This window comes from Alosa alosa, chromosome 4 (assembly GCF_017589495.1).
Source record: "Alosa alosa isolate M-15738 ecotype Scorff River chromosome 4, AALO_Geno_1.1, whole genome shotgun sequence".
Lineage (NCBI taxonomy): Eukaryota > Metazoa > Chordata > Actinopteri > Clupeiformes > Clupeidae > Alosa > Alosa alosa.
The window spans coordinates 8,543,256-8,668,104 of NC_063192.1; the positions used below are offsets into that span (position 1 = coordinate 8,543,256).

General features: G+C 41.1%; 8 protein-coding genes and 1 long non-coding RNA gene across 13 annotated transcripts; 4 read left to right on the top strand and 5 right to left on the bottom strand.

Moving 5' to 3' along the window:
* Positions 1-2,737: 2,737 nt before the first annotated feature.
* On the top strand, positions 2,738-12,687 carry slc25a33 (solute carrier family 25 member 33). 2 transcript variants are annotated; one of them, XM_048242048.1, is made up of 7 exons: positions 2,738-2,930; positions 6,466-6,639; positions 8,811-8,888; positions 10,060-10,160; positions 10,281-10,347; positions 10,958-11,238; positions 11,672-12,687. In XM_048242048.1, exons 1-7 carry the CDS (start codon positions 2,890-2,892, stop codon positions 11,872-11,874), a joined length of 945 nt encoding a protein of 314 aa, XP_048098005.1. In that variant the 5' UTR covers positions 2,738-2,889; the 3' UTR covers positions 11,875-12,687. The 2 variants fall into 2 exon arrangements, with proteins under 2 accessions (XP_048098005.1, XP_048098006.1); XM_048242049.1 differs by lacking the exon at positions 2,738-2,930 and adding an exon at positions 4,776-5,877.
* A 7,200-nt stretch (positions 12,688-19,887) lies between these two features.
* On the bottom strand, positions 19,888-25,352 carry sike1 (suppressor of IKBKE 1). 2 transcript variants are annotated; one of them, XM_048240779.1, is made up of 6 exons: positions 25,292-25,352; positions 24,869-25,031; positions 21,992-22,097; positions 21,439-21,581; positions 21,062-21,175; positions 19,888-20,876 (listed from the first exon to the last, which is right to left on the bottom strand). In XM_048240779.1, exons 2-6 carry the CDS (start codon positions 25,025-25,027, stop codon positions 20,766-20,768), a joined length of 633 nt encoding a protein of 210 aa, XP_048096736.1. In that variant the 5' UTR covers positions 25,028-25,031; positions 25,292-25,352; the 3' UTR covers positions 19,888-20,765. The 2 variants fall into 2 exon arrangements, with proteins under 2 accessions (XP_048096736.1, XP_048096735.1); XM_048240778.1 differs by having other exon boundaries at positions 24,869-25,316.
* A 951-nt stretch (positions 25,353-26,303) lies between these two features.
* Positions 26,304-43,764, top strand: si:ch73-181d5.4 (death-inducer obliterator 1). 2 transcript variants are annotated; one of them, XM_048240780.1, is made up of 16 exons: positions 26,304-26,386; positions 28,288-28,333; positions 28,472-29,328; positions 30,047-30,356; positions 30,558-30,797; positions 30,970-31,153; positions 36,661-37,093; positions 37,397-37,556; positions 37,737-37,853; positions 37,939-38,085; positions 38,185-38,317; positions 38,411-38,900; positions 39,035-39,188; positions 39,404-39,493; positions 39,580-39,775; positions 39,906-43,764. In XM_048240780.1, the coding sequence occupies exons 3-16, from the start codon at positions 28,487-28,489 to the stop codon at positions 43,151-43,153; spliced, it is 6,744 nt and encodes a 2,247-aa protein (XP_048096737.1). In that variant the 5' UTR covers positions 26,304-26,386; positions 28,288-28,333; positions 28,472-28,486; the 3' UTR covers positions 43,154-43,764. The 2 variants fall into 2 exon arrangements, with proteins under 2 accessions (XP_048096737.1, XP_048096738.1); XM_048240781.1 differs by having other exon boundaries at positions 38,188-38,317.
* Positions 43,765-43,988: 224 nt separating this feature from the next.
* Positions 43,989-59,856, top strand: LOC125293109 (transcription factor-like 5 protein). Of its 2 annotated transcripts, none has more exons than XM_048240785.1 (7): positions 43,989-44,137; positions 45,248-45,940; positions 46,017-46,173; positions 46,252-46,423; positions 46,550-46,742; positions 47,867-48,008; positions 58,901-59,856. In XM_048240785.1, exons 2-7 carry the CDS (start codon positions 45,249-45,251, stop codon positions 59,021-59,023), a joined length of 1,479 nt encoding a protein of 492 aa, XP_048096742.1. In that variant the 5' UTR covers positions 43,989-44,137; position 45,248; the 3' UTR covers positions 59,024-59,856. The 2 variants fall into 2 exon arrangements, with proteins under 2 accessions (XP_048096742.1, XP_048096744.1); XM_048240787.1 differs by lacking the exon at positions 43,989-44,137 and adding an exon at positions 44,552-44,809.
* LOC125293112 lies at positions 48,775-51,493 on the bottom strand. The gene is made up of 4 exons (XR_007193327.1): positions 51,028-51,493; positions 50,392-50,444; positions 49,748-49,840; positions 48,775-49,475 (listed from the first exon to the last, which is right to left on the bottom strand). It is a non-coding gene; the product is annotated as an uncharacterized LOC125293112 (long non-coding RNA).
* A 76-nt stretch (positions 59,857-59,932) lies between the features above and the next one.
* col9a3 (collagen, type IX, alpha 3) lies at positions 59,933-83,691 on the bottom strand. Its single transcript, XM_048240783.1, has 32 exons — positions 83,369-83,691; positions 82,361-82,429; positions 80,942-80,977; positions 80,657-80,728; positions 80,298-80,351; positions 77,320-77,355; positions 76,757-76,780; positions 76,534-76,587; positions 75,267-75,320; positions 74,926-74,967; positions 74,535-74,591; positions 74,370-74,423; positions 73,250-73,303; positions 72,749-72,802; positions 72,177-72,230; positions 71,940-71,993; positions 71,790-71,843; positions 71,597-71,650; positions 71,430-71,483; positions 71,183-71,227; positions 70,453-70,506; positions 70,177-70,230; positions 66,492-66,545; positions 65,976-66,047; positions 63,921-63,956; positions 63,704-63,748; positions 63,534-63,566; positions 62,519-62,665; positions 62,129-62,183; positions 61,839-62,021; positions 61,556-61,633; positions 59,933-61,273 (listed from the first exon to the last, which is right to left on the bottom strand). Exons 1-32 carry the CDS (start codon positions 83,432-83,434, stop codon positions 61,089-61,091), a joined length of 2,037 nt encoding a protein of 678 aa, XP_048096740.1. The 5' UTR covers positions 83,435-83,691; the 3' UTR covers positions 59,933-61,088.
* A 398-nt stretch (positions 83,692-84,089) lies between these two features.
* ogfr (opioid growth factor receptor) lies at positions 84,090-90,401 on the bottom strand. The gene is made up of 7 exons (XM_048240784.1): positions 90,037-90,401; positions 88,613-88,681; positions 88,417-88,498; positions 88,246-88,324; positions 87,604-87,670; positions 87,232-87,380; positions 84,090-86,666 (listed from the first exon to the last, which is right to left on the bottom strand). The coding sequence occupies exons 1-7, from the start codon at positions 90,160-90,162 to the stop codon at positions 85,553-85,555; spliced, it is 1,686 nt and encodes a 561-aa protein (XP_048096741.1). The 5' UTR covers positions 90,163-90,401; the 3' UTR covers positions 84,090-85,552.
* Positions 90,402-100,199: 9,798 nt separating this feature from the next.
* On the top strand, positions 100,200-104,239 carry kcnk15 (potassium channel, subfamily K, member 15). Its single transcript, XM_048240788.1, has 3 exons — positions 100,200-100,269; positions 100,594-100,892; positions 101,252-104,239. Exons 1-3 carry the CDS (start codon positions 100,247-100,249, stop codon positions 102,274-102,276), a joined length of 1,347 nt encoding a protein of 448 aa, XP_048096745.1. The 5' UTR covers positions 100,200-100,246; the 3' UTR covers positions 102,277-104,239.
* Positions 104,240-104,582: 343 nt separating this feature from the next.
* Positions 104,583-110,780, bottom strand: LOC125292976 (TLD domain-containing protein 2-like). The gene is made up of 6 exons (XM_048240574.1): positions 110,733-110,780; positions 109,926-110,168; positions 107,228-107,380; positions 106,809-106,904; positions 106,544-106,617; positions 104,583-106,414 (listed from the first exon to the last, which is right to left on the bottom strand). Exons 1-6 carry the CDS (start codon positions 110,778-110,780, stop codon positions 106,279-106,281), a joined length of 750 nt encoding a protein of 249 aa, XP_048096531.1. The 3' UTR covers positions 104,583-106,278.
* Between the last annotated feature and the right edge of the window lie 14,069 nt (positions 110,781-124,849).

Sequence of the window (124,849 nt, forward strand, 5' to 3'; positions counted from 1 at the left end):
AGGCCTATCAAAATAACCTAAAAAATACAGTAGCCACACCATGTATCAAAATACTGGCTCATTGGAGGTAACATGATTTCTCTAAGAGTTTACCATCTGGTGCGACTGGATTCCTGCTCCTGATAGTCCCTGGACACTTTTAGCTCTTGTCTAAGCTCCATGTACACACTGTCTGTTCTACGGAGGGTTTCATTAGGGCAGTGAGTATCAGATTCTCTGTCATGGCTTTGTATATGTCAACATTGACGCATGTCCACCCCACTCTAAATCAAGTCGTCTATGAATTATAATTACTTAGACTAGATGCTTTCCCAGGTGCTCAGTGCATGAGGTATAATGTGATAGCTTTCTCTGGTAAACCAGAGTCTGGTCTGACTGAGAACTCTTGTAAAGTGAGTAATGTCCTTTAAAGGAAACTTTTATTTTATTGTTAATAACAAGCCTTAATATCACCTTTGTATTATTCACATAAATGCTGATTATAAAGGCCTCAAGTAGGCTATATACACAGCAGTCTTAGAACTTACTACAGACTAGTTCAAACCCCTGGAATGGTGTTGTGTCAGTCTCTAGAGGGTGTGAAGGGTCTATGAACTGTTGCTGTTAAATATATATATATATATATATATATATATATATATATATATATATATATATATATATATATAAATTTACTTCCATGCCAAGACTGTTTTTGTTACTATGCTGACCTCTACTATCTCACAAGTCACATGGAGTTGGCAGCACTATCACAGTATGATCTTTTGATCTTCACAACTTGGCAATCAAGTCATAATTACAAATAGGCTCAGTAAGGGTACTGTAACTTCCTGTCCTTTCACTTTCAATCCATGCTATTACACTGTGTGCTGTTTTTTACACCAGGACACACCAATGTTTTACATCTGAACATAACAAAAATGTGTTGTACCCATCTGCAAGGTTTAGTAGAGCTTACCTAACCATTTTATTATAACATTGCCACCTTATTATCCTTTATCAAACACTAGATCTGAAATCATAAAACAAAATTACTTTCTGTTGCATGCTATTAGGCCTACAGTTTGTCTCAGGTGGACCACGAAAAGTTGGAAAATGGACTCCTGCCATAAATTCTCACTTGATCCTTGACAAAAGCAGCTCTTCAGGTAAACAAGTTATGGATGTGGTATAGCCCAGCTATCGCTGCTCAATGCTCCCAGATAGGCTATCTCTGTCATCTGCGTCTCTAATTCCCTTCCACCCACTTGACAAGCCCCCACTCCCAATAGGCTGCTCTGTACATACCTACTCAAATCATGTGACACCTCTCTAGATGCCTCTTCAGTGCATTGTCATGGTGTCACATTCAGACCTGACCAACTGGCTGTTCTACCTCCTTTTTTTTTTAAATATCCCTGTCATTCAAAACATGCTATGTCTATTTTAGAGACAGTAGCATGCTTTACTGGTGCTAATTTAAACAACAATCAATAAAGGAAATAAATATAAGATACTTTATTTGACTTAACAATTTTAATTCATATTCATAAAACATGTTTTATTTTATTTTGTTTTCCAGGTAATGTCAGTGCAAATGTAATTAGGTTATTGATATTTGATTTAGGCCTATCTTTACTCACTCAAAACAGCAAAATGGCAATTGTATTGATATTACCTGAACTACACAATTAATGACTTATTAATGTTTTTAAAATTGGAGATTATAATTGTGTAACCAAACTCTTCAAATACTATTCATGCACACAAGCTTTCTGTTTGCTTCCCAGTAGTTTCACAGAAAGTGAGTGCGGGTCCACAGTGCTCATTTGGAAATTAATAGGCTGAACTTCAATCTGAATGTCACAGTTAAAGTGCACAACTGGGAGTCAAAATGGGATACACATGTAGTTTCAGCTGAAAATGTCTCAAGCAAAATAACTGCATATGACTGAGGCTATTAGTATCTGTTTTTTTAAAAAGGCCTAATTATATTTAGTCATATTTTTGATGGCTTTAGATGACAATTTTGTCCAAAGCAACTTACAATGACATAAAAACACATTATATTAAAGGGACACCAGGCAACGTTTTCGTGTTAATTAATCATCTTCGTAAGTCTGTATATGGTTAAATGACTCATTACGGGGCAAATGAAGGCTCTCTCGCCCGCCCCTACTGCCTGTAGGAAGAATATCCCACTTGCAAGTTCGGTGTATCCTACCCGCCGACCGAAGCAGGATCAGTTTACAGCACAGAGGCAGGCTAACGAAACGCTAGAGATTGTTGCAAACGTGTGTATAATGGCAGAGCCTGCGAAGAAGTAGCGAAAACCCTTGACAGAAGACGCAAAGAAAAGGAAAAGAGCTTCAGACCGAGCGAGGGGGAGTTTCGTAGAGAAAAAGCATCAGGCTTGCCTGGTGTCCCTTTAACATCGATATAACAGTTTAAAGTAGCCTAGTCATAGCCTAGGCCTACATATATAAATTCCATGTAATCGAGATTGCATGCTATTGTCTGTATGGCCCATTAGGCCAGGCTTATTCCATTGTTTGACCAATGTTTGCATTTGGCAATTATCAAGTTAAATATAAATGTTTTATTTTATTGGTTTGCAGCATGAAGAAAACAGGATATTTTCGTAGCTTGCTGCCTATGCTATTTCAAATGCTGTTGATTGCTCGCTGGTACACATAAACCTACGTCATGGACAACACCCCTGGCCAACCTCCCTGACGTCAATTTATTCATGAGCTTCAGCTCGTTTATCGATTCTGCGCAAGCTTGCAATCTGAGCAGATCAAGCCGGGTTGGAAAAGAGAAGCCTGGCTGTCAACTCGGCCTGAGAGACAAAAAATACCATAATTTTCCTGTGCATATTTTGTCGCAAATTATAATGAAGATCTGAAAATGGCACAGAGGGACACATTTTTACATCTCTTTGCTGGGGGGTAAGTTAACTTCTTGTAGAAATGTATTTTCAACTCTTATTATCTTCGATGTAAGAGTAGGGTAAATTAAGATAACGTAGCCTACATGGTCACTTAGCGGTCTAACTTTCCGAACTAAACTAAAACCTAGTTCTAGATTTTCAACTGACGTTTAGCTGCTAGTTTGTTCACCGAGGCTACAGCTCCTCGATGAGCTACAATGTGTAGACTTGACATCAATTTACAAGTAACGTGAACGTTTTGTTGGCTCTAGCTGCTTTTAATTTTAAGTCTGTGTCTCGTCACCACTTTTCACAGTAGCAGCTAGCAGCTAGATGCCGGTGAAATTAGAATCGCAAAGTTAGCCAGCTCTGCATTGTTTAATTTGGGGGGTAGCTAATATTGCGAACATCTAACACGAGGTTCTTAGTCTTGCGCGTGTTTCACAAAAGTATGGATCAACTAACACCCCTTTGCAATTACCCATGCAATCTTAATTGTAGGCAACTGTCTAAGTCCCTCTTCTATAATTAGGCTATCCTGGCCAGGTTATTCAAGGACGTTAACGTAATTGCTATGCATTAGCAGGTTAGCTAGCTGTAATGTATGCTAACGTAACGTCTGAACTAATGTCAGTGTCAAAACGTTAACTTAATTCTTGCAGTGTAGTACACCACAACATTGCCCAATCCAATTTACTTATTTTACTGTTGTAGTTATGTCCCTTGCGGTAATGTAGTTGTGTCAGACGTAACGTTTACGTTAACGTTGCATACTTTGAACTTGCCAAGCTAGGCAGGTCAATGTCAGTGTTAACGTTAATGTTAAATTAAATGTCAGGATATTTAGGTGGCTAGTTCTAGTTACATTATTACCGTCTGTTGAGCTTATAATGGGAACGTTACCGCTGATGTTTATCTGAATATACGTTGATTCATTGCAGTAACATCTATTATTAGCCTATATGCTTCCCATGTTGCCATTACATAACATTGTAACGTTGTCGGAGCCTTGGTTAGCTAACACTATATGTTAGTAAAACTACAGTAGCAGCTAACTACTTCGTGTAAATTATTTTCAACAATTTGAAAATAATGTTATCATGTTCTGGCAAAATTACATGTGTCAAGATATCAGTGACAATTTGTGGCTTGCCCGGTAACGGTACATCCTCAACCAGCGACCATTTTGTTCTAGACGGCCGCAATGACATGAAGATTCACGTGACTGCTTACGTAAACATCTGCTACACTTAAGCTTGCCACATAGGTTTTTTAAAATTAATATTGTTATTATTTCAGATGTTAACCGGTTATATCTTTCTTATACTTAGACTACCCAATGCAACAATGTATTATGGCTGCATTCTCCTCCTTGCATACTTGCACCCCCCCACACCCCATCCCCCAAAATGAATATTTTGAGAATAAGGGTCGGAATCTTTGTAGGTTCACAACAGGACAAGCACGGGTTTCCCGTTTACCAACAAAACTAGTTGCGCGCGCAGCCGTGAGGCAGAAGACGCTTGGTGGCCGTCCACAACGTTATAAACTTAACCTAAATAGTCGGCTGCTGTAAGCTACAATCGGATTTTTTTGTATACCCCTGTTGTCTCAATGATAATAACATCTCATTTCAGACTATATTTCAAAGTTTGCCGTTCATTTGCATTATTAATATAACCTCGTATTTTGTCATTTTTGACGAAGACATTCATTCCGTTAGGAATATTGAACATATATTTAACATTCTCTCAACCATCGTGATTTCGAATTGGTGCAGTTTTCAGCACAAAAACTCATTTTATTCTTTTGCTCTTTTGCATTGCTCTATGCTGTTCTATGGTGCTTTCTGCCTCTTGGTTGCGCAGGCATGTTTTCGTGACATTGCATAGAAATCCATGTATGTGCAGTGGGAAGGTTAGGTCATCTTTGATAGGGATGTTCAAGGTCACTTGCTGGCTGTAAATGGTATTTTGAATTCGGAATGAAGGGATTCGTTGGTCTAAACTAAATACTTTTGCTGAGGTATACATGATTTCAGATATAACGGTCAGAGTTTTCATAATTTATTATTAAGGACTGGATCTCTTGAGGTTATTTGGTGGTTGCCCTGCCCAAGTCTTGGCATAGGTTTAGTCCAGCTGTCTTTTGTCCTGTTCATTTTTCACATCATATTGCATCTTAAAGATGTCTGAGGATTTTTGCCATCAATTTTGCCATTAATGAATGCAGCTAGGCTAGTGTGACTGGTTTACAGTTTTCCTGTTTTAGCAGGATGGCTTCATCTTGTGCTGGACAATTGCTGAGGTCATGCAAGTCACTTGGCATGAATGCTGCAGCACAACGTCTTCCCATGAGTATTTGGCAGTGGTTCATCCCCATTTCCCTCACCACCTGAATCGGCATTTGCTATCCTTATTCACTCTTTCTGCATAACAGGTGGTTGTTGTGCAACCACTCCCTTGTCTGTTTTCACACTGTCACCTAGTCTATGGACTACATGGGGACAGATCTTGTGAAACTGGGCAGTTAGTCGGTATAAAACATTTTTTTTGAAGCATGTACAAATGAGGAAGTCATTCTAGATGGAGAGTTCTGCTTGACTCTGTATTAGGATTGCCCTTCAGGTTGAATATTCAGCCAATTATGTTAAGCACCTCTCAGACTGATTTGGGCTGCGACTTTATCCTCTGCTGGCATCACTGTTAGTGTCTGCTGAGCTCAAAGATGTCATGTGTTCAGACACTGGGTTTCAAGGTGTTGTTGTTTTGTTTTTTTTTGTCCACAAAATGAATGAACTGCCTGGTACTTTGAATTACAAAATAGACCATGCTGTTTGTTTTCCTTTGGAAATTGGCTAAGCTGTTGTCTGTAAATCTCATTGATTTTTGTCTGTGTACGTCAGCTCTTGGACATCTGTAACACCACAGTTTACTCTCCTTGACATCTGTGATGCAACATTGCAGGTGAAAAGCTACTGAGCTGCCTAGGCCATGCATTACAGTATAATTCATGGAAATGGTTGTATCTGTTCTGATAGCAGCATAAACCGGTAGGCCTATTTGTTGTGTCAACACTGGTAGGCATGTTTTGTTATTGTTATATAACAGGCCTTATTTAGTGTTTTAATGCAGTGAGTGCATTTCAATTCTTGTCACAAACACCTCAGCCAGTGGCTGATCAAAAGAGTTAGCCTATTGATTCTGATAACATCAGGATTACTTACTGCTGTTTACTAATGGATCCTGTGAATGCTAAAATATATTTTGAGTGAGCATAGCCATGGTGAGATCCTTTCCATCCATATCAGTGGGACATTTGATTTTGATTATCATAGATCATGTCCACAAAGCCATTAAGCCCAAATGTTTCATGCTAGGAGTATCACAATAGGCTAGAAGCATATCTAACACAGGGTTAACATTATTTAAGCATCAACTTCTGGTAAGATATAGCATTATATACTTAACAAAATACAACAGTAGCTGTCATTTTGATGACATGGCTTGTGGTTTGAAGTATTGGCAGTAAATTGTATTGATTTTTTTGTGCAGGTGTGGCGGTACTGTTGGTGCCATCGTCACCTGCCCCTTGGAGGTGCTGAAGACGCGGCTGCAGTCCTCGGGCCTATCGCTCAGGCCTGTCTTCCAAGTGCAGCTGGGTACAGTCAATGGAACAGGCGTCCTCCGGCCAGGTGCAGTCACGCCGAGCCTGCTACAGGTCTTACGGTAAGTACATGCAATGAGTGAGGGGAAGATGTAGTGGCATTGCAGACTTGGCACAGTGCTTGAAAGGCTGAAGTCCTTATTATGTCTCAAAGTGCTGTTTACATCGCTAAACTTTGTTTTGCATCGGAGGTGTCTGATTCCAACTGCTTCCAAAGTCCATTTTAGATGCCATAGTGAATTGGAGCCAAAATAACATTACATTGATACCTGTAGTTGAAGCTGTGTTTCAAAATTTTGTTTAAGAAAGTGTATCAACATGGTTGTCCAATATCCAGGGTAGCATTAATCTCTTGCATTAAAAAGCAGAGATTAAGCCCTCCCTTTGGCAGTAAGAACCCCCTACACACACACACACACACACACGTGCATGGTGCAGGGAGATAGCTGACGCTTACAGATATGTTCTCTCTCCCGTGGGAGACTGCGACAATGTTACATAAAGCCCCAGTAACGCTGCCGGAGGAACAAGGTTAGGGCCCCTGTCAGTGGAGGGTGCCTATTTTGGGCAGCACGCGGCTGAAGCACACGATCAAGCAGATCAGTGCAAGGCGGATCATGTGAAGAAGGAAACTGCCGCCAGTGCCGCCCTCGCTACTGTCTGTGCTCTGATGTGACTCCTGCAGCAGCCTGGCACAGTGTCAGTTTTCGCCTGGGCCAGGCCAGAACAGGATGTCCCTGTGCTAACGTCTGCGCCCAGGGCAGTAGAATGAGATGAGTCCTGTATGTTGTGAAGATTTTTTTTCCCCTTTGTGTTTTTTGTCAGTGGGAGGCTGAGAATGGCTGGTTCTGTGCACTTAAAGGTGCTCTAAGCGATGTCATACCTTTTTAAGGCTAAAACATTTTTTGTCACTTACAGCAAACATCATCTCACCATCCGCTAGCTGCCTGTGCCCTGAATACACTGTAAACAATGCAATCTCTGTGGACAACCCAGGCTCCAAAAACGGCCACAAAACAACTTGGGCAAACCTTGCTTATAAAAACATAACAAACTGTTCCAGCAAATCGCCGACGAGATGCGTGTTTATGAGAGTTTCGATTGCACGGGAGGGAGGGGGAGGAAATATTGAGCTAGCTTTCTGTTTTGTTTGAACATCAACAGAAGTGATGTTACCCAGCATCGCTTACAGCGCCTTTAATGTGTAAATGTTTTTGTCTCGAGTAGTCTGTCCCAGTGAGCCATTAGCCAATTCACTTCCTGTTTACACATCTCCACCTTAGTTATTTTGGACGGCTTTACTTATTGTAGAAGAGTATAACCTCTTTTTGTTTGTGCATCCAACTGTTTTAATTGCATAATTGGCCACTAGAGCCCACTAGATGTTACCAGTGCATGGTTACTTTATCACTGACAGTAGTTAACATGCTGCCCAATGCATGTTAGAGATGATTGACCTAAAGCTAAAATCTGCGTCACCGCTTTTGCTGTTTTGCAGACACCTTAGCATAACCACAAATGGGGTGCTTCGGTTACTTTCTTGGTTTGTCTGCTTAAGAGGTTGTGAATTTGGAAAAATTGTATTCATGACACAGCTAGGGCCTCTACCTTGCAGAGGTATGCTTGACACATGTCATTCCTCATCTCTGAAGTGTCAACTACAGTTTTCTTTGTCACTTGTTATTGTCTATTATTAATTGGTTAGGATATAGTGTTCTATTATATGTAGGCTACCTCACAGTTAGATATTAAAAATAACATGTCCTGTGTCTAACAGGAAAATACTACACTAAATCAAATCCTTGTGGAGAGGTGTTTTTTCATAGTGTTGAATGGAGCCTCTCTCTCTCTCTGCAGTAAGTGGAATGAAGGGCACTCCTGACGGGTAATAATTACAGGCTTGGCTGCGAGTAGCAGTCCAGAGAGCAGAGAGTTCATGGACTCAGTCCTCGGGCAGAGCAACTGGTTTTGTCCTGTCCGAAATAGCAGGCTGAGCGCTGGATGTTTGGGCCTGGGGGAGAATCACCAGCAAGGAAGCGAAAAAGGACCTCAGCAGTTGGGAGTTGTCGCTGAACACAGGGAAAACTTACAGTAAAAAGGAAATGACGGCCTGTGGTTTCTAGTGGAACGGCAGAAGAGTGATGTTCCACAGGGAGGAAATGCCATTCTGGCACAGCCCTGTCATTAGGGAACCTGTCTGATGGTTAGTGTGTCTGTGTTTTCCTGTGTTTAGGTCAATTCTTGAAAAAGAGGGACCAAGATCACTCTTCAGGGGACTAGGTCCAAACCTCGTTGGAGTTGCACCTTCAAGGTAACTACAAACACTCCATTTATATCATGAATCAGTTTGGAAAAAGAAGGACCTGGAATCTCTTTCCAAACTGATTCATGAACTTTTAACCCATCCAAGAGCACCAGAGGATCCAAGGGATACCTGTAGCGCTCCAGCTCCCACTTTTGTCCACTCCAGTTATATATTGACACTCCTATTTATATGTGCTTTAAAAATGTGAACCACATTTGACATATTCATGAAATGTTTACCGGCTATAAGTATCTTGTTGGCACTTGTCCTTTTGTTCTTTGGGGTCTTTTGAAATGGAATACCCAAGATAGTTGTTGGGAAAACCACGGCCCCATGATGTACTATGAACACCCATAGTGTGACTGTGCTCCACTATGTCAAACACGCCACGTGAGCAATAGGCACATTGCAAAAGCAGCCTGAGGAAACACACTGATGTCATGGGTGACTTCCTACTTGAGAACACGCACCTACAAGTTCACCAACCACCCCCACCAAAACACTGTCAAAGAACAGTCATATTTTGTGAACCATTGAACTTCAGATTAGATAAAAATTGACAAGGCACAGTTGAGACTTTAACCTGGTCTCCTTTCAGAACACTTTAAATAACAAACAACAATATAGGAAGTTCCATGAAAAGAAAATGTTTGCCTTCTCGATCAGTCACTGGTCAGCATGAGCCCTTCCAGTCGTTCAAGCAAACAGCCATTTCAGCAGAGTGGAATGAGGAAACGACCACAGCTGTGTCAGAGCAGAGCAGCAGTGTGGAGCTGCACTGTAACAAGGGCTCTTTTTGTGGCTGGTGCGCTTTTTTTTTTTTCTTTTTTTTTTGGCCGTTTTATTGCTGTGTCCTTCAGCTTCCACGGCTGTTCAGAGAGACTGCATGGGCATATCTAGATCCAGCTGCTTATTCAGCTCATTCTGGTGATGGAACACCAGAAGGCTGTTCTAGAAGCACATCAAAAGGAGGGCAGCAGTGTGGAACAGACAGCTCTGGACACTGTATCCCTTGACCACAAGGACAATTGTGTAAACATGGCCGTGATTCAGAAAACGAACTAAACCCCCTAATTTGAATTAAACGGCCGAAGGCAAGGCAATGACCAACTGGTGTCTGGTTTTGGACGTTGTCTCTTATTTGTCGTTATATCTTCTCTTTGTGGTTTCTTTTCAGAGCTGTGTATTTTGCCGCCTATTCCAAGTCAAAAGAGACTTTCAATGGCATTTTTGTGCCTAACAGTGGAGTTGTACATATGTCCTCAGCAGGATTCGCAGGTGAGCGGCAACGTTGTGAATTCTCTTGACCTTTTCTGTTTCCATCTCTAAACCTACATTTATAGCCAAAAATCACAAAAGCATTAAATTGTCCTCTTATTCTCCTCCCTCCCAAAACAGCTTTCATCACAAACACCCTGATGAACCCTCTTTGGATGGTCAAGACACGAATGCAGCTGGAGAAAAAGTAAGTAGACACCCATTGTGACATTCTCATTCAGACGTATACCTGAGCCTTTTCCTAGGAAGGAATCTTGTCTTCCCTCACTGCCGAAGCACTTGTCATGTTAGTCAGGGAAGGGAAAGCAAATATTTATCAACTGTTCCCTCTGGCTTCACACCTAAGTCTGTGCCTACGTGCAGATTAACCTCAACCCCTTCTAACCTCAACCAGTGTAACCCTACCCTTTGACGACGCCTGGCTTGTGCTAAACCTATTAGGACTGTCCCTCTCTTATACAACTTGCAACATCATTAGCATGTGATGAGTGCCGTTGCTATATAAATACCCACCTTGAAGCTGTCAAGAGCCTTGCCGGGCAATCTATATTTATTCAGCAAAGTGTAGAGGTCGTTAGGCCTGCATATCTGTGTTCAAATATATGGCTTCCTGTATAGTACCCTCCCTCTGTGTTCTAGAATAACCCCTCCAATAGCCATAAGCAGTAAAGGTATGACTAGAGGTTGGTTTAAACTTAATTTCCGAAAGAGGGCATGTCCGAACAAGTTTGACGCTGTTAAATAAAAAAATGTAGTGAAATTGTTCTTATTAAAACATTGCTGCCCTTTCCCCACAGAGCAAAAGGAGAGAGGAAGATGAACGCGCTGCAGTGCGCGCGCTACGTTTATCACACTGAGGGGGTGCGTGGCTTCTACCGTGGCCTGACTGCATCATACGCCGGCATCTCCGAGACCATGATCTGCTTCCTCATCTACGAGTCCCTGAAGAAGCACATGGCTGAGCAACGCATGACCGTTGCCAAGACCGAGGCCAACAAGGGAGTGTCGGACTTCCTGGGCCTCATGGCGGCAGCAGCCTTCGCCAAGGGCTGTGCCTCCTGCATAGCATATCCACACGGTACGCTTATGGTCTCAGGCCAAATGTCAACTCTGCTCCACTAGGATTCTTGCTCAACATGTTTAGTCAGCAGTGCTCCTGTCATTTCCTGTGGTCTTTTGGTTTTTGAGTCTAGACTGTCCCATGGAGAAATTACCTAATGAAAGCACCACTCATTTGCACTCCATGGGTTTGGATGGAAATGTGGGTTAAATGAATAAATGTAAATTGACTTAAAAGACTGTAGCAGGAAATAGACTGCAGCAGGATAGTCTCCAACATATTCAAATTCCGGTGTACTGCTTATAAAAGAAGATAATATATCAGTGAAATAAAACCAGGTTTAGTCACTGCCCATTTTAGAAAACAAAACTATTTTATGGTTTAGTTTTTATGTTTTCCATCAAAAGATTAAAAGATTATCCCTTTTTTTCTCCCCTTGCCCTGCTCACAGAGGTCATCCGAACAAGACTACGTGAAGAGGGCAGCAAGTACAGATACTTTTTCCAGACGGCGCGTCTGGTGGCGGTGGAGGAGGGTTACGCTGCCTTTTACAGAGGACTCATTCCACAGCTCATCCGACAGATCCCCAACACGGCCATTACGCTGTCCACTTACGAGCTCATTGTCTACCTGCTAAAGGAGTCGTCCAACTGAGGGCCAATCTCCCGTCATCCTACCCCTGCCCTTAACACCCCATGCCCCCAACCCCCTTTTCCCCACGGCCCCGGACCAGACAAGGGGAACAAGCCAGACACTGTAGACGTTGCAGATGAGGTGGCCTGAATGTACATCCTGTTGTAACAGGCTTTCTTTTTTTGCTTGTGTGGGATGTAGGCTTGAGTGGCTTCCCAAAGACTTTTACAGCCTTCTTTGTTTTTTTTGTATCATTATATTTTATTTCAATGGATGCATACGATCAGATGTTACTGGTGAGAGACTTTTGCATCTAGAAGGACTTTGCGAGAAATTAAGTTTGTAAAGACTGAATATGGTACATCAGAGTGTGAATGCTCCATGTGGATAATAAACTACTGCATAGTTGTACAGAAAAAGAGGTAATAGGTTATCTGAAAATACTTTTAAGTTAAATACTTTTAAGTTAACTAAATTATTGTTATATCATTATTGTTACCAGTTGCTGTCTCTTATTTCTGTCTCTGTTTGTCGTTCTATCAGTGGTAATGTCTGAGAATGTTTTGACCACTTTACCTGTGGACCTTTAGAATAGGATGCTTACATAAGGGTCTCACTCTGCTTGCTATCAGACATGTACACACTCACCACATCATGTTGGAGTTGGTAGCTCCTACATAGATCAAGAGTTCAGTTAAACGATTAACTGGTTTCATTTCCTATAAGTTAATCAAGGTCATTTGTATATTTTGTTTGTGAGCAGCATCAATAGTTATTTTACAGAAAAATGCATATTTAACCAGTGGTTGAATAAAAACACATTGGTCAAACTTTCATTTTTTTTATTGCATTCGTGACCTGAGCTCTTGGCACCTGTGTTAACTTTTAATGTCCTCAGCCATCCAGCTCCATAATGAAGCCATTAGGGATTAACCGTGCAGTGTGGGGAGATTGGTGTGGTGGTGTACAGAGGAGGGTTTTATAGTTTACATATTGGCAGCAAACAGCCATCGTAAATAAGAACACAATGTTCCAACAACTAGTTACTCTTCCCTTGAATGCAACACAGATTCAACAACATCCGATGTATGAAATGCGGTTCATTCGTTAATAATACTACAACTTTTTGTTGCTGTTTAATAATATGCCTTCAGATGTTCCAGAGGTTGTTTCGTCCGCCGCTCACGGCCCTCGAACCCGCCACCTCAACACACCGGCATGGGAGTCGAGCGCTCTAACCACTGAGCTAAAAGCCCAAGCGCCAGATTTTGGAGTGCAGGGGACAAGCCGAGATGGGCTATGAGACATACGTTCACACTCGGTATCATGTTTCAATACACTTTAGGTCAATATCACACCGGAATTCTCCTTTAAGGTTAGGGGTGTGAGGATTTACACGCGCAACTAGCATCACCAGTTAGCATACACCAGCCCCAGGTCGGTCAACAGTTGATCCAATATTAGTTGTGCAGAAATATAGCCCATCTTATACACACCAATTGAATTGAAATAGAAATTGTAAAGATTTGTATTTTTTGTAATTATTCCATATTTAGTGTAGTTATATCAGAACCTGAAGTAGCCAACAATCCAAATGCAAGCGGGAAACTTCAGAGTATTACCTTTCATTTGAGGCCAAGATTATGCTTATAAGGGGTTCATATGCAGTAGGCATTTAATTGCCAGTAGCCTACTGTATGTATTTTGGATAACCCAAAGTCCTATGGGGAGTTTTCATAGGGCATTTTACAAAATGCATGAGCATATCTTGGCAAATAATGGTCTAAAGTACTCATGTTGTCATTCTATATTGATCTACTTTTGCACACAGCATGACAAGACCTAATGCTAGGACTCAAGTCATATCAAGTCAAGACCTAGAGGGCTGAAATGTGGTCAGTTCAAAGATGCTTGTTAGTAGAAAAAAGAAAATAATAATCTAGCCTTTGTAACTTTGTGTCAGTAGGCTACATCACACAGTTATTCTAATTGTTTTCCAACAGTGTCTCAGCTTTCCAAAAGAGAGCAGGCATTTGATTATTGGCTACAGTATGTAGGAGCAATGCCCTCCTAAGTCAAAATGGGGCAAAAGTATAATTTATAATTGCTCAGATTTGCAAAAGAAAAGATTTGACACATGGCACTGACAATTCAATAATGGGCTTTTTCACCACCTCTGAGCATCCACTAACCTGGACCTTTTAGGGGGCTTTCCTCTCAGGGTGAATGAGAGGATGCTTAATTGCTTTTTACCTGACATTTTTGAATGCAGATGCAATGATTAATGCATCCATGGCCAGGATATAATTATATGATGATTTTAAAAGTGACCTATAACAATAGGCTATGCAATACACTTTAATTTGTTTAGTGCTAATAAAATGATTAAGCCTATTTGGAGTGAGAGATGTTTAGAATGTGACAATATGTCAGTCATCGTGTGAACGAAAGTAGGCTATGACTAGGCATAGGCTACTTGTTCTGAGCAAGTGTTGTCAATGAACAGGCTGTGAAACTGTTGGCTAAGTTAGAGACAGTCATGAACAACTGATGCTAATTGTCTGGGAAACATTCTCTAGCAGTCACGTTGTCATTGTTTGTGTCAAACAAGTTGTGGATTTGTTGTAACATTAAAAGATGACTTACTCTGTGCTGAAACCATGAACTGATGCTCGAAGCTTCAAGGTGAACGAAACAGGTTCGCGTTCAATAATTCACGTTCAACAATTCCAGGATACGCGTTTTTTCATTGGTTGTTGCGTTAAATCTTACCCAGATACAATAGTGCTATTTTCTGATTGGCTATTGTGTAGCCCCTCTCGTTATTTTTGATTGGCTGATAAGTGACAGGCTCAACTCCAGGGGAGATTTGATTCCGCTCGATTCCTGCTGGGTGAGAGCGGGTGAGACCGTTTTCAATATCAAAAACAAAGGTCATTTTTGGATGGATGGATTTTTTGTGAATGTTTCTTCTTCTACATAAGATTTTAGTCATCTTTAGTTCATGTGATACTTTATTGTCAATGCACAAATTAAGTAACAGTAGTCTGAAACGAAATGCTGTTTTACATCTAACCAGTGGTGCAAATAGGCTAACTGACATGTCCAAATAGGCCTTGATGAAATGCGTCGCTAGACTGTTCATACACATTTTAACGGGCCAAAGTTGAAGAGCTGTTGTCCGTTATTGTTCGTGCAAATAGGCTGATTCATGTTGTGCATTTTGTAACTGGGGTCCATGGCTAGTCTGCTTTTCACCAGACCAAGCTCAATCTTTTAAGAAATCAAAAAATAAATAGCGGGCAGATCAGGCTGGGTTCACCCAGCCTAGTCCATAGGCACCCGATATTGTTTAATTTTCCGATTGAGATATCCACGCTCTGGCTATTCTAAATGCAAAAATGCATCAGGGAGTTATGACAAAACTGTAACTATCAAACTAGATCCTAATAGAAAGCTGTTCCCTAAGCTGGTAGGCTTATACGGTAGGCCTATTTACAACATAAATTGTCAATAGGCTATGCTGGCGACACAAATAAAATCTCCTTTGGAAACCATCAAGCGGACTTAAACTGCCATATCGTGGCGAAAAGTTGTAATAAAATTCACGCAGCTCCATGAGTCAAGGAAAGCGCGAATGAAGTAGCCACTTCTAAATGGGACCCACTACACAGTAGCTTAAGGTGTGTTGCTAAAGCAGCCATAATGAAATGAAGGTGTCATTTGTTTGAACACACACGTGCTTTTTAATTTCACAGACTACAACTACCAAGCTGGAATCAAAGCACATCGATTCCCCTCTCACACCCTGCACGCACTTAAAACAAAATAAACAGGCGTCTCAGTCTCACGCATGTATAGGCAAGACCGGTGTAACGTTGGTAAATCTTCCATTGCACAGAATGATTTTGTAGCACGTGCAACAAATGACAGTCGAAAGATACAGTTACAGTGCTGCTATTAATTTGCTTGGTATAACCGCATTTAGTTTTCTACAAATGCAATCAATCAAATTGGCCTCCATCACTCAACCAACGCTAACGGTAACATTACCTAGGTCCTTATTGATATTATAAGATTAACGTAGCCTACCTGCAGGAGCCTAAAAACCAAGCATGTCCGATAAACATCCTCAGATTTATTTCGGCTTCAAGAAGAAATGGGAATTAGCCTACATTTCATGTGAACATTGTCCTATCCTTATTAGACGTTCTCTGCGGTAAAAATACAGTCCTTGTAGGAAGCGTCCATTGTTTTTCCAACCCACTTTTAACAAAATTACGTCTCACTGCAACGATGCGCCATCTAGTGGACAAACGACTAGGCCTACTTATCGCCAATACTGGAAATGCAGCCATGATGATGATGATGAATATTTATTTTGGCTTTCTTTTAATCCTACTAAATTTGTAATTATGTATCGGCCGTTCTAATACCGATAGTATGTGGGTGCCTGTGTGTGTGTGTGCATGTGTATATGTGTGCACCGCCATCTACAGGCCAATGAGTGTACAGTCACTAAATGTACACATAACCTAATTTTTAGACCCCCATGGATGAAATTCTACGAAACTTGGCATACCCCCAGAGAATGCCAGGTCAATCATACACATAAAATTTGGTGCAGTTCTGAACATCTTAACTGAAGATAGGGGCGATTAAAGCAGAATAATATTGCATTTTCAATGCGTGAGTGCAAATCACAAATGAGTGATTATGGGCCAGGTTGATGTGGTCCCTTGAGACCAACATACCATAAAAGATTCTTCATCCTCAGTGCCACGGTTCAGGTAGTTATTTTGGAAAAACTGCTTTTTTTGCGGTTCGGGGGGCCCAGCACGGGGGAGTCATAAAGGACTGCGGCGGTCATAATAATTGTGCATTCCTCATCCGTAAAATAAGATGAACGCGTCATCACTGAAAGTGGTGATTTGCGCTGCAACCCGCCCCTTTTATGTGAACGCGCACAAACTGAGGTTAACCCCGGCTCAACAAATCAACTTCATAATCAGCGTCGTAGTGACGATTACACCACTTAAGATAACAAGGTTTTGTCAACCCCGGTGTAACAAAGTAACCCTTACATCTGGGTAGGTTAAGCTCCCTTCGTAGTACAGGCCCCTGATATAACCTCAGGTTTGTCTTGAGTGTTTCAGTGCTAATCTTCCAAGCTGATTAAAACTCTCTTGTGCTCCACTCTAACAGCTAGCACTATGCTGTGCTACTAGTGTCCTGATTCCGCAAGAGGTGATGAGCAGGGGCGGACCTGCCATTAGGCATGGTCAGGCAATTGCCTGGGGCCTCGTCATCCCCATATCGTTTTTTTTTTTTTTTTTTTTTTTTTTAAATAAATGATCACTGCATCCAAACAATATATTCTAATCCATAATAAAGATTAGAAAAAAATATTTTGCCTCATGATTGCTCATAAACTCATCATAAAGTCAAATGACTGCAGTGCAGGTCGGCTTCCTGTCACCATAGCAGCAACTAGCTAGTCTGAACGCGGTTTTGGTGAGGTGTGGAGTTGAGCGATTGACAGCAGACATGAAACGTTTCCAGAGTGGAAGAGATAAACGAAAAAGAAAAAGGGAGGAGGAATTTAGAAAGAAATTGGCTAAATTAACCAACTTCTTCCAGTCGAAGAATTCTTCCACGGAAGAAAGTAATTTGGACAGTGATGCAACAACATCTGCAACATCTGTTGAGCTGGGTGGTGTAGCTAATGCTAGCTACAGCAGCTGTGGCACTGATGCACCACCACCAGCAACTTGCACTACATATTCTTCTACTGATGATGATTATGATGTTGATCTAAGTGAAACAGTCGTGAGGGACAAGATCACTGTCACTGCCGAAGTCCGCACTGGTGCTGTTGGTGCTGCTACGGACACAATAGCAGAAGCTTTGGGTGCAACGAAACCAGTAACGTGAGAAGCCCTAACACGATACCTAGCACTAGTTATCAGTGACGACCCTGCATTATGGCAAGACACCGTAAGAGATGCAGAGCGAGTTGAAATCGTTAAAAAAGGCCCCGTGCAAATTAATAACTTTGAAAAATGCAGATAAACCACCCAGACGATTCACGGTTGAACATTATTACATGACCATGAAAAATGGAGAAAAAATAAACAGAAAATGGCTAGTTTATTCGGTCAGTGCATACGCTTATTGTTTTGGATGTCGGCTTTTTGGAAGATCGAACACCTCATTTAGTTTGCACGCACACACTCACTCTCTCCCTCTCTTCTACACATAGCCTACACGGACAGACTCTCATACAGTACATAGCTACATAGAGTATATTCACACACAGAGACTCTTTCACACACACACAGACAGACACACACACCATTCATAGTAATACTTTCAAAGGTTTTTACTACTGTTTCTTGATTGTCATCTATGGCAAAAAATGTTTGTTGTATTTGAGTATGCCTCAGCGTCCCATTATTACAGAATAAAGTGTGTTTTAGTTTTAGGGTTGTGGTGTGTGTGTGTGTGTGTGTGTGTGTGTGGGGGGGGGCTTGGAGGGGTCTCTGAATCCTTTGCCTTGGGCCTCAAAGTGTCCAGGTCCGCTCCTGGTGATGAGCCTAATGCCTCTGTGTCTGTAAAGTGTCACCGTGACACAATGGAACACTGTCCACCGTCACGGTGTCCCTGTGTAGCAGAAACAGTTCAGGGAAAGGAAAATCGCAAAGAATCATGTGCAGCTGTGTGTGTCCACAATTACCCAGAGAAAAACTGGCAATGAATAGATTTACATTAACATTTACTGATTTAGCTGACGCTTTTGTCCTAAGCGTCAAACAAAAAAAGTGGAGATAAGGTACAGTGTGAATAGGCGACGATAGTATAATAATAACTACCTTGCAAGAAATAGAATGACGGTTCAGAGTTGAGTTTAGTTACAAGGGATGTAAATAAGGGATAGACAGGATAGAGGTGATGGTAAGTGTAAGTTCAGTGTTTTAGGTTGTTAGTGGTGATAGGAAAGGTAGAGCTGTGTTTTCAAGCAGTTTTTGAAAATAAAGACATCCCTCAATCACACGTAGATGTGCAATGTAAAACATCCAGAAACTGTTTCTATTTTTTTTGTTTTTAAGTTGAAAGCTGTGAACAATATAACTGTAGCAGTACATCTTAACACATGTAATGCCATTAGTACAAAGAGCAAAGTGGGTTGGCAGGATCTGTTGTAGTTATATGCCAACCCATGCTTTAGATCTTGTTCTAATTAGGAGTACTTTCCAATTGATGTGCCTGATTCATTCTCATTAGCAGGTCAAGCTACAGAAGTCTTGACCAGGTATGATGTCACACAGCCCTACACCTGTTTCTCAACACTAGATGGTACTGCAGTGCCTGATGGTAAAAATTAGTTGTTTTTTTACAGTAGATCATTACAGATTTTTTTTACCTCACTCTCATTTCACCTCAACAAATGTGGGTTGGCATCAACAGCCTGGAGGTTATACATGTGTAAGTATGCAGATTCCATTGCCTGCACAAAAATTAACGAAGTGAAATACAATGCTTGTCAATAAGCTCAATAACTTTACTCCACAGAAAAGCAGAGATTAATCTTCTTCCCCCATTATGAACAAAACAGTTGGCCAACGATTTGGAATTGGTTACTCGCAGAATGTCCATTTTAAAACATAAGGGAGGGAGAGGGGAGGAGACTTGGCAGAGAATTGTTTTTTCTTTTCTATCAAATTATCTGTTTTATCATTGGCTACTAACATGCAAACCAACCTACCTTACACATTATAACAAGAACAGCCTTATTGCAGTGGTGTGAGCACCTCACAGGTCAATCCATTTCCATTTAAAATGAGGCCAAAAACCAGACTCTCAAATCCCTTTTGTTATTGTGTCATCTGTCGGGGAGATTACCTTTGGTTCAGGAACATCCAGTGATCTATCTGTGTTGTATCTTACTCTCAGCTTCAAAGAGATGGAGATCACTTTGCTTGTCAGATTGTGACTACAGGAACCGGTCACATTTAAGAAACATAATCTGTTATGTCAATCAATAAGTTTATTTGCATCATAATGTACAACACACGTGTAAAGGTTTGTGTTTTTTTTTTGCTTTCACCTTCAATATTCTGTCCTGCTTACTATGAATAATGCACTTTAATTGCACATTAACTACAATTATTCATAACACCACACTAGCGGTTAATGTTGTGAATGATATCAGCATTCCTGAGATGAGACATACATCACTTTCATCCATTTGTCTATTAAAAAACAGTACACACACACACACAACTATCCTGGATATTACACCGATGTAAAAAACTGTAGGCTTTACACGACACATTAATATGCTTGATTCAAAGTACTGAGAAACATTTTTTTGTCTACATGTCTACAATCATCAATCTTTTGGCCAGGTGGCTCTGTACTTACAAGTATATTACATCTATAAATGCACACTGATTCAGTGGCGTTTTTTGTTTTAAATTTGATGTTGAGTGGCAGTCTCGTAAATCATCTGTCAAAGCAACTTCAGGCTACAAGTGAATGTTTGTGTAAAGTAATCTTAGGTTCAAGAAGAAGTACTGTAGGTACTAACAGTACACCAGTATGGGGATAACTAAAGTCAAAACAGAGTACAAAACACCCAGACAAATAACAATGCATTTGTATCAACATTGGCCAAAGGTCAGTGGTTTGACCATCAAGAATGAGATTTAATTACCTGAGAAACAAAAAAGTCAGACATGTACCAGTACCTCAAATCCAAATGAAACAGCACTAAGGCGTTAGAAACAAACATCCAAACACAATACATTTCAGATCTGTGGTGGATGAATTTCAACCCGGAATTCTATTCTAAGCAGGTGTCTTAGGCAGTTTGGAATTCTGCCTCCATAGAAATGACCTGTGTGTGACCTCTACTGGGCAGAGGGACTGGCCCCAGGCTCTGGCTGATCCTCTACTTCTCTCTGTGGTTTGACAGAACTCTTACTGATTGACAGGAGGTCTCTTAGTTCCTTATTCTCAATCTGGTAGACAAAAGAAATCATAAAAGGGAAACTGTTACATTATGGCTCCTGCAATGAGTTAGCACTTGGCTTAGCCATTTTGGCACATAGGTGCCTCCATGACTTTGCATTTACCACAAGCAACTTAATACATGTATATTTGATTTTTGATTTACTTTGAGAATACTACTAGACAAATGTTTTACCTCGAGCTGTGCGAGTCTTTCTTGCACAGAGCAGTAGTGCTGGTCATCCACATGGACAGCTTTTCTCATTACTTGGCCCATCTCGCATATCCGCTCCAGCTGGCCTTGCACCTCCTGAAGTTAAAATTATAATTACATGATTGAACTGATCGAAGTACCGTAATTTCCCACTCTGATTTTGCAAAATTTTGTCAGCTATGAGGTTAATACACAGGGGTGGGCTATCCATGGGAATGTGTTTCTTTTCTTTATTCTTCTTTATGATTTAATCTGATTCTAATTCATTGGGCTATTAGGCACTGTGGTTAATACACAGGTGCGGTTATGACATGGTTGAACTGAATTGGTTAAACAAGATGGAAGGAGCACAGACGGACCTTAGCATGGTCCTCATGAAGACTTAACACAGGTTTTGTATCAAGTTTTTTCTTCCCCATCATCAGTTGAAGCATTTGTTTGCGATATCGACCCATGATAAGTTCCAGTGCATACTGGTGTTCCTCCAAAGAAAGCCAAAGCTCTGTTGGAAATAGAGAGAAAAGCAAAAAAAAAGTTGCTGTAAAGAATAACCAGGAAACCAGGTACAGGAAAGAAAACACCCATGAAGATTTCCCAGCTTTCACACAAGGCTATGGCTGTACAATCAATCAAATTAATCGATTAACCAAATGAATTTTAATCAATTTTGAAAATGAATGATAGTTTCAAAATCACTGATAATCGTGATCTCAATATTGAACAAAATAATCATGACAATGATTTTTGCCATAATTAGGCAGCCCTACACAAGGCTACTGGTTAGTACAGGAACATGCTGGTTAATGAGAGAATTCGTAGAAAAACAGCAGCACACAACAAGCACAGTTCAGAAATAACCAGAACATTCTACCACAAAAAAGACGTAAGCAGGATGCAAGAATCACATCGTACCTCTATTCTCCTGCTGCAGCTCTTTGATTTGAGTGTTTTCCTGAGCAAGAAGTACGTGTGGCTTGTATCTTGACAACTCCTGCAACTCGGAAGTCTCCTCTATGTACTGAAACAAGACCAAGACCACCAGTTCTGTACTCGTGCATTATCATCTGATAGCCAGTTGCAACCAAAATACCCATGACTGACACCAGTGTCATTTGCAACCTACTATCAATAGAAGTAGATTACACACTGTCTTTGTAAGCAAGAGTGGTGTGAAAATGGCAAGCTAGCGCTGCTTTGTTTACCTTCACCAGATACGAAAACTGGTTTTCAAGCGTCAAAAAAGAATACATCTATGCCATTAAAATAATACAACTATACCAAATAAATAATACAACTATGCCATTACATCATTAATACCATTCCTGATTGAAAGACAGAAGAGGTGTAAAAACAAATTCCTGATTGCTGAAAAAAATCAGGATTTACAAGGCACCCTAGCATTTTTTCTAACAGCTTAAACACATATTAATGCAACTGACATTGATATAGAATGTTTGACATGAGTGTAACGTAACCTTTGTGTCATAAATTAGGAATAATTTCATAAATAGCATGCTATGAGGATGAGTATTTAGTTGAGAATTGGTCTCTCTTGAAAATGTGAGTTGAAAGAGTTGAGACTCTTCTTGCAGAAATATACAGTTGAAACCAGAAGTTTACATCTTTAGCATACACATGCTAAAGTTGACTAAAAAGAGGATTTTTGTCCATATTATTTATTTATGCTGGTCTCTAGACCTTATTCTTGCACTGTTGCACTGTTGGACTAATGTTGGACTACTTTTTGCACCTTCACCATGACACTTACTCTCTTGAGCACCTTGCCATGCACACATAACTAAAGGACTATGGTTGGACTACTTTTTGCACCTTCACCATGACACTCACTCCCTTGACCACCTTACCAGTCCCGACCCTGTCACTACAAGCGTCTTATGCTTGATCACCCTCAAGCACATTGGACTTTTTAAATTTAATTTATATAGTGTTAGTTTTCTGATCTTCTACTGTCTTTATTGTACAGTGGAGTTTAGTTATACGTTTATACTTATACTTATGTTTACCATTTCTGCTGTAAGTGCATGTTGTGTGTGATGTCTGTATGCTACTGAGACCCTTGGATTTCCCCTTGGGGATCAATAAAATATCTATCTATCTATCTATCTATCTATCCATCTAATAAAAAATCATCCTTGGGAAATTGATCTTAATGCCTTTATTAAAACAATGAGGAAAATCCAACCTTTAAGGACACAAATTCTTTGTGAATGAATAATGTATCCCAAATAAATGAACGTTCTTCCTTAACACAGGTGCTCATAAGTATACCCCTATGTTAAATTCCCATAGAGGCAGGCAGATTTTTTATTTTTAAAGGCCAGTTATTTCATGGATCCAGGATACTACGCATCCTGATAAAGTTACCTTGGCCTTTGAAATTAAAATAGCCCCACATCATCACATACCCTTCACCTTATCTCACGATTGGCATGGGGTACTTTCCATAACAGCATCTCACAATGCAAATCAAACCAGCTAATAGGCTAACTGAAATAAAACCATGCCAATCTCTAGGTATGATGAAGGGTCACCATACAATCAAAGTGGCACAACTGAATGACAATTTTGGGAATTTTGACATATATTATTGTTTTACATATATTTTGATATATATTTGTATTTATATATATTTTTACCAAAACATATTTGAAGTATTAATGTAGCCTATTGTTATTTAATATTATTTGCACCTGTATAAATTATATTCTGCACATTTAATTTGATGCAGACTAAATAAATACTAGGGCTGTCAAAATAACTGATTAATTTTGATTAATTAATTTAAGAAAAAATAACTGATTAAAAAAATGAGTGCAGATTAATCGATTCTGTATGACCTTTGACCCCGAGCCGTTCTAGTCTGTAAAAATTAGACTGTAAAATGAAGGAGAGAGAAGAAAACATGCTGCCTGGATCATTGATTGGAACATTTACTTTTTAAAAACGGCCTGATGGTGTTCATAAAAAATAAAGTGTTGAAAATAAAGTCCTCTGTAATGTCTGCAGCAAGGAATTTGCATATCACCGGAGTTCATCAACTCTATAGTCGCACATCAATGCAAAGAAATAAGTTTTGACATTGAGGGGAGTGTTAATTTATTTTCATCGTGTCCCCTAGGTTATATCTGTGGCCTGAAATGCCTTGTATGTGAAAAAAAACTTCTTCCCGAAGCACTTTTGAATTTATTTCCTCAGCATATTAGGTCATATCATAGATTATTATGGCAATTATTTGAACAGTGAAAATAATAATAAAAGAGTTTTTGAACTTTAATGTCACTATTGCTGATTATTCAAATGATTCATTTGAATTTAAATATTTAAAATACTTTCACAGCAAAAAATATATGCGATTAATTTAGATTAATTAATCACAGAGTATGCAATTAATTAGATTATTTTTTTAATCGATTGACAGCTCTAATAAATACATAAATAAATACATACATACATACATATATTTACCCGATAAAGCACTCAAGAAATGCTAACGCTATGAAAACTGTTGTAGCCTACTCTATGGGACTTATGGGATTTCAAGGAATAGGCTACCCCCATCTTTTACTGTCAACCCCCACCGGTTGGTGTACAAGAACATGTCTGTGAGAAAATACAAACTTTGCGCAGTGAAACTGTTTTAACCTCACAGAAGCAATTGCGGCTCATTCAGAATCGTAGCTCATGCTTTGAATACTGTTTTAGTTACAGAATTAGTTACAGAAAACCCCAGACCCGTTGTAAAAATGACTGTGAGAAGGAAGCGTTTACCTTATCTGGGAGTGTGTTACTGACTTCCTTCATGCTATGGACCCTTTGGCTAAGTGCTCCCGACTGCTCGATTAAACTCTCCGCCGCTGTGTCATGATCTTTCAGCCGCTCCAGTAGGGTACGAGCATCACCAAGTACCTTTTCTAATGTGCAGGCCATTTCTCTAATAACAAAGAAACCCTCTGGTGTAATTATTTAACTATAAACTAAACGGATGTTAGCTAAACAACATTAGCATAGTTAACAATGACAACATAACAACTTTGTCAGTAAGTTAGCCTGCCTAAATAACAAATATTCGATATGTAGCGATAACTGTTATCTGAAACAACTCGAAGAGCTGCTTTCTCAAGATTACATATTTTACATGCAAACTTGTTTTAAGGATTGTTTATTTGAAGAGAGCTGTCCAAGCTGACTTGCCTCCGCTACTTTATTTTGACGTCAAGGCGCATTCTGTTAACGCAACTTCCGACTTGCTCTTGACATGGTCCATTCAACAGAGACGGCTTTATAAACTCGATGCCTAGGAATGCAAAAATATACATCCATTAAAATGCAAAGAGGCACTTTATCTTAGCAGCTATGATGGTTCATACTGAATATCCATATTTATTCTGTTTTTTCCTCATAATATATTCTACTAATACACTGCATATCTATTATTATATTGTTACTGCTACTACATTGCACAAATCTGTACATGTTGTTCATACACTGTTCATATCACATAGCCATATTTATTATTCTTTTATAAAGTAACTGCTAATACACTGCACATATTTATATCTAATTTATATTACTCTAAACCACCTTCTGTAAACCAACTACATATTACTGTCTACACTGCACTATATTTCTTGTCCTGCCTATGCACCACCTGTCTATACTTTGTAATTTGTATATCACATTGTACTTTTCTGCTTTCTTGCACTTCTGGTTAGATGCAAACTGCATTTCGTTGGCTAATGGCACCTTACACCAAAAAAACTTTGACAAGATTTGGGAAAGATTCTTGAAAGATTGTAACCTAGTCTTTTAACTAATGCCCCATATTCAAGCTTTACTCAAAAGACTCCAATCTTTCAAGAATCTTTCCCCAAGCTTGTCAAAGTTGTTTGGTGTAAGGAGGCCATTACTTGAACTCTGCATAATGGCAATAAAGTTGAATCTAATCTAATTTAATCTAATTATATTGTAGACCTAACAATATCACCAGCAGTTTGTCAATGGGTCACCATGACAGACCATTTTATTTATGGGCTTTGTTTTAGCTTTGGCAATTGTATGTCAGTCAATGGCCAGATTCAGTGCAATCAAAATTCAACCCACTGGAAAAAGATTGAGATTTTGCCAGGGCAGCCTGCCTTCAGGAGTTCCTCCACGCCTTCCGTGTCGCTCCCGCGCAGTTTTCTGTAACCACGCCCACCTATTGGACAAAACAACATGGAAGGCTGATGATAAAGTAACTTAACGTAACTATCCGCATGCAGTAGAGAAACGTTTCAAAGAATAAAAGTAAGTCGACTTCAAATATATAACAACAAACAAGCAAACACACACTTTTCCCCACGTGGAGCACGTGAGTGCAATGCTTTGTATCTGACCACGAAACTGAAGTGTTTGGTGTGGACTGCCCCATTTGTTCTTAGCTAATTCAGGCTAAGTTAGCTAGCCGGGTAATGGCACTAATGTTATAATCCGAGATCATACTAATTTTTCATACTTTAATATTTTGTCGATTTCGTTGTTTAATTGTTATATTTTACACTCCCACAGCACAGTCATACATTTAAGTATCTAAACAGCTTAACGTGCACATAATGTCTGATTAGCTGTTAGCTGTTTGGGGAAGCTAACTCACTGGTCTCTGCTAGATGCTATGTGTTGTTCAGGCTATGTTAGCCAGCTAAATCGGATACCATCCTGAACATGCAAGTGCAGATCAGTAGTTTCTGTTGTCGATATGCTTTGGCTACTGTCTGCCTCGTGGTCTTAGTTTAATTAACACTTTAAGAATAATTCATGACGTTGGTTCCAAAAGCGGGTCGAAATGCCATAGTCTATAGATGCAGATACAGAAATAGGCCTCGCATAAGAGGCGAAAACCAGATTAATGTTCTGTTAATAAAACAACAGGTGATAAATAAAATATAAAGGATGTAAACTTTGAATCGATTTGCCCTGTAAGTTCTTTTACATTTTTGCCCACCTCTTGCATGCATGCACATGACATTCAAGTTCATAATACGAAGTTTGATTGCATTAAAACATGAGCTTGAGTATTTACGTATATCTTTGACCGTGTTATAGAAATGAAGCAAACCATGATCTTGATCAAATCAGGCTAGGTATGAATAAATCAACAAATGTCATAGTCTTGAATAATAGCTAAATTCCTCTGAGTTTATGGATTAGTAGATGGCTGTGGGTAATTTCAATTGTGTAGGCTTTCCTGTTGACGGTCTGAAATGGGAGAGTGAGAGAGAGATCTAGCATTCAAGCTTTATTTTTGCTTTCATTATTGTTTTAGTGTGTAGGTGACAAGTACCAGAATCAAGTAGTAAGGCAGTTTAATGACACTTTATATTGCTAGGGTTGTTCTGCATGCATGTTGCATTAATTATTGCTTGGTGGTGTTTGTGAAGAGCATAGCCTGTGTGTGCCATGGGAGAAATTGTGTAAGACTGATTGGGTCTGATCATTTGGTCAAGAATGCATTTCTGCTGTTTCATCTAATGCCTCTTATTAATATGAAATTATAGAATTCAAATAATCTCTAAAAATAACACAAACTTTGCTTAAAGGTGCTCTAAGCGATGCCACACGCTTTTTAGGCTAACATATTTTATGTCACTTACTGCAAACATCACCTAACCAAACGCTAGCAGTATGTGCCCTGAATATACTGTAAAAAACGGCGATCTCTGTGGACAGCCCAGGCTCCAAAAACGGAAACAAAAACAACCTGGGCAAACCTAGTCCATAAAAACATACCAAACTGTTCCAGCAAATCACGAGATGCGTGTTTAGGACAGTTTCAATTGCAAGGGAGCAGCGAGGGAGGAAGGGGGAAGAAAGTAGCGAGCTAGCTCTCTGTTTTGTTTGAAAGTCAACAGAAGTGACGTTACCCAGTATCACTTAGAACACTATTAACAAATCCACACCACCGGGATAAATCTTTGAAGTGCATTATCTCCTGTATTGCATTATGTTTGCAGATAGAGCCTTTTGCTGCAAATATTTATTTTTGCTGCAATTTTACTTTGGTCTAGGCTAAAGGGAATCACATTTTGTAAACATTGTTGTGTTGTTACCATGTTTTAACTTTGTGTGCAAAGAAGTTGTAAATGTCACTTATTTAATCACAGTTGCACGGCATTATCAGAATTTATTATCTCCTTGTTCTCTTCCCTCAGACAGAACTTGCTAGTTCTTACAATTCTAATGACAGCTGTGTAAAAGGTATGCATATAATTGCTCAAAACCTTTTTCATACATACAGTACGCACAAACATGCATTCACCTGATGTGTTGTTGTAAAGGAATTTACTGTAACTTTGTGGCAGCCTAGAATATGTGGATTTCTTTCTTTGTCTATAGCTTTCAGACTTGAACATGGAGGACGGTCAGGACGGGCCGAGTACAGAACGCACTAAGACCTGGGGTTTTCGGCGCACCACTATCGCCCGTCGGGAGTTCCTGGAAGAGGTTGGAGACCTTATGGAAGACTCCAAACCAGTGCCCTGTCGCCGTGGTGCTCGCCAGCCAAGGGGCAGGGGCAGGGGCCGGGCCAAGCAAGCCACTGAGACCACCCCAACACCGACGAGTAAGCGGGGCAGGGGGAGCAGGAAGAGTTCCCCTAATGCCTTTCTCGCGTCTGTCAGCGCTGAGACCACTACTGAGGCAAACAGTGAGGTTGCAGGCTTACATGCATCAGAAATGTGTGAAGCTGGGGCTGTAAAGACAGTGCCTACAGAGAACCACCCTTTGAGTGAGGGTACAACAGACAGTGAGGAGATAAGTCTGCATGAGTACGCAGAGAGGCTTAAAAGACGCAAGCTGCTGGAGGACAAAAAGACTGCTGCTAAGGCAGAAGCAGAAGCAAAATCCAAAGCAAATGGTGCAAAAATGATAGAGGTTATACAGATTGAGACGTCAACAGAGGAGGAGGAAGTAGCCATTAGACAAACAGGTAAGCCGTCAGCAAGGTCTTTGGTCAGTGCTGGATCGTTACACCCTGTCTGTGCAAACAACGAAGATGGTATGCTGGTCAAAAGGAGCCAGAAACCAGCCAGAGGTGTGCACAAATCTGCTTCCAAGTTTCCAGACACTGAGGATGAGGAGGGAGAGAGGAAGGAGAATGAAACGGAGGGACAAGGATCACCAGAAGAATGTGAGAGTGAGGACACTGACCCAGATGCTGTGTATTGCATCTGTCGACAGAAACATAACAAAAGGTATGTATGTACCTAACTTTTGAACCAATGATCTTCTGTGTTGGTTATGTATCAAGAATGTCACTCACTTCCAATAAAATTGTCTGCCTACCATTATGATCATGGGATGGAAAAAAAGAACAAACTCTAGCTCAACTAATATATGGTACTAACAATAGCAAAGGCTGCAGTGTTTTGTAGTGCCTTTATCATTACACTATGAAGAAAAGATGGACTGGGAAGAGAGGCTATGAAGCCACAACCTGTTGTTGTCACTCAGTAAGGGTGACAGTTAGAAAACCAAAATAGTTGAAGGGTAAGCACAAATCAGGGCCTGTTTTAGAAGGCCTTTAACCTTGGGTCAGAGTTCAGGAAAATAGAAAGGAGGCCTAAGTATTACCTGTTTTGGTTATAGGCTCTAGATTGGAGTAAGACATGGGTGGACAATCCAAATTCTAAAATAATTTCACAAGAACTCGTAAAGTTTACATATGGGATCTACTGTATATAGGCAGTGACGCAACAAGTCAGGGTTGTTGCTTCATGAACCAATTTTCAGTCCTGGATTGCAATAAAGCTACAAATCTTCAGTATTTCTCGCCTTGTCAAGTTGTTCTGAGTTTGAATCAGTTAATCAGGTTTTTCTATAACAGTTGGCAAAGTAACACTCTTAAATGTTTAGTCTCTGTATCCACTGTGATCCTTTTGCCTCATTCATGAACTCATGGTGTGCGTTTAGGTTTATGATCTGCTGTGATCGCTGTGAAGAGTGGTTTCATGGTGACTGTGTCGGCATCTCGGAGAAGCGTGGGCGGCTCATGGAGATGAACAGGGAGGACTACATCTGCCCAAACTGTAGCCCCTGCGCAAGTCCTGTACCTGTCCAGACAGTGCAGACTGCCCTCTCTGCTACTGGGATGAGTTCTTCCTCTGAGAGTCTCATGTCATCTGCTTGTGAAGATAGACCCAGTGAAGATAAAGGCATCAAAGGAAAAATTAGAAAAGCTAGCAGCGAAGGAACAAAGAAGAAAATTAAATTATTCCATCCGGTAAAACTGTTACTATTCTCTTGGTGTTTCTTTTACAAATGTCACCTGCTAGAGGTAAATGTGGGTAGTGAAAAGGGGAAACAAAATTGTTATGTCTTTCCTCAGTATCATGTTATGTTCTTAAAAACAGTGGTTGGAAATCATTTTTGAATGAATGTTTTTTCCATGGGTTAGATAATAACTAGGTAAGTTTCCTAACAGGGAGTGACGAGTGCTGTTGTGGAGGAGGAACAGGTTCTCCCAAAATGCATTGGGCCAGGCTGTATTAAGAGTGCTCTACCTGACTCTGTGTACTGCGGCCATGAATGCATCCTCCGACATGCTGCGGTAACCATGAAGTCTCTTTCTGAGCAAAAAACACCCAAGCTGGAGCCTCTACCACCACAGGCTCACCCCACACCAAAAGCACTCAGTAAACCAACCATTCTCTCAGCACTGAAGGTAATCTATAGTCCTGTTGTTTAGGGTGACTGGGGTTACATCTTGTTTGTTAATTTTAGGAATATGATTAGCTTGTAGGTAGTTGCTTTTCTGAACCACTCTTTCAGTTATGACATGAAATGGACCACACGTTGTGGCTTTTGTGTTGATGACTGTCCATGCTTGCCTCCAGGCGCAGATGAAGCCTCTTCTCGGGAAGGTGGCCAGGAAGAGGTCATCTGGAGGACAGCAAAGAGAGGTGGAGGATCATGGTGCAGTTAAGGAGAAAGAGGCTGCTGTGCTGCCCAGCACCCAAACTGAGGCAGTGAGGGCACAGCAGGCTTCTACCATAGACTCGTCAGTTTTTTACAAGTCCAGTACGTATCGCCAAATGGTTCCCAAACCACACACTTACAGATGCTTTCTGTCCGAATCACTTACATTTTATTTGACAGCTCTTAACTACATTTGTTTGATTTCATATAACAAATTCATTAAGTAGACACACAGCACTTAGAATTTACAACAAAGGTAAATGGCCTTCACATCTCTGGCAAGTAAGGTCATATATGAAAATACGCATCCACCTAACAAAACACTGCATATAACCGAAGACAAAAACAGGTAAGTACTCCTCTGGCAGGCTACCTATTATACATTTTAACTCCTCAGGTAAGTATTTATTAAAGCTTGATAACGGACTGTCTTGTCAAGTACTCAGATACACAAACCACCAGCGTTGGCTTTGTGGCAATAAAATTATGTACATTTTGAATATGAAAAGGTCATCTATCCTCTGTTTGAAGCAGTGGATTGAGGGCATCTTTTATTTCTGTCATGCAGATTTTTACTAATATGAATGTGCATGATCAAATATGGCACATCATCATGGCTTTGAACTTTTGGTAAAAGGACACATTTGCCTCATATTTATAAGGTTTGTTTGCTTGCAAATGTGATACACGTTTATCTTTCAAAATTCATAACAATAGGAGTTAAGAGTTACAAGTTCAGAATTCATGCCAATAAGTGATTATGAGTTAGTTCAACAACTGGCAAAATAGGAGCTGGCAAAACCCCTACAATATCAGTTCTGCATAGGCTAGCTATCTTCACACTCACACTTCCAAAGTGACAGCCATCTCTGTCAACCAGTTATTTTGTGCATTACACGTTAATGGGATGATATCCTAATGGGACAAATTTAGACTTAAGTGTCTTCTGACAGAATTTTACTGGATTCTGTAAAAACTGCAACATCAAAAGTTGCAATGAATGCCATCAATAATTATATGATTGGTTTGTTGACTTGCTCTCACAGATATACTGTATTGTGCCATGTAATCGACATGACTGTATCCCATAAGTGCATAGTCAATTCATATGACAATATGAAATTAATAATAAAATATTAGTAGATAAAATTACAAAAATGCAACTACTTAATGCAGTTCCAAAATAACATTGAACTCTGACAATGTAACTAGCACATGCACAAATTCTGGGTTCAATGTCAAAGTCTCACTAACTAACATGGAAAATGCAAAGTGGTAAGTCATTCCAAAACAAATGTCTGTAAAAACAGTACTTTAAGTCTGGCTATTCCACACTGAAGAAAGCTTAACCTGTGGTGCCTTAGGTGATAAAGTTCTTTGCCGTCAGCTCGTCTTTTATTTCGACACATGTACACCCTCTTGTGCATCAGCCCTTGCATGATTTCTTCAACTGACAGTACTGTTCAGACAGAAGTCAGGAAAATTTCAGAATCTGGAATCCTTTTGAAATGCTGACATTTAGAAGCTCATGGTAGAATAATTTCTATGTGATGTAACACTTTTGAAATTAGTCCACCACTATCATCTGTCTAGTATTTTATACATCAGCTGTGTGTCATATAGTGATATACCACTGCCTCATTAGATACCATAGAGTAGGAATGTAAAAGAAATGTGGTCTTGAAACTTTAGGAACCTTTTACTAATGATGTTTTGGCACTTCGGACAATGTAGCAGCTCAGTGCTATAATGCTCAATATTGAGCACAGTCAATACATCGGCATACCCATCACCAGAATCTAAGACTCGACTTTAGATATCAAAATAGGTCACATCTGATGAGGTGTGTGTGTTTTGTTTGTTTGTTTGTTTGTTTTGGGGGTCCTGGGTGCAGAAAACTAAGAAGTAGACTCCCAACACTACCTCTGATTGGGTCTGACCCCAATCCTGGCTTACACCAAACCGATTCTCAATTGATAAGGTCTGGACACTCTGAAACTGAAATTGCACATTATGCTCATACTGTATACCTAAGTGGTGCCAACTGTCCTGTCCTATAAAGCCAGCCCCATTTTTAGCCTTTATCTGAAAAGATAGTGTAGAAATGTCAGGAAATGAGAGGGTTGGGGAATGAGTTTGGTAAATGACCTCGGGCTCAAACCTGGGTCCCTGTGCGTACTGATCGTGGTAGAGATGCCGACTCTACCCCTGTGCTACGACTCCCCTATTCTCACCTTTTTTTACCTTTTACCTGTTTGCATCCCTGGTTAGGTTTTTAAGGTAACTGGCATCAAGTCTGCAGCTATCAGTATTTCTTTCCCTAGTTTTCCTTGCACACAATTTTGTCTGTACACTATAGAATGGTGTGTAATTCAATACCACACTGTCCCATGTGTGTCTCGGCTGTAACACAACTTTGGTCCGCATCTGATCATCTTTCAAGTTTGTTTTGCACTGAAACCTCAGTTTTCCCACACTGGACTACTGGACTTCATGCAGTTTGCCTCAAAGTTGATTCTCTTCCCCCAGTTGCATTGTGGATCTACACAAAATATCCTCATGATTTGATATAAATAGAATTTTGAGGGGAAATAACTGCAAAAAAGTTGTAAAATGTAGGTAGTTTCACAAGAGCACATAGCAGTTGTGATCACACATTTCACAACAAACAGAGTGGGAAAAAAGTTTTTGTGGGGGGTAAATCAATCTGTTTTTGTATGGATGAACAGCAAAGCAGAAAAAGACAAACCCTTATCTGTGTCAGACATGGCAAGCAGTAATTGTGACTGACATGTGGAGGTACACTTACCTGACAACAGCTGACCGTGAAGAGAGGAATTTGCTGTCAATGAGGATGAAAATCCATTTCACCTTGCCCCTTATTTACATTATCCACACACCACTATTGTCAATAGGCTATTTCAAAAACAAATCACTGACTAGCACTGACACGGAGTTGGATCGACTTCCGCTACATGGACATCATGTTTGGAAACCCAGTCGAGGCCTGGAACATTGCCTGATACAAAAGAGCTAACCTGTTGGACCCTTATGAAAAGAAAAGAAAAGGAATGCTCTCAAGAATTACATACATATGCCCATAAAGAAAATGGAGAAGCAAAATTGACTTAAAAGGGTTAGGGTTAGTTGTAGGTGTCAAGTATCAGGTTGACTGATACCATAAAGTGGAAGTGCTCACAAAACCCCCACAGGATCAAACAAGTGAGTGACTATGCACACAACAGAATTTCCCTGGAATGCACACAGTCATTGTCAGTGGATCCTGGCCTGCACATGTGGAATGTCACCAGATGTCAGTGTGTCTCATGAAGACACCTTGGAAAGTGATTTCTTCAGAAAGATGAGATGGTTTCCAAACAACTCATGCCAGAGAGAGAGCTTGTGCTTAGAATTCCATACACATGCCCCCCCCCCTCCACACACACACACACACAAACAAGATGTATGTGTACACACACTCACTTTGAGGAACTTTTTTGTGTTTTGTTAAACCAACATGCACCAGCACTGGTGTTACATTCATTGTTTTAATTACTTCTCCACAACTGCGGGAATGCCACTTCACAGATACAATTAAAGGGCCGCACAGAATTATTATTCGTGATTGCCACCTAGTGTCCAATGCTGGAACAACCAATTTTAGGAATGTGGAAATTTATAACATTTGCCAGCCAGGCTTATGTTCACTAATGGGTAAAGCACATATCAAATAGGTCATTTTTAGGTTACCTTTTTGCTGCCTTTTTTGCCTCTGACCCAAAAAGCTCATATTTGAAACAAAATATCAAACTTTTTGCTCTGCATGTTATAGTCAGCAAATTCAGATGTGATCCCCATGTAAAACTTAACACATTTGTTGAATTATGTTAGTTTTTTTTTTTTTTTTTTTTTCATTTTGAAGATAGTCAGCAATATCATAGTTTACTTGTCATCACATTTTTGTATTGATTTTTACAGAAGTACTACCAAGCAAACATGCTTAATCCACATAGACGTCTACACGGCGGTTATTTTCTTATTTTGAAATCTCATGACACTTGGAGAAGTCCAAGGGTTGGTGAAAAGTAGACAGACAAGAATCACTGTATCTTTGTAAATACTGTGGCATGCCAGAATACCTGAATACCTTTGGGATTTAAATAGCTTTGCTCCCTGTTTCTATAGTCTGGTAACAGGCACTGGATCAACAAAATGTCACTATATAGCCATAACTAACATATTCAGAGACCTACCCACAAATCCCTTTCTGAGATGCATATCAAATGGTGACAGCAAACTATACACTTCTGTGCATTCATAATTTGTACTGTCTAATCTTCAGTATTTCTTTTCACTCTTGAACGCATCTATCCGTCTCTTGAATCAGCAAAATCTGGTGACAACACTTTACTGCGTATTTGGCCATATGATTTCATATAGGGGCTGCATAGTTAGATCAGTGAGAGCAGGGATGGATTACTGCACAGGCCCAAGGGGTCAGGGGGCCCTGAAGCCCAAGCCTTTGCATGGAGTCATTGCCTCAATATCAACAAATCAGGATGTAGGCTATGAATCTAATTGAATTAAAGTATTGGCCATCCCCAAAATCCACCAGAATACAGGAAATCACATCATACAAATTAAAAAAAATTCTGCACATTTCGTTTGTTAATATGAGTGCTGCTCCTTAAAATTAAGAAATTAACTGTGAAGGCAGAGGTCGTCTAGTAGCGAGCTAGCGCTCGGTTTTGTTTGAACGTCAACAGAAGTGACGTTACCCCGCCATCGCTGATACAACCTTTAAGCTTTTAGTGAATACTTTTGGAAGTATCGGTCTTGTAACAGGGTTTAAATGCAGTTGTTTACTCAATTTGAGAAAATATACAAGTCCATGTTCAATACTAAGCCCGTCGGGGTAGTCACTGCTTGAGTACAAAGCCGCATCAACCTGCCCCATTTTTAGCCTTATTTTCTCCCATTTTTTCATGAGCTGAAGCAAAATGTCAGCTTTCATATGCATACAAAAGGCTTATTTCTCAGTATTTTACATAAATGTCTTCAAATCTGTATTTGTCAGTGCTTCACCTTGACATAATCCATCCACCCAACGTGTGTGACATCAAAAGATGCTGATGAAAAATCATGTGATTATTACACAGAAGTGCCTTGGCCCGGTCATGTGCAGTTTTATGACACAATGCAATGCCACAGATGTCACACGTTTGGGGGGTGGGGGGCATGTAATTAGCATGCTGACTGCAGGAATGTCCACCTGGGCTGCTAGCTGTGAACAGAATGTAAAGGTGAAGTGCTTACTAATACGGATCTTCGGAAATGTAAGTGAAATAAGCCTTTTGGGTGTATGGAAGAAGTCCTTAATTGTTTATTTCAACTCATGAAAAATGGGAGCAGAAAATAATGTGTTGCCTTAATATTTCTGTTGAGCAACATGTTTGGACAGGTACTTCTGATACAAAATTTAACTTTTTCCAATTGATTTTTTATTCATTAATGAATGCATTAATTACTTTTAAATATCACAAAGCAGTAAATCTGAATTTGGTGTTTTGTGGTGCCATGAGGTTTCCTTTTATTTTGTTTTCCAACAGATAAAAAAACAGCTCAGAATGTAGACAGTAAAACAGAAAGAGATGACCTTGGGAGATCCAAATCACCCTCAGAGGTGACGGTCAAACCAGGACACACCGCATCTCCACCTGCAAACCGGACCATACAGGCAGATTTCAATCTGCTGCCTCTGAATTCCAAACCAACAGTACAGTTGGCTTCAGACTCTGACTTGACCACGTCCAGACAACAACCTACGGCTGCACATAGCATCAGCAAGTCTCTACTGCCCAAAAAATCACCTGAACAGTCACCTCCCTCCACATCCTCCTCCCCTACATCTGTCCCAGTCACAGCCTCCGGGTCTCAGCAGGGACCTCAGGTCCCCCAAATGCCGTCAGAGCAAAAGTTGAAGCCTAACATCCAGATCAGGCTAAATATCCGCCGCTCCCTCACTGAGATTCTCTGGAAAAGGTAAGAGAACTCTGAAAACATATAAGATGCCCTATACTTCACCTACCTATCTTTCAATGTTCCCATGACTCCTTAACATGGAAATAAAAAAAACAATAACATCAGAGAAGAAATGTTGCCAACACATTCATACCGTTACAAATGCATATACACTAGACAAGGTAATTTAAAGTTTGGAAAGTGCTTCATAGTTACTGAATGCATTTGATTCCATGACCCGGTTTGTTAATCAAACCCAATGAACATTGCAGCAGTCATTAGAATCGTGTTACAATTTAACCTCCTTTATATTACTTTTATCAGGGTAAATGACAGTGATGATTTAGCATTGTCAGAAAGTGAAGTTGGGAATTTGGCCGTGAACATTGAGAAGGCGATATACAACATGTACCTTTCAACTGATGGTAAATACAAGAACAAGTACAGGTTGATCATGTTCAACCTGAAAGATCCCAAAAATAAGGTCAGTTTAGTACTGCTTTTGTTTATATTTTGTTTATGCTAGTGAACTGTGTTGTGTTATGTATGTAACTGGACCATAACAGGGAATGTAATATTTCAAAACGTATATTGTAGAATTCTAATGGTTGTTTAGGTGTAGACAAAGCGTTTCATTATCACTGATATTTATTTTCATTTTCAGGTGCTGTTCTATCAGGTGATCAAAGGAGAAATCTCACCATCAAAGCTAACCAGACTAAGTCAAGATGAGTTACAGGCCAGGGAACCATCATCTCCAAACGTCAGTGTACCGCCTGAGGTAAATTGCCATCCTTAGAGGAAAAAGTTTGTTTGGCTAGTGATGGCCTTGCCTTTGATTGCAATCTCTCACCATTTATTGCTAGGCTCACCAGAGCAGTCCTGAGATGAGGCAGATAAAGCAAGATGTGAAAGAGGAGTCGCCCCCTAGTGGTGTAACAGAGAAAACCACACAATTGTCTTCTGTAGCAGCATGCAAGTCAGAGGACTCACCACCGCCCTCCACACCCTCTGTGAGTGTATCTCTCTCTCTCTTTCTCTCTTATTCCTACTCTTTTGATCCAGTTACACTGTAAACACTGTGTTGTATGTTTTCTGTTTGTTTTTAACAGCAGTATCATGGAATCAAGCTAAATCAACCAACCAAAATGCCGTCAGTTCCAGACTTCATCAGCAGTATGCTGAAGGATACAACATCAGAGCACAAAACCCATCTCTTTGATCTGAAGTGCAGGATATGCACAGGTAAGAAAATTACCCAAAAATCAAGAATACTCTAAATGTTGCTGATTTTACAAACAACACACCTCTTCCATGTTTTTTATTGGCCATGTATAGGTCAGATATCAGCTGATGATATTGATGAGCCTGGAGCTAAGAGGCTGAAGAAATCTGAACCAGAGGAGAAGCAGGAGACATCACACAAGGAGAGGCCTCCTAAGATGAGCCGTGGCACAGAGAGAAGGACAGCACCCATCGTGCCACGTGTCAAATCGCCAGTTATGGAATCTCCAGCGTCCCCTGTGCCAGAGGACATTCCAGACGCTGGGGAGGAGTCGTCAGACTTCACCCCCATTGTTATACCTGAGGTGTCCATTGTGTCCATCACCAGACAGGATCCGCGCACTGCTGGATTCCGTCCTGCTGTTAAACCCAGCGTACACCAACCACCAATCGCTCCATCCCCACCCACCACACCTGTAATCAGTGCGCCCAAACCAGTCAAACCACCACTTCCTCCACCGCCACCTGTTGTCCCGAAATCTATCCTGATGAAACCCACTGGATCATCTGTCAGATTGTACTCTACATCCCGGACACCCACAAGGTGTTTGCTCTCACACTGTCTTCATAACAAAAAAAATCTAAAAGTGTATAATTGCCAATTTACTTTATGGTCCCTTTTACTCTGTATACTTGCAAACAATGTTTGTGATCTTCCTTGTTTACGTTTTTAATCAGCGCGGTGTCTTCTCAACCTCCTCCGGACAAGGACACACGTCATTTTCTACTAAAGCAGGAGACTATATGGAAAGGATTTCTGAACATGCAAACAGTTGCTAAATTTGTCACAAAGGGTTACCTGGTTTCAGGATCCTCAAAATACCTGAATGAGGTTAGGCCACAATTCATTATTTAATTTGTTGATTTCGTTCATTTGAAGGTTTCTCTTTTTCTCACATAGAAAATTCAACATACTGATATGGATAAATTGAAATTGATTAATACAATTTAGATTAATGAGATTACACAATATAGTTGTTACATTTTAATGTCAGTATGTGTCTCTGTAGAAAGTATACATTATCAACAAAATGTCATGTCATTTAGGACATACCTGACACTATTCACATCGGGGGTCGGATATTGCCTCAAACAGTGTGGGAGTATGTGGAGAGAGTAAAGGCATCTCCCTCTAAAGTAAGTGCACCAATTTTTGCTCTCTAGCTGTTTTCATCAACACTTTCTGAACACTGTTGTAATACATTCTCTTCCCTTAATTTCAGGATTTGTGTTTGATCCGTTTCCAACCAGCGACGGATGAGGAGGAAGTGGCATATGTGTCTCTTTTTTCGTATTTCAACAGTCGCAGGCGTTTTGGTGTGGTTTCCAACCACTGCACGTACATCAAGGACTTCTACCTCATTCCTCTTGGAGCTCATGAATCTGTCCCCTCACTACTTCTGCCACTTGAGGGACCAGGTAGATACTGAATTTGATCATCTCCCAATTTAGGCTTTTAACCTTGTTATTGGATTTCACTGTAATTGACAGAAGCTGTATTTAGTAACGAGCACATTTTTAAATTGCTGTTTCATTTTGTCTTTCACAGGTTTTGAGCAGAAGCGTCCAAATCTGCTGCTTGGCCTGGCTGTATGTCAGAAACCAAAGCCACCTGAGGCTTTGAAAGAAGAGGCTAATGAAACGAGAGTTAAAACACTGATTGCTTCAGAATCGTCTGATGGTGGTTTTCCTACTGCAAAATCAGCCATCCCTAGTGCGAAACCGAATGACTGGCAACCCTATGATCCGGAGATCCCAATTAGCACAACGCCCCCTGGATCTCCAGACTCCTCCTCCTCAGGTTCTGTGTCATCTCCGTCTGATTTAGCCCATACTGTCCTGTCCATCATTAAAGCACCTACTGCTGCCAGCTCTAAACCAATAAGTAACTCAGATCCCTCTGTATCAGCTGACAAAAATCCCCTGCAAACCATTCTTAAAACTTTGTTTGGAAGGAAGGAGGAACCTTCTGCCAATGTAATGGCCTCACCTAAACAAAGCTCCTCAGTTGACATCAAATCCCCAGCCCCAAATACTGCAGAGGTTGATCTGATTGTTCAAAAGTATGGACATATTTCCACAGATAGACCAATAGAGAATATTGAGATAAGCAAAGATGATGATAGACCATATGATCCAGAAGAAGAGTATGAGCCAGAAGTTGAGTATGATCCAGAAGTTGAGTATGGGATGTTAAATCAGACCAGCACAATCCCAATGATGAAGAAGATAGATAATGATGATGATCGACCTTATGACCCAGAGGAGTATGATCCAGCAATGGGTTATGATAACCCCATAAGTCCAGTCAAAACATTTGAAAATAAAACTGTTGCACAGCAGCCCACAATCGAGGATGATGTTGCCTATGACCCAGAGGACAGCACTTTCTTTGAAGAGATGCAAGCTGACCTTGCTGGAAATTCAGTTGGAGCCAGTGGCACAGTAGTATCTGAACAGCAGAGAATGCTGCTGGAATTGAACAAGCAGATTGAGGAGCAAAAACGTCAGCTTGAGGAACAAGAAGAAGAATTGTCTCGGCAAAGAGCAGCAGCAGGGATGTCAATGGCTCACTTTTCTGTCTCAGATGCTTTACTTTCTCCTCCTAGAACTTCCTATCTGGCAAACTGTGATTTGTTACAACTTGCAGAAAAGCAGACCATAGATACTGTTGATAGGCCAGTTATTAATCAGAGGAGGGACCCACGGCAGAAAAGAGAATCTAGGTGTGTAGATAATAAGCCAGTGGAGAGTGAGCATGGTAGCAAAAATACCCCTTTAGGATCATCAAAGTCAGAAGCCATTCAACCAGAGAAGCACCCATTAACGACTGATATACAGACAGCTAAACAAGGGACTCCAGTATCTACTGAGAACAAAACAAGCACAGAGAAAACAAAAACAAAAATGTCATCTACTGAGAAAGTAGATGAAATAGTTGGCAAACGTGGCAAACGTGGTGTTAAAGAGTTTACAAAGACAGATACACATACAAAAGCAAATAGTCTCAAAACAGAGACACGAGCGCAATCTGGTGATGCTCCTCGTCATTCACATAGGTCTGGCTGTAAATCACGCCGAAAATCCCCAAGAGATAGTAAAGATGTGTCACCAAGGAAAAGGCAACGTTCAAGTGATAGTCATGAAGTCAAGCCCTCCCAACCATCACCAGTCAGTATCAAACAAAGTGAAAATGACAAGCATCATGACCGAGAACAGTTTGAGCACAGAGGTTCGAACATTTCATTGAGTAAACAAACAAGTAGAGGGCAACCGAGATGGGAAGGACGAAGAGAATTTGGGACAATTTCAGACGTGGCACAAAGAGGTGCCAGCTTTTCTGCCCCAGAGGATAAGTTCAAGGAACGAGGTTCCGGTCAAAACACAAGACCAAGAGGACCCCCTTCAAGACAGTTCAGTGACCCCGATTGTCAATCACAGCACACTTTCGATAGACCATTTCACTCAAACCAGTATGATGGTCCTCATCCACCAATGTATCACCCAGGACCAAGAGGACCATTTGGACAACCCCCTCAAGGACTGTTTGAAAACAGAGGCCCCAGACCTCCAGGATCTGGACCACCAGGGCCTCCTATCAGGCAGTTTAATGTCAGCCATGGTCCCAGGATGCTGAATGTTGATGCTCCATGGAGATCAAACAATAACAGTGACTTTAATGATTGTCACTCTTTTCATGATGATGACAAACCTGCTCCCCCACACATGTTCAGAGAAAATCATGGAGACTTTTCTTTCGGTGGTGCCCCCACTGAGCAACCTGAAATGCATAGGGGCGGAGATTTAGAATGGGACAAGCAGAGAACACATTTTACTCCAAACAGATTTGACCAGCAGCCTCGACGTAATACTCCAGAAAGGGTTGGGCCAGGGTTTTGCGGATCAGGCCCTAGTGACAACTACAGAAACAGAGAAATTATCAAGAATAGGAGTGCTTCTTTCCCTGGTCCCCCAGATATGTCTTTAGATCCAAGAGCACCTTTGCATCGTTTTCCAAAATCAGGTTCACCTCAACACGAACAAACCTTCGAAGAGCAAAGTCCTCATCATTTTGATCACCACAGCCCAAGAGACTGCCCCCCGTTTCCCAGACCAAGAGATCCCGCTTCAGGGCCATTTTTAGGGAATAAAGGCCAACCAAGCTTGTGCTCGGACAAGCCAGATCATCAGTCTAATGCACTGCCTCGACGACACTCTGGCCCTTTGCTACCGACCCCTCCAGGGGGTCCCACCGGACCATTTAATCCCACAATGCAACATCCTCCTCAAAGCCTAGAAAACCCTTGGCCACCACAAAACCCACCTGGAAGAACAGGTTTTGACAGAGAGACTTCTGGATCAGATAATGCAAAAAATCCCAGAGAGAATAAGGACCCCTCACCCTACCACTCACATGAAAACGCCAGAGATCGGTCAGAAGAGAGGAGGATGTCTGATGGCAGCTTGCCTAGACAGAGAGACAGGAGGCTGTGGCCTAGGGAGCAAGCCTGGAAAAGGTCTCTCTCTAGAGGGAGAGGGGTTGATAAGGGTAAAGGAGGAGAGTCAGGAGAGAGTGATGGTGAAACAAGGAGGCTAAAGGGTGGACAAGATCGAGATTACGCCAAGAGAGCGAGAATAAGAAACAGGCACCAGGACCGCGAAAGAGATTCTCACAGTAGTAGTCAAGAGGACAGGAACCAATCTTGTCATGAGAGAACAGGAAGGAGAGGACAAAACGATGGGGGGTTTAAAGGCTTTGGTAGAAAAGGGAGCAGAGGTAGAGAAAGAAATAGATAAAGATCTTGAGTTACAAAGACAGATCATGGGAGAAGCCAAGATATAACAAGAGCATTGTAGAAGTTAATGCTGTTTTGTCATACATTTAAATATCAGTTGATACCTCTTGAGTTCTTCACCTCTTGTGTACTCATTTTATAACATTGATTCTTTAAAGATGCCTGTTTTGTGTCAGACAAGTTGCAATAATAATGCATTTGTGAAAAGAATTTAGCAGCACCAAACTATTGTGCAGTGAACAATATGCAAGATTAAAAATTAAACTGTTGCATACAGAATCAATGTACCTTTTATGTTGACCATTTATGTGTAATTTGCAGACTACTTTTGTTCTGTTATTCATCTTTATAGTCAATTTTCAAACTAAGAAAAAGTACATGTTTTATTTGTACTTTCTATGAGGAAGTGTTATAAACCATACTGGTTTAATTTGGTTTGTTTAAAAGTGTTTTGTCTATTGGATATACTGTAGTTCATGTGGTTCATGAAAATAGTTTTATAGGGAGCCAAAACATTACTAGCTTTGAACATTATGCTTTACTTTGTGTCCTCTGTAGAAATCAGAGAACTCATTGCTGAAAAATAAAACATTTAATAAATGATTAATGGTCTTTCTTCACTGTCTTCTTATCTAGGCCCTTATTATTCAGCATGCACTTACCTGAAGATGAAAACAAAACAATTATTTCTGACTGAAATTACACAATTAATATTAATTTGCCTGATTACATGGTGTACATCTGTTTTCTTGTATTATTTTCCAAATATGGCATCAAACTTGTAACTTTTTACTGCAAGATCCCGAACTCTGAAAGCAACATTCACGTCATCACCTCAATAAAGTTACTCCTTTCGCCTCAGCAAGAAGTGACAGTTGGGTTATTTTCATCAGATGGTATAATACTGACAAACACCTTGATTTTTTTTGCTGTTCGTGAATTTAATCACCCTGATTTATTTATTCCGACCAAAAGTGTCTGCCAGGTAAGGCTTTCATGTAGGCATCAACGATTGGTTATCAAGTGTCATTTTAATTTCTGTTTACAAACAGACCCATCTTTGCTAAATTTAACTGAGGGGATTTGCAAAATGTGTTGCTGCTGGTCGTCATAGCGTTACCATTTGCTAATAATAGCTAGCTTGCTAACCGTTAGTACAGTTGTATGTAAATTCTGGTTGTCCTGGTGTTTATACGGCTGTTTTTGTGTAAGTTAGTTAAATTAACGTTACAATGCATGTACGTATAGATTGGTTGATGTATTTAATGTTATTCAATAAGGAAGAATTCTCATAAATCTGGTGACAAAATTCCAACTTGATGCTCGTGTTGACTCGACCTCAGCTGCTGGTTTTCCACTGAGGTTAGCTTTTGCGCGAGGCTCTTTGTGGAGCGGGAAAATGAATTTGAAGAGATAACATTAATGTTTAACTTGCTCAGGTAGCAAGGGTCATAGAACAAAGATCAATTAGGGCTATCGAAAAATGAAAAGTCTGTCAAAAACAGACTTGAGAGGATTGGCGACTTAGATTGGGTAGTGCTAACATTCACTTAATATCTAAGTTGACGTTAACTGAAGTAGCTGCTATCTGCTAACAGTAATGTTAACCAGCTAAGATAACGTCAAGCTTTGGTTAACCTTAGATACTACTGTCCAAGTAAGTTATTTAACTTTGACGTTAATTTTATATCAGGGATAGCATTAATGTACTGTTAGCTGGCTAATGTTGACATTTCATCTCTAATGATTAGCTAATGTTAATTTCACGTAAGTCAATGTCAAGATTCACAGATCCCTCAAGATCAAATCCCCCAGACCAGTTGCTACTAAAGTCGTTGATAGCAGCCTAACGTTAACGTTAGATTACAGTTAGCTAAATTAATGTCAGAAATGGGAACTGTCAGGTCAGGATCTCAATAATACTAAATTAGTGTACTTAACTTTAGACCTGCAACGTTAACTAGTTGACCAATCGAAGTATTGTAACGTTAAAGCATTGTTCATTTTTTTACAGGCTAGCTTTGATCAATGGTTATGACGGACATATCTTGTCTTTCTCAAATTGATTTACGTGTTTCTATTGCCCCCCTTGCAGAATGACCACATCTGTGGCTTGCAAAGCACTTCATGTATCACCTAGTGGCCAGTACTCTGACCCTGTCAGTGTCATTGTCAGCCAAAATGGATGTGTTTCCAATGAGCAAGGCCAGGTTTTGAGCTCTGAATTCAGCCTCTTGGAAATGACAGAAGTGGAGTATACACACCTTCAGCACATCATTCAGTCTCACATAGAAGCACAAGCAGCTGAGCAGGAGGCATCTGGTGAGATCAGGACGAATTCAGCCATTTATAGTGAGGGCAGGGCTTCCAGTCATCATCACAGTGAGACTGATTACACAGCCAACTCTCCATCATCCAGCCCAGCAGTAATATCTCAGGCAAACACACAGCCATCATCTTCTGATGTACGATATACCATCTCAGGAATATCTCAAGAAGGAGGAATGGACATCCAAGAGATCAAAATGGTTTTGGTCAGTGATCCTGCTGATGATGTCAACACTGGAGAGAGGACACCAACCAGCTGTGGTGAAGTCCCAGGCTCTGTGCTAGCTAAAGTAAGATGTGCTATGGAGGCATCCAGAGACCATGTTGAGAAGTGTGATCACAGAAGTGCCCCAGTGTTGGAGTCCAGACCTAATCCACCTGCGCGAGTCCGCCTGGAGAAGAGGTTCAATTGCAGTCCATCTGATGTTTCCAGACAGCAGGACTCAGCAGCTCTGAACACGTAAGTTGATTGATTGAATATCAGAATTAATCTTTAGTTACAAGTTTTCTTATTATTTGACATTGTGTCTTTCAAGGCTTTTGACAATGCTGCAGCATTCTACTGAAGCCACTGGAATAGCCATGCACTCACAGGCAGACAAGTGGATTAAATCAGACCGGAATCCCACCATTGAGTCTCCCTACCCATATGGAGGGAATTTTTTCAATGCGGTGGGAAACATCCGTGGTCAGGTAAAAAATAAGGGGTTGGGGTTGTTAAACGTATAAAAAAAATAAAACTATAATTGATAAAGTTTGCTCACTCAACAGGGTCTTGGAGGCCTCCCACACATGCATGAGGGTAATAAGCACTCAGAGCTAATCATCCCCAAGAACTTCACCTTCAGCTATCGACATGAAAGAGGAACTGATGCCACAGCAAAGGCCCCATGCTTTGTCCGTACGGACGCCTCAGAGGCCCAACTTCCTGTCAAGCCTGAAAGTACGTCTCTACATAGCTGTGGTCTTTTCTTTGATAGCAACATTTGATTGTTAGCTGTCTTCTTAAAATGTCCTATTGTCATGTTTGCCATCATTTTGCATTCTTATGCATTAAATGTCAATTCAGATGGCACAGTGGGTAAGCCCTACACTCTGAAGCGGGCGAGGACTCGTGGTTCCCGTGCCCATGGCCCAGGTATCATCCAGCATGGTACAGACCCCAGGGTTGTGGCTCCAGGCAAGCCTGGAAGGAGGACAGGTCCCCCCATGGAGAGCACTCAGCGCAGGGAGCGTCATAACAGCAAGGAGAGGGACCGCAGGTAACGGGGCACAAGTCATGGATGGGAATACCGTTTTAAACATACACTTAGTGCTGAAAAGATACATTGTCTTATACATACATGTGGAACACTTCACAGAAACATTAGTAAAACATTTATTTCCAAGCTTCATACCTGCCCAGGGATGGAAATTAACCAGCCACTGTGGCGGGTAGAGCTAGCATACTACATAGTCAGATCCGGTCTAATTTTCATACTTATTGACGGTAAAAAATAAGAAAGTGTCTGTAGGGATCATGTAGCCTCTGTTCCTGAGAAATCCCAAGCTAAACAGCGGCTAGTTTTCATCAAAATCGCTGTATTTTTTCTAGAAATGGAGATATAACGTCTTTCGTGAAATATGAAGTGTTGCCTGTAAAGTTTCCGGGAAGTGACCTGGCGAGACTGCCACCTAGTGATAGACCCACGAAAATGGCCTGGTTTTGAGCTGACGTGCATGCGTCACTGATTCGACCCAAAGCGGCAACCGAGTAATGATAAAATGTCCAGATAAAATGTCAAGATTGTGCGTTTTCATGAGTTTTCGATCGTCATATATTTCATTTCCATTCATCACAGAGTTCCCAAAATCACATATAAGGTGTGTTAGAGTGTCTAGTTTCGTTTTTTTTTAAAAAAGCTAAAAATGTAATATTACGTTTTTGGCACTCAATGAGTTAATTATAGCGTTGATACCTGTAAATATTTAAATCAGATGATGTACACTATAGTTAGATCAAGTTGGAGAGTTGGATTATAGGATGCTCCAGAACTCACACAAACAGAGTCTTAAAGGAGCCACACCACTTTTATGACAAGACACTATAGCATATGAATGTGGTTCTGTTGACCTTTAGTTTTGTTGCTACTGTGCTTGGAGGACAGCTGGTAGGTTTAGGGCAAAACTCAGTACATTTTAGTCGTATTGCAATAATGCCGATTACCGTGATCATTTTGGGTAGCCATTTTCATGCCGTTTCTCTAGTGGTTGGTAAAAAAGTTGAGTGGCTGGTAGATTTTGGAATCCACCAGCCACAGTGGCAGGTAGAAAAAATATTTAATTTCCATCCCTGTACCTGCCTTGTGTTTTTTTCAGTAAAACATATCTTTTCTCTGATCCATAGGAGACGGATCCGTGTCTGCTGTGATGAGCTCAATCTGCTGGTGCCATTTTGCTCCTCCGAGACGGACAAGGCCACCACCCTACAGTGGACCACTGCATTCCTCAAATACATCAGAGAGATCTATGGTGATTCACTTAAACAGGTATAGCATACCCGCACAGTTAACATCACAAACTGCTCAGTTAAGAATTACTCTGTAGGATTTGGAAAAAGATTTGCTCCTTCGAGTAACTCATATTTTTTAAAAACTTGTGTTGTCCAAGGAAGTCTGAAAAAGACTTGAAAATCCTATCTTAACTGTTTGGTAACTGTGGTGACTTGGTGCATTTAGGATCTGATTTAAGAAAAAAAAAAACATTACAAAAGGACCATTCCTAAGTCCATTTCCTATCCTAACTTTAGATAAGAAACATGTATTACAGAAGCACCCTAACCTCCCAAAATGTTAAAGAAACGCTCGGATAGCCATTAAGCTGTCTTATCTCTCATCTCCACCACATAATAATGTTATAGCCTCCAAGGCTATATGTTTGCGAACTTGGTGGTACACTCTTAAAACGAATACGTTTTAAGATGTTGTTTTTTAACACATCTCTGTGTCCAGATAGGGACAACACATTTTGCGTTATTTCTAACACATCACTAGTGTCACATTGTGTTACACAGCTTTTGTGTAATTTTTTATAACACACTTTTGCGTTATTCTTACAAAAAATCAACACATGTGTGTGTCAACTTGAATTACTAAATGTACTACTACAATACTGTAATTATTACTATAATTACTACCATTGAAAACAAATCACAAACAAACCAGATACAGTACCATCATTTTTTATTAGTAATGGTACTAATCATACAATGAAAATGTTTTATCTCATTTATGTGGATTTCAGAATCACTATTAAATAAATAAGTTAATAAATAAATTAGTAAAATGTCTGCAAAATCTCTCAAATTTTGTCTTTCTTCTCTATTACCTGTGGAGGTGCTCTTCAAAATATTTAACGGTTAGTAGTCTGAGAAACATGAGCACCTCTTTACTTTCACAAATTGGAGTACATATTAAGCACAGAAATATATTTTTTTTCTTCTTTTAAGCAGTCCAGTGTTTTGACAAGCAACTCTTTGGTGCAAGTTATACTTTTTTGAACGTCAGTCAGTGTAGTGTTTGATGAGGAGTACATTTTCACACACAGACATGTCCACATTGTCCACAGTGGTACAGTCAAAATTGTCCAGATCTGTCTCACATTTGGACAAATGTACATGGCAACTTCACTCACAGTACTTGGAGCTTTGCAGCAAGCTTCATGATTCTGGACCTCTTCCCACCAGAGGTTATCGGCAGGCCATAAACATGCTGCATGAACCCAAAGACTGAGGCAAGTTGCACAGGATAGGCCAGGTTGCATACCCAATACAGTTCAAACAGTTTGTCCAGACTGCACGTTAGGCCCTCATCCAGAAGTGGAATTGCAACGCGATCACTTCTAGGTAAGATGACATATTGGGGTGATGTGCTGGGATGTCCTAAGCTGACAAGGCAGGGTTGGTTTTCTCCAGTCTGGGCTTCAGGATTTTGCAGATTACTGATGCTTGTTCCAGTCTGAAAAATACAAAGGGCAGACAAAACACACATTTACTTACTTACTTTACGCAGGCCATTGTTCCCAGAGCAACTCGGGGTTATGTGCCTTGCTCAAGGGCACAGCGGTGAAAGTCAGATATTAAACCTACAACTTTTCAGGCTACGGCATGCTAGTCCAGCTCCTTAGCAACTACGCCACCACCGCCCCATGCCTATCCCATGTAACAGAAGGACAAATCTTTAGAAGTTGACTGATTAAAGTTAAAGTTGACTCATTAAAGTTAACTTACTGGCTGTATTTCCAAGATGTAAGACAGAGTGGACTTCACGCTGCATTTCACAGGGGCAGGTGAGCATCTTGAGACCTCTAAAGCACTTTGATTCTACAGAGAAAAAATCACATAAACCAGACAGCCTAATAAGATTATTTAAGCTTCTCTAATGTTCCCGTCACCCCTTTCAGAGCTTTACATTCAATTTTCCTCCAAATTTTAGCAACAATTAAGACACATTAAACATTGAAACATAATTAATACACTCTATGCACAAGTTAATTTTGGGTTTGTGCTTACTACCCTATCAACTTCCTGTTTGCATTAATACATTGACATATATGGCTCTTTTCGTACCTCATCTCACGGTAGCTGCCCATAGTGCCTACCCCCTTGGTTTGAACATCAACAGAAGTGACGTTACCCTAACTGGTCCTAACTGGGCCAAACTTCAAAACAGTTAATTTATGGATTATTGAACTAACAAGCCAAGTTACTTTGGCTTTTTTGGCAAAGTAATGCAAGTCATCAGCATGACTAGTATAACATTGCTGACTGAGGCAACTTAAGCATCCAAGGCAACGTGAAAAAATACATTTAACCTACATACTAACAAAATCGAATTTAAGCATAAGGCAATGCACTTTGCAAATACATCATACCTTGGTTGTGTAAGTCCCGATATGGCGCCGCCAACAAGTTGTAAAAAATACACCTACAAAAGACAAATGTATTCATAAGACAATGTATTGTGAAAAATCGCCTACACATCCTAACTTGGCCAAACTTCATTACATTAACTTACCTATCTTACCGAACTAATGCGAACTAAAGTCAGTAAAGCCGACTAATGTCAAGGCAACAAAATGTCGCTAGCAGTGTGACACAAGTACATCGTCATTACTGACTGAGGTAAAATTAGTTAGCATCCAAGGCATGCGAAAGCAAACTAACAAACGTGTTCATTAAATTGAATAGGTTTATCAATTAGTGTCATTGGCTTACTTTCGTAAATGAGCAACCTTAATGTTGTATTATAACAGCCCTATTATCGCCTGGTGAAACTCAACGTTTTTGTAGGATAGAAGCTAGCTATATCTACGTTAACATCCTTTAGTTTGCTAACGTTAGCGTGCAGTCATTGAACGATTAACACTATGTTCTCAGTATGTTACACCAGTACGCCAAAAACATAGTAGGTCTAAACCTAATATATTCGTGTTCATTTACGACACAGCAGTGTAAATGGTCAGGTAGTAAATTATAAACGTTGTTACCTTAATGTCAGCTTCACTTACCGTAAAGAAATCAAACTGAGGAGGAGGCAGCAGGTTCTTCTCACGCATCTGGATACAGCAATCTGGCTCATCTGATGATTTGATTGGCCGTTGCATTTAATACATTTTTGTGTAGGCTAGAACTTCTGTGCAGTTTTCCTCAGAAAATTGCTGAGATTTAACACATTTGTTGAAATCACCATTACGCAAGAAATGTGTTGATTTTTAACACATTCGTTTTAAGAGTGTAGAAGCTAACCTTTATCTGCTACTTAGCACACTTCTTTTTGGAGAAATGCGTATGGCTCTGGTGAAAAGTTGTGTTAATGGTTGCCAGGTAATAGGCATAAAAGTTAGGAGTAGATTTTTTGAGTATTGAGTATTTAGGACATCCTAACCTAAGATAAGATCGGATTCCTAAAGTTAGTTAGGATTTGCTTCTGTAATACGAAATCAAGAAGAAAAATACCTTACTCTTCCTGTCTTAACCTAAGACTTTAGATAGTAAGTTTCTGTGATACGGCCCCAGAGTATCTTAAATATAAAACTTTCTACAACTACTTTCTGACAGTAGTTCTAATTTCACTTAAGGCAAGTGTTTCAATTCTTAATAATAATAATAATAATAATAATAATAATAATAATAATAAAAAATATAGCCGCAAGCGGCAATGGCGGGCCCGAGCACCTGCGGACCGCAACCCGTGACATGTCGGAATCCAACAAAGCACCGACGTGGTGCATTTGTGAAATGTACATATTTGATGTGTGTGGTATTTGTTTTTGAATTTTATTTTCTGCCACATGTACTTGCTTGGCCAGGTGGGGGCGCAATGCAAGGCAGGCCCATTGGGTGTCATCATAATCATAATATATATTAACCTGAGAAATTTTAGACCATTAATTTTAAGCAAAGAACATTTCTGATACACTTTTTGGTTGGCCAGATGGTGGCGCTATGTTAGACATGGAAATAAGACATGTAAATATCATCACAATAATGATATCCAAAATTTGTGTAAACTTTCAGATCAATCACTTAAGGCATTGTCCATTTCTGGCACATTTCCTGCTTGACCAGGTGGTGGCGCTATGCCAGGCAGGCCCATTGGGTGTCTGGATATCATCATAATCATAATATCTATTAACCTGAGAAGATTCAGACCATTCATTCAATGCATAGAGCATTTCTGGCACATTTCCTGCTTGACCAGGTGGTGGCGCTATGCCAGGCAGGCCCATTGGGTGTCTGGATATCATCATAATCATAATATCTATTAACCTGAGAAGATTCAGACCATTCATTCAATGCATAGAGCATTTCTGGCACATTTCCGGCTTGGCCAGATGGTGGCGCTATGCTAGGCCTGTGAATTATGCATGTGAATATCATCACAATAATGATATCCAATATTTTATAAAGTTTCAGATCAATCACTTAAGGCATTGTCCATTTCTGGCACATTTTCTGCTTGGCCAGGTGGTGGCGCTATGCCAGACAGGCCCATTGGGTGTCTGGAATGGATGTCATCATAATCATAATATCTATTAACCTGAGAAAATTCAGACCATTCATTCAATGCACTGTGACTTTATGACACATTTCCTGTGTATGTGGTGAGATATTGAAACCATAACATATTTCAATATATCAAAAATCCCTTCTCAATTTAACATCAGCAACATCTTGGCATAATGTTCGGCAAATTTCACATGAATCTGACAAACCGTCTAGGAGCAGTATGTTAAAATTGATCATCGGACATCAGTGTAATTGTCATTCTTTCTGTTGCCAGTTGGTGGCGCTATGCCAAACATGCATTATGGGCATGTGAATATTATCATTAACATGGTATTCAATGACCTGTGAAATGTAAAACATTTCAAGCCATGCATGGTGAATTATGACTCATTTATTGTTTATGTGGAAGGGTATTAAAATGAATAATTTAAGCCATTTAGATCAAATTACAACATATAAAAAAAAACTTCACAATTTATAATCAGGAACATCTTGGCATCATGTATACCAACTTTGACATGAATCGGATCAACCGTCTAGGAGGAGTACGTTAAAATTGATCATGTCCACAACGCACAAAATCTCAATTACCTCACTTCCTGTGGGCGTGGCTAATGGCATGTTAATACAAAAGTTGTTTGTTTTTGGGAGTTACATACACCCACCAAATTTGGTGTGGCTTTTTATCCCTGTCTATTCACTGTACCACTTGATGTGTGTGCTAAATTTCATCGTTTTCGATTATGTTAACCACCTCAAAATATTTGCCAACCACGGGATCAGTCACCTAAAAGGCTAAGCGAGAAGTCCCTGGGCCCGCCGGGGTCAAGCTCTTGTACCTAACTGCGATCGTGACACCTGGCGTGTGTGCCAAATTTCAAGAGTTCGCGACCATGTTAACCACCTCAAAAACAGGAAAGCAAAAAGTGGAATAACAATAATAATAATAAATATAGCCATAGCGGCAATGCGGTCCCGAGCACCTGCGGTTGCAACCCGTGTTTATGTCGAATCAACAAAGCACCGGCGTGGTGCATTTTAATGAAAATGTACATATTTGATGTGTGTACTATTTGTTTTGAATTTTATTTTCTGCCACATGTACTTGCTTGGCCAGGTGAGCGCAATGCAAAGGCAGGCCCATTAGGTGTCATCATAATCATAATATATGTTAACCTGAGAAATTGCAGACCATTCATTTTAAGCAAAGAACATTTCTGATACACTTTTTGGTTGGCCAGATGGTGGCTATGTTACAGTAGGCATGGAAATTACACATGTGAATATCATCACAATAATGATATCCCCAAATGTTTGTAAAATTTCAGATCAATAGCTTAAGGCATTGTCCATTTCTGGCACATTTCCTGCTTGGCCAGGTGGTGGCTATGATAGGCAGGCCCATAGGGTCTCTGAATATCATCATAATTATAATATCTATTAACCTGAAGTTTCAGACCTTTCATTCAAAGCATAGAGCATTTCTGGCATATTTCCTGTTTGGCCAGATGGTGGCGTATGCTAGGCATATAATTATATGTGTGAATATCATCACAATAATGATATCAATATTTTATAAAGTTTCAGATCAGTCACTTAAGGCATTGTCCATTTCTGGCACATTTCCTACTTGGCCAGGGGTGGCTATGCCGAACAGGCCCATTGGGTGTCTGAATATCATCATAATCATAATATCTATTAACCTGAGAAGTTTCAGACCATTCATTCAATGCACTGTGACTTTATGACACATTTCCTGTTTATGTTTTGTGAGATATTAAAATCATGACATATTACAACATATCAAAATCCCTTCGCCAATTTAACATCAGCAACATCTTGGCATCATATTTGCCAAATTTCACATGAATCTGACAAACCCGTCTAGGAGGGTATGTTCAAATTGATCATGTGACATCAATTATAATTGTCATTCTTTCTGTTTTGTCAGTTGGTGGCTATGCCAAACATGCATTATTATGGGCATGTGAATATTATCATTAACATGGTCTTCCATGACCTGTGAAATTTAAAACATTTCAAGCCATGCATGGTGAATTATGACACATTTATTGTTTATGTGGAAGGGTATTAAAATTAATAATTTAGCCATTTAGTCCAAATTACAACATATCAAAAACTTACTGTTATCATCAGGAAAATAATAATAATAATAAAAATATAGCATAGCGGCAATGGCGGCCCGAGCACCTCCGCGGACCGCAACCCGTGACATGTCGGAATCCAACAAAAGCACCGGCGTGGTGCATTTGTGAAATAATACATATTTGATGTGTGTGGTATTTGTTTTTTGAATTTTATTTTCTGCCACATGTACTTGCTTGGCCAGGTGGAAACAATGCAAGGCAGGCCCATTGGGTGTCATCATAATCATAATATATATTAACCTGAGAAATTTTAGACCATTAATTTTAAGCAAAGAACATTTCTGATACACTTTTTGGTTGGCCAGATGGTGGCGCTATGTTAGACATGGAAATAAGACATGTAAATATCATCACAATAATGATATCCAAAATTTGTGTAAACTTTCAGATCAATCACTTAAGGCATTGTCCATTTCTGGCACATTTCCTGCTTGACCAGGTGGTGGCGCTATGCCAGGCAGGCCCATTGGGTGTCTGGATATCATCATAATCATAATATCTATTAACCTGAGAAGATTCAGACCATTCATTCAATGCATAGAGCATTTCTGGCACATTTCCTGCTTGACCAGGTGGTGGCGCTATGCCAGGCAGGCCCATTGGGTGTCTGGATATCATCATAATCATAATATCTATTAACCTGAGAAGATTCAGACCATTCATTCAATGCATAGAGCATTTCTGGCACATTTCCGGCTTGGCCAGATGGTGGCGCTATGCTAGGCCTGTGAATTATGCATGTGAATATCATCACAATAATGATATCCAATATTTTATAAAGTTTCAGATCAATCACTTAAGGCATTGTCCATTTCTGGCACATTTTCTGCTTGGCCAGGTGGTGGCGCTATGCCAGACAGGCCCATTGGGTGTCTGGAATGGATGTCATCATAATCATAATATCTATTAACCTGAAAATTCAGACCATTCATTCAATGCACTGTGACTTTATGACACATTTCCTGTGTATGTGGTGAGATATTGAAACCATAACATATTTCAATATATCAAAAATCCCTTCTCAATTTAACATCAGCAACATCTTGGCATAATGTTCGGCAAATTTCACATGAATCTGACAAACCGTCTAGGAGCAGTATGTTAAAATTGATCATCGGACATCAGTGTAATTGTCATTCTTTCTGTTGCCAGTTGGTGGCGCTATGCCAAACATGCATTATGGGCATGTGAATATTATCATTAACATGGTATTCAATGACCTGTGAAATGTAAAACATTTCAAGCCATGCATGGTGAATTATGACTCATTTATTGTTTATGTGGAAGGGTATTAAAATGAATAATTTCGCCATTTCGTCAAATTACAACATATAAAAAAAAACTTCACAATTTATAATCAGGAACATCTTGGCATCATGTATACCAACTTTGACATGAATCGGATCAACCGTCTAGGAGATGCGTTAAAATTGATCATGTCCTAGCACAAAATCTCAATTACCTCACTTCCTGTGGGCGTGGCTAATGGCATGTTAATACAAAAGTTGTTTGTTTTTGGGAGTTACATACACCCACCAAATTTGGTGTGGCTTTTATCCCTGTCTATTCACTGTACCACTTGATGTGTGTGCTAAATTTCATGCGTTTTCGATTATGTTAACCACCTCAAAATATTTGCCAACCACGGGATCAGTCACCTAAGGGGGGGCGCTAGCGAGTCCCTGGGCCACGCCCGGGGTCAAGCTCTTATTACCTAACTGCGATCGTGACACCTGGCGTGTGTGTGCCAAATTTCAAGAGTTTGCGACCATGTTAACCACCTCAAAAACAGGAAAGCAAAAAAGTGGAATAACAATAATAATAATAAATATAGCCGCAAGCGGCAATGGCGGGCCCGAGCACCTGCGGACCGCAACCCGTGACATGTCGGAATCCAACAAAGCACCGGCATTGGTGCATTTAATGAAAATGTACATATTTGATGTGTGTACTATTTGTTTTTGAATTTTATTTTCTGCCACATGTACTTGCTTGGCCAGGTGGGGGCGCAATGCAAGGCAGGCCCATTGGGTGTCATCATAATCATAATATATGTTAACCTGAGAAATTGCAGACCATTCATTTTAAGCAAAGAACATTTCTGATACACTTTTTGGTTGGCCAGATGGTGGCGCTATGTTACAGTAGGCATGGAAATTACACATGTGAATATCATCACAATAATGATATCCCAAATGTTTGTAAAATTTCAGATCAATAGCTTAAGGCATTGTCCATTTCTGGCACATTTCCTGCTTGGCCAGGTGGTGGCGCTATGATAGGCAGGCCCATAGGGTCTCTGAATATCATCATAATTATAATATCTATTAACCTGAGAAGTTTCAGACCTTTCATTCAAAGCATAGAGCATTTCTGGCATATTTCCTGTTTGGCCAGATGGTGGCGCTATGCTAGGCATATGAATTATATGTGTGAATATCATCACAATAATGATATCCAATATTTTATAAAGTTTCAGATCAGTCACTTAAGGCATTGTCCATTTCTGGCACATTTCCTACTTGGCCAGGGGTGGCGCTATGCCAGACAGGCCCATTGGGTGTCTGAATATCATCATAATCATAATATCTATTAACCTGAGAAGTTTCAGACCATTCATTCAATGCACTGTGACTTTATGACACATTTCCTGTTTATGTTGTGAGATATTAAAATCATGACATATTACAACATATCAAAATCCCATATAATTTAACATCAGCAACATCTTGGCATCATATTTGCCAAATTTCACATGAATCTGACAAACCGTCTAGGAGGAGTATGTTCAAATTGATCATGTGACATCAGTATAATTGTCATTCTTTCTGTTGTCAGTTGGTGGCGCTATGCCAAACATGCATTATGGGCATGTGAATATTATCATTAACATGGTCTTCCATGACCTGTGAAATTTAAAACATTTCAAGCCATGCATGGTGAATTATGACACATTTATTGTTTATGTGGAAGGGTATTAAAATTAATAATTTAAAAGCCATTTAGTCAAAATTACAACATATCAAAAAAAGCTTCAATTTATCATCAGGAACATCTACGTCATGTATACCAACTTTGACATGAATCGAACAACCGTCTGGGAGAATGCGTTAAAATTGATCATGTCCACAACGCACAAAATCTCAATTACCTCACTTCCTGTGGGCGTGGCTAATGGCACGTTAATACAAAAGTTGTTTGTTTTTGGGAGTTACATACACCCACCAAATTTGGTGTGTGTATCTAAAACTATATGCCAACCACAAGTCACACTGACATAAAACGGCTTATGGAGTTCCTGGCAGCAGCGGTGCCAAGCTTTTATCCCTGTCTATTCACTGTATCACTTGATGTGTGTGCCAAATTTCATGCGTTTTCACCCATGGGAAGAACCTCTTTTGGCATCATGATTCATCACATATTTCATCACATATTAGTCTGCACAAAATCCCAAATACCTCACTTCCTGTTGGGCGTGGCTAATGCATTGTACATACGAAAGTCATTCATCTTGGGGAGATACAGACACCTACCAAATTTGGTGTGTGTAGCTGAAAGTATATGCCCACCACGGGATCAGTCATCTAAGGAGGCGTGGGGCTAGCGAGTCTCTGGGCCATACCGAGGGCAAAGCTTTTTACCTAGCTGCTTTGTGTGACACCTGATGTGTGTGCCAAATTTCAAGACTTTTTTTCGATTATGTTAACCACCTCAAAATATTTGCCAACCACAGGATCAGTCACCCTAAGGGGCTAAGCGAGTCCCTGGGCCCCGCCTCGGGTCAAGCTCTTTGTACCCTAACTAGCGTTAGGTGCCACCTGACATGTGTGGGAAATTTCAAGAGTTTTTCGACCATGTTAACCACCTCAAAAACAGGAAAGCAAAAAAAGTGGAATAACAATAATAATAATAATAATAATAATAATCCTTACAAAAACAATAGGGCTGTACAAGCCCGGCCGATTCTTTCGGGCCTAATAATAATCCTTACAAAAACAATAGGACCTTAAGCCAGCCGGTTATTTCGGGCCTTAAAAAAAAAGAATAATAATCCTTACAAAAACAATAGGGCCTTGCGTAGACCCGATTACTCGGACCTAATAATAACAATAAAAATGCATTCAGCATGTAGAAAATTAGTACAGTTAGTAGCTTCAGCTGACACAACAAAGCTCATGTCCATCTGTCACCCTTGGTCTCCCAGGACTTCCAGAGCACCTTCTGTGGGAAGACAGGACTGCGGATCAAGCCCAGTGCTACCACCACGGTCCTGCACCAGCTTATTGACACCGTGGCAGAGCACCAAAGTGCACCCACACATGAATGACTGCCTCAAAATGCCTACCAGTGTCTACCAACATGAAGTTACCTAACAATACTGGCCAATGATCTGTATAGACTACTTATCTGTCCCTAACTTGTCCCTTATTTGTATATAATCTATTTGTAATTTATTTGTTGCCCAACAATCTATTCGTATGTGCTCTGTCACCATTACTCTATCTTGTAACTAGTATCAAGTCTTAATTTCTTCTGGGCAGACTTAGAGGTATTGTGGCAATATTGTTTGTGGTTAAATGTGGTTTGTTATTTAAAATGCCTCCTTTCTAGTTTTATGCACTCCAAAAACCCTTGTACCGATGAAGTTCTGTATGGAAGGAGGAGACAGCTGTCATTTTTATGTCTGTACATGATTGTGAATAGTCTACAGGCTTCCATATTTTTTACTCAACTTTGTAAGGTTTTTTTTTTTGTAGAAGAGAAGAAAATTCCTAAAAAGATTTATAGATGGCAGTATTTCTCCATAGAAATACATTTTTTTCCTTCCCTCTGTGATGGAGTAACACCTTCTGTGGCTAAAAAGAAACTGGCATCATTATTCACTGAAATCATATCTTTTATCCTAATTTATGAACCTGTATTTACTGAATTCATTGATCTAATTTGTTAAAATGCATCTTTTTGAATAAGAATGCACATATTTGTTTAGAAAGCATTGATGCCTCCACTGTCTGTAAATAGTTTGAATGATGTGTTTGTATTTATATCAACAGGGATAAGCTCTCTTCTATTCAAGCAGTTGTTCCTTCTGTTTATTACTCAATGTTTCACACATACATGTTATTTGCATTGTTGTGTTCACAACTGAAAATAAATCTCTTTTAGTCATCTGTGCCAAAAACTATTTCTGTTGATGGATACAGTTCAGCCGATAGACTTGATTACTTGAGGAGAGTACTGTTTTACTGAAAAGTGGCTTTATTCAATATTTCTTACAACATGGTGCTATAGCGTCTTACTGTACATACAAGTCACCCACAAATAATAAATAGTATTTAAAATCATGTATATTTAATAGTTACAGCACCAGTACATAGTGGAGATGGTGAAAATTGCCAGAAAAAGTGAAAAAGCCCACGATTCGCCAATGACTTACAGTACTTACAGATTCTGAAGCGTCTGCAAAGACACTTCCTTGTTTTATTTTGGAACCATTTTGAAAGGGGGGTTGTTTGTTCCAACATGTTTCAAAGAAAACAAAAACACAACAATGACAACAAAAAAAAAACACTTTAGTTTTGTTTCATTAAAAAACTAAACTAACTCAATGAAAAATATGGTGGGTGCAGTAATATACAAAATATCTTATTTCTTCATGTTTTTACACAAAGTAGGGCTCATTAATGTACGTGTTGTACATTGTCACTCTTATGTTTGACCAGTTTCTGTGTATTTGCCCATGCTTTGAGGTAAACTCTTCTGGTTGAAGTGAAAAAACCTTTGAAGCACGTGTTTACTTTCATAGCACCTTGTTGAAGAGTTAGTCTGCCAACAATCACAGCTATGAAGTTCCAAAGGAGCTTCAGATGGACGGGGCATAATAAGATGAAGGGAATAAAGTAATATTTTTTCAGGTTTTGCTTTTTTTACACATACATATACACGGTGATGGGATTGGAATGGTTAGTAACCACTTCTCCATTTTGCAGTTGTCTTTTCTGTGTGGAGTAAACTTGTGCTGTCACTCAGAGCATAGCTGATGGACTCTCGCCCCGCTGATGTGATGGACTATCTTTTTTGTCCTATTCTTCGATGGTGTCTCCATTTCAAGTCTCACTTTTCCAGGCCTGTTCTTTCCAACTGCCATGATGTTTGCTCTTCCATGATCTTCTCCCACTCTTTTTTAAAAAATACATTCTAAAAATAATTTCTCTCATCTCCTCTTTTATTGTTCCTGTTTGGCTAAAAAAAAAAAAAATCATAAAAAAATTCGCAGTGACCTCTTGTCTTTCTTCTCGATCTTGCTCACTCAGCTTTCTCCACTCCCAACGGGGGGATAGGCCGTCTCCAGGCTGGGGTGGGGTGAGGGAGGGATGAGGTCGAGTATTTGTCTAATGGTTCTTGGGATTGTGGCTCTTCCCGGCCACGGATGCCCCATGGCAGGCGGACGTGTCACAGATGCCAGATGGGCCCTGGTGTCCGGTGCGGCCCGTTCGGCCTGGTTCTCCTGGCTCTCCCGGGTCTCCAGGGGCACCATCGCGGCCATCTTTAACAATTCCATTCACTCCTGGCAAACCTAAACACAAGGCACAAAGGATAAGTTCATAAATGCCCATCCAAAACAAATATTCGCTACATTGTATCTGGTGATTGCCATAGCAGGAGGGATAAGCTCATAAATACCCATCCAAAACAAAATACTCGCTACATTGCCTCAGTTAAACTGAACAGCTGCTGTGATAATGTATTAATTGCTGTCCCTATCTGGTCCCTATAAACAATATTTTTCTATGATTTCTAGGTTAGGTAGCCTTTTACATTGGTGCTCGTCATGCAAAGACACAGGGCATTGACAAACCTTCCTCTCCTTGGTCACCAGGTGGCCCATCAACTGCCTTGCCAATTGTTCCCTTGTCTCCTTGCTCTCCAACATCACCTGTTGAATGTCACATAGGTCAAAGTTACCAAGCAATACTGACTAAGCCTGAAAATCACCACAACATGAATATTATGGATCCCAGGAATGTGTTTTGCTTTGATTGTTTAATTAGTATCAGTAGCATGTAGCTACACTGAATACATGTGAGTTTTTTTGGTTAGTCTTTAGGCCTGTTTTGCTTTGGATCCATATTTTAGGTCACCTCTGGGGCCAGGGTCGCCCAGCTCTCCGGGAAGGCCTCTGTATCCTGGGGGTCCACGGGCTCCTGGGTGTCCTACAGATCCAACCTCTCCTGTCTTCCCTGGGAGGCCAGCTGGGCCGGGGCGGCCCACTGCTCCTGGAGCAAGTGGCCTCCTCAGGTTGGCAGCCAACTGCGCAATCTGATCTGAGAGAGAAAGAGAGCAGAACCAAACAATCAGTCGGTGTGAGGAGGTGAGCTGTTGTTTAAACAGACAGTTTTACAGCTGCTGGACAACAATGCAGGGTTCTCACCATCAATCATCGATCCACAGAGCTCTCTGATGTGCTGCTCACTAGCCAGCTTTCCCTGGAAGAGGAGGACATGAGGTAAAAGGAATGAGTTTGCTCTATAGTCTTAAAGAAGGAGTTTATGGCTATCTATCTTTCCTCCAAGTCTTGTCTATCTTCTTAAGACATAGTTAGAACTATGTGTGTGTGTGATTGGCAAGGGTATGGTTAATAATAAGAACAAGGTATCCATTTCTATAACCAATATTTTGACATACCTGGTAATTTTATAAAATTAACATGAATTGCGATAATTTCAGTTCTTCAGCTGCACAATGCAAACATCTACACAGTGAGCAGATAAAAAAAGATGGATTGACACAGAATGATGCTGGTTGAGATTGGATAACTCACGGGCACGCCTGACTTTCCAGCAATGCCGGTCAGACCCTGCTCTCCCTGCAGTCCCATCAGGCCAGTCTTTCCTGGGGGTCCTCTGGCTCCCATCTCCCCCTGGGGTCCAGTCACGCCCTTCGGCCCCAGCTCACCGCGCTTCCCAGACTGCCAATCAGACGGCACCACAACATCACAAACTACAAAAACCTCAGATCCCTCCTTCAGACCCACTCAAAGCAGACCAGAATACAAGTGAATATGTGTAACATGAAATGTGTGAATATATGTGAAATATGAAATGTGACTCTTTTGGGGGTTCATTGTTCTTTTCCTGGACGTAATGTTATCTCGGACACATTGCCAAGCGTCAGAGCAGCAGCTGCTTTATTGGGCCCTCTCATACTGAAGCTCCACAGGAGAGTAACTTGTTTGGCAGTGTAGAAGAAGCGGGAAGCTTCTTCTACACAGGAAGCCCATGAGCGAGTCGCTCTGCGGCCCCTCGGCACAGGAGTGGGTGGCCGCGTGCAGCACTTCTCACAGAATAATTAGGTGAACAATAACAATGCGAGACAGAGCAAAGAAGCGAGCAAGACACATCAGAGAGCTCGCTGTAATTACACTAATTGAGCAGAAGGCTTCGCTGCCATATTGCATGATTCCCCACATCCCCCCGTCCTCTCTTCTCTCTCGCTTCGTTCCCCTGACGGGCCCTGGTGAAATTGTGTTAAGAAAGCTAAAGAAGCAATCCATTAGGATAATTTAATCCAGTTAAACCTGGAATGTGCCCTGGAATCTCAGTGAATGACTTCCCAAAGTAGGGTCTTGAAGAGAGAAGGCAAGAGACTGGGAGCTTGTTAAATATCCACACGTTTGAGGGTAATTTAATATTCCATTAAATAGGGCTGCTGTGTTTGCTGTAGGTGTACTGTGTACAAGGAGAGACCACATCGGTGTGTTTTTGAGACTGAGGTGCTTGACATGAAAAGTGTGTGTGTGTGACAGAGAGAGATATGTATGTGAGTGAAAAACTCACCTCTCCTTTTTGTCCAACCGGGCCAAATGGACCCTGAAATAGTGAGAAATTAAAGCTTTAGTGCACCATATGCTCTTGGGTTAGACCATTCATTGCCTTTAACTAATAACATTAGCCAAGTCTAAAATCCAACATTTCAGTTGATGAGAGCAAACAAATGTCTAACTTACAGGCTCGCCATTTTCTCCCGGCAAACCATCACTTCCGGCCACACCCTGAAACAGGAAAACAGATTTCACAGAGTTCATACAAAGTGTGTGAATCCTTTAGACCAGAGGGTTGATGAACCATCCCTGGTTCATACAAACTAACTTCACAGAAAGTTCACTTTAAGGTCAGACAGAGGTCAATCACAAAACAAAAAAAATATATATATAAACTCCTCACCATGTCTCCTTTAGGGCCAGATGCTCCAACAGGACCCTTTAGGTGTTAGAGAGAGGGAGAGAGAATACATAGTGAACACATTTGAGCCAGACATGCGGCTGCTCCTGGTGGTGGTGGCCGGGCCGGTTGTGTGCCGTGTGTATGTAGAGAGGGGAGCACGGCGGCCCTGGAGCCCTGAAGCAGGCCGTATAAAGGTGGGCTTTGTTCGTGCCCCAGCTCCCTGAACAGGAGGAGGCTTTGTTGAGAGAAGGCTACCTCTCCTCCGAGCGCTTTATGAAAACAACTCAGGGTACACGACTCGAGGGAGGGAAGGGAGGGAGGGGAGGGAGAGGGGAAGGAAGATGAGGCGCTTGTCTTTTTATTTTGTGTCTATTCTACACTCTACGTGTGATATGTTATCACTGCCATTGTGTCTTGGATCTCTGGTTGAGCTGCCATGTTTGTCTGAGTGTGGCTATATCTGGAGTAGTTATTTATGTGGTTGAATGTTATCTTTTTTCCCCATTCTGTCCTGTTCTCTATATCAAGTATCAAACACTCAGTGCACGATTGCGAGGGTTTCGCTATAAGAAGACAGGCACATTTCCACAGCAATGTGTTTGATTTAAATAAATAAATAAATAAATAAATAAATAATTGGCACACAACCCGAATACCACAGAGCTCAGTGAAGACAAACATTTGTTGTGCAGCTCATATTCTACAAAATCTGAAGTACTACAGCATTTATAATATTCAGGATGCAGACATTACACACTGTATGGCTGTAGTGTTTCATTTTCCTGATTAAGATCCAGACTTCTTATCTGTTTGAGATTGTATTGTTGTCTTTGATTATTTTGACCTTTTTGTATGTGGGCAGGGAAAACTGCTTTTTATAGAATATTTGGTTTCCAAGACTATACTTCTAAACACACAGCTGTATGAAATCAAATGTATGTTGCTTCTAAAATGTGGCCAATTAAATATCTGATGATGATTTCACAAATGTCCTTTCACAGTCCTGTAAAGTGCTTTGGGAGGGAAGCTACAGTAATTGACTAGTAAGATGAGTGGAGACACATTAAAGGTTGGTTCTCAGCACAGTGGTTGATTGGCACAACAGTAATTAGTGCCTGTGTGGATAATGAATCTATTAGCATACCCACTGAATTGAACATCGTGAAATGTGTATACAAGTATACTTCTCTCTGACATGTCAGTGATACTAACACATATGTGTCAGAACAATATGTCATCATTTTCATCGTTTTAATGTAACGCTTCTCTTCATTACAATTTATCATTTTCAAAACAAGTGCTATGGTCTTTAGACAGAAGCTTGGATATTAGCAGGATATAAACAAAATGTGTCTATCTTATAATAAAAATCTATCAATTATTTACTGTGCCAGTTCACTGTTGATTCTTCACGTGTGAAGCATTTTTGGCTGTCTGGCTGGCCATGACATGGCTAGTTGTTGAGTATGAAGCATTCAAACCTACATTCTTACGCTCATGATAACAAAACTGCTGTACTGCTGATGTACTGCTATAGTGCAATACATATACATGTGTTTATGTGTGTGTATACATACATACATACATGCACATAAATATATATATATATGTGTCATATATATTGTGTGACATATATATTTATACACTGCCATTCAAAAGTTTGGGGTCACTTAGAAATCCTTAGAAGTCCTTGTTTTCATCATTAATGTTGGAAATGACTGTTGCAGAAAGAATTGGCTGATCTTTATTGCAATATCTACATTGCCCATGAGCAGCAACCATTCATCCAATGTTCTAAAGACACATTCTGTTTACTAATAATTTTAAAAGGCTAACTGAGAAAACATTGGAGAACCCTTTTGCAATTATGTAAGCACATAATGTAATTTGAAAACTGCTGCCCTGATTTAAAAAACAAACAAACAATGCAACTGATCTCAGCTGGTATTCTGTCTATAATGGAGTGAAATGGAAATTTTTAAGTGACCCCAAACTTTTGAACGGTAGTGTAAGTTATGATGACTCATCACAGATCCAACACAGTTGGCAACTCACCCGCTCACCAAATCCTCCTCTGATTCCTGTTGGCCCTGGAAGGCCAGGGTCTCCAAGAGCTCCTTTAACACCCTGTGAATTAAATGTCATTTTAGAGAGTAATACAAAGAGAAAAAAAACTCAACTATATGAGGTTAGTGCAAGTTGGAGGCAGCTAGTTGGAGCTTTATGTTCCATCCAAGATTAAGAGGAATAAGTAAAGTCACAAGTAAGGTAACGTGTTAGGTCATGAGAAAGTGACGAGAAGTGACCATAGATGTAATAAGCTGCAGCCTTCAAATTAATTCTGCTAGTGTGGTTTTATTGCATTGCAGTTTTATCATTTGAACACTACCACAAGAGGACACCTGACTTACCCACCAACACACGTCATAGTATTAGACAGTGTGGTGGGACGTGTCACAGCTGATTAACTACCTGGTAGTATTAAACAGGACGGTGGGGTGTGGCATGCTAGCTGATTGACTTTACCTGGTAGCCGGATGGTGGTTATGTGTCACAGCTAATTGACTTTACCTGGTAGCCTTTTGATCCTTCAGGTCCTGCATTTCCCACTGGTCCAAGGCCACCCTGCAAGACAGATGAGGCGTATCTATGAGGTCTAATCATGGACGGACAGGAGAAGACATCAACCACTTTCCCTCATTAACTCACGCCACCCTTCCAGGCATCTGACTTTTCTCTCTCTGCTGCCAGCTAATTCTCTTTTCATCATTCCGGCTTTCACAAATGGGCTGGCAGGATGAAAGACAAATTATCAAAAGTGGCTCTTTGACTGTCTCCATGTGGATGTATCCTCACACCCAACAGCTCGCTCATAACAGCTTTGCTTAACCACTATAATTTACTGGTCCATGTGACGCGGCGAGTCTAATAAAAGAACAGCCTTTCGTATGCCAGGTGATTTTATTACCCAGCAAGGTCCTATCATCAGAATGTTGCATGTGGCATGGCTTAGTTACTTATGATAATGAAAGCCTAGTGCTGAAATGAGATAAGGGTGCATAGACTGATGGAAGACTTGCTCTGTCTGAAAATGTCAACACGAGGCAGCAGCGGCCTCGCTGCTGGTTCTCACTGTGCGAACAGCAGCCTCGGAAGTGTTTTATCTTCATCTGACTGCCTCCTCAGTTCTCTCCCTGTGTGTATACACAAGTGTGCGTGTGTGTGTTGTGTGTGTGCGTGCGCACACGCATGCATGCATGAATGTGCTAGGGGACAGCACTAAGCACTCCTAAGAATGTCATCATGTTCATGTGTTGCTAGGCAACAATTTAAGTTCTTACCCATCTTATGACTGATCACAAAGAGTAGTTTTTTATGAAGCTAATCAAGACTAATTGTCTCTCTGGATGGGCTGAGTTCCAATAGTCCTTTATTTATGGTGACACCAAACTAATCATAGATTAATCCTGTCTCATCTCGCAACAGCACACACTATTCTTTTGTCGGTTATGATGGTAGAGACAAAGAAGAATGATTAAGACTTGTAGATGAGTGCAAGTCACAGTCATTTTGTATTGAATTGAACATCTTTGATAAAAAAGGCCTGAAACTTAATTCAGTGACATGGAAAAATGTCAATGAGCAGAAAAATAACTTTCACACACTCAAGCTCATCTTTAAACATAGAAACACAGATCACCACTGAAACTCACGTCATCATTGTAGTGGTGGTGGGGAAAATCCTGTTCATTATCGCAATATTTTATGAATGCATTTATATTGATACAGTAGCGCAAAGAATTCCAATATTTAATTATATAATTTAATTTTCTATTTTACTTTCATTTGAGTCGGGTTTACTTCGGGTTTAAGTTTTTTGCACTACCCTCCTACTACGTTTTTGCACTTAAAGCGATACTCCAACATTTGGGGAAATACACTCATTTTCCACCTCCCCTCGAGTTAAACAATTGAGTTTTACCATCCAGCCGTTCTCTGAGTCTGACAGTAGCACTTTTAGCTCCAGCTCATTGAATCAGATTAGACCGTTAGCATCTCTCCTATAAGCTAATGGTCTAATCTGTATCAATGAGCTGAAGCTAAAAGTGTTACTGTCAGACTCAGAGAACAGCTGGATGAACTGGAGAAAGGTAAAAATCAATTGTTTAACTCAAGGGGAGGTGGAAAATGAGTGTAATTCCCCAAATGGTGGAATATTCCTTTAAGTGTAAAAGATGATAGATTGCTGGAAATGTAATTTAAACATGAGAACATGAAACTTTTGCTATCATAAAGGAATGGAGAAAATCCATAGCTGAAAATGTTCATATTTTTTTTTATATTTTTATTGTAGTGTTATTGTATATTGTATATTTTTAACAGTATTTGTGTATATTAAATATTTCTGACTCTTACTGTCCTTTCTGTTTTTATTCTTATATGTAAAGTGATTATTGTGTACTTTGAGAGCAAAGAGCAACCAGAGTCAAATTCCTTGTTTGTATACACAAACCTGGCCAATAAAGCTGATTCTGATTTAAGGATATTGTTACATTTGTGCAGCATTTTGAAAACAGGGTTATGGTCTCACCATAGATATAAGTGTTCAGTTCAATTATGCACTTCCTGGCCTGCTAAATATTGAATCCTTGTTGACTTGTAACTGCTGTGTGCAGTAAGCTGCACAGTGCAAGCAAGGCACACTCTTACTCACACTGTGCAGCAGTATTTGCATCCTATTGGATCTTTATTGTTGAATTATTTTTCTATGCTATTGTGAAAATCTAAGATAGAGTCACTTAAGTGATGCATGAGAAATGTTGAAAATTCATGATTCTCTGTGAAGAATGTATCATGTTCTTATGGTCGATCTTACTCTTTTTGCACTGTTTACACATTGACTAAATGGTCAGACTTTCAGTTGAGTAGCCCAATTTCATCCAAGAGCATAATCCAATAGGTTGAAAATACTCAAGGGAGGCTTGAAGATCTCAGCCATATGATGACACATCATAAACGTGTCCGTAAATAACAATGGTAGAGTAGATAGGTGCCTTTATAGCACTGAATAATAATGGTAGATTAGATGGGTGCCTTTATAGCACTGAATTAAAAAGCAGAAAGCAGATACCCAAAGAACAAATTAACATTTTCAATAGACTCACTCTGTATATATACAACTGCACTCAAAGATAACTGTGCTACTGCCATTTAGTAAGTATAAGTATAACCTATATTTCTAAAAAAGACGCCTAGGTTTTGACTCCCTCTCTGGGCAGCCGTGGCCTACTGGTTAGCAATTCGGACTTGTAACTGGAGGGTTGCCGGTTCGAACCCTGACCAGCAGAAACAGCTGAAGTGCCTTTGAGCAAGGCACCTAACCCCTCACTGCTCCCTGAGGGCCACTGTAGCAGGCAGCTCACTGCGTCGGGATTAGTGTGTGCTTCACCTTACTGTGTGTTCACTGTGTGCTGAGTGTGTCCCGACAGGGCGAACCGGCAACCGTCTTGTTTCGCCCTGAAGGGACTTATTTTCTCATAATGACCGGCGTTCTATACATTATCCCGCTTATTATAAGGCTACTTGCCAAAACGAAAAAATAAACTCCATGATATGTCTCTTTACACTTATTTGTTACCGTTTCGTCGTGGCTTTTGCTGAGAAACAAATAGTTCGCAACACACGCTGAACTTGAATCAAACATTCTTTAGAACACAGCTGATCAACCGTCTGCTTTCACTTTTGAATGAAATTCCAAGCGCAAACTCCGTTGCCATTGACAGCGGTCATTCTTGTTTTCAGAGGTCCTTTCCCAAGAAATAATGACCGCTAGAACTTTCAGAAATCCCATTCAAGTCAATGGAGCATTCTACTTGCATTGTGAAGAGCCGTATAATAAATACTTATACTATAAACTCTACTGTATTTCTTTAGTCAGTGTGCCCACACCATACAACTCAAACTTGTATATGCCTATATGTGACCCCTAGCCCTGCCAGCCCAGACAAAAACAACCTGATGACCTCTCAGAATACTGTTTGAATTATACAATTTCATGACACTGATTACACTCTTGTGGAAACAGGGCACAAACTATTGTGCACACTTCAAAGGTTTAAAGAGAGCGGTTTATATTAGTGAAAGCTTCCTGGACTTCAAATTTCCATAATGACGCTATGGTGGCATGTTTTTGGAGCTGAAGCCTCAGGTTACTGTGGATGTTGTGGCTGAGTGTTTGGCTTCTGTGCATACTTACTGCCACACCTCTGGGTCCAGCCTCTCCCCTCTCTCCTGGAATTCCAATATCACCCTGTGGGAAAAATTAGCGTATCAATATACTAACAGATAGGAAACATATTATGCTTGTGGCTTGGTGAATCACATTGTTTCTGGGTAGTTTTATATAGAGTTTAATGAATTACAGGCTTTTAGAAAGAGGGTACATTGCAAATCCAATTATGACAAGAGATCATTACAAATGAGCCATTCACATATATTAAAACCCACACCGCCTACAGCATCAGATACATACAGGAATACCTGGCTCTCCAGAGGGTCCCGCTTCTCCCATCTCTCCAGAGTCCCCCTGCCACGAGGGAAGAGGATGGGGTTAGACACAGCAGCCACATCCGCATCTACACGACTCTAGTGATATTTTAGTCCCACAACCACTTATTTATTCTTCTCGCTATTAGGACATTTCCGTCAGATCCGTCTCCATGTTGCAGCAGCGTCAGTAGGCTAGTGTCAATGCTTTGCACATCATTTTTGTGGCCATATTGTGGTGTATAAAATGTGTTACATTTCACGTTAAGTTTTGGTCATATCTGATTGTGATGTTTCACTGGCACTGTGACAATATCTCTTACTCTATAATGCTCCTGACTGAATTCTTACTTATCATTTACCTCAAACATGAATTTTCACTCACACTACTGTATATCATCTGAAGCAGCCGTGGGACAAAAGCATCTCTGAGCATGATGCCAATTGTCATTACATTGCCATGCTAATTGAATATAGAATAGGCAATAGCATAAATTTGACTTTTATACAATTATTTCCAGCTTGTTATTTGCTAAGAAACATTCAAAGGTTTCTCTCAGTAAGAGCAAAATCACACATATTTTTAGTATTTTTCTATTAAGAATGGTTCTGTGGTGACTATCACAAATGTCATGGCTTCTCTGGTTTCTGTGCACTCATTGACAGTGATTATCCATACATGACCAAATAACATTGATCAAATGATTATAACTCACAACTCCTCCTTTGGCTCCCTTTGCTCCAGCCCTTCCTTGTAAACCCTGTAATATACAATGACAATACGTCACATACATACAAAGACATACAGAGACATCCTTAAAGATGTCAACAGAAGAGATACATAGGATTTTTGTCCATGTCACATCAGTGTTTTCCACTGGAAAGAATACCTCTAACCATCAACCTTAAATGATTTGTTTTTTGGAGGGGAGTTGTGGTAAAAATACAGTTAGGTATACTTACAGGCAGGCCGTTGGGGCCTTTCTCACCAGGCACCCCAGGTCTTCCAGCATCTCCCTGGCAACGCACAGAAGAAGCACTGTGATTGTTATATCAACCAGACTCCACTGGGAAAGACAACAGAGGATTTGAACTGCATCTCCATCAAGGCGGAAAAATGCACAGCTTACCTTCTCTCCATCTAATCCCTGTGTGCCGTCCTTGCCGTCTCTGCCGGGAATGCCCTGTAGAAAGAGAAGGTGGGGGGAGTGGGGTTGAGCAAAGGAAAAGTCCTTATTCTCTGTGGACAGGAAATGGCGTACTGTTTGTTTGTTTGTATGTTTGCTTATGCTTTAAGTAACTGAAAGGTTTGGAGGTTCTTACGGGCTCCCCCTTGGGACCTGCTGGCCCTGGGACTCCCTTAGGCCCGATTTTACCCTGAAAAGGGGAACAAGAAAAGGATGTTTGCAGGTTATGCTTAAACAAAATGACATAAATGCAATTGGACTCAAATAACCCATTTCATATGCTTACAATCTCTCCTTTTGGTCCTTTGAAACCCTCTGGCCCTCTCTCACCGGCATCTCCCTGGAATCATCAAATGACAGACCCACTGCTTTTTATTGCTGAGAGTAAGCAAAACCTTCACAAAACTTGATGCAATGTCAATATTACCCACTGTGAGCCATTAATACCCATTGTGAGCCATTATGTTACTCTACGAAAAATAAAGAAAACAACCACAAATAGCAAACACAAGCAAACACTTACTGTTTTCCCGATGACTCCAGGAGGGCCAGGCTTGCCTCTGAAGCCAGGATATCCCTATGAAAAAAGCAAGGCACATACACAGTTCAACCCTAGCGTCAACATGACACATCCCGTTCAAAAAATATACTACAAGTTTGACCTTAACACTGACATTTACATTTTTAGCATAGCTATCATAGCATATATGGAAATATGGCGGTCAAACACCATATTGGGGGGCAGCCGTGGCCTACTGGTTAGCGCTTCGGACTTGTAACCGGAGGGTTGCCGGTTCAAACCCCGACCAGTAGGCACGGCTGAAGTGCCCTTGAGCAAGGCCCCTCATCCCTCACTGCGCCGCTGTTGTTGCAGGCAGCTCACTACACCGGGATTACTGTGTGCTTCACCTCACTGTGTGCTCACTGTGTGTTGAGTGTGTTTCACTAATTCACGGATTGGGATAAATGCAGAGACCAAAATTTCCCTCACGGGATCAAAAGAGTATATATACTTATACTTAAACGTTTAAAGAGATCACTGGATTGTTATATTGTGGCAAATTATGAGGAGCCATATTGTGCATCTGAACTCACCCTGTCTCCAACAGCCCCCACCGGGCCTTGCAGTCCCCTCAGACCTCTTGGACCCTGAAAAGACAAGACGTTAGATTTTGAGCTTCATCACAAAAAGCAAAACCATCATCACCATCCAATACCAACTCATGGCAAAAAGCCCACAGATCGATCCGTCTGGATTTTTCTGAGCAGAACACAGAGCCATTAAAAAGCCATGTCTGAAGATAATGATACAGGCCACCGAAAGTGTTCTCAACAGGCCTGCCCACGACGGTCCTGTCATTCCACTCACTGTGCGTAGGTGAGTGCATGGCGCATTGCATCCGAGCTAAGAACACCTGTGGATTGTGCCGTCTAGACAGGCTCTACAGAGAATAACAGCACTCTGGCTGAAGGGCAGCTCTGGCATTTATTGTCATTGAAGAGCAAGAGGACAATGAAGGGAAGGAGAAAGTGTGAGAGAGAAGTAAAGAGAAGGAGAGAGAGGAGAGAGAAAGAGAGAGAGAGAAAAAAGCATACCTGGAGACCCACTGTGCCTGGAATACCTGGAGGACCAGGAGGGCCGGGATCACCCTGTGAGGAGAGAGGTGATGACGAGCATTGTTCAAAAAAAGAAAGGGAATGGCGAGAAAGATCATGGTACTTCATGTGAAATCCTCTGGTGCCACAAAATCTTGACAAAGATGGAGGCACTGAATGAAATTAATGTGAGCATACATTTACTCTAAAATGTGAAGTCTGTATTACTTTGTGTAGATGAGATATTTACATGGTAAAATAATAAATCAATAAGGGTCCATTGTTTTGATATAGCACTATGAATGTATTCCGGTATACACATCGATATACACACAACCTATGATGTGCTAATGAACATTAGGCTATCTAAGATTATGTGCCTTCCTCACCAAAAGCAATTTGTCTTAAAAGTGACCTGACTAGGACAAAAATATTTAGACATTTTGAATAAAAATCATTCATCTCTTGGCAAATGGGGGTGTCCTCTATTTTGGAACAGAAGACAACTATTGTGTTTGAAAACAGCAAGGTTGTTGGTGAGGAGTCCAGTGAGATTATGGAGTGAGTGTATCCAGAAAATATAGAGTCCAGCTCTAGGACACCTCCAGAGTCCAGCTCTAGGACACCTCCAGAGTCCAGCTCTAGGACACCTCTTTTTGGCTTGCCAGACCCTCGACACACTTTCCCTTCCCCTTTCATTTGTCAAAGAGGGGGCATGGCACAGAGGTGTGCCTCTCTAAATGCTATATTCTCCTGAAATGACCAGCACACAACAGTGTGTGAGGAAGAGTGGTTATATCCTTTGTGTTCCACTGGAAGATGTCTAGGGAGACACAGAGCTGTAGATATAACTGCTGTTCGGCGGTCACACCACGGGTCACATATAATTCCCACAAATTGAGAGGCAATATCCCGTGTGCCAAGTGAAAGATATTGCTGTGCTGAAATGTCTTTTGACTGGGTTCATGTGCTGTTTGCACAAACAGTCTGGACACTGCAGGCTGGGGGGGACTGTCCATAGATCCAGGGCTAGAGGAGTTTCTCATAAAGCTGAATGGTCCCTTAGGTCTCTCACATCCCCCTGGTGATTTCACTCATCTCCCAACCTCGGCAATCTCACCTTCTCCCCGTCTTTTCCAAGCTCTCCCTTGTCTCCCTTGTGACCAGTGTGGCCCTGTAGGAAGCAAACAGAAAGGTCACTTCATCCGACTGATAACAGTGGACTCATCACTGGTGTCTGTTTTGACAGTAATGAGGATGAGAGCGTATGAGAGTGGAGAGGTACCTTGAACCCTGGCATTCCAGGAGGACCAGATGGGCCAGGGGGACAAATAGCTGGGCACTAAGGAGAGGACAGAGAGGAGACGGTGGACAGAGGAGAGGAGGAAGGGAGGAGAGTATGAACAGAAGAGAGGAGGAAGGGAAATTAATCAAACAATGCAAAATGAGGGTTCAGGTAATCTACATTTACATTTATTCATTTAGCAGACACTTTTTATCCAAAATTACTTAAAATAGTAGACTAATTAGGTTAATATATGGACTAGTATAGACTAATCTACTGTATTTTATCAATTTCTGTGTGTCCACGGTATGCGTCATTCCCAGTGTGATGTGGAGCAACCAACTTGTATAGCTTGAAGTTGAATCAGATATAATCATACAAAACAACTCACCAAAAGATCACCGCTACCATCGGGAAGAGCCCCTGGAAGACCCTGAAAACAAGATGTTATTAATTGAGGAATATTGAACATTGCCTGTTTACCCCAAATTTTGAGGTCTTTTAGGTCACACCAAACTGAGCATGGTTTACTTCATCTGGATTGAAATGATCTTTATCCACAAGATGGCAGTACCATAGTGGAGTCAGACATGTTTTTAAAAACTGGGATTAAGTCATCATAAAACCGTTGTTAAAATAACAACACTCTATGTGTCTTCTGGAATTAGTGTACACTCATACATGTTGCTCAGTGCTGTGGTACCAGAAAAATGGCGTCTGCCTGAAACTTACTGGGGGTCCATCAAGCCCAGGTGGGCCGGCAAGTCCTGGCAGACCTTCAGGTCCCTAAAAGAAGACAAACAATAATGTCTTAAAATCTTATTTAACACACCACATGAGTGTGTGTGTATGTATGTATGTATGTATGTGTATGTGTGTGTGTGTGTGTGTGTGTGTGTGTGTGTGTGTGTGTGTGTGTGTGATGCGCAACTGTGTATTAGCTATAGTCTAATTATATTGGCATGCCTAATATTGATAAATAATACCTTCTTGATGTTGCACGTTTTTTCTACACTTGCCATTTCAAAAATCATTGACAATGAAAATACTTTTATACTGCTTCACCACTCCAATAACAAACAACAGGTATGCCCTTATATGTGAAACATTAAACATTTACACATAATTATATTAAAATTAATTCCAATATGAATAATGAATGCACGCCTACGCTTCACAAGAGTAGAAGGGGGAATCACGCCAAATCCAACCTTTGAACTCCTCTCCTCTGCTTTTTGATGAAAGGGCTTCAAGTGAAATCATGCTAAGCGGTCACTCAGGACCCCATTTAATCAGCCCTGACTCTCGGAGGGGGACTTTCCCTCCCTCACTTTACAACCATGACTGTATGCCAGTGCACTCATGGAATATTTAAGCTCCTGTGATTGTTCAGTGTCCATCTCTTATGGAGGAGGGATGACTGCTCTTCAATCAGGTAGCCGAAACCCCCCCTTCTGCAACAGACACTTGCTTTGGGGTGTCACTACTAGTTTGGAGCACAGTATGAATGATGTACATACAGCTCACCAACGCCACAATGAAACCAACAGCATCGTTTTGTAGTCAATTACATTATGGAATTATAATTACACTTGTTATTCTTAACTAAGGTCACTGGTGGAAAATACAGTAAATAGGGTTTTGATGAGTTTGATTATAATGACAGTAGCTAACCTGGCTAGCAATTCACTTTCGACTTTTCAAGTGGTGTAACCAGTGGTAAAATTAACCTTGAGTCGGTATATTACACCCTTACTTAACAATTTCTGAGCTGCAGACACTATCTTTCTTGTAGTTGTTTAGTCATTTTAAAGAAAAAAAACATGTATGTGTTGTTTAAAACTGACATGATCAGCCCAGCTATTGGTTGTGTGCAACTCTGTCTGTCACTGTATAAAGCCCATCACATATCTAAAGAATGAATGGAATGGAAACCAGTTTAAATGGGAGAGAACACCAGACAGCACAGAGCTGTTTAAGTCAAAACTCAGATACTTACTGCTGGCCCCTGAGGTCCTACTCCGCCTGGCAATCCATTAGCTCCTGGTGGCCCCTAAACATTTCAATTGAGACATGGAAACACACACACACACACAGACACACACACACAGACACAGACACACACGCACACGATTAAAGCCATCCCTGTTCACTCCATAATCTCACATTGTCTAACACAGCAATGCCATTCTGCTGCATTGAAGTGAGGAGTGCATACTCACTGGGGCTCCTGGTCTCCCCCTGCCCTACGGAAGACATGGAAAGGGTCATGAGAAAAGCATTAAAGGGAACATACGCTAGACTGGCAAGAGTTTTATACAATAAACTTCATACGAAAGCATCAGTAACAGTGAATATTGATAGTGTTATGGTTGGATAGCAACCCCATGATCTTCTTTCTACCCTCAAGTGATATCATTATATACAGTGCTGAAAATGCATCTGAAAATGCATTAGGCATCTACAATAAGCATTCAAAGCAAAGCTGGTTACAGAACTGCTGTCGTAACATTGATGTGGTGTTAGTCTGTGATAACAATGAATAACAATGAATGCATCCATGATATTGAGTGTGTGCCCTGGAAAATGGACCAAAATGAAAAATTCATTGTGGAGAGAGACATTAGAGGAGCTCAACAGATACAGGTGGGAGTCAGGTCAGGTGGCTTTGATAGAGATGACCTAAACATCAACAACCTACATCCGCAATGTTTGGGGAAGTATTGCGCAGGGGATAACACTGCATTCAACAATTGACTGAAGGTCCAAACGAGCGGTTACTTACAGGTGGTCCAGCTGGTCCTGGAGGTCCGGCTTCCCCCTAAGAAAACAAAAAATACAAATAATCCGTTTAGAAAAATGTGCAGTACACAAGAGTGAGTAGAATTTGTCAAAGAATTTGCATCAAGTCAATTTCTTTGCATGAACCTCAATTTGGATTGAATTAGGATTTCAATGGTACGGAACCCTAGAGGGGTCATTGCAAAATATTTTTTGGTGAATATCCAGCAAACGTGCACTCATTTTACTAAATTGTGCGCACGTTTTACTAAATAGTGTGCTCATTTTACTAAACTGTACTATCAATATATTAAATTGTGCACATGTTTTACTAAATAGTGTGCTCATTTTTTTTGTCTATGTCTTGATGTCTGTGCCTACAGGAACGCTGTGCTAGTACGCCTCTCTGTCCGGCATCTGGCTATTTTGTGTTGTGTGGTGTAAATTGTCTGTATTTTTAAATTCCTTTTGTGAAGCAACCTTGGGTGTTTTTGAAAGGCGCTTTATAAATAAAATGTATTATTATTTTTATTATTTTACTAAATTGTGCTCTCATTTTAATTTTTGTAAAATAAGCGCACAATTTAGTAAATCATGCACACAATATACTAAATTGTGCGCACAATCTAGTAAAATGAGACCACAATTTAGTAAAATGAGTGCACATTCTCTCAATATGGAAAAATATCTTGCAATGACACCTCCTGGGCTCCATACAATGGCCATCCAAACCACACACAAATAACACAACAGTGTTTCCTTTAGTACACTGATCTTTTTGAGGCATCCCGAGTCATACACAGATTTGTGCATTTTTTCATTGGCTGGTGATGCACTGGTTTTGTGATTGCCCGTCCTTTCACTGGCTGCGCATTTGATGAAAATGACCCATGATGGTGCGTAATGCTGCAGTGACCTGACATGAACCATTAGAAGAAGCATACTGGGTCACCGCACACTGAACAGTGCTAAAATGCATGCAAATCCACTATAAAAAGCACATGTGTTAGACAGGGATATTACATGATCCACACAGTTAGAGTCCATATAGTCCACATTGAAGCATAGCAGAATATAAAGCCAAACGTGCAAATGTGTTCACGCTCAACACTGATGAACTTCAAGGTTAATTAAAGGCACCAACAGACTGAATGACTGAAACAGTGACTATTGTCTGAGTATTTTGCGGTGTAACAGTGCAGTGTTGTAGTGCACTTTATGCAGTACAGTATTTCAAGGATAATTAATTAATTAATTAATTTTCAAGGACCATTAATATTACTATTGACTACAGTTGCTCTGTTGTATTTCAGAGGAATATACACCACCGATAGTAAAATGGCAAAAGTATACTATTGTGACTATTATATCAAATAATATGATAAATAATCATACATGATACATGAATAGGTTTGCAATTCTCTTACAAATGCATTAAAGTGCTTTTAGACCATTTGTCAGTCTGTATAATAAAAGCTGCCTTGCCTGAGTAACACTAGTTTTCAGCATTGATGAATACTGAAATAGCAATTTTACACTTTATTTGCTATGTAGCCTCTTTCAATTGAATGAGCTACAGTAGAATGGTTGTGATAAGAGGTGTATTTCCAAGGTGGCCCTAGTCCTGGCCTCCTCCCCACCCCCCAGACCCCCTACCCTGCTGTCAGCTGTGTTTGGGGTGGCTGTGTGGTGAGAGGAAGAAAGACCCTCTCAGGCACATAACACAGAAGTGCCACGGCAACCTCTGCCCCTGGAGTGTTAACTGAGGAATGAGCAAGCAGCAGGCACACACACAAACACAAACAACCCTGACACACACACACACACACACACACACCTACAGCAGTAGCCATATAGCTTTACAAAATGTCAACTTCATGTTTTCTGTGTTTTCCCAGAACTCTTTTTTTTGTTGTGTCTGCCTCTACCAAACTACTTTTCACTTTAACATCTGTGTCACAGGGTAGGCCTGGCCCTTAATACCCACCTTATAAGAGCCTGAATGTCAGCCAAGAGGTATCAAACTGATTCAGTTTAATTGTGCTAGGAGAATTTAATCCATCTAATTAAGAGAGCGTGTAAACACCCATTCCCTAATCAGGCCCTCTCTAGGAGATTTTTAGCCCCTGTACGGTGTCTGTACCCTGCTGACCTGAAATTGGAACAGCAAAAATATCCACAATGTTCTGTTAATCTGTTGTTTGTTCTTCTGAGATATTACTGTATTTAACAAGTGAGGCGTTGAACTGGAATGGTTGTGAAAATCTAAAGCAAAAGGATTAGAATAATATCTGTCAACAAGGTAAAGGAATCCACCTGTTCCCTTATCCTCCCTTGCAGACAGATACATTATCATCTAAATCGCTTCCCTCATCTCATCCTCATGGGATAATATTTCCACACTCCTCATAAGCGATGCCTTGCCTTGGCTTCCACAGCTCAAGCTTAGCTTCATGCAGGGAAGCTTCAGCATTCCATACAAGATTATGGAGCGCTGTTTCCAGTGCAAGATCAATCCGACTAAAAAAAGTCACACGCTTCCTCATTAAAAGCATTCCCATACAAAGAGCCCAGAGAAGCTCGACAAATCCAGCCTGACAGACTGGATGAAATACACAACTGCCAGACAAAAAGTGTTCAACAATCCAGCCTTACTGTGCGACTCGAGGAGCAAACCTTCAGAGGACCTCCAGAAAATCCTACACTTAAGGGACACGAGGGAGAATTTGTGCTTCTGATGTTAATACAGACACATTTGCTCTTCTTATAAGTAGGCCAGTCATGGCCTACACTGGACTGGTTTATAAAGTTGTGATATGAGAAAGGGTAGGACCATGCAAATGGTGTGTGCGTGATTAATGCCAAGAGGTGTGTGTGTGTGTGCACGTGTGCGTGTGCAGAAAGACTGCATTTCAAGGCATCATAAACCACAGTGCTTCAAAAGTGGATCAATGATAGACGTAATGAGAATGAGAAACTTACTACTTCTCCAGGAGGTCCATCTATGCCAGCAGGGCCATCAGAACCGGTCAATCCCTGCAAACATTCAACAGAATGAGTAGTACACTCACAGTATGCTCTACATATACGCCTATGGCAGAGCTAATCACATAAGGTACAACGAGATCACAACAGCTACTTGATACAGTAGTTACAGTGGGCATGTGACTGGTCTTGTGATTTCACTGTAAAATGACAGTTGTTGTGTGCATATATATGTCTGTGTGTGTGTGCGTGCGTGCGTGCGTGCGTGCGTTCCTTTCTTTCTAATTTCTTGGCTGATCCCCCTTTCTGTCATGCAGAGTTTGTCACATCATAATCTGTTTCTCACGATCACTTACATCCACTCCAGGCAGACCAGGCAGTCCGGGGCTTCCAGCTGTCCCTGGCTTTCCAGGTTGACCTTTAGGCCCCTTGGAGACAGTCCAGATTGAAAGGGCTCAATTAATATTATAATGGATATGCAATAAGAAATTACACTTGCATTGTGTGTATATAATTACTGCATCACCTGGTCTGAATAGGAAAATAGATAGATGCTGTAGTTCTCTCTTCCACTAAAATGCAATACATGTTCTTCTTTGAAAAATGTATTAAGAACAAAAAACTAAGCTGAGGATACTCACAGGCTTTCCAGCAAGCCCAGCTGGACCAGGTTTTCCCTGTTATCAGAATACAGAAGAAAAGACAGGTAGCTTTAAAACATGCCATCTGAGAATCTCAAGAGTACAGATCTCTTTCATGCTTTGATGTCTTGAAGTTTGTTATTTTTCTATGTTCTATCTTGAGAGCGTAAGTGCCTACTTTTCCTACTCTATATGCATCCCTCCCCGACAACTAGAGTGGCCTCAGACAAAAGGCCACCTGGTATCCTAAAAATCACCTCATGTATAAATGAAAACCAAATTAAATCCGGCCAGGATGATACAATAGGTACAATGGAAAGGAATTATATACATTCACTAACACACCTGTGTGGTATATTGCTAATAATGCACAGCCCTGAAGAGGGCTTGGACACACAAGGTGGAGGGGTTTGTGTTCTAAAGTTCTCTGAAAAAGGCAGGCTGTAGAAGAAAGCAAACAGTGCCACAGCCAACCTGCAGTGTTGAGCAGGGGCTGGGACAGGAGATGAGGGACGGGAGCGAGGAGAGGAGGAGAGGTAGGGAAGGTGGGGGTAGAAATTTAAGAAGGCCCCCTTTTGGCTTTCAGGACTGCATGAATGAGCCCTCTGTCAGTCCAGGCATTCACATTTGGGTGAAATGGTTTTAATTTGCTGGAGCAACACCAACTGTGTTTTCTTTATGGATTCCCCAGTAGGTCTCCAATTTTGGACACACTAGTCTTATTGAAAGAAGTAGAATATTTGGCGTTCTCGAACTCTGTAGTATGATACCCCTTTGACAAAAGCAAACAAGGATATGTGATAATCAGTTTAGCACTAGTTAACATAACCAAATTAACTGTAATTCTCACACCTCTTTGGATGTTTTGACTTTTTTTTTTCCATCCTAAAACCAGTAATACAACTATAGTGATTCGATTCACCTCTTGCACCAATCAACAGTTAGTCTTTGATGAGGTTGCCATGGGGCCTCAGGTGGGGGTAGGGGTGGAGCATTCTAAGTTCTGAGAAAGGAGGAGCACTGGACTTGATAAAATTGGACCTACTGCAGTCCATTTGACCAGATCACCGACACCAGAGAAATAATTGTGTCTAACTGCCTGTAACTCTCCGCTTAGTAACTGGACATTTCAGATTAGAATTAATTTTCATCTGATGTTGGTGCTCAGCTTTTAATGTAATAAGCTAAACATAAATAAATTATATTTAATTAGTAACCAAGGATGTTGGCAACCATCTGATCAAGATAATAATGTTCTCTCCCTCTCTCTCAGGGGGTGTGGGTGCATTTAATAAAGTAAATTTCCTATCTAGTGCTGATTGACTTCTGAGATGTTTCCACAGGGGGCATCACAGACAACGGCAGACTGTTCTAAAACTCTCTCCCCAACCCTGTAAAAGGCTCCCACTGGCCACTCACGTCTATGCCATCTTTCCCTGGGGCTCCTGGAGGCCCTGGGGGTCCTCCTGGCCCTCGAGGTCCAGGTCTCTGAAAAACAAAATATCAAAAAATACAATTGAATGGCAAATTCTCATTTAAAAAAAAATTCATAATAATTGAAATGATTAATTATTAATAGCAGCTAAGACAGTTGATAGATTTCTTATTTCCAAAACGGTAAACTCCATGAGCACATTCTAAAATGTGTACAAAAATGTGCTGTTTGCCGAATTTAATGCTGTAGAATTGCCAAAATACATAAAATAATCAAAGCAGAGTCCACTGTGTATTGAAATCAATGATACACTAAATTGTTTATGTACAAATAACATGTTTGGTGACAGCACAGGTGTAAATATAAAGATACTTTCGACAGTTTTAAAAGGAAACCCCAAGCTGTGATGCCAAAGGTTGCCAAATTACGCACGCACCAAACGTACACAATTGTTGCTTAAAAAGTTTTACTTGTTATGTATATGAACTTTGGAAAGGCTTAATGGAATTTCGTTAAAATTGGTATCGCTTTGGTGTTTCCCTGCACATTCCTGGCGGAAGGTTGAGGGAACAATAGTGTCATTGTAGGGAGGCCAAAAATCTCCTGCGCATAACATTCCTTAAATCCGTTTGCACTTTCACAAATCAAGAAAACACCAGAATAAAAACGAAATTAGCCTATGGCAAAGAAACATTACATTGAGATAAACCAAACGCACATAATTCTCAATCATACTTTAGGAGTGTCATTACTATCAAACGTAATACTCGTTAAATAGGTAAATATTATCAGATAATCCTCTTGAGGTCTCCGAAACTTTGAAGATGACACAGAGCAATGCATTATGAATTATTGCAACGCGCGCCTGTTAACAAGAACTCGAAATACGTGCGCTACTTCTGCGTAATTCGAAAAACCATGTCAGACATATCAATCAGCTATGCTCTATCTGTCGCTGAACAGTACTGTGGGCTCGAAAGGCCGTCACCCACCTGGGCAAGGGATGATGTCAAAAGCTGGCATAATAAAAGCAGTCCCAGAGCTGAGAACATAGCCATGGCTCCCGTCCTCCCCTCAGCTCCGATTTATGGTGAAAAAGTCGGCCCGTTCCCTGTCCTAGTCGCAGTCTGTCCCCCCCGGCTTTTTGTGACGGGACCGCTCCTTCTCTTCACGGCGTGCGGCTCCTGAATGAGATTCACGTTGATTCCAGATAAACCCGAGCCTCCAGCCGAAGGGGCTGAACTCAGTCGGGCACTACCTGGTCGATGGGAGAATGGGGGTGGGTGAGGATGGGGAAAGGAACTGAGGGGGAAGTCAGGCGGAGGGTGTAGGACTGCACAGACCAGTGAAAAGTAGGACGCGCTCGAGGACAGGGGATGTTGGTCACAGCCGACTAACGAATAGGATGGGTGAAACCAGAGACGATTGGGAGTGCTGGAACTCTCAGAACCCCCAAATATATTAACGCATAAATTAATACATTAGCTCCAGAACTACCATAACAAAAGTCTGGCTGTTTACCTTGGATAGCAACTTGCCGCATTATAAACCAAAACACATAGCAGATGCAGGGGCTAAGGCATCACTTCCAAATGGCATATGCAGGGGCAGGACTGGACAATGAAAATATCGTCCTGTATCGATTAATGATCATCAATTAGAAGTTCACAGTATTTGTGAGTACTGTCACTACTCACAACACGAACAAGTATCAACTGTTGGCACACTCTTTATTGTTTGTCGTAGAACATTTTTCCGATTTTGAAACAGGAGCTGTGCACAGGAATCCCCCATCCCCCAAACTCTTACTGGAGACACCGGACTTCACGTTATGCAGAAGCATCATTGTGACTTCATTCCTTTCAAGGTAAATCTATGAACTGCGTGGAAAACAAAAATACAACAATGGCAAAAGTTAAGAGAAGTTATTCATTCGTTCCTGAGAACGAGCTAAAGTCAGTAGGGATTTCACTTTGGCTAATGGCTATCAACATATTAACGTGACATTGAAAGTAAAAAAAAAAAGTAATGCTGAGAACAATTATACAAAATTATTTAATTAAATACCAACCCCACCTCCCCTTATTTTATAAGCAAAATGTTGAATCACAATGCAACAAGTTGTTCAATAATATATTTCTGATCTATAAAGCTTGAGGTGGTCTCTTTCAAAAGGATCAAGTATATGTCAGGCTGCTAAAGAGCCCTGACTCCATCAATAACTCAAAAGATCCACTCTTGACTATAATTGATCCTTGATTGAGAGATCACCCCTCACTCAATACTGTGTACTCTCAATACAATCAATGAGTCTCTAATTTTGGCATGGCTGTCTCCATTTGTACAACCTCAGTACCAAAATCAATTTCAAGTTGTGCAACTCTATTCAAACAAAACCATCAAAATACAATTCATTGTATTATCTTACAGAATTATCTACAGAGATGGGTTTAGTAAGATTAAGTTATCTTTACAGTAATTTCATTATACCTTTACAGACCAAAAGAACTCAATGCTAATTGGTTCCATGGTGAGACAAAGAAATGTTAAAACACATTGTGCTGAACTTGGCCTTCAGTATCTACACTTCCCTAAAATGGCATATTTCTTCACAGTTGACTGCCCAGGCATGGACAGACTCCTGTCCCTTTCTTTAGACTTGAACTGTTTGGAGGAAATGCATCATTAAGCACTACTGACTTGAAAGAAGTGCTTAGTGAGGGGTCACTGACTCTCCCATGGGGAGTCTACCACTAGTCCAAAACAGAAAACATGTCGTCTTGTACCACAGCCATCTTCATGGTATTAAGGTATGCACTGCCTTCCGATTTAAAGAGAACTTTTCCATAAAGTCCAAAGGTAGAATCAACAGAGGTCACCAAATACAGCAAGAAAAAAAAAAACATAACATCCTGTAAATTTGGTGCATTATCCACAGCTTATTTTTTTTAAACAGAAAAAAAAAATGACAATGAAGTTCATCCATTGCTTATGGAACATTAAGAAACAAGATACATTAACATGTAGCAGTTCAACTACAATGCAGTCTATTAATAAATAAGACCGGGAAAAAAACACTGCAGGCCTTCTCTTTAAATTCATGAGAATAGCAGTCCATCCAGGTAAACTCATAAGCATACAGTACATATGGAGTCCTCTGTTAGCCTCAGTAGCGCTCATGAGCTCTGCAGGTCAGCAGTCCCGCTCACCTCAACGTCCATCGGCTCCTCACTGTTCCGTACATCAGCTCCATTTGTTTGATGGTTGGCTTCTGGCTCCTTGTCAGATGTGTGCGTCGCAGGCGCAACACTCGCTATTGAGGTTGTTTCCCCATTGTCTGTTGCATCAGTTGTACTGCTAAAGTCTGTCCTGGGTTGCTTTTCAGCTCGTTCGTCCACAGTCCTCCCGACGCGTTTGGCAGGTGATGCCTCCCCTAAACACTGGGTGCCCTGGTTGGGCTGACCGTCTGCGGGCTCAGAGGAGCCTTTGCTCTGGTGGGGACTGCTTGGCGGTTCTTGTGTGACTCCATTGCCAGATGGCACTGTGTCGCTCTCCCTTTTCTTCTTCAGTGGCTTCTCAAGCTCAGGCTCTGACGCAGCCATCTCCTGAGAGTCGAGCTTGCTCTTGCTAGGCTCTTTGGGCGTCTCCTTCAGCTGACCGCTGTCTTTGAGTTTGTCGTCTTTGCTTTCCTTGTCCTTTGCAGGACTAGCATCAGAGGAGCTGGACTGCTCCATCTCGCCATTCTCGCTGTTGCTCTTCGTGCCATTGGGGAGAGGATTCCCCGACAATGACTTGTCAGGAACAGACTCGCCCAGAGACCCTTCCAAAGGTCTCTCTGCATCCACACTCATCGAATTGTCCTCTTCCATTTGACTCTGTGTGTCCGACGCGTTGTCCATCTGCTTCCCTTCCCTGCCCAGCTCTGTGTCCTTCACTTTGCCTCTCGAACGTCCTTCGTCTGCCACCGCACTCTCCCCATTTCCTGCAGCCAACTCTTGCCGCTTCTCAGACTTCTTCTTGAAGAGCTTCTGGACCTTTCTGGGACACCAAACAAACTTGTCTTTCGGCTCGTAATGCTGGTAGGCATAGCGAATGAGCCTCTTGCGCTCGCGCTTATCCCGGACAGCAAACACAAAGTAGTCGAGGACACTCCGCTTGACGCTGCTCAAGTTCTTCCTCACCAAAGTCTCCTCCAGGAAGAAGCGAACAAGATGGGGTTGGTAGTGCTCGAATCCCAGCTCTCCGAGGCTCTTCAGGATGCGGGTAATGCGCAAGTTGTTGTGCATATTCCTGGAGAATAAGAGAGATGGCTATTTTAATTATTGATACCAAAAGCATTTCAGTATATTCTCATCTAAAATGCACATCAGCAAGAAAATATCAGTGTGATTACTCCAGAGCAATAGAGAATAGATACACTTAATGAAGTTTCCTACTGCAAGCCAACTTCATCCAGAGACTTGTGGTATTATGTCTATTAACAGGTACACAGGTATCTCTTTTGCAAATGGAAAGCCAACATATGTGCACTGATGTGTACAAAGATTTGTGGGTGGATCTTCCAAGCATACATTTGAAAGTCTCAACCTTCGCATCCACCAGTTAATTCATGTCTTTCAGTCAGCATAGTGCATGAAAATGAACCTTTGAGCAGGCAGAACTGATTAAAAACTGCCTGCAAACTTAAAAGTGGTGGATGCACTCAGCCTCTACATCAGCTGGCCTTGGCACGCCGTACATGGTGCGACAGCAGTGCATCTGAAAAGATCTTGATTGCAGTGTCTTTTCACATATTAATAATAGCCTTGTCCTCCTACTCTTTATTGTGACAGTGTCGGAGTAGATGAGGACTAACCGCTCAAGGTTGGCAAATCTCTCTCTCCAGTTGTCAGCGCGTTTGACCTCCCCTGTATTCTTGTTTGTCAGCTGGATGCCGTAGAAGCCAAGCATGAGCTCGTACGACTCCACCAGCCTGGCCCTGGCTTCCTCGCTCTCCCTGAACGCCTGCGGAAATCGCCACCAGGAGCGGGGGTGTGTGGAGTAGAAAAGTTATTTCACTCAAGGCCATATAAATCACACACAAATGCACTCACTTCCTTTCATTAATTTGCAATCCAATCAGATCATATATAATGTATAAAGTATATAAACTGTAATAAGTAATTAATAAGCATATGATATCCAAAAAGTCTTGATGTCTTTCAGGGGGGTAGTTTTATTCACCCACCTGTATTTCCTTCTTTGTGAGTTCTGACGCCATATAATTAACCCCTGGTTCACGCAACGGAAACAGCCTGAGAGGGGGGGAAAGCAATATAATTATATTTATAATAATACAATAATTCAACAGTTTTGCTTTAAAAAGCTGCAGTTCATACAGGATATACTGAGGATAAAACCAATGCACTTTTCTTTTTCTCTGCACCAGTGTTTTCAGGTCAAGTCTTGTATATGTGTTAAAAGTTCCCATCTAAGCAGGAGACCCAGATGAACACTTCAGAAGAGGGCAGAGGTTAAACTGATCCAGCTAAGCCATAACAAACTGACTCATTGTCTGTCTGGGCAAGGACAGAGGATTGATTATAATGTGAGAATATCTAGAGCACCACCAGTTCTAGTGCCTCCACTGTGGCACATCTGAGTATGCACTAGCAACAATCCACACCTACCATGATAGTAAGTTCTCAAAGGTGACAAGAGACTAAACATAATGCTCGTCTTGACAGTGGAAAATTATACTTCTTGCCCTTAGTAAGACAGTATCCAGACACTGCAAAACTCATTTAGGCCTACAATATTTGCACTGGTAATTTTATATGTTCAAATTATGCATCCGAGGGCGTAAGGACTAAGGACACAGAGGACTTACCACTGAATATAGGAATGCACCCTTTCCAGTCTCTTGTAGTCCGTCCTCCATTCTTTATGAAACATTTCTATTGACACATCTGAAAAAAAATATCAGAGTAGCATTCACTCATCACTTTGCCAACAGCTGACTCTATGAGAATGCAATACATCCTAAAACCAAAGCACCCACCGTCAGGAGAAGAGGAGATTTCATTTAGATAGAATTTCAAATTTGTCATCCTTTCTTCTGGGCATTCATCATCATTAATGTTCTAGGGAAGGAGAAACAAGTTGTAGTACATTAGTGGGGCGACAGACATTTACATTCTATTGTTGACAGGTGGACAGAGACAATATACACAGTGATTTAAAGATGTGTGACTCACTGGATACCCATGTCGGTAGTTCTGCATATCTTTAGCTGCCCTCAGGTTTCTAGAGGAAGAATTAGACCACTATAGTGGAGAAAACAATACATTAATACATAAATAATAAAGCTAGTTCAACATTTGTATTTCATAAAAAAACTTTTAAAAAAACTGCATATGGTCATACATTTTGTCCAGGTTAAATCATATGGCAAATCCAATGCTTGGCCAGCCCACAGTGGTTTGCATTTACAGGAAGTAAACTAAACTCCTCACTATTTGCCCATACCAATCATTCTCCTCTTAAAGTGCTACATTTCTCTTTCTGGCATGGCTTCTAGAGTCAAGGGTAACGGACATTCCATCACCATCCCACTTATAAGAAGGGGAAGCCCTGCAGTCTTCCTCTCTAACCCCACACTGATCAAGTAACAAGGCAGCTGACAGTTGTAGTAGACACAACAACTTACTATAAAGTTTGACACTAGTACATGAGCACAGAGTCTAGGTAGTCCTAAATGGTGCAAGACGTTGCGCATATAACATGACGTAGCCGATAAGAGCCCTTCCATCTCTTCGTTCCCATTTTAAGCATCTGCATTGAAGCATTTGATTGACACAAGGTGTCAAAACGCTGTTACTAAAACATAGACTGGCGATGGTAATGCGGGATAAACATAATTAGATTCCAAACACTGGACGTGGAAATTATAAGATGTTAATTCAATTCCTGTTCGGATGTGTATGTAATACTATGTCTACTAGGTCACTAGCTAGCCAGCGCTTCGATTTACAGCCTTCAGATAGACGAACACCGCTATCATGACCTAAGAAGCCAGAGGAATTCCTCTTATTTAAAAAATTAGTCTTGAAACACTCAACGCATGGAACCCTGCATGATTTACAAAGTCTTTTCGTGCAGCTTTGCTTTCGGCTGATTGAACACTTCCGGTAACGAGTGCCACCAACTCCCAGTGGCAATGGTGGCTAATTGCTAGTGTGCTAACAGATCAGATGAAGACATGGCTAATTAACCAGTGCGTGATAACAAGTCATTTTACGATGAATTAAAGATGTCACACTGGTTTAGCAAAAATAAGATCCCGTGTAAATGCTGACTGACCAGACAATAACTAAAACCAGAGCCCTTATTAGACATTCTCTGCTAAAATGTTGCTATAGCGAGTTAGCATTTGGCTAGCTGACTAGCTTGCTAGCAAGCTAGATATCTGCATATAATCAAGCCTCTCGGTTTGATAAACAATAATTCAACTGGCAAGGTGGTCCACACATTTGCGGTAATATTAGTTTGTGAAACATAACCTACATCTCCTAGAGCTAATGTTAAGAATACGCCAATGGCCACAACAATTCATTCAAATCTCCACAAGTTACCACCCACAGATCGTATCAATATGAAGATAAAATATCGAAAGACATACAAAGCCCGTCTTGGGTTTTTTAGTTTTGTCCTGGCTTGACCGCCGCGTTGTATTTTCTCCAAAGTCATCTCCATCGCTCTCAGTGTCCCAGGTCGAATCATACTCGCAAACCAAATCGTCCTCCATCACTGAGCGCAGTGTATGTATAAATTCAGGAAACTTGCTTATATGCGCAAAATCAACTTTTGCACGATCCACTCCTGGCTCTAAAGGCGAAAAATGACCACCCGGTCCTTCTGCAACAAATCCCCGAAAATTCCATAGCCGAATGGACACAGAGTAGGCTAAAAGTGATGCAGGAGAGAACGTGGGCCCGGTGACAGTGGCTAATGCTTGCTAAATTAGCGCTAGCATGGCCAGAGTGGGTGCCCTCTTGTCACATGGTTCTTAAAGAGGATGTACAATTGTTAATGCAACGTTTAGTCTGCCTGGCCTTTATATTAAGTAGGCAAAATCAGAATTAATTCATCAGGGGGTTTTCAATATCACATGCAAACTAGATGACCACAACGGTCGGGTCAATTCGCGCCTTATTATTGTGCACTTAAGGAATTTAAAAGATTAAATTGACCCCTTAGGCCTACATGACTATTTTTTGTCTGGCACTTGCACATCCACTAGAGATGAGCAGTCATCAGAGATTACTGCAAGTATGCCTAGGCCAATGACTACATGTTCTAGACTTTTGACAGGTAATTTCGTTACTATACCTTTTTCAAGGCACTTGTTCAAAAGGGTTGTTCTTAGGGCCTGTCCACACGGAGACGCTTTTTAGATTAAACGCAGAGGTTTTGCCTCGTCTTGGCCGAGCGTCCAAACGAATCCTGTAAACGCACTGCCCGAAACCGCACTTTTCTGAAACCTGGTCCCAGAGTGGAGAAATCTGAAACCGTAGCCCGTAGGCGACAGAATAGCCTAGAACTTGGGTAAGCCTTGCGTTTAGTAGCCTAATTGCAGTGATAGCCAAAACTAATGTGAATCACGGACTATCCTACAACCAAAGAAAGGAAAGGTGATCAGTAGGCCTACCTGCGTTAGCCAAATAAAGGACGGGACTGCACCCTTCACAAACCGTAAAATAAAGTGTATTGGTTTTACAGTTGACAGTTCAGCATCAGTCCACACAAACAATTCTGGTTTCCTTGCACTAGCCATTTCGCCGTAGCCTATTCTATCTGTTTTTAAAGCGCAAGTTTTGTAAGTTTTGGTGAATTTCTGTAAAGACACAGTGCCACCTATAGGCCTGGGGTATGAAGTAACGTGTTGAGTCGTGTTGAGATGGATCCGTTTGGACGAAAATATTCTTGATACGGTTCCAGGGAAGACGGAGGAAAAAAAGATCGGTTTGGTACGTGTGGACTAGGCCTTAATCAGTCATGGGTGTGTTTTGGACGTCCTTAAACCAATAAGAGTGACATCTGACAGCAAGCAACATCAACAAAGTGTCTATTTTGACAGTCAGTTTGACAGTTATTTGGAATCTGCTTGCATTCAAGACCTAGGCCTACACAACACTCCACTAAACCTTGCTTTACTAAACCTGTATGTGACAGAGTAGGCCTATAATCTACATGCATCTGCACTCGCCTATTATTTGAACTCAAAGGCAACGACAGAACTCTTCTACACAATTATTTGATTTCATATTGACTGACTAGGGGTTACAATCGAAAAAAAAAAAAAAAAGTCTGAAAAAAGCAACACTTAGGCCTACCCCAATGATGTCCGAATTACTGAATAAAAATCATAATGATATTTATTCTGCAGACAATTAGGCCTATAGGACTTGTTGCTACTGCTTACATCTGGTGACAGCTTTATGACCCCTTTGTCAGTGGCATAATATTTTTTAGAGGGTGTAATATAGTGATTTTTGGATCATGCACCAGACCACACCAATTTCTTTAACTGACACACCGGTAGGCGCAATGTTCAATTAAAGTTGAGCGCATGGCGATTAAAACTAAGCAGCAAATGGAAAATATGGCCACATGCACTTGGCCTGAACAGCGCCAATGGCTCTTGGCATCAGTGAAGTGAACTTCCACATAGTATAAATGCCAGTACCCTATACTTTGCAAGCTGCATCTTATATGCTGCTTAAAGGCAGTTTCAGTACCATGCAGTGTTCATTATGGTCAGTGAGCTCAAGAAGAAGAACATCAGAATTGAAATAGGCTTACTGTAGGTAATTAAATTAAATTGAATTTAATCTATATTGATCCATAATAAATATGAAAGTTAACATGAACTTGAAGTTGAACATTGATCCTCGTACCTTGACACTTCCTGATGATTCTTCCTTGAACATTGATAACAAGAAACCCTATCCTGCGCTACTACAAAAAAGACAACTTTGTAGAACATTAAGTTTTGTGTATAAGCCTGTGTTGGTCGTACTATAATTTCCTGGAGCTTGGCATGAATGCTGCAATTTTACTGAACCATCTGATATTTATTATATGATTGACTCATTTGTTTCTGTATACTTTCTCTGTAGTTATTTAAAAGCTTTTAATTTATTCTGAAGTTATTAATTATTATTGTTATTAGTGATTACATATCTTTGCAACCATTATCGAGTCAGCTGTAATATTGTAACACAAATATAAATGTCATACTTCAGGGAAAACACTGATATTCAAAGATTTCACAGTTATTGATAGTTTATCTGTGCTCACCTTCAAACTTTCATCTTCTTTCTTAGCAAAGATAGCTACTTCTGCTATGGACACTCCCCATAAACCAGCCCCTCACCACAGGGAACAGAATATCACTCAAGGCATGATGCATGGCGCTTACTCTGTCAAAACCCATCATCAGGAGGCTTTCAGCGCCTGAGTGACTGCATAGCAAGCACTTTCAGCTGACAACACTCTCAGCTGATGATGGTATTCGGGCCTGCTATAAGGCACTGAGAAACAGGTTAACAAATGGATTTAGAAGATAGCACTTCAATGACCAAGGGCAGAAGTGGAGTTATCCAAAAAGAATATGGTGTGAGAATATAATTGGATTCCTCTCAGAACACAGGCATACATTCTGTCAATTTGTGACATTAATTGGAGAAAGTATATCCATGTTTCATGTTACATGTGCTGGCTGAACCATGAAAGGCTATAAATAGCATCATTCACCATCAAGGGGACTGTGATGTTGAATGCCCCCCTGCTTTCAGTTTCTATTTTTAACTCTAGTTTCCGTGGAAACAGTAGGGTAAGGAGGAGGGGGCACCAGCCTTCCCTGTTTAGGAACTTATTTTACCATCACTGCAGCTGAGCTTCTTGGCAGAGTCTGTAACTTCATGAAGCTAGACTGCTTTAAGATGTAATTTTATGTTTATGTTTATGTGATTAAATGACTGTCAACATCACTGTTACTCGTAGATGACTATATTTATAGCTATTGGGGGTGGAGGCATGTAAGGTATGTGATCCTTCCCTGTTTTAACTGTAGGTATGTTTTTCAACTAAAGGTATATTCCAATTTTAAAAAAAAAAAAAAAAAAAAAAATGTTCGATGCTATTATGATGTGTTATCTGGTCTAGTCAAGATATTTATCACAGTACCTTAGGGAGAAATGTTTTTTTTTTTTTTTAATCTGATCTGTATTTAACATTTCACATAACATTAACCACATTTTTACATCTTATTGTCCACTTTTGTCAAGCAGTGTGGTTAAAGTTGTGCCAGTTGCTATAATGATTTAGTAGCCTAGATCCTATTCTCTAAGCTACTGTAGTTTTACTTGGCCTACCAGGAGATTTGTATGCAAAGCCTACCTTGCAAATGGTAAGTATAGCCTAGTAGTACATTTTAAATGCCTTTGCCTTTCTAAGGAGACATCACTTATCACTCTTCCATCTTTGACTCCTCTCACTGTTCTTCTCCAAATTCCTCTGCCCTCTACTCTGAACATGCACACTAAATGGAATAGCCTATAAAATAAAATACCTCGCTGCTTTCTCATGGTTTTGGGATGACCTTTCTTTCAACTTGACCCATTGTCATTGGAGCAAAGAAGCTTCCCAATTTGTTCCATCATTTACATATATTAAAAAAAAACAAATGCTGCCTAAAACAATGGTCTTCCGGCTTTGTATTACAAAATTCTCTCAAGATTCTCTTATGGTGGTTGTTTGTTTATGATGAGTATGTTATGCTGTTGGGATTGGGAGTGGAATTTCTCTCTCACCCTGTTTTCTCAAGGGGGCTTTGCAGGTTTACAGTCTGAGCCACTCTCCATTCCCTAGTTAGTCATAGACAACATGATACAACTCACTCCGGAGCCATGAGGGTGTGAAGGCCCTAGATACCATCCTGGTTTGGCAGCCAATGATGTGTCAGTGTGAGGTTATGGGAGGAAGGCTGAGGGCTCCAAGAAGGCTTTTAACACCACTGCTATACCTGTCAAGAGTAATGGGCTTGAGGAGGACTATACTGCTCTCGAACACCAGGTCAGCGGACACACAAAACAAATGAAGGGTCCTACTCACCATTCTCCAATGAATATCACTTTCTGGATGTTGTCTTCAACAACTGCTACAAACACATTCAAGTACATGTACACAGTGCAGACTGTACACACTGCACCAAAGTATGAGCATGATATTTTTATGCTAGAAATATGAAATGACTTATAAAGTAAGAACAACACACTGCATAATTATTGTGTTCTATGTAGTTTTTACCTCAGGAAATAGAGCAAAGTCTTCTGACCTATGCACTCCCTTATTTTTTAGAAATTTCTTTTGGGAAACTTTCAGAGTATACCATGGAGGTTGGGCACAACTGAATGATGAGATTACACCATAATCTGATTTGAGAACAAACTCAAAGTGCCTCTAAAGAGTTTGATTCCCCCCCTGCCCTTGAGAGTGAAGATTAAACAGCCTCCTTTTCTTCTAAAGAAAAATGCTGCTTATGGAAGAAAATGAGAAAGGATGGGATGAGTGAGTCCAGCCTGAAATCGCAAAGAATAAAAGATGTTGGCGAAATCAGAAAGTGGAAAACTGCTAGATGAATAAATGATAGCTTTAGCAAAATGCTGTGAGATAAATCAAAGGAGCTTCTGAACTGAAAAATGGGAAGAATATAAAGGATGATGTTTATTGGATCTGAATCATGGCAGACTCATATCATCCACCATGAATGTATTCTAATGTGACCTTTCCTGATGTATCAGTGGTGCTATCAGTATTACTGTAATACATACATTTGCTATATTCAATCATATATATTAATGATCACCACTGATATGACACCAATCCCCAAATGTGCATTTGCACAATAAGATAACTGCTATAATAACTGACATATATAAAATATTTTCAGTCTCTGTTTATAGAGGCAAAGCAAGGTCAGCTTGATTATGGTGATATTTCACTATTTGAGGGCTGCACTATAAAACAGACAAGTGTTTCAGGGGTAATATAGGTATTACCCCTGAACATGCTCAAAGTCAGTTATGACTTGGAACAGAATAAATCCCAAAGCAACAAACTCAGAAATCGGTTCTCATGAATCTCATCGGTATCTGGACCATGTGCAAGTGACATTTATGTGATTTAGCATTATAAATCTCTGGTCCTTCATGGCAACCAGAGGGCTATTGGTTTAGTTGAACTGAAAGGAAACAAAGAGCATAACATGACTTATGTAGTATAGAACCCATGACGATGGCTGTGTAAATAGACACACAAACAAAACTAGGTGAAGTGAGTGTTATTTTAATGCCCCATGTAAGTAGCTTTGATGTGCTGGTGCAGTTGTCATGTTAAGGCTTCCAGACTGTGCAAATGTTCCACTTCAAAGACACAGGGGAGTGTAATTTTGTGTGTGTGTACTGTATGTGTGTGTGTGTGTGTGTGTGCGTGCGTGCGTGTGTACTGTATGTGTGTGTGTGTGTGTGTGTGTGTGTGTGTGTGTGCGTGCGTGTGTACTGTATGTGTGTGTGTGTGTGTGTGTGTGTGGAGGGGGTTCTTTCTGGGGGGTTCTTCTTCTGGCAGTATGACAGCTGCTAAATTAAACTCCTTTACAAATCAGAGAAAAATGTGTTCCAAGTCCTCAGGACAAATATATGGCTATTTGAGAAAAATCTAAAATATTTATTACATTTTGGGAATGTTATTCCAGTTATCTCCCATGGCAGTGACAACAGTTAGGACAGTGATGTCCACAGTTTGTGTTACCTCAAAAACAGAGGCCAATGTGATGCAAAAAACTAGATTGGGAAAATGCAACATGTAAGACTACAGTTATGACTCTGCAGTTATATGACTCAGTAAACCAGTTCAGTTTTTTTTGTGTGGTCACAGAGGAAAAAATGCTGCTTGTCTGAGAAGCAATGTTGCTCCGTTCAATAAAGTGGAACTATAGAATTTTTGGGGTACACAGTATGTATTAATATACATCAGATTCTGCCTGACCACATCATCCCTTTGACACCCAGCGCTAAGGTGTAGTGTGACCGTGCTGTATGTGTCACACCAGAAAAATATGAGGTCAAGAGTTTATTCTGCATAAGACTCTGATGGGGCTAAAAATGCCATCTAATGGCAAAGGCAGCCCCATGGCTTATTGGTTTTAACGACACACGTCATAACAAATCAAAGTCAATATGCCCACACGCCGTCTCACCTTCCCCCACAGTCCCTCAGTCTGCCACAGCAGTAGACGTGTGTGTAAGATAGACAGATATGTTAGTAGAAGCTGATAATTACAGGACATGAGTCATATGAGACATGTGCAAAAGCAGATGTTCTCTACTCTGTCTCTCTCTGTGTGTCTGTCTCCATAACCCCTACTCTCTTTCTCTCTCTCTGTCTCTCTCTCTCTTGCTTTCTCTTTCTTTCTTTCTGGCGAGATGCTGCTATTGCCATCCTCCTCCACTCTACATTCTAATTTGGTTAGAATGCTCTGAGGGGGCTTAATTTTCAAAGCACTTTCTTTTGCGTGAAATTTGCATTTCTATCCAAGGTTGATGGATCAGCTTTGCTCGGAGGAAAATAAAGCCGTGCTTCTCACCCTCCTGTGTGTCTGGTGCCAATGGACTCTTAGCTCTGGGGTCAGTGGGCATCCACTGAAAATACTGCAGAGTAATCCAAAATGAAAACATGAGATGTAGTTGTTGAATTGTTTTAGACATAGCATAGCATAATTTTAATACTGATATGAATGTTTGTATTTGGTATGATTTTTAAATGTGGTATATCCTTTGAAGACATTTGCAGAAAGTCCTGCAGGGTGGAAACATCTAGATTGTGTTTACTTATAAATGACCAGCTACTGTATAGAGTGTATTCATCATCACTGTCTTTGCTGTTTTAAACTCAGAGAATGGCACTTGAAAGAGGCACTTGATTGGTTGTGATCCATATTTAATGATATGATGCACGGCAAGACTTTATGTGTCCTTGTCTGTGAGGCAAGCTTTATTAAAGTTTGAATAACTGCATCTGAGCTAAGCCTGATGACCATGAGGCATGATACAGAGCAGTGGAAGGAAGATTTATTAGACCCGCCGGGAGTGCAAAATGTTCTGTTCTACCTGTGGCCGGACACAATAACCTCTTCTTCTCCTGTTGTTCTTCCTCTACCTGGCTTCTCATTAAACAAACAGGCGCAGTTAGTCCATCGATTGCCTTTTGATCATTTACGGGGCACGAGTACAACCAGTCCAGGTTTGCGGCTGCTGGCAAGCCCCTCTGGTTTTGTGTCTGTTTGATGGAGCATCTCTGTTTTAATGACACTTTGATTCTTCCAGCCCCCACACAACCTCCCTCCCTGCACCCTCACTACTCTCTCTTCGGTGCTCCTGTTGGCCTGTGGACGGATGAGATCTTATTCGCACTTGCTTACGGCTCCGTCTCTCCAGTTCACAGGCACACATGTGGATTGAGAGAGAGAGAGAGTGGGGGGGGTTGATGGATGGCCATTACTGTGGCAGGTAGCGCCAGTTATCAGTCGAGATGTAATTGATTTAGTCAGCGCTGGTTTGGATCACGGCACAGGCCCAAGTGCTCATCATTAGGCACTTAAGCACGGAACATAAAAAGCCCAGGAGAGGATTAGGCGGTGCTCGAGAGCCATACTCAAAAGGAGACAGGAGAACAATCCCAGATGCCATCTCCCTGAAAGAACTGCTGAGGGATTAAAGCTGGTGACAATTTTTAAAAAACAATTTAACATGTCTATCGATAATAGTCTTACATTTGCTATTTTCACATCCATCTTAGCCAAAAATGTCTGCTGTGATATAAATTTAGAATTTTGTTTTTGCATGGTTGAGCAACACAGCTGATAGCTTCAGATAGCTTCGGTCTGTGAACATTACACTCTGTCCATCCAGCATCCAACTTATTAGTGACACTACAAAGAGATATTGCGGTTAACACTGGGTTCCTAAATAGTGTGTGTGTGTGTGTGTGTGTGTGTGTGTGTGTGTGTGACAGTGTGTTTGAGACAGTGTGTAACTAAAGCTGTGAGACCCAAATAAGAAGCTAAAACTGAAACTTGACATAGCATGTCTTTCTGAATTTTAGCACAATCTATTTTTATTCTCACATACTTTTTCAGTATTTCTGTACCCTGTCTTTAAGTAGGATGATGAGGGTGTCCTTAAGTTCTAAAATAGCACTGCCAGTGGCTCTCAGTGTAGGTCGTCTGGCCTATATGGAAAACTAGTTCAAAATGATAATGTAACCATGGGAGCAAAGCACCTTAAATATTACCTTGACGTTTCAGTATCTCAAAAAGTAGCAAGTGGAGAAAAAAATATCTCAATCAAAAGTATACCTGACCTCACTACTCATCTTTTCAATAACTTGGCTGTAAACTATTACTCACTTTCTGCACAAGATAGATGGTAGAAGGTATAGAGGATGCAACCACCTGTTTCATCCTCTCTCAATGCTGATTAGCGCAAATCAGCATTGAGAGAGGATGAAACAGGTGGTTGCACCTGTTTAAATTTAAATTGTTTAAAGATTTTTTTATAAATAGCGTTGGCATAGCCTGGCATAAAGGCATGCAAAACGTGTCACCTTGCAGATAAATGAGCCTTCTGTCACATTTTCATAGGTGAGCCAGATTAACGTTTGAAGGCAATCCATGGCACCATGTACATTTAAAGAAAGGATTAATGGTAGGTTGCCACTGATGTGTGTTGAAGTCAGTAGGATGAGGTAGGCATGGAGATTTTTTGTGAGGTTTAAGAGGATTACAATTCCTACCTCTGAAAGACATTTTAAAGGGACATTTCTGGGACTTTGTCACCCACCATGTCAGTTGCACCATGCAAAATTATAGTAACAGTTCTCTTTCAATAATAAAGGAATGTGCTATGATATGGCCAAGTGAGGAACTGTTGCTCTGATAAAATATATTGTTTCATTTAAAACCTGAGAACTAAACTAAAACGTTCACCAGTCGTTAACCCCAGCTGGCCCATATGTGACCCTAAATATCCACGGAGAACAGAGTTACATAACTCCTCAGTCGATCACGATACATAAAAAGGCTGAGTTACAGTAATGAGCTGCCACATGACTGCTTGCACTCAATACTGACGAACCCACCATGTGAGACTTATCAGCACCATGGCCAGCGACACATGAAGGCGAGCAGCCGCCTTGAGCACACGGGTGTGCACTGGCTTTGCAGGCACCACCTGCAATGTCTGACATGTTTCTGTTTTAAAAACGAAGACAAGACGAGCTTGACTAACTAGAAATGCATATTTAACGGCATTTGTGCCATCCGAATAAATTGAGTGGCCAATGGAAAAGGTTGACTGGCGTCATGCCATGCTCGCCAAACATAGTATTTATTACTTGTTTTGTTAAATCAGCCTCGATTATCTAATGTGTTATGTAGTGTAGCATTGCTGGGGAAATGATATGATATGTAAAAGGAAGAGTTAATAGAAGGAAGGGTCCAAAACTGGGGGTCCAAACAAGACCTTTGTTCAACAGGGGGGTGTTTTTCTAGCCCTACTAAGAAGCTGGTTTGTGTAGTAGAGTTAGATGTTTTTGCCTAACACTACATAACCCTTCTCATTTGAACAATGATTCCGCTTATTATATTTCACAGGAGTAACAAACAAGGATAATATCACTACTTTCTCGAATTGAAGTTTAGCTTTTCAAACATCGGATATTGGACCAGTCTGTGATAGGCTACTTCTTACACCACTACAAGGGAAAACTACATGGAGGAGTGGCGTAGTTCAGCGTGAGTACAACAAGTGTCATTGCACCATGATATCTGATTAAACGCAAATCATAACCACCCTTTCTGTTAGTTATCTCTAAACTCTGATTGAAAATGTGTCTTCTGATATTTTAGGCACCGAGAATCGCGTAAGAATGAATTCCGTTTTGCTGCTTATTTTCTGACATCACCTGTGTATTCTCCTCGGTCCACTGAGTGTAGTCCCCGTGGCAGCTTGAACGCGTCAGGGGCAGTGATGCAGTGAATTGCACCACCTGTTTCGAGTAGAACTCCAACCTTTTTGTTTTAATTTGTTTCGTTCCTTCTCCCCGCATGCACTCCAAGCGTTCCTGAGCGCAAGATGAAGAAGCAGAACGTTCGGACCCTGTCTTTGATCCTGTGCATGTTCTCTTACCTGCTCGTGGGGGCTGCGGTGTTCGACGCGCTGGAGTCCGAGTCGGAGAGCTCCAGGAAGCGTATCCTGGAACAAAAACGCAGCGAAATGAAGAGGAAGTATCGCTTTTCCGAAGATGACTACCGGGAGATCGAACGAGTGGTTCTGCAGGCTGAGCCTCACCGCGCCGGCAGACAGTGGAAATTTGCTGGATCCTTTTATTTTGCTATAACCGTGATCACAACCATAGGCAAGTTTGTCTTCTTTAAATGGTTATTTTAACTGAAGTAATGCAATTAACAGCAGTTTACAATCATAACATGTGTGGACAAGTATTGACTTATACTTTCAGTTATTGACAATAAATATAAAGTACTTACTGTAAATTATTAGGATATGTTTTGTGCAATACAAGTATTATGCATGTTATAAAGGGGAAAATGTGTTTCTATGTCCACAACAACTGTGATCATATTTATATGCTTGGTCCCTCCTTCTACGATGTCTCACTGGCTTGTCTGATACATGATCCATTGGCTTTTGACATGTGCCCCCAGCCAAGCGCGAGAGCCGAACACATTGTTTCCTTGGTGATCCATCTCTCTGCAGGTTACGGCCACGCGGCCCCAGGCACTGATGCGGGGAAGGTCTTCTGCATGTTCTACGCCGTGCTGGGTATCCCTCTCACCCTTGTGATGTTCCAGAGCCTGGGCGAGCGCATGAACACCTTTGTGCGCTACCTGCTGAGCCGGCTCAAGCGGTGCCTAGGCATGCGCCGGACCGAGGTCTCCATGGAGAACATGGTGTTCGTGGGCTTCCTGTCGTGCCTGGGAACGCTGTGTTTCGGCGCAGCCGCCTTCTCCTACTTCGAGGGCTGGACCTTTTTCCACGCCTACTACTACTGCTTCATCACGCTGACCACCATTGGCTTCGGCGACTTCGTGGCGCTGCAGAAGAAGGGCGACCTGCAGGAGAAGACACCCTACGTGGCCTTCAGCTTCATGTACATCCTGGTGGGGCTGACTGTCATCGGGGCCTTCCTCAACCTGGTGGTGCTGCGCTTCCTCACCATGAACACCGAGGACGAGCGCCGCGACGCCAGGGAGCGCGCCTCCCTCAAGAGGGGCCACCAGGGGGACATGTGTCCCCCCGCAGGGAGTGGAGGCGGCGGTGGTGACGGTGACGGTCGGGATGGACACGCTGCCCGCAGCCACAGCACCCTGTTCCTGCCCATGGAGGAGGGCACCAGCCGAATCAACCTCATCCCCTCTCCGGCCGAGGAGCAGAACGACACCGAGCATGTCCAGCGCCTTCACCTGTACCACCACCACCACCATCACACGCCATCGCGGCCGCCCCCGCTGGCCCTCCCGAGGGCCCGGAGCCGCTCAGGCCAGGGCTCCCTCTGCTCCTGCCTGTGCTACAAGCTGGGGATATGCGACAGCCCCCTGCCCTCACCACACGAGCACACAGGGGGACACATCAACTCTGTCTATTACAACTCCATCTCCTACAGGATCCAGAGTGGGACCCCCAGCCCCAGGGACAACACGGGGCTCTCTTCCCCAGGTAGTACTCTCTCCCCGGTCCACAGCTTCAGGGAGTACCCCCGCTCACGCAGGAAGTCCGTATAGCTCACTGCATTAGTGTTGTTTATGTTTATGTGTATGTGTACATACTGTATATTTTACATACTGCACTGTACATATCACTATATTTTTAATATGTAGCAACAGAAACGGATGGAAATCTATGTACAGCTGAACACAAACAGCCAAATACTTTGCATCAAGCTGTATTCAGAATATTTGACAGTATTTCTTTTCTTCCAAAAGCCAAATGTATTCTTCCTTGCATACATGAAAATATGCATTTATGCTTTACTCTTTACTCTCAAATAGATGTCATGGACACAAAATACCCTTTATTTTACACAAGTTAAATGCGGTCCTGGGTGAACATGGGTATTGTATATCAATCTACATGCCTTTCAATTTTGAAATAACAATATAAGCAAATGGTAGCAATGGCAGTACCATATGCTAATCGACAGCACCCTGCTGCAATAGAGAGATCAAACTCTAGTATTACAACCAAAAGAATATCTTCTTCCATAGTGTTTCTATCTCCTTGGCACAAGCCCTAACAGGGGCTGACTGGGGAGAGTCTTCCTATTTGGGCTAAAAAGATGAGACATATTGCATCACCATGCTGCACACTCCTGTCAGAAATCTGTCCTTTCATATTTATGAGAGGACTCTGAGAATATTGAAGTTAGGTCACTGGCATTAAATTAACCATCCACTCCAAGCACTAATTAATAACTTATCTTGTCTTCTAATTTTTCATTGGTTGTGAAGTCTGCCCTGTCTCAGCACTGCATGTTACCGTGGTCTCTAGCACTGATCAGCGGGTCATATGCAGACATTCTCCCTCACTATGTATTAATGTGCACTATTCATTAATGTACTTTCAGAGATTGGTTTGTGACTGACCAAATGTTGCATGTGCTTGATGTTAGATTCCACACATGTGAGCACATCTTACGTTACTTAACATATTCTCTGCAAATAGAAAACCTGCCAATCTTCAGAGCAGCCTTGCAGCTTGTAGCAGTTCGGAAACACAGATGCCATAGATGTCATGTGCTGTTTAAATGAAACACCTCTTGTAACGAGAGGCTGATCATATCGCAAAACTGTCCTCGGACGAATTAAAATAACAGCGGTCAGTAAACATCCGGACAAGAATAGAACGCTCTTGCTCAGCAGGGGAGAGATGCTTGTGCCTGTGCTCTCCTCAGATGATGCTGGCACGCTAAACCAGCTGGCACTGGGCATACTGTGTGGCACTGTGTGGCACACCTGCCATGTTATCCGCACTAGCTGAGAAATGTTAATGAGAGAGGGGGCACTAACAACTCCCCGAGCTGCGCCAGTGACATTGAAGAGCCACAGAAGGAGCCTCAACCTGTGTTTCGAGTGTGTGTGTGTGTGTGTGTGTGTGTGTGTGAGGGAGAGGTGTGTAGGACTGAGCAGACAACTTCATAATGAGATGGCGTAGTGGAGGAGCACAATACCCCCAAGTATTGTGCCCCCAAGGGGAGTTAAAGGTTTGATGTGTCGTTTTTTGTGGTTAAAAAATGTAATATCTAGTGAGAGCAACCATAATGATGTCATTTGGAGAAGTTCAAATTTACCAATATTTTCCAGCATTCTTGGAGGATGCTTTATTTCCAGTATTTTCTTTTTAAAAAAATACATGTTTCAGACTTAAGATGTAGGATTCACAATGTACGGGGATATTGCCACATGTTATTGGTCATAGAGAATTATAGTTTTGTTGTGTTTGCAGACACAACACAATGTATTGCTCCTTTAAACTCTTGGGCCACACTCTGACTTAGGGAATCAATAATGTTACCTTTTGTTCTGTCAACATATAGGTTTATGTTTTGGAGATTACAGTAGGCATAGTGAGAGCATGTGTTTATGAGCACCACCACAACAAAATAAACCAAATGAATCACCAGTAATACTAATTTGGATCTTACAGTAACTCTAATAATTACCACTAATTCAAGTTCTTGATTTGCCAAAAAAGAACAAGTCTTTTTGTATGTTCAAGAGTGATATATTTTTTCCTCAACACCTCTAGATTTAGAAAAAGGGAAGACACCCCGTGTGTGTGTGTGTGTTTGTGTGTGTGTGCGTGTGTCTCTGTGTGTGTGTGTGTGTGCGTGTGTGGGTTTACCTCTGTGTAGGTAAAAATAGAATACGTTGTACAATTATCACACCTGAATAAATCTTTCAGAGAAATTGTATTGTGCATGGCTCTAAATGAAACATTCCTGTCGGCAGATTGCATGGCTGGTTTGCTTCAGCAGAGTGACAACAAGTCAATGAGATTGGATGGTGCTCAGCATTCCATCTCTTCCTCTCCTCCATTTCTCTTCATTCTGTTTCTTCTCTCTCTCTCCTTCACATCATTCTCTCTTATCTCATACCATTCCCTTTTATGTACATAAATGCAAAAGATGTGTTAGGGCTTTTCTTGCCACATACTAACCAGGAGATATTGACATAGGCACGGGACCCAGTTTTATTTGAATATACCAGCACATACTCGTTGTATTTTGAATAGTCCTCCGTTTAAATTCTGAAAATTCCAGCTCATTTCAGAGAAGTACCTCTCCACACCATACGAGGCTTTTTATGACAGCAATTTATTCTCTTACAGATGGAGGTTTTATGAACTTCACAGAGGGACAGTCTCCTTATTGACTTCTCATTGAGGATGTAACAAATCATATTGATTACACTATCTACAATAGCAATGAAGAGGCAGAGAAACTGGTGGGCGCAGAACGAGCATGGCCTCCCCTGAAATTCTGCTCCTGAAGTCTCAATGTTCAGAGGGGCAAATTTGAGGCTTGTGACACATTCATGCGCTCTCTAGTCTATGTCTTCTGTGGAGTGCATCCATGGCACTTCACAATATCTATAGCAACAGGTGCTTCAAGTCAGACTGACCTCTCAGCATTTAGCTTTTCACACATGATATAGCCTAGCTAGCCCTAGAATATCAGCTGATCCTGGGGCAGTCGGTCTTAGCCATCTGCTTTCCTTAATCACAATTTATGTACTTTACATGCATAAATGGTAAGAATAACAAGGAACAGAATCTAAAATGGCAGTTTACAGTTGGTCTCCATCTGTTCATATCGCAAGGAAGCAAACACTGAACTGTTCTGTTTAAAGTGTAAACATGCTGTAGTCCTGCCATGTGATGGTTAAAAAATGAAACATGACTGCACATGCAGTAACTGCAGCTTGGTTTCCCTGGCAACAAAACTCCTAGGTTAACGGCACTAGGTTGTATGACATGCATGGTGTGTACGAGTGATCGAGAAGGTGTGTAAGATAAGCGCAACCATGCAGGAATGTGTGTTAAATAAAAAACAGATGGGTGTTGGAGAGATAATGATATATGTTTGCGCTGCTTGTGTGGTAATGCTGGTTATTATGTATGAGTGTATGATAGTGGTGTTGGCTCGTTCGAAGCGTCACGCCTTCAGCTCTTCTCAAAGGATTAATGCACAATGACAAATCCTCAGGTCCTCAGGCCCCCTCATGTGAGTGGGTGTTGATCCAGAGAATATCATAGTGAAGCAGAGCAGAGGAGCCTAAAGAGTAGCCAGATGAGTAGAGTGCACACACACACACACACACACACACACACACACAACTTATGTCTAGCATGAGATAAGAGCTCTCTCTAGTGGTGATTCACTCATCCCATGCCTCCCACTCTGCTGATGGGTCATTTTCAATTTAAACCAGAAGGAGGCAGTATTGTCCCAAACACAAAGCTCTCCATTCTTACTAGTCTTGCCAAGACTGGCTTGCTTACTTAGGTGAAACTACTTTTCCAGCAAATTTAACATGTCTGAGGATTCAGCAGAAAGCCATCTATCAGCGAGCACCATTTCATTTATCAGTGAGAATGGCGAATCTCATAATCACCGTCTAAAAGCGGCGGGCCTTGATGCTGCCTGCTTTGCTTCCTGACTCTCGTCTTCCGTCACCGCCGCCTCGTGGTGGCGTGTAGTTGTGGCGTTTCATCATCCGCCGGGGTCAGACAAGGGCCCAGACTTCGAGCTCATCAATAAAGAAGTCTTCGGTCGACGACAGGAGATCATTATCAAACGTTTCGCACCTCTGGCTCCGTCCACGGATCAAGTCTCCGCAAAGCCAGAGACCAAAGCGACCCCTGGGAAAGACAAATGCGAAAACGTTATTCACAATGAGCCATTAATGGCATGGCGCTGAGCAGAGCCGTGGACAATATTTCACAGATTCTTTGAGACATCAGAACACAGTGTGACAGTGTCTGCCTCACCCTCCTCCACCAAATGCTAGAAACTCCTTGCCGCCCTTTATGAAGTAGGAGTTGGCATATGTCCATCTGTAAACCTGGAAAAAGAAACATACTTTAGTCAAATGCTCCATCAGTTGTTAACTTTTAAGTTAAAAATAAAATTAAAGTTTAAAACACACATTTAAATCTGAAGTCAAAACAAAACGTGACATCCTCTAGAGCTGCCCCTTGGAGGAGACCTGACTTAACATTTCCACGTCATGGAACTATAATTAGAGAGAATCACCTGCAGGTACGGGGCAAAGGAGAACAGGAAACCTTGGCCTGTGCCATAGAAGGAGGAGCTGACTTTGAGAGGGGACGTGCAAAAGGCACCAAACACCTGGGAAAGAAACACAGACACAGACACACACACACACACACACACACACACACACACACACACACACACACACAGACACACACAGACACACACACACACACACACACACACACACACAGAGAGAGAGAGGGAGGGAGGGAGAGAGAGAGGGTTAGAAACACAATTTTCACACTACAGTACACTTGTACACTCAAAAAGTATGAACAACGATGTGTAATAAGGCCATAGCATAACCAATAAAATTACCTTTTACATATCATGAACATTTCATTATCCAAACATTACAGTTGACTATGAAGTGAATCTGTTGTCTGCTGTGTTACCTGTCCACGGTTGTCTCTGATGAAGATCAGCATGCAGCAGTCCCACTTCCCCATGTTCCTGTACAGTGTACCAAGACTTCGGCCGTGTCTGTTAGTACTGTAGACTAGTGACCACTTGCACACCGTCAGAGCCACAGGAAGGTGTCTGGAGATCTGACACAAGTCACACAGAAACAACAACAGTCATGATTATTCGGATAATAGCAATGTTAACTTTCAAAGCATTTAAAGGCATCCTTTGCATGGTGTTCACCTTAATATAACAGCTTCGAGGTCATTTTGATGGTGAACTAATGTGTAATAGGGAGAATCTTGTGCCTTTCACAGCCGTACCCTTCCCGTCTACGAAGAACCAGCCTTGCAACTTTGCTCTTCTGTGACTCGGAGAATCACAACTTTACGGCAGTTGCGTAAGCTTTACGGCAGGTGTGTAATAGCCTATTATTTGAATGAAATCATGTACTTTTACCTTCTCAGTCGACATGGCTCTTCGGAGATTATCTTTGCCGGTTTGTAAACAAATCCACATGTACTGTGTTCCGGGGGAAGGGTGTGAGCCACGAGTAGGGTTGGGTATCGTTTGGGTTTTATCCGATACCAGTGCTAAATCGATACTTTTAAAACGGTGCCGGTGCCTGAACCGGTACTTTGATTTTAAAATGTTTTAAATTAAAATGGTCTAAAGCATGAATTGCTTTTTTTTTTATTGATAAGACAAATTTGAACATGAAATTGAACTGTTATATTCAATTTACTATCAATATCTCATTAATAATACATTTAAATGTTAAAACAGCTTGCCATGCATGCACACACAATGGTAAGCTCTGCTTTCAAGTTTACCCAGTGTAGGCGGTTTGCCATAACGTTAAATGTTAAAACCGCTTGCCATAAAACTGCAAGGTCATGGACAACGGCATTTGCAAGCAAGCTAATCTAACAGGGACTCTACTTTCCAGTTAATTCAGTGTGTTCCAAAATGCTTCAAGAAATAGTCACGTCTTAACCCATAACACGCAGTAATTTTGAACATGTTAGGCTACATGTCGGTGTTGAAGTGTTTAGATTCCCAGCGCTAGGCTAGTAGTCATTTTAACAGCAACTATGGCTATGCGCTAACACCAGTCAGCTGAGTTTAAATAGAGATAACGTACGGAGATGGTTTCGTAGCCTCTTTGACAGCTCAGTGACATCAGGTATGTAACCTACATATTTATGTTTTTGCCAGCTAACTTTTAACATGATCTTCATATTCATTGTGATGCTATGGGCCTCATGCACATGAAAGATTAATATCATGCCATTATGTTGTTAAACACACCGTGAAATAAAGTTTTCACCTTACAACTTTGCTGATAACATTTCAAATAAATGTCAGCAAATGTCAGCGCATTAGCAAGGATATTGTGTAACGTATAGGCTAGCCTACTGTTGATGTTGTTTCATAGCCTTTTGCTTGTGTGTAGTTAGGCCCACTGCTAGATTTTCACAGGAGCTTGCGATATCGCTTTAAAGTAAGCTACTTGGGCTCACGCAAGCTGTCAAACACTGTCCACTCGCCTGTGTGGTGCACCCCTCTGGTTTATACATCCAGTGTTTATCATATGTTAGCTAACTGTATCTGGATGTGTTACTATCAGAGCAAGACGTTAGAGATGGTGCATGACATGCAGTGATGCCTCGTATAAAAAAAATAAATTAAAAACGCTAATAATAAATTAATAATAAATAAATTAATAACGCTATTTAAGCACCGAAATGAGGCACCGAAATCCACGTTGTTATTCGATGCAGTTACTACCGTTTGTGTCGGCACCGGTGCCATAATAGAACCGTGTTTCGGTGCCCAACCCTAGCCACGAGTGATATTTACAACAGTTGTGTAAAATACAAATTCTCTGCAACTGTGGGGGAAGCCCAGTAGCAACTCTCCTTCCCCCCAAAACTGCACTGGATACCTTTAAAGTTCAAAAACATCCAGATTCCAATTCCATTTTTCAATTGTTTTCATTTAAAATGATTTCCCTCTCATTTAGCTATTGCCTTCAGTGGTCTCACCACAACCAGAAAGTCAACATCCCCCCCTACATACACAGCACATTATTTCATCAGGAAGCTTCTCCAACACACATCCCCAACATACTTACAGCACACTGCCCCCCAATACACAGCACATTGTCTCATGAGGAAGCTTCTCCAACACACATATTGCACACTGCCCTCTCCCCACATACACAGCACACTATCCCATCTCCCCTGTCATCCCCCAACACACACACCAAGACCCTGGCAGTTGGGTTAGCCCTTGAGCCGTGGATCTGCCCAAGGTTTCTTCCTTGGTAAGGGAGTTTTCCTTGCCCCTGTTGCTCTTGGGTGCTCCTTGTTGGTGCCCCCCACCCAATCCCAATCCTCCCCCACCTTTTTTATGCAGCCCTTGCCACTTAATCTACTAAACCCCTCTTCTACTGCACTTTTACCCCCATTAATGCACAAATAGGCTGACACCAGACATAATTTCACTGCATTTCTTACTTCCAGTAACTATATGCATGTGACAATAAACTTCCTTGTATCCTTGTATCCTTGTATCCAAAGAGCCACTTGCATTCTGAACTAAGTTCAATGGCTGTTCAGGATCAGCACAACCCTGCCTTGTGGGCCAATGCCTGATGTCTCAAGGTTTTTGTAATGGCAGTACCTGCTGGATGTGATCAATGCGGAATAGCTGGCTCTGGTCGGCCACTGTGATCTCAAAGGAGGTGGCCCTGTTCTGGCCTGGCTGGTGGGCGGAGTCCCAGGGGGAGCTGGCACTCTCCAGAGAGCCCTGCAGCCTCTCCATGTCGTCCAGCTCCAGGATGTGGAAGTCCTCGTCGCCATCGTCATCGTTGTCCCCTCGGACCAACCTGTAGGACGGGGCCTTGACCTCTCGGAAGAGGTTGACCTGAGAAATAAGACAGGGGGTGGGGGTGGGGTGGGTGTGGGGGCTTGATGAGTTGAAGACCCTAGCAGAGTGCAACGATTACTCAAAATCTCTGTCTGTCTCTCTGTTTTGATTTTCTCTCCTCCTCCTGTGCCACTGGAGGTGTGTGTACCAGGAAATGGGATAGGCCTTAAAACCTTTCTGCTAATACCTTTGATTTGCCTGTGAGGTCTCTACTGCAACGGGGACCCAGTAATGGGTTTGTGTGAGAGTCTGTTCCCTTTTATGGTCCAGTAGTAAAGAGAAAACACACATCCATCACCCCTGAGAGACATGTTTGTAACTCTCTGAGGCGGGGGGGGGGCAAAGGGGGGGGTGGATTGTGAGAGGGTAAATTTCAGAGATCCTGAAGCGGATGTAGCCATAAGAGCTAAATCCCTCCTTCAGTGAACACTCACAGCTTTGAATGTGCAGGCTGTGTGCTTTGTGGGCCCCTTGGGGAACTGCTTGCAAATGGCCTCCAGTATGGATCGGCATTGAAGCTTTGTTTTTCACTTATATGAACTGATCTCTCTCTCTCTCCACCTCTCCCTCCTCCCCGGCCCCCTCACACACCGTTCTATTGGGGCACATTAGGGCCTCAGCCCAAGCGTATAATCCATACCATGAATCACGTCTGTAAAAATGGCTGCTTGAGGATAAGTGAGAAGTGTATAAGTGGGAGGGAAGGGTTTAAGGGTTGGCGAGACGCCACCAACCCAACCCCCCAAACACACACACACACACACATACACACACCTCCCACCCAAAACACACACTGCAAACACCACCATACTGAGCAAATTTACACAAACTGCGCTGCCCATTTTCCATGCAGACAGAGTGGAGTGGTGGGGGGCTGTTATGGACGGACAGAGACAGACGCTCCAGCCCATCACACAGTCAGCAATCCAGCTCATTTAGAGCCACAATATGTCTCTCTTGGCAGCAGACGGGAGGCTGACATGGCGAGGTGGATGCTTGCCAATGAACTTGCATTGCCTCTATTCTTTCTCCTAGTGCGAGAGAGAGAGAGAGAGAGAGAGAGAGAGAGAGGTGGTCTACAGAGAGTTATCTCTTTAAATGGCCTAATGAACAACCCATTATAAAACAGAAACAGAACCCCCCCAACACATGCACTCACATGACATGGCCACTATGAGAATGAAAACTTTGTTTTAATAGTTGTTCAAAAATTGTTTCCATAGATAAACCTGGGTTGGAAGCAACATTGTGTGTAACAGCCATTGTAAGGCATGGGAAAAAATATTACTAAGCAAAAGACTTGACAAGACATTAGTCATCCTTTGTTAGACTGGCACCATGAGTAATGGGCAAACATTTTTTGCATGATACTTACACAATCTGAATTCACGACTGCATTGTTATGAGTTTAATTACCCCACTTTCATTATTTCTCCTGGTTTGTACACTTTTAAAAGAACTAACTACTCAAGAGAAGAACATTAACAAAACCTAAGCACTCCCCTTCCCTCCCAGAGTCCCCACAGTGCTCCTATAGCCCAAACCAAATCCCTTAATCCTGTTCACACACTGGTTCATTAGATGATCAAAGCAGCTAATGTGATCAAGCAATCAAGTAGCATTCATATCTATCAATCTAATCATGCTTCTTGGTGTCACCTTAATCTGAACGAGAGAGACAACCATCTTGGAAGGAGTTCTAACAATCTGATCTAATGCATTGCTTTGAAGTAGGTCTTTTGAAGTAACTTCTGTTTCACAAGTTGAGTACTCGCAGGTTCAAGAAGACCAAACATTACTCCGGCTATTATCTGTTTTAGTAGATAAAACGGCCACTTACTTCACTAGAATCACCACTATCACTAACTCACCACTATCACACACTCCTCCACACAAAAACCTAAGCAAGCATAAGATAAAGACAGTCAACTGTGAAACAAATGAAAATCAGCAATTAGGCCGTCTCCGTATCAAGGCCCAACAATCTACAAGTTTGGCTGCAGCTTTGAATCTCCTCTCTATGCCAAGCAGGGGATCAGTGTCACTAGCATTTTATCCTCTATTAATCTGATCATTCGTGGTGTTAAAGCGGGGCTTAATTTAAGTCTGTTTCCGCCATCTGTTCTTATCTGGTAAATAAGGGACAAATAGAAAAGAAAATGGAACAGGGTTTCAACAGGAGCCCCAGAGGCCAACTCCACATGCTGGGGATTTACCAGGCTCTGCACTGTTGTTTTTGTAAATTACAGGAACGGGTCGGTGTGTACATGTATGCAATAAAGACCGGGAGCAAACATAGACACCTCTATTTTCTCTCCACAGTGCTGTGGGCAAAGTTCAATGCAAATATGCACACATACAAGCAAACACATACACACACACACATACACAAACACACACACACACACACAGGCAAACACACAGACAGAAAAAGGGGAAAGAGTGAGAACTAATCTCATCACTGAACTAAGACACAATATCTACATCTTATATTTCAGTATCTACTACTGATATCTTCTATTATCCTATGTATTGTAACATCCTAAATAACCACAATGACTTTGACTAGAACCATAGCTGTAGTAAAGTATCATCATGATTTAGGAATTATTTTTCTTAAGAAGGATTTACAGCTTGGAATGGTGTGGGTTTAGTCTTAAACCATTTAAAGCATTTCAAACTAAAACCTTGTACTAGAAAAACCTTGAGGCAGGCCTGTAAAGTTGATACACTTACCAGGGATTGTGAGCAGAAAGATTTCAGCATCTCTGAATGGTTGAGCAGGTCTGATCTCGAACTGTGGCTATGTGTATGGGAACTTGACCTCTGTTAGCGTATGAGTCCAAATGACTGTCTGCTGCCCCTTTATGAGACGCAGCCCTCTACCTGCAGAAGACCTGGAAGGTGGACACACCCTCTCGGCCTCACATTTTTTCTTCTCAGTCATCGTCCTCAGCATTCTGTGTGGAATCTTCCAGATTGAGGGTCAACACTCATCAAAGGACTTTTTGAAGAGTTTGCTGTCCCCTAGGGGGCAGCAGTCAGAGCTGATTTAACACCCAGCTCCAAACTGAGACAAACTATATGATGGAGCCCTGCTACTGTGCCGCCTAACTAATCTGATTGGTGCAAGCCCGGGACTCGGGGTCAAAGCCATGGCGACAGGAATTGATGCACTGAGCCGAACCTCTCCCGCAATCCACACAGCTAACCGCAGACAAATGGCCCCCTGCTGTCGTGTGGCGGCGTTCCAGGGCCCCGCTTTTGCCGGGGCAATGTACTCATGTTCCTGGCATAAATCACTCCGCCATGGCATCGGGTGGAGGGAGGAGAGGGCCGTAGGAAAAGTGCAGAAATACATCAGCTCCATTCCTCCATGCAACCGTCCGTCATACAGCGGGTCATCAGGCTTTGCTAATACAGGAGGCTGGGGGCTGCTGGCGACAGACTGTCGGTATGAACGCTGCGCGTTCTCTCTCTCTCTCCCGTCCCTCTCTCCCGTCTCGCTCCCTGCTGCCCGGCAATGGAGGTGAGCTTAATGGACACAGCTGTCTGGCCGAGGTGACACATGGGTCTCGGGTGTGTGAGGTGGGGTGGGAAGGCGAGGGGGATCAAGCAAAAATGCCTGTCTGCTCAACACCCACCCGGGCCATTTGGTGCAATTTGGTGTCTGTTGTGCATGTTTGTGTACGTTTGTGTGTGTGTACTTTAAAAGGGTATGTTGGTGTGTGCGATTGCGTATGTGAGTGATTGGACTGTTGGGGTTTGTGTGGGTGCGCACAGGGCCGCAGTGGGCTTTGGGAGGTGGCTGCACACTCTGCTAACCCTTTGTGCTCTATTACGCCGTGTTGCTCCATGTGCTGGTGTATTGATCGGGCAGATTTACAGGGATGTGTCAAGTTATGGAGGGGCAGAATGGCAGCCTCTCTCTCTATCTGTCTCTTGGTCCAGGGTCATGTCTTTTAGTAGTCCCTTTGCTCAATCATTGGTTCTTGGAGAATCTTTTTTGACATCTTCAGCAATACAATGCAAAGCTTCTGCAGTATGTGCCGATATGTCAACATTTGTGTCTAGTGTGTGTGTGTGTGTGTGCGTGTGTGTGTAAAGCCAAGCTTAACCAACACAACTGATGCATGGCTCCACTTCCCAATCTCCTGATTATGTGGCAATGGTACTTATTGATATACTTATCAAATATATAACTAATCCATTGTCATTGATTTGCAGCAATTAGGTATGGTCACAAAGGGCAAAAGTCGACATGAAACACTTTTGACCTTTATAAATCGGTTAATGTACCGTACTTATCACTGCATACCCTGCAACCTCTGTAAATAAAGATCCTTCTGGGTTTGAAGACCAGGTGTATCTATGGCACTGACAATGGGAGGCGGGGTTTGGGATCGGTCAATTGTTATCGAACTATCAGACAGCTGACAAATCAATATGCTTGCCAAAGACAGCAATGATTGCAAGTTTGTGTTTACTGATATAGCTTATGCAATGATCAGTGTCAGTATGAAGAAGACATTACTGAGACAAAACCTTTAACCTTCTCTTTTGACTTCAGAATCTTGTGAAATGTTCCCTTTTATCTCCCTTATATAAAGTGATTTATATATATTAAGGATCTTTGGTATTCCAATAATATTACTAACATTTTGTCTCAAAATATTATACGATTCCTATTATTCTTTTTTTAGGGTTAGAGTAGCATTTGAAGGCTTCTACATATATCACATACTTTTAAAGGGAGTAAGACTCCATGTGTAACTACTGTGTGGGGTGTTGGCCAGGTAGTAGTACATTCATACTGCCGCATGTATGTGTGATTAGCTATCGGCTTTAGTAACAATGAATATACTGGGACACCACACACAATCAGCAAACTGTCTGTTAACTGTTGACAAAGGAGATTTAACACAGGTTTTGGATTAGGGTTAATTTAGGGTCATATTGTAGCTTTAGTTAATTCTCAAGTCGTTGTTTGAACTTGTTAAGTCATTCACTGATGTTTGTTTGTTTATTTGTTGATTGTTGAACTGTTGAACCTTTTTGCAAGTATCCCTTCCCCCATTTGTGAACCTGCAGAAACAATCAAACATGAGAACACAGCACCATGTTTGGGTTGGCACCTTTTTCCAGGATAATTGAAAGCAGCTGCAGGACAGAAACAAATGGGTTGCATGATCACACTCTACAATGCTTAGGCTATCTGCATATCTCACTAGCATTATTGTTGATTAGAGAAGAGTCTTTTAATAAAAGAAAAAAATAAAAAGGTACCCCAGTTTAAAAAGAGCCCAATTTGACACAACTTCGCTAGCCTGCAATTAATGGTGCCATAAACTTGTTTTAACTGAAATACCATTGCACAAAGCTAAATATTGCAATTCCAATTATTATTAAATTGTAGTACCAAAATCTAACTTGTGGCATCTGCTGCCATGTACTGTTGCCATAATACAGACTATTTATCTTAGAATCTTGACTGCTGGTTTTTCATTATGTTGATACTCTATGCCCATATTGTCCCTATCTGCAAAACAAACAAACAGAAAACAGATGCACTTTATCAGTTTGCTTTATTCCAAATTCTAATTGCACAAATGTATGTGCTCAAAATGAGAAAATATGCAAAACCACCATGTTTTCTACTAACAAGGAAATGAGACCAGTCTAGCGATGTAATAATTTATGAGACAGAAACATAACTAGAATATACTCATTGAACCTCCTCATTTAAAAATATACTTCATGTTTGCTGATGCTTCCTGAAAGCAGGGGCGCCGCTAGGGTTGTATTCCATAGTGCGCACCATGGCCCGGGACGCTTAAAAAAAAAAAGAACGGGGCTACCCTACACATAGAGGTGTTTCGAGCTTTTTAAACATTTCTGAGATGAGAAAAGAGGGTAGGGCAGACACAGTTTTCTGTGAATATCTTGAGAACCGTAGGGTTTAGGAGGACCATTTTTTTGTATGTTGATCTCAAAGGGCCATGTCAACCCATTCCATAACCACTCATTTCATGTATAGCCACCTAGTTAAACAAAAAATAAAAATGAGGTGTTGTAATCGCAGGTATCTGTGACCTAACATAGTCAAAACTGCATTTAAATTGGAAGTGTAGGATCATTATGACACCCTCTGAATGCACGCCAAGTTTTCGTGGAATTCCGTTCATGGGGGCCACACAATAAATTAATTTATGTTACTATACACCAACTGGCCTGTAGGTGGCCGGAGACAGTTTTCTGTGAATATCTCGAGAACCGTAGGGCCTAGGAGGTCCACCTTTATTTTGTATGTTGGTCTTAAGGGGGCATGTCAACCTATCCCATTACCACTTATTTCATGTATAGCCACCTAGTTAAAAATTAAAAGCAAAACATTAGGTGTTTTCATCACAATATCTCTGGCTGACATGGTCAAAACTGCACGAAATTGAAAGTGTAGGATCATTATGACACCCTCCGAATGCATGCCAAGTTTCGTGGACTTTTGTTCATGGGGGGCCTTACAATAAAATAATTTATGTGTACATTTAGTGACCAAGGATTCGGGGACACTGAAAGACCAACGAAACTTGGTGGGCATTAACCCCACATGGATAGCATGGACACGTTTTGAAAGACCAGACACACTGTGAATATCTTGAAACTTGGTGGGCATGTAACCCCACATGGATAGCATGGAACCATCACTTTTCGTTTTTGATCTGTAGCCCCCTGCTGGACTGGACTCCCCGAAGAAGGGTAGGGCAGACACAGTTTTTCTGTGAATATCTTGAGAACCGTGGGGGCCTAGGATGACCAATTTTGGCGTATGTTTGCCTCCAGGGGTCATGTAAACCCATTCCATATGCACACATGTGCATAAACAGATACACACGCACACACATACATTCACAGTAATCCTACGTATCACACATACTCACACAGTAGACATATATACGCATGCATGCACATGCACACACACGCACACAATTCAAGAATTTCTCAGAATTATGAACAGACAAGATGGGGGTGGGGTTGTATAAAATGTATATTACATGTGAAATCTATGAACTAATCATGTTTTGGTACTTGTTGTCTAGCAGATACCAGTGAGAATTGAGTGTGCATAATGCAATTCAGTGAGACAGTTAGAATCATATATGCCTTTCAGCATGACTTATTTTTGTTGAAAAACATGTGCTGGACTGGGACGGCGTTCATATTTTGTACCGCTGAGATGTCCATTCTCTTTGCTCTAAACACAGGCTATCATTTGTGTGCAAAGCATGTTTCAATTAAGACAGTACAAGTTATTTTTATTGTTGTAATATTGAATGATTTTCATGAATAAAGCGTTGAAAAATTATACACACAGTGCGTACAGGATTACGCCTGGCACGCCACTGCCTGAAAGTACTAATAAGTTGTCAATTACAGCCCTTCTCACATAAAATGTTAACTAAAACATCTTTATTTACTTCAATAAAGAATCTGTGTAACACGATGCCACAACAAAGGTTAAAACACGCTCACTAATCAATAAATAAACAACTGTATTTGCATAGTGTTATATAGTGTAAGGCGCTTGTGAAAGAGATATATGCAGTTTTCAAGTGACAAAAACAGCAAATTCCCAAGTTCACATTAAAACTGTTGGACATGAAAGGCCACATGGACTACAAATGAACTACAACGTGATGACAAAAGTGATAACGAGCGCCTAACTGGGCAACTCTGTTAGCAAAATCTAGCCCCAGTTTCCGACCTCTGACTCACACATTACGTGACGTGAATGATGCGGAATGATGATGTTTTCACTGGGAAAAAGTTTTTTCCGATGCCCGTGAACGCTAGGTGATACTGCTCCATTGGGACGTAATTATGGGGCGTGTTTCAACCGATACAGGGGGGGAATGCCTCTGCACTCAATTGGATAGACCTAGAGCAAAGAAATAGCTTACCGTGAGGTGTAGGAAGAAAACACATGAACCATCCTTCTACTCCACAAATGCCTTAACATTGTTTTCTGGTCTTTCGTAAAAGTTAATGCCGTCAATAACTCCTATAACACTCATTAGCGAAATCTAAGAGATAGGCTACGTACTAGGGTAGGCTAGGCTATTAAGAAAAAAACTGATAGCCTATATCCCCTCTGATTTTAAAAATAATTCTGTTGAACACGGATATGCTACAAACATGTTAAACAGCTGGGAAAGGCTGTCGCAAATCCCTTGAACAGGTGGTCAATCAGAGATTTTAAACGAACGAGGGAACAACATGTCACAATGCAACAGCGCTCTTTTCCCTTGATGAAAGTGAAACCACGAGTTTTCCCACATCTCAACTTTGGCCAATGTTTTCAGAAATAATCGTTTTCAGTGATTAAAACCTCATTAAATAATATATGGGGTCTTAAAAGCCATGTCTCCTTCTAGCCACAGCGTTTTTGTTTCAAACATAGGCCTAATCTAAGCGTGCTCAGATGACGTGATAGATCAGGCGCTGTTGGTCACCTGTCCATCATCGTAAAGCTTGATTTGATTGGTCCGCCCGATCTAGGGCGAGCATAGTTGGTCCTCAATGGACCAATGCCAGACCAAACTTCCCGACCTCAAATGTTGTTGGCGGGACTAAGTTCGAACTGGCACCCAGGCTATGAAGGTGCTATCATTATCACTATCCTGGGAGTTTGGGTACAAGAAGAAAAAAAACAACAACTAAAAGAATGATGAAAAGCTATACTGTATATGTATATACTGTATACTCTATATATGTGTGGAGAGAAGCAACACACAGGCAACAGTGAAAGGGTGTGTGCATATGTTTGACATCAGCATCTGCATTAAAGGAACACATCGAATAGCGGGGGGATGATTCTGAAGGAGATGAGGAGACCGCCGTGACACCGTTTGGTGTGGCACCACAGATGTGCTTCATTACCCATGGAGCTGGAGGGGTGGGGGGCAACATGACATGATGGCAACTTATGTATGCCTCCCTGAGGCCCTCACACTCCAGCTGAACTTTTGCCAGGGTGAAAATTATGTGTTTATCGTTTTATTTGGAAAAGAAGGTGAATACATAAAAAGTAATTATTTGGTAGTATAATTGAATTTCATGTAGCAAGCCAGCAGTATGCCACAATGATATCTGTAATATGGATATAATTGAGCTGGAAATGTTTCTTCCTTCAAAGAAAGCTTTACAGAAGCTAGCTGCAATAATCCAATGGGCGTGTTGGCTTCCATTTGTACTTGACAATTTGGGGCAGCTGTGGCCTACTGGTTAGCACTTCGGACCTGTAACTGGCACCTAACCCCTCAATGCTCCCCGAGCGCCGCTGTTGATGCAGGCAGCTCACTGCACCGGGATTAGTGTGTGCTTCACCTCACTGTGTGTACACTGTGTGCTGTGTGTGTTTCACTAATTCACGGATTGGGATAAATGCAGACCAAATTTCCCTCACGGGATCAAAAGAGTATACTTATACTTGACAAAAGGTCAAACAGAAATTACTGTTATTTTATTTTGTGGCTGTTGGTTCTTTTCCAAGCCTTGACTCCAGGGATGGAGACTGCCACATTTTGTGCAAGAGTCCTCCCCAGGTCTATGACTGACTACGAAGGCAGGAATTGATAGGCCATACACTTTTATTCACATTCCTCTTCAACCAACCCATACACACTCAATGGTACTTCATACTATTGAATATAGAGCTCTCCGTCTGTAAATAGCCTCATCACAGCATGTGGTTGTATGGAGAGGAAGCCATAACACCATTGTAATTTTCCACAGAAGATAAGATATGCGGCTTTTGTTTCAATTTCCACGGTGGAATGGCGTCATAGATAAAGCTACTGTGTCCCTAAGGTACATTTTTCCATGAAAAAATCACTACAGACGGAAGTTGCTTCCACTGACGGAAGTTGCTTCCAAGGGTTCAACGAGTGATTAGTTCTTTTCACCGATTTTTTAATAGGCATATACATTCAGAGGGCCCATGATAATGTGCGATAAAAATAATGTTTTTACGGCTGAGAGTGCATTCCTACCTGGGACAGTAGTGAGATAAAAATCCTTATCTGATTGTTTCACTTTCCTCAAGGGCTCACAAGCCAGCCTGCTACCCATCACCAGAATCAGTTCCAATCTGGTGATAAGCCAATTGTTCCCACCACTTTATTAGACCTATGCCAGAGTAACCTCAAATTACAATTCATTACAGGGGCCTGGTGAAGCTTTATTGGTAAAATAAGGAGTTTGTTATTGTCCAGTCAGACCATTGTGTTTATCTTCACAAAAAAATCTGACAGGAACCCAGACTGTGGATATCAGAGGTCATCCAATCATGGCTAATGTGCTAAGATTACCTTTTTACTTTTATGGGAGGACCTTGAAGTGAATAGTGCAGGCAAAACAGACTTGATTTAGCATTGTTAATCTGTAATGGACAGCAGCTTAACATCTGAGTAAGAGGCTGATATAGTATCAAACAATTTTTTTTATCATCTTCATGTACAGTACATTCTTTTCAAACATCCTTTTAATAATGCATGTGAGATGCATCCCTCATTCACTTGCAAGGTTGAAAATATTTTTTGACGTTCAGTTGCTCCCATTACTCTCTGTCTGTAATATGCACCGCAGTTGTGAGGGTTTACAGGTAATTAGATATCATTGAACAGTTTTAGGGTCTGTGATGTGAGAGTAATTGGTTCTGACGACTGTACTTGTTGTTGCAATGTTTGTACAGGCGCAAAGGGAAGAGACGGCTAATTAAAGTTTGACAGAGGGTACGCAGTACGTGCTGTGCTCTATAGGTGGCAGTGATGTACTTTCTGGCTTGTGTTTGCGGGCAACTCCCGAGCAGCTCGCAATCGGTGCATTCTGTGACTTCATGGTGCAGGGACTCAGATAGGGAATAGAGTAGAGAATGCAGCTAACAGTTGTAGATGGGGGTAGATTTCAGCTTTTAAAAAAGGCAAGAAGTGAAAGAAATACACCCCAGCTCTGGAGCTCTGACCCGCATTGCATGCTCTCACTTTATTTATTTCATCCCTCTGCTGCTTACATATGCAGACCTCCCCCCTTCTGTCTCTCCACCACATTTTCCTCATCTTCTCTTCTCGTCTTCCATCTCTCACGCAGACTGAAGCTGCTCATTCATGTAGAACCAGAAACAGATATTGGCTTGGAGATTGTTTCTTAAGTAAGCCTTGCCTTTCAAAGCAAAAACATCAAAAGAAAACCTGGTAATTAAAGCACACACAGACCCTACAGACACATGTTGTGGTTTGGTCCCGGAGCAAATGGTTAAGCAATAATTGGATTGAGCCATTACTGCTCAGTTTATCTAAAGGTAAGCGCATTTCTACTCTGTGGACAACAGTGTGACGGCTGCAGTTGCACTAACCATTTACAACTGACTGATCTGCTTGAGCTAATCAATAATTGCAGTTCCTCTGAGGTTGAGTGACTTTGATACATTGGACACATTTATTAGGCCTACCACAGCACAGGAAGACTGGATAGGTTACCAGCAGAGCCGGACAGTAACGGAGTACATTTACTTGAGTACAGTACTTGAGTAAAATTATGAGGGATCTGTACTTTACTCAAGTATCATTTTTTGGACAGTACTCATGACTTTACTCAAGTACATTTGAGAGGCAAATATTGTACTCTTTACTCCACTACATTTCTATCCATAACCGTGAGTACCCGTTACTACTTCTAAAAAAAAGGAAAAAAGAAAAATCTTGGAAACCCTCAATTTGTTGTTTCCCTCTCAAACGTGACTGGATTATTGCGAGCGCCACTGATTAGGACAGCCTATCAGCAATCACCTTCAGCTTTCCGCCAAAGTCAACTCCATGGTCAGATTTAGATAAGAGACGAAACCATGGACGAAACAATGGATGAAGAAGGAGCAGGTCCACCCCGGGAATGTGCCAACCTGTGGCCTCACCTCGCCAGACTATTTCAGTTTTATTGGGACCATGTTTCTGTACATAAATGTAAGCCATGGGACCATGTAGGATGTTTCTGTACATAAATGTAAGCACTGTGACAGTAGTAATGCAATATTTAGAAAATGTAGGCTACTCTTGTACTCTTAATACTCAAGCACATTTAAAAACAAGTACTTTAGTATTTTTACTTAAGTAGACATCTGACTGTTGTACTTTTACTTGTACTTGAGTAAAATTTAGCAAAGGGTATCTGTACTTTTACTCAAGTAATGAAGCTGTGTACTCTGTCCGCCTCTGGTTACCAGGACTGGCAGCTTGAGTTGTTAAAGGATCATTCGGTGCTGCAATAACCATCGCCAGTTTGGGAATTTTCATAATAATAAGCCCAGGCTATGCATTGACAAAGCAGATGACATTTAAACTAAGCCATCTTTCAAATGAGAAAAACTGCTTCCAGCACATTTCCATGCTTGCTCTTGGATGATGGCTTTGTATCCATCATTATGAGTGGCACATGAGAGTGGGAATGCACTCCATTATAGACCATGGAATTCATTCATTACAAGAGGTCCGTAATGACACCCCCTGGTGAAAAGTGAGAGATTTACAGAATTTCAAGTCATTGCTCATACATTTCAGTCATGTGGATACCAATATGGATTAATTAGCTGCATCAAGGGTGGATTGCATGTTCATGAAACTACCCCATCCTAGTGATTTTTGGCATGACGAAATAAAACACATATAACCGGAGCCAGGGGTTCCAAACCTTTTTTGGCAGGTGACCCTATTTTCATGTCACAAAATGTTGGTGACCCCAATCATTGACATGTTGTGACATCCAGACGAAAGCGGTACTTTGATTTTCCCCAAATGTCCTTGCGCTCCTGGTTGTTTTGCTAATTTGTTTCAAACATTGATGAAGCATAATTCTGCCAATCAAATATGGGCTGTCTAACATTATTTTTACTCAGCTAGATTGTAAAAAAGGATCAACTACCGGTTTTAGTACCGGTAAATATATTTTAATTTATGTTTATTTTTATGTAATGTACTGGTCAATTGTAAGATCCCTGTATCTCAGCCGACCCCATTTGAATTTCAGGCGATCCCACAAGGGGTCCCGACCCCAAGGTTGGGAAATGATGCACTAATTAGTCTAAACTTATACTCCCATAATGTGGTACTAATCAAAGTCAAAGTCATGTAGGTCATTTTTTCACCTATAATTAATTAAAAGGCCACAATCTATTTTCAAAAGCACCTTTGTTTGCACTGAAATGACCAACAGCCTACTCCATGTGACTTATGGGGGAAGTAATTAGTGATCATGGAGGAGTGTAGCCATGTGAAAAAAACTAAAGGGTTACTCAGTGGGTTAATTGCAAGTCCATGTGTCCTTTAAATCAGTTGACTTTCCTTTCCTTTGTGTTCAGCACTTTCTTAATCCTTTTCTTTTGCTTTTGCCAAATATTGTTTCCCGTCACAAAAGGGTCAGTTAATTGAATGGTAATTAACAAAATGCTTGGTTCATAATATTTTTTCTCTAATCTGCATTAATTCCAGAATGTTTCATCAGTTTGTCGGTGAAATATGGCTACATGCGGGATAATATGATTGAACAGAAGGCAATAGTTCAAAATGTGTGCATTGAAGCAGAAAACTTACTGGAATAATTAAAATAAAAAATGCCTCATTGCTGTCTAAAGCTTATTCATGAGTGACTGTATTGATACTGAAGTGAATATCAAATATAATAGTTTACAAAAAAGCCCCCCCGACAGTTTCTTTTTCCAGTCATCAGGCTTTGCTTTACATATATTCATCAAGGTGGACAGACACAAGAGAGAATTACAAATGTGTTTTTGTCTTCATTTGTAAGTGGTTGAAGGACACTTCACAGTATGCTACATAGTCCTCATACATTTTTACAGCCTTTAAATTGGCAGCAATTGGCAGCAATTCACACCTTTGTCAATTACACTAATCAAGCATAGAGGAGAACAGTGTTAAATGTTCCATCATCCATTTACATATATTAAAAACATTTGAAGAACAAATCAAGCCAATTTTGTTAAATCAGACTTAAAGGAACACGCCACCCAATGTCAGTAGTAATATCTATTCTTACCTTAACTTTCGCGGGTTGAGTCATACCTCTCCGTGTATTAGATGCGTTGCACTCAAAGCGGCTCTGGTCTTGCCGGTGCGAATGTGTTAGCATGTTGCTATGCCAACTGGCTCAGACGTAGCCATAGAGAGAGGAAGATAGCAGTAATCAAAAACATCCACGTTTTCCCTACTTAAATATAGTTGCACGAGTAGTTGATAAAAATGTGTAAGGTCACACAACATGAAACTTGGCGATTTTCCAAGCGAATAAACAGGAGAACTACCATGTGTGTGGGCTAATAGCACTTGGGAGTACCGACCTAAGCGTAGTAATATTAATTAACACCTAATTGTAGATCCTATCCACCACAGGTTTAGAATCCATGCTTGATCAACCCCTCAGCCTCCCCCTCCCCTCTGAGCGAGAGAGAGGCCCACACATTAGAGATCTTGTGGGATGGGCTATTATTATGACCGGCGGTCATATAGGTTTAATCAGATTTTTTTTTTTCTTTTCGCGCATGGCCAAATTTCCGTCAATGATTCCGGGACACTGAAAGACCGACGGGTACCACGAAACTTTGGTGGGCATGTAAC

Bases quoted from the DNA above. Each gene is read 5' to 3' on its own strand.
- LOC125293109 (XM_048240785.1), top strand. From the start codon at position 45,249: ATGACCACATCTGTGGCTTGCAAAGCACTTCATGTATCACCTAGTGGC. The intron at 46,743-47,866 runs GTAACGGGGCAC...TCTGATCCATAG, and splicing joins AGCAAGGAGAGGGACCGCAG to GAGACGGATCCGTGTCTGCT. The intron at 48,009-58,900 runs GTATAGCATACC...TTGGTCTCCCAG, and splicing joins ATGGTGATTCACTTAAACAG to GACTTCCAGAGCACCTTCTG.
- kcnk15 (XM_048240788.1), top strand. From the start codon at position 100,247: ATGGAGGAGTGGCGTAGTTCAGC. The intron at 100,270-100,593 runs GTGAGTACAACA...ATGCACTCCAAG, and splicing joins GAGGAGTGGCGTAGTTCAGC to CGTTCCTGAGCGCAAGATGA. The intron at 100,893-101,251 runs GCAAGTTTGTCT...ATCTCTCTGCAG, and splicing joins AACCGTGATCACAACCATAG to GTTACGGCCACGCGGCCCCA.
- sike1 (XM_048240779.1), bottom strand. From the start codon at position 25,027: ATGGCCTGCACATTAGAAAAGGTACTTGGTGATGCTCGTACCCTACTG. The intron at 22,098-24,868 runs GTAAACGCTTCC...GTCTTGTTTCAG, and splicing joins GTAACACACTCCCAGATAAG to TACATAGAGGAGACTTCCGA. The intron at 21,582-21,991 runs GTACGATGTGAT...TATTTCCAACAG, and splicing joins GCTGCAGCAGGAGAATAGAG to AGCTTTGGCTTTCTTTGGAG.
- slc25a33 (XM_048242048.1), top strand. From the start codon at position 2,890: ATGGCACAGAGGGACACATTTTTACATCTCTTTGCTGGGGG. The intron at 2,931-6,465 runs GTAAGTTAACTT...TTTTTTGTGCAG, and splicing joins TTACATCTCTTTGCTGGGGG to GTGTGGCGGTACTGTTGGTG. The intron at 10,348-10,957 runs GTAAGTAGACAC...CTTTCCCCACAG, and splicing joins CGAATGCAGCTGGAGAAAAA to AGCAAAAGGAGAGAGGAAGA.
- ogfr (XM_048240784.1), bottom strand. From the start codon at position 90,162: ATGGAGGACGATTTGGTTTGCGAGTATGATTCGACCTGGGACACTGAG. The intron at 87,671-88,245 runs GTAAGTCCTCTG...CCCCCCTCTCAG, and splicing joins GTGCATTCCTATATTCAGTG to GCTGTTTCCGTTGCGTGAAC. The intron at 86,667-87,231 runs GTTAGTCCTCAT...CTTATTCTCCAG, and splicing joins AGATTTGCCAACCTTGAGCG to GAATATGCACAACAACTTGC.
- si:ch73-181d5.4 (XM_048240780.1), top strand. From the start codon at position 28,487: ATGGAGGACGGTCAGGACGGGCCGAGTACAGAACGCACTAAGACCTGG. The intron at 29,329-30,046 runs GTATGTATGTAC...GTGTGCGTTTAG, and splicing joins CGACAGAAACATAACAAAAG to GTTTATGATCTGCTGTGATC. The intron at 31,154-36,660 runs GTACGTATCGCC...GTTTTCCAACAG, and splicing joins GTCAGTTTTTTACAAGTCCA to ATAAAAAAACAGCTCAGAAT.
- LOC125292976 (XM_048240574.1), bottom strand. From the start codon at position 110,780: ATGTGCCCCAATAGAACGGTGTGTGAGGGGGCCGGGGAGGAGGGAGAG. The intron at 106,905-107,227 runs GTAACACAGCAG...TTTCTTTCCCAG, and splicing joins TCAGAGACAACCGTGGACAG to GTGTTTGGTGCCTTTTGCAC. The intron at 106,415-106,543 runs GTGAGGCAGACA...TGTCTTTCCCAG, and splicing joins CTAGCATTTGGTGGAGGAGG to GGGTCGCTTTGGTCTCTGGC.
- col9a3 (XM_048240783.1), bottom strand. From the start codon at position 83,434: ATGGCTATGTTCTCAGCTCTGGGACTGCTTTTATTATGCCAGCTTTTG. The intron at 71,844-71,939 runs GTAAGCATATGA...TCCCCTTTTCAG, and splicing joins AAGGACCAAAAGGAGAGATT to GGTAAAATCGGGCCTAAGGG. The intron at 63,749-63,920 runs GTGAGGAGTTTA...TTCCTGTTTCAG, and splicing joins CTGGCCCTAAAGGAGACATG to GGTGTGGCCGGAAGTGATGG.